The sequence below is a fragment of the Durio zibethinus genome, chromosome 27 (assembly GCF_047325235.1).
Source record: "Durio zibethinus cultivar Kanyao isolate XHJ-2024 chromosome 27, ASM4732523v1, whole genome shotgun sequence".
NCBI classification, from domain to species: Eukaryota; Viridiplantae; Streptophyta; class Magnoliopsida; order Malvales; family Malvaceae; genus Durio; species Durio zibethinus.
In genome coordinates, this window is record NC_143188.1 from 1,007,507 (window position 1) to 1,129,957 (window position 122,451).

General features: G+C 30.9%; 14 protein-coding genes, 1 long non-coding RNA gene, 2 other non-coding genes and 3 pseudogenes across 26 annotated transcripts; 11 read left to right on the top strand and 9 right to left on the bottom strand.

The window, feature by feature from the left end:
* Window positions 1-3,544: 3,544 nt before the first annotated feature.
* On the bottom strand, window positions 3,545-5,487 carry NRPB9A (RNA polymerases M/15 Kd subunit). The gene is made up of 4 exons (XM_022866342.2): window positions 5,314-5,487; window positions 5,042-5,117; window positions 4,463-4,621; window positions 3,545-3,775 (listed from the first exon to the last, which is right to left on the bottom strand). Exons 1-4 carry the CDS (start codon window positions 5,340-5,342, stop codon window positions 3,695-3,697), a joined length of 345 nt encoding a protein of 114 aa, XP_022722077.2. The 5' UTR covers window positions 5,343-5,487; the 3' UTR covers window positions 3,545-3,694.
* Window positions 5,488-6,986: 1,499 nt separating this feature from the next.
* On the bottom strand, window positions 6,987-7,685 carry LOC111279119 (uncharacterized; annotated as a pseudogene).
* Window positions 7,686-8,215: 530 nt separating this feature from the next.
* LOC149510812 (uncharacterized) lies at window positions 8,216-10,051 on the bottom strand. The gene is made up of 3 exons (XR_016334593.1): window positions 9,921-10,051; window positions 8,842-8,908; window positions 8,216-8,343 (listed from the first exon to the last, which is right to left on the bottom strand). It is a non-coding gene; the product is annotated as an uncharacterized LOC149510812 (long non-coding RNA).
* A 750-nt stretch (window positions 10,052-10,801) lies between these two features.
* Window positions 10,802-21,847, bottom strand: LOC111280208 (uncharacterized). 6 transcript variants are annotated; one of them, XM_022867400.2, is made up of 24 exons: window positions 21,491-21,847; window positions 19,765-19,845; window positions 19,537-19,636; window positions 19,336-19,420; window positions 19,116-19,165; window positions 18,656-18,735; window positions 18,201-18,260; window positions 17,637-17,736; window positions 17,456-17,533; window positions 16,664-16,731; window positions 16,455-16,523; window positions 16,296-16,373; window positions 16,125-16,220; window positions 15,445-15,515; window positions 15,213-15,290; window positions 15,002-15,095; window positions 14,749-14,847; window positions 13,762-13,979; window positions 13,558-13,672; window positions 12,570-12,701; window positions 12,388-12,495; window positions 12,202-12,311; window positions 12,024-12,119; window positions 10,802-11,930 (listed from the first exon to the last, which is right to left on the bottom strand). In XM_022867400.2, the coding sequence occupies exons 1-24, from the start codon at window positions 21,533-21,535 to the stop codon at window positions 11,414-11,416; spliced, it is 2,628 nt and encodes an 875-aa protein (XP_022723135.1). In that variant the 5' UTR covers window positions 21,536-21,847; the 3' UTR covers window positions 10,802-11,413. The 6 variants fall into 6 exon arrangements, with proteins under 6 accessions (XP_022723135.1, XP_022723137.1, XP_022723134.1 ...); XM_022867402.2 differs by having other exon boundaries at window positions 19,332-19,420; XM_022867399.2 differs by having other exon boundaries at window positions 19,537-19,684.
* Window positions 21,848-26,981: 5,134 nt separating this feature from the next.
* Window positions 26,982-32,271, top strand: LOC111280077 (dihydrolipoyl dehydrogenase 2, chloroplastic-like). Its single transcript, XM_022867231.2, has 15 exons — window positions 26,982-27,473; window positions 27,804-27,950; window positions 28,205-28,339; window positions 28,428-28,545; window positions 29,093-29,217; window positions 29,756-29,881; window positions 29,963-30,043; window positions 30,268-30,330; window positions 30,419-30,493; window positions 30,572-30,650; window positions 30,741-30,841; window positions 31,018-31,131; window positions 31,517-31,630; window positions 31,743-31,814; window positions 31,936-32,271. Exons 1-15 carry the CDS (start codon window positions 27,162-27,164, stop codon window positions 31,984-31,986), a joined length of 1,713 nt encoding a protein of 570 aa, XP_022722966.2. The 5' UTR covers window positions 26,982-27,161; the 3' UTR covers window positions 31,987-32,271.
* Window positions 32,272-33,377: 1,106 nt separating this feature from the next.
* Window positions 33,378-34,097, bottom strand: LOC111279672 (large ribosomal subunit protein eL29z-like). Its single transcript, XM_022866654.2, has 3 exons — window positions 33,957-34,097; window positions 33,754-33,857; window positions 33,378-33,651 (listed from the first exon to the last, which is right to left on the bottom strand). Exons 2-3 carry the CDS (start codon window positions 33,853-33,855, stop codon window positions 33,568-33,570), a joined length of 186 nt encoding a protein of 61 aa, XP_022722389.1. The 5' UTR covers window positions 33,856-33,857; window positions 33,957-34,097; the 3' UTR covers window positions 33,378-33,567.
* Window positions 34,098-34,605: 508 nt separating this feature from the next.
* On the top strand, window positions 34,606-36,691 carry LOC111279278 (small COPII coat GTPase SAR1A-like; annotated as a pseudogene). The gene is made up of 3 exons (XR_016334881.1): window positions 34,606-34,922; window positions 34,994-35,125; window positions 36,140-36,691. The product of XR_016334881.1 is annotated as a small COPII coat GTPase SAR1A-like (transcript).
* LOC149510813 (small nucleolar RNA snoR83) lies at window positions 35,781-35,906 on the top strand. Its single transcript, XR_016334888.1, has one exon. It is a non-coding gene; the product is annotated as a small nucleolar RNA snoR83 (small nucleolar RNA).
* Window positions 36,692-38,309: 1,618 nt separating the features above from the next.
* Window positions 38,310-45,242, bottom strand: LOC111279200 (calmodulin-binding transcription activator 5-like). The gene is made up of 14 exons (XM_022866125.2): window positions 45,138-45,242; window positions 44,913-45,026; window positions 44,403-44,528; window positions 43,730-43,845; window positions 43,117-43,205; window positions 42,901-42,946; window positions 42,661-42,778; window positions 42,360-42,479; window positions 42,223-42,281; window positions 41,323-41,718; window positions 40,432-41,129; window positions 39,482-40,028; window positions 38,795-39,103; window positions 38,310-38,717 (listed from the first exon to the last, which is right to left on the bottom strand). The coding sequence occupies exons 2-14, from the start codon at window positions 44,974-44,976 to the stop codon at window positions 38,661-38,663; spliced, it is 2,745 nt and encodes a 914-aa protein (XP_022721860.1). The 5' UTR covers window positions 44,977-45,026; window positions 45,138-45,242; the 3' UTR covers window positions 38,310-38,660.
* Window positions 45,243-51,009: 5,767 nt separating this feature from the next.
* LOC111279640 (chitinase-like protein 2) lies at window positions 51,010-52,936 on the top strand. Its single transcript, XM_022866609.2, has 3 exons — window positions 51,010-51,456; window positions 51,888-52,047; window positions 52,321-52,936. Exons 1-3 carry the CDS (start codon window positions 51,084-51,086, stop codon window positions 52,733-52,735), a joined length of 948 nt encoding a protein of 315 aa, XP_022722344.2. The 5' UTR covers window positions 51,010-51,083; the 3' UTR covers window positions 52,736-52,936.
* On the bottom strand, window positions 51,577-51,650 carry TRNAV-AAC (transfer RNA valine (anticodon AAC)). The gene has a single exon. It is a non-coding gene; the product is annotated as a tRNA-Val (tRNA).
* A 2,589-nt stretch (window positions 52,937-55,525) lies between the features above and the next one.
* On the top strand, window positions 55,526-59,355 carry LOC111279596 (acetate--CoA ligase CCL3-like). The gene is made up of 3 exons (XM_022866550.2): window positions 55,526-55,804; window positions 57,420-58,010; window positions 58,280-59,355. Exons 1-3 carry the CDS (start codon window positions 55,592-55,594, stop codon window positions 59,174-59,176), a joined length of 1,701 nt encoding a protein of 566 aa, XP_022722285.2. The 5' UTR covers window positions 55,526-55,591; the 3' UTR covers window positions 59,177-59,355.
* Window positions 59,356-66,230: 6,875 nt separating this feature from the next.
* Window positions 66,231-72,167, top strand: LOC111279595 (beta-D-xylosidase 1). Its single transcript, XM_022866549.2, has 7 exons — window positions 66,231-66,673; window positions 68,701-68,979; window positions 69,634-69,803; window positions 69,906-70,003; window positions 70,122-70,472; window positions 70,653-71,066; window positions 71,157-72,167. The coding sequence occupies exons 1-7, from the start codon at window positions 66,257-66,259 to the stop codon at window positions 71,753-71,755; spliced, it is 2,328 nt and encodes a 775-aa protein (XP_022722284.2). The 5' UTR covers window positions 66,231-66,256; the 3' UTR covers window positions 71,756-72,167.
* A 1,609-nt stretch (window positions 72,168-73,776) lies between these two features.
* LOC111279120 (uncharacterized) lies at window positions 73,777-76,566 on the top strand. 3 transcript variants are annotated; one of them, XM_089756639.1, is made up of 7 exons: window positions 73,777-73,894; window positions 74,131-74,194; window positions 74,961-75,023; window positions 75,105-75,152; window positions 75,385-75,447; window positions 76,257-76,319; window positions 76,418-76,566. In XM_089756639.1, the coding sequence occupies exons 2-7, from the start codon at window positions 74,144-74,146 to the stop codon at window positions 76,424-76,426; spliced, it is 297 nt and encodes a 98-aa protein (XP_089612765.1). In that variant the 5' UTR covers window positions 73,777-73,894; window positions 74,131-74,143; the 3' UTR covers window positions 76,427-76,566. The 3 variants fall into 3 exon arrangements, with proteins under 3 accessions (XP_089612765.1, XP_089612763.1, XP_089612764.1); XM_089756637.1 differs by lacking the exon at window positions 76,418-76,566 and having other exon boundaries at window positions 76,257-76,331; XM_089756638.1 differs by lacking the exon at window positions 76,418-76,566 and having other exon boundaries at window positions 73,853-74,002; window positions 76,257-76,331.
* On the top strand, window positions 76,418-81,216 carry LOC111279121 (protein trichome birefringence-like 4). Its single transcript, XM_089756640.1, is given in 8 exon segments — window positions 76,418-76,525; window positions 77,857-77,924; window positions 78,190-79,614; window positions 79,735-79,928; window positions 80,070-80,228; window positions 80,230-80,258; window positions 80,337-80,495; window positions 80,578-81,216. Coding segments are annotated over 6 exon segments (1,353 nt in total). The 5' UTR covers window positions 76,418-76,525; window positions 77,857-77,924; window positions 78,190-79,130; the 3' UTR covers window positions 80,906-81,216.
* A 6,222-nt stretch (window positions 81,217-87,438) lies between these two features.
* Window positions 87,439-94,991, top strand: LOC111279122 (uncharacterized; annotated as a pseudogene). The gene is made up of 6 exons (XR_016334520.1): window positions 87,439-87,940; window positions 88,665-89,549; window positions 90,206-90,344; window positions 92,600-92,810; window positions 92,903-93,032; window positions 93,758-94,991. The product of XR_016334520.1 is annotated as an uncharacterized LOC111279122 (transcript).
* A 361-nt stretch (window positions 94,992-95,352) lies between these two features.
* Window positions 95,353-95,721, top strand: LOC149510814 (myb-related protein 308-like). Its single transcript, XM_089756059.1, has 2 exons — window positions 95,353-95,477; window positions 95,526-95,721. Exons 1-2 carry the CDS (start codon window positions 95,353-95,355, stop codon window positions 95,719-95,721), a joined length of 321 nt encoding a protein of 106 aa, XP_089612185.1.
* A 1,308-nt stretch (window positions 95,722-97,029) lies between these two features.
* On the bottom strand, window positions 97,030-101,944 carry LOC111279709 (uncharacterized). Its single transcript, XM_022866721.2, has 6 exons — window positions 101,755-101,944; window positions 100,435-100,643; window positions 100,229-100,287; window positions 98,310-100,121; window positions 97,962-98,097; window positions 97,030-97,883 (listed from the first exon to the last, which is right to left on the bottom strand). Exons 2-6 carry the CDS (start codon window positions 100,553-100,555, stop codon window positions 97,222-97,224), a joined length of 2,790 nt encoding a protein of 929 aa, XP_022722456.2. The 5' UTR covers window positions 100,556-100,643; window positions 101,755-101,944; the 3' UTR covers window positions 97,030-97,221.
* A 3,114-nt stretch (window positions 101,945-105,058) lies between these two features.
* Window positions 105,059-106,331, bottom strand: LOC111280073 (uncharacterized). The gene has a single exon (XM_022867226.2). It carries the CDS (start codon window positions 106,168-106,170, stop codon window positions 105,487-105,489), a length of 684 nt encoding a protein of 227 aa, XP_022722961.1. The 5' UTR covers window positions 106,171-106,331; the 3' UTR covers window positions 105,059-105,486.
* Window positions 106,332-116,516: 10,185 nt separating this feature from the next.
* LOC111279875 (GATA transcription factor 15-like) lies at window positions 116,517-117,621 on the top strand. Its single transcript, XM_022866938.2, has 3 exons — window positions 116,517-116,852; window positions 116,953-117,108; window positions 117,209-117,621. The coding sequence occupies exons 1-3, from the start codon at window positions 116,832-116,834 to the stop codon at window positions 117,494-117,496; spliced, it is 465 nt and encodes a 154-aa protein (XP_022722673.2). The 5' UTR covers window positions 116,517-116,831; the 3' UTR covers window positions 117,497-117,621.
* The last annotated feature ends 4,830 nt before the right edge of the window (window positions 117,622-122,451 follow it).

Genomic DNA, 122,451 nt, shown 5'->3' on the forward strand with positions numbered 1-122,451 from the left:
GATTGATTAGTTATATAACTTTATTTTCTTCATATGACAAAAAAAGATGGTGTTATCTGATGTTTCAATGAAAAATATACAAATGTATTGATTTTAAATATTTTTATAATTAATATGAAACTCTTTTATTTGGAAAAGCATTATTCATTCATTCATTTTCTCTCTTATTTTAGTTGAAAAATATTCACCGTTATATCAAAATTTTTAAGATTACTATATTAAGTAATATTTGTTTAAAAGAATTGAAATATATCAAATTAATTATCACTATTACATTTAACAAAAAATATTATTATAAATTATAATTTAACTAAACTTAAAAGTGATTCAAGGGTATTCATTAGTAAAATTCATTTGATAAATCTTTATTTAATTATGTATTTAGTATTTTAATCATTTTAAATTTTAACTTTTTCTAATTTCAAATTGGATTTTAGATTTAAGATCAACAACCAATTAGGTCAAATCAAGTTTTATTATCTACTTCTTTAATAGTAATAAATGTTGACAATTCAATATAATTTAGATATATCTTTTTTTAAGATAATTTAAATATATCTCTTTTAAAATGTATTTTTCAATAATATACTTGTATCTCTTTTTTAAATTTTAAAATCTCATACATAATTTTTACTATTTATAAATTTCCTATTAAGCCTTTAATATTTGCTTTTTTTTAATTCAACCATATTAAATATCACTTATTATATCCTTTAGTTATTTAAAATCTACTTAACAATCAAGTATTTCACATATTTAGGTTAATCAGTTAATGTTATCTACTATTTTTAATCTTTTATTGAGCTTGCATTGAATTACAGGTAACATATGAAATATATATATATATATATATATTTTCACTTCTAATAATTCCATAATAAGTACATATTTTCATTCAAATTCTTCCTTTTTTAGTTCAAATTTCTTAATCATTTTCAAATTTTTAATGTTTTAAACAAGATTGTAGATTTGTAGTTCAATTTAGGTATGTAAATTCTTTTTGTTTTAGTTAATTTAATCTTATAACATTATTGTTTATTTTCAATGCTTCTTTTATTTACTTCATATTTTTAATTATTTTCATTTTCTAATTGCATTTTGATCAATATCACACTTTTCAAATACTAATGTGGCTTTTGGTGGTATGTTTTTGGTTTTACTTGGAAAAAGTCACTAAATAAAGAAATTGATTTTATATCATTGATATTGATAAATAATATGAATTTCATTCACTAGATTTTTTGTGCTACTCACTAGCAGATCCATATGTAGAGTAGAGGTGTTCATGGACGCCAAAAAAATAAAAAATAAGAAAATTTATGTGAGGTAAACTTATTATTAAGGTGAACTTATCATCGAAGTGATCTTATTATTAAGATGAAATTATTACTCGTAATTTGAGATCACTTTATTTGGTTGACAATAATTTGTTTAAAAGTATAAAAATAATTATACATATTAATAGTTACACAAGTTAATAATTTTAATGTTGTTTAAAGATAATAATTTATAAAATATAAATAATATTTTATTTATCTTATAATAAAATATAATTAAATTAATAAATATTTATTAGTATGTAAATTAATTGGTATAATATAAATTATAAAAAAAATTTTGAATTAGAAAATAAAACTACTCTATTAAATTCATAATAAAAGAAAAATGAAAATATATATTATATAAAAATATTAAAAAGTAAAAAAATATACAATTTATTTTTGAATTTGTTACATTGAATATTAATTTGAAAATATAAAAATTTATGATATAAAATAACGATAATTTTAAAAGTAAACAAGTTTTTAATTTATATATTAAATAAGAATATTGATAATTGTTAATTTTACATATCACATCACCTTGATAATAAAATTTTTTTATCCTTTTGTATAAAAATTAAATCACTCTCTAAGATAGTGATCTAATCATTCTTAGTGATTTAATATCATCATCATGTAAAATCACCTAGTGTTTACCGAACACTAATTTAATCACGATTTATAAATTATCATGATTTTTGAAGTAATTATCTCATAAAAAACCCTACCCTACCCTATCGAGTTCCATAATTTAATCACCATTTATAAATTATCATGATCTTTGTAGTGATCACCTTATAAAAAACCCTACCCTAATGATTCCATAAAAATTAATCTGTATTATAATAGATAAACTCAAGTTCACACATTCACATTGACACTCAAACTCAAATTATATATATATATATATGAATGTCAATAATTTAATTCTATTTTTACAAGCACACCCAATTTATATAATCAATTTGTTACATTATATATATATATATATAAGAAGGTAATATAAAAAAGGTAAGTAGGGCTTTATTATATGTTCCCACTCCGCTGGCTGTAACCTGTGACGTTAAGTCGACATCACATGTTACATAGGGAGAATAGAAGGAATCCAGAGATGCAAAGTGGCGACGGGATCAGACAGGCTGTGATGTGGGCATAGGGAAGAGCCTGTCAATGCAGGCCATCGGACTGGTCTCAAAACAGATATGGATGCCCGCTCATTGACCACGGATGTTTAATATTTGATAATAAAAAAATCATAATTAGGATAGTTAAAAATAAATAATTAACAAATTTAGATAAAAAAATTTATTATTTGTGATATATTCAGAGTTAATACTAATTGTATTTTTTAAATATCTAATATTTAAATTTGCTTAAATTTTAATTAATAATAATAAATACCCAAATCTATTACCTCTTTGCATATATAAAACATATAAAATTTTATGTTTGTAAAAAATTTGAGAGCTTAAAAAATAAATTTTGGTTATTATAAATGAAACCTAAATTTGAATTTTAAATTAAAATTTTATTTATTTTACATTTTGACAAAAAAATTAAATAAACAAATATTTTAATAAATTTAAATATTTAAATGAATAATATTTATTTAAATATATTTTGATTTGTATAGTTATGTTAAACTTAAATGAATATTTAAATGCATTTAAATATTATAAACATTAAACAGATTCAAAAACAAATATCTAAAAAGTAATTTAAATATTATAAATATTAAACGGATTCAAAATCAGATATTTAAAAAGTAACCAATATTCGCTCCGTTATAATTCCTATAAAAAGAACCCTTCTCTAACTTGAGCCTGAACTAGGCCAAGCTCGCGGTCATGAGCGTAATTAATCAGTCTAGACTTGTTGGAATAAATGCGTTAGAAAATATGAATCCCATATAATTCGAGGTTTTTCATAGCTTGCCAAGACTTTTAATATGATTAAAGAAATCTATCACTCTTTTTGGCTCGTAATTGATACTAAATGAAAAACTTAATGCCAAAGAAGTAAAAAATTAAAGTTTTATATTTGATACACTTATAAATTTTATACATTATCAATTAATAAAATAATGTTAACTCATTAATAAGTAAATGTCAATCTTTAAAATAAATATACAAATATTTAATTTTTTTTTAAAAATTACTCATTAATAAAATTATATTATCTAATTCACTAATAACCTATAAAATTTATAAATAGACAATGCATCAAATATAATTTCTTTTTTTTTTTTGCCAGTAAAGATTAAGGTTGTGCAAGCTTCTTGTATTACAGTAACACGAAAGTCTTTGTAAAAATAGATTGTGAAAACCTTCATTGAACAGCTGTGAACATCAACTTATGAGAGCAACTAAATCTCAATCTCTCCACCGATGTCCACAGTTGGGATTACAGCAGACAAAAAACAGTGTCATACCTTCCTCCCCTCTAGCAGTTGCCTGAACCAAAGACCAAAATTTGTTGCATTAGAAGAAACACAATCACTACTCATGATGCAGAAGATCATTCAAAGAAAACTCTAGCTAGCTGCCAAATCATTTTTCTAACATCTGTTTATTTAACACATCAATCAATTAAAAATAAAAATTTCATGAGGAAAAGCAAGGGTGGCGCATAGGAGAAACAATCAAGCTACAGATCCATTTACAAGATAGGGTGTAAAAGATGAAATCTGGAAACATGTTGAAGTGAAACCGATTATGGCCTACATTCTAGCTAAGTCTCATCCCACTTATCCTCATTTATATATGGCTCACTCCTAATGCTATGTGAGGGAAAACAAAGACAGCTCCTGCTGTGCATTAATTGTACATAACAGCCAAATGTGGATTTGCCAGAACTCCGGAAGAAACCAAAAACTTTTTGAATAAGGGCAGCAGTATTTTGATGTCAGATACGATGCAAACACACACTTTCTTGAGTTAAATGCTCATTTCCACTTAATACCATACCAGACTTCTCTCCCATAAGAATATATTTCTCATCTTTTCTGTCAAAATATTTTTTGCAAACTTCTAAAGCACACAGATGCTCAATTAATGAATTACATTTCATCCACATAATAAGGATTTATCCAATAACCATTGTGTGCATAAATAATAATCTTAAGCATGTAGGAAATTGACCTGGAAGAACACAGCTTCCCCATGTTTACAATTTGCGCAAATAACAGATTTAGTCCGAGGAAGAGTCGGATCAGCAGCCACATCCTGCAATATTTGAGTGCGCTCCCCAGCAGAGTGATGCACTTCATTTCTGTATACACAGTTGTCCTCAGCGACCTCCTGCATAAACAATTACTAATGTCACAAGAATAAAAATATTAATAGATGAGAACAAGGAAAATCTTCTATTCTGAAGACTTAGATAATATCAATAGATGCAAACAAGAAGTTAGTATTCAAAAGCCTAAATTGAGAACCTCCTCAAATGCCCAGAATTTTTTTAAGTGTAAATCCAACCCATACATGCCCTTAAACTTTAACTTTTGCTATTGACTCTATAATACAAAAAAAGACCCATTTTCTAAATTAGGGTCTTTTGTGGGTTTATTGAGACCGAATCAACAAATAACTTAAAAACTAAATCAATCCCATAAAAGAAAAAGGGCCAGAAGAAAGAAAGAAAAGACACCCAAATCTTAGTTTTAATTCTTCAGCTCAAAAAAAAATAAAATAAGAAATCATTAAAAAAAAAAGAGGAACCTGGTGATCGCAGTTGCGGCAGGCGTAGAGGAGAATCTTCTGTTCCCTGTCTTCTTTGGGGTAGAGAATATTGTTGCTTCATCAATCAGCAAAAACAGAGTCAAAATTTAACTGCATAAAAATAAAACAAGAAAAGAATCGACGAAAAAAAAGGTGAAGCATGGAAAGCAAAGAAAACGAAAAACTGAATGGGATTATGAAAAATAAACCTTAAACCCTAAAACCCTAAACCCTAAAAGGCAAAGAAAGTAAATGCAAAGCAGAGAACTGACCATTCACGGCAAAATTTCATGGTACTCATCTTGTTCAATTAGGTTTTGGGTTTTTTGGGGTTTTTTTTTTATTTTTTTAACAGAAAAATGAAGAAAAGCATAGACTTTGGGTTCTTAACTCTTGGGTCTGCCTTTTTGCTTTCTTGAGTTTCTGCGGTGAGAAAATGAGGGAACGGAACGGATCTTTCTAGTGGTGGGTTCAATGGCTTTATTTGTAATTAAATCATCTTTAAGGGTTATTTATATACATGATAATATTATACACTAGGATATTTGGAGGCATGAATGATATTTTTAAGTAAAATTGGTAAACTTGGTTATTAAAAATGATTACATAAAATTTTATTTTGAAAATTAAAATTTATAAAATAATAAAATTAATGCAAAAATCAATAACATGTAAAAACAATTATTAAAATATAGTTTATAATCAAAATTTGATCCGTATCTATTTAACATTAAAAATTTTATTAAAATTAGTAACAAAAATATTTATCTAAAAATTATCTTAAAATTTATTTTTAAAATTTATACATTTAATTTATATAACAAAATTTTTCAATATATCAATTTAAATTATTTATTTAATTTTTATTTTTTTTTAAATTTATCTAAATGTTCATAAGATATTTACTTCTCCTAAGATATTTTATCTGTTTCTGCGTAAGAAAAGGCTTGCTTTCCATAAGAAAAAAAATATAGAGGAGAACATGCATGTTAGTATTGCATTATACTTAACCATTTTTAAAAAAGTTAATTAATAATTATTAACAGTATTTGAAACATGTAGGGATATCTTCTAATGTCATTTTAGCTTACAAATTCATCTTTGTCAACTTGAATCCAGCATTGGCTATCCATATTATACATAAATCAGGTAATGGATCTGCCAATGATTAACTTAGTAGTTCGTAGTATCTAAAATGCTGTCGTTTTGGCAAACCGCAACAGTAATGAAGAAAGAACAGTATATGTTTAACACGACGAACCATGCATGACTTAAAAATATGTGAAGGAAAAGGAAGACTAACCATTCGGGGCAAAATTTAAACACGCTCATGTTGACAAGCTGCTTCAGCTGGCTATAGTCTTTTCTCTGAAGTTTGAGAGTTGTTTCGCATTCTCTCAGCTTTGTCTGTTTCTCAATACCCTTGCTTGAGACAATGAATGAAGCCAGTAATCAAGCCAAAGCCACAGGTGTTAGTTTGAGAGAAAAGTTCCAGTCTTTAATGACCCAGTTTTTCCCACTGTGTCAATACTTTATTTTGTCACTTTGATGAGATCGACAGAAAAAATTGATTGGAAAGAGCTAGATGCTTGGTGAAAGGTGTTTTCTCCCATGGAATATGGATAATTCTCAAATAAACTAGAGTTGATGGTTTGATGACGTCGAGGGTTGAAAGACAGAAGGTTCCAGGTTGGAGCTGCTTCTACATCATTCCTTTGGAAGAATTAGTGGCACACTTTTCAGCATCCAGAACATGTCTACGAACCTGCTAGTGGCAACCCATTTAACCGTGCCTCCATTAATACATCAAGATAGATACCTAGAGAGCAAAACCGAAATCAGGGATACAAAATTTTGATAGATATAGGAAAACAACAAATGTGGTGACAATGGCACATAAAAGTCAAAAACTTACAAGAGGGTTTTTCAAGCTACAATAATTTCATATAAGGAATCCAAAACATGTCTGGTAATGCACAACTACTGGCAACTATTGTCAATTTAACAAAACATTGTAAAAGAATGTAAACAGGCAAGTCCAACATCAAAGAGGCAATATGTGCATTACCCTTTCTCCTTCACTGCCTTCTGCTATTCCTCCAGCTCTTCCTTCGGCTGCTCCTATCATCAGAATCAGAATCTGAAGCTGAGTCTGAATCGGAAGACTCGGAAGATTAGCTGTACCTTCTACGTCTCCCTTTCTTCTGCTTCTTCTTCCTCCTCTGACTCCTCCTCTCTTCCTCTGACTCAGATGATGAACTGTAAGCTGTACTACTCCCTGCTGAAGATTAATCTGATCCTGTAACAGATGAGGCACCACTGTCAGTTTCAACATCTGGGATGTCCAAATCATAAGAGATTGAAAGCTTCATCCTCAGTTTAGGGTTCTTGAGCTGCTGAGTACGTGACATACAAACCCGTTCATTCTTGCATTCATATGTCCAATGCCCTGCTTGAAAACACCTTTGGCACTGTGAAGCACCCATTGTAGACATTGACATCTTGTCTTCTCTTTCCCCTAATCTCACTGCCTTTTCAGTACTCATCAAATACATCTGCCTCTTTGCTTCCCTTTTCTCTGCCATCTGCTAGGCCCCTCTTCCTTTTGCCCATAAGCATTAACATTTCGGACGGCAGCAGCAAATTAAAGAACCTAACCACTGAGGGATTAAGAACTAAAAGTAGAAGCAAATTAAAGTGTACCAGAGCTTCTTCGAGTCGGGAAAGACCCAAAACGAAGGAAAAGACTAAATAGGAAATTTCATAATTTTTATTTATGTCAGAGATGGGTTTTCGTCTTTTCCACTTTACCAAATTGACATGTTCGAGGTAATTAAGGTGGTGGATTTTTTTTTGGCAATGTATTTTGATTTTGACAAATAATAAAAAACAATTCATTTAAGTAAAAAAATAAAAATTAAATACTTCAAAATAGACGGATGGATATAAATAATAATATATTTATGTAGTTTGAATCCAAATTTCAAATTCCTATAAAAAACTGAAAGTACCATTTAGAAAGAACATTCTTATAATTGAAAGCACCAACATGCTACAAAATGGTTCAGGCAGAAAGGCAACTTAGATACTCTGAAGCAGAACGTAACTCCAGTTTAGAATATTTCTGTCAGAAGATTTGCAGCAGTCAAAACAGTAGCCCTGTAATGGCACACTTGATAACTTGCTCGTGGGAAGTTTCCTCACATGTGAGTGCTACCACCGTTCCTGTAATTGCCCCAGCTACTGCACTATTTTCGTGCACAATATTGGCCCCACAATAGGAGTGTGTAAATGATACATCACTGTTAATTAGAGTACGATTAAGATAAAAATTAAATTTGATTCAATTATTATCAAATGATATATCGATTTAAGTTTGAATATTATAATATTTAATTCAAATAAATTATGAAATTAATTAAAACTTTAAATTTAAATATATTTTTTTATTATTTTAATTAAAAAATATTAATTTATTTTTATATATTAAAATTTAATTTCAACTCAAACATATAATTAATTTAAAATTTAAGTTTATTTTTATTAAATGAATTTAATCGAATATATTTAAATAGTGTAAATTTTTATTTTAAATTAAATTTAAATTTAAAAATTAAAATTTAATTCAAATTGAATCACAAATTACAAGTTAAACTTAAACTCAAATTTCTTGACTCAGTTACACCTCTATCTACAATATGTTAAAAAACAAAACTTTAGTTAAAAAAAAAAAAAACATTTGAGCTACAATTATACTATAATCCCCTGTGAAACAAAAAGAGGAAAGATGCTGATCTTACCCAATCATGAGGTCCGCGAGCCTTTTCAGCCCACATGGGAGACCTGAATATAATCCTGCGGCCAGCCCTGCAGTGAACAGTTCAATTCATGGACCATGATTAATACATACTCTATGAAAAGTCAATGAACCAGTGCAAATCACCAACAAGAGGTTAGCTCTTGCGAGTTCATTCTTCTTCTCTAAAGGTCTTTGAGTCTATTCATGATCGATTATTTCAAATACATAATTTGCAATTATTATTCTTAAACTATCATACATTTTACTTTGACTTGGAAATTGAACAATTTATCTATCTTGAATTTTTTGTGAGAAAAAAAAAACGAGTGTAAATCAACCATTTGTATGTACTTCACAGCCATATGTTTGTGATTTCTGAATATGAGCATTTCAGTTATGACTATTCATCCAAGCCAAACTAATAAACTCATCCAAGCCAAACTAATAAACTATCAGGTCTAAGCACTAAATTTTCCCCACTGTCGAGATTCTTTTCCAGTGCCCTTCACCTGTAGAACATGTAAAAAGTAAGTTGGAAAGCCTGTGACTGAGATATAGCCTTTTTAGTCAGTGTACATCATACAATGCCATAACCTTTAAGTCCAGTTTGAAAATTCATATATCTTGGGAAAGGACTCACCATTGCTTCAAGAGATTTTCGATTGGTTTCTGCCGCATTCCACATAAAAGCAATTTCAACTTTCCCAAGTAATGGCCAAAGTTAATAGATGAATATATAATATATGAAACTCCCAATCATCCAACAAGTAAGACAAACTTTTGGTGGTTAATAAGCCTAAAAATTTTAGTATTTTAAGGTTCAATCATCTCAAAATTTATGATCCAGAAAACCAAAAAGAAAATTCAATTTAACGGTCGAAAACTTTTAGCCTAAGAGGTGATCCTGATCCCTGCGATCGATATTCCAAGCATCAGCCACTAGTATGTATAGTAGTATTGCATAAGACACCAAAGACTGTTCATGTTTTCCTCTTTCTGATGCTAAGTTTGTGTCAAACTAGAAACACATGTCACCATGAAAGAAAAGGATTATAAGGATCACTAGGCACTGATACACACCTTTGAGGTCAAGGAAGCCATGCTTCCTGTTCTAGACACCAGAGATATCAGGCCAATTACTTGATTCAATTCCTGCACCAAAACAACAAATCCACATGCCAATAACGATCACCCAACAAATCCCACTAAAAAATGAAACTAGACAGCAATAAAAAAATAATGATAGATGAACTTGGAAAGAAAATGCAAAAGTGCATGTCTCTAACAGCTATCAAACAAGCCCCCTCGCGACAGCCTGAATTGCTCCAATCTGCACACACCAACAGCAAACATCGTAATTTTATATTGCGTTCGTTTAAAACATAAATGAATAATAGACAGAGAATATTGAGGTTGAGAAGATTAAGTACACCAGCAGCTTTGACAAATATCTGCGCAATGCAGTTGAGGAGAGGGTGTCGAAGGTCGAAGAAGCCTCCCTTGTCGAAGTTACGCCATTCATCCAGCAAAGACCTGGTCTCCAAGTTACTGGTCATGTTTCCTTTTTGGTTTCTGATGCTATTCTGCTCGTTTTTGTTTGGAATGCAAGTTGTTATGGCAGATCAATCAGAAGATTGAAAGAAAAAAAAAAAAAAGTGGATTATTGTGATTAACTAGACAAGTAGAGACTGTAGGAGAGGAGTTGAGAAGAAGAGGAAGTCAAGAGCATGGAGACGTTTTTCTGAAACCTTACATGTCTCTTGCATGGAACCAGATTTGCGGACCTGGTGGCGATTCTCTTGATCCATTTTTCGCCATTTTTTCGCCAGTCTCTTTCAGTGGGTACCCCTGGCCAAGCTCGATGTTCTTTGTTCTTTGATTTACGATCGGACTAAAAACATGAAGATGATAAAAGGAGGAATAACAGCAAGAACAAGCTAAACCAGACAACGAAGAGAGAATGAAGTAATAACTTGCCAAAGTTAGGCATAAATTTGGAATAAATTTTGAGTTTTGCTGATTTAATTGAAGTTGCGTAACACCAAGTTCTAATTTACAGGTGGTTTCAGTTACAATTAAGAAAATTTGGCCTTATAACCATCATCCTAAACCCTCTCTCTCTCTCTCTCCCACCACAAAACTGAACAACAAAGGGACCCTGATACTATTCAGGGCAAATATTAATGCCCAAAATCTATCAGTTGGTTCACAAAGCTAAACAGGACAAGAACACTTTTTTTTTTAAAGGGAAAAATTAGACAAAAAGGTAATGTTTTTACAGATGCAACAGTCGGAGCGGCTCAAAGAAGAAATTCCTAGCGCAGCTCAAAGCATCAGAAAGGCCTGGTAGACTGACTGGGCCGCATAATTGAGTACAATTTCTTCATGCCCACAGGCGCAATATACATGATCATCCCCTCCGACAAACCATTCATCCACTTTCTGACTTTCTCCGCATCCAATTCTTTTTTGTAGTCCACTTTGTCTTTGGTTGCCCAAGACTGTTTAGTCACCAAGCACATTCACAAACAAGAAAACAAGTTACCCTGCGCACATTGAGTCTGCGTAATAACTTACGATCCATTTACAGCCATTTCAGCTGAGGATGTTGGCGGTATCAACGGACAGTCGTCTCCACTTAATTGTCTATTGTCTGAGGGGCTATGCAAGCACTCTGAACAGTGTCTAGGAGATTCCTTCTCTCTAAGGTTGTCCCCTTCTGTACTATTGTTATCAGAACTTCTGGGACTGCCAGATTCCTTCTCCAGATGATTTGCCTCACCTAAGTTCACCTCAGCTGACCGAGTAGATAAATGAATGGCATTTGCAGTTTTCTTACTAGGAAGCACTGCTTGGCTTAGGGTTGAACACAAAACCGCAAATACACTATCTCTTGATTTAGAGCTTTTACACAAACGCTGCTTCTTAGCTAGCTCAGGTTCCCTTTCCTTAGTCAACTTACGCTTCAACCTAAGGGACTCCATGGTTCCTTCATCCTCCTCCGAGGTTTCAGTCTGCTTCCTGGGAGGTGGTCTGTAGTCTTCATCATCCTCATCATCATCATAGTCAACAAGTCCGCCAGATCTTGGGCTACAAAATTAAAATGAATATATAAATTATTATCCTCAAACACACTAGAACATTGTCAGTAGTCAATCAACTAGGATGAGGTCACTAAAATACCTTAATGACGGGTGGCTCACAGCAACTCCATTGGAAAAAACAGGCTGAGATTGCACTTTCTGAGTATGGGATGCAGATGTTGTATCGTCTTCATCACTGCTTATGAATCCAGATTCAATTAATATAAAGGAAATGGCTCTGAGGAAAAGCGTCAACTCATCTGTTAACAAATGCATACCTGTCCTCGTTAAAATAGTCTTCCTCCTCTTTCTCCAGAGCACGCTCATCAATTCGTTTTCTGGGGTCCAGTGCATTAACATTCATTTTAGTTCCACAATTTTCCAGGCACTGCAAACAGACAAGTCACATCAAAGAAGTTCTAGATCTAAAAGTCACATGAAAAATTGGTCAGCAACTGGAATACCTGCTCGTATTTAACTTTCAAAGAGTGAACAGAAGCCAAATACTCAAACTTAACCAACTGATTCCAAAATGAATCAACTATATATTTAACCAATAATTTCAGGTTTTCCTGCATGAAACAAAGTTATTAGCAGACAGAATCTTCCAGATATGTCTAACATTCCAATACAAAATAATATTCACCTTGCGGATATATTCAAAAAGTTCTAAGACCGCAGAGTTCAGCAAATTGTAACGATTTCCATTAGCAACAAAAGCATCTGCAACTGGTTTGAGAAGATTGTTCTTGACAAAATGACTTATCAGATGTTCATCCTGCAAGATGACAGCTTAATTTAACCACTTAAAACATGTAACAGTCTTTAAACTTGTCAAATATATTTACCAGCCTGAAAATTGCTAATTTGTAAGAAGTTGAGTGAACAAAAAGAAGCATAACTTTATAAATATGGGATAACCAAACTCCTAGAAATTGCAACTTGCAAGTGCACGAAAATGAAAAAAAAAAAAAACAGAAAATCACAGGTATAGCAGGCCCAGTGAGAGGAAAAGAAAGTTCAAAAAGGAGAGAGAAAATATATCAATCCTGTCACAGTGTACTTTCATACCCTTCCTAGTTTGGTGCAAACAAATATAATAGCCCAATGCCTAACAACCGAGCCATCTGAAATGACGACAGTAGAAACACCAGTGGCAGGAGGTCCGCCAATAATCAGCCAACCATATTATGTGTTATTCCTGGTACCCATTGTTGCTCAGGCTTCAAGAGTGAATTTGGGACATAATATGCATTCATTATATTCGGAGTGTCTACGCCCCAAGCCTATGTCCACTTTGAGGTGTCAAATAAGTGTCCAAAATGGATTCTTGAGGATAAATGAAGAGTCAGAGCAACATATATGTACACTCCATATCTCAAAAGACAAACATATACATATCTGGATCTTTAAACTGATAAACTAATTTGGTAATTTCCCATGTCTCAATATGCAACTAACAACAGTCAAAAGCAAAGTCAGATATCATTCACATAGAAAACAGCTTCAGCTCCAATTTCATTTAAATCTTCAATGCCATTTCTGATTCCAAAGATTTCATCAGGGGTGAGTGCGAGCTACTCAACTCTGACCACATACGAATTTATTCTAAAGCTTAAACTGAATTCACTTACATGACGAGAGAGAATAGTGCGAACAAAGCGAACTGCAGCAACTACTAGGTATTTTTCCCTTCTCTGTGTAAGTAACAAAACTTTGTCTATAACGTTGTTAAGAAGAAAATTACACCTGCAAACAATTAAGAAAAGCTAATTAACATCTTAGATTAATAAGCAAAATTTTCTAGATGAATACACAACAAGAATCTGAGAGATTACTTTATTCTATAAGGATGATTCACAACACAAAAGCACAGCAATTCACATATGTTTGACAGAATTTCAGGCTTTGTCCTATTTTCACTTTCAACTCTTCCCGCAATGCCTGCCAATTTACTGGTTGACTGGCCAGCCCCATCAGAAGGACATGATAATATTATGACATCAATTAGCTGGCCCAAATGCTTCTCATAAAAAATATCAATAATTGTATCTTTCTGCAGCAAAAACAATATAAGGTCAAGCACTGGCATGAAAGACTTGGAACAAATAAATAAAAAATAAGAACTAGTAACCAAACCAGCAAGAAGAAAAGAAATTAAATCTTACATGAAAGTTTAAGTGACAAAATTTTCCAACAATCAGCAGATACATATAATAAAACACAAATCAACATCCAAAACTTTTACACCTGCATAAATAAACTCAAAAATGTTGTGGACTCCAAATGTAGAGATAACACAAAAATGAGGCATGAAAATCACATGATAATCATTCTTCTGCCATGATCTCTCAGTAAGTTATATGGTAACAACCTCTCAGTGATGTACAGCACACAGAGGATCAAACATATGCCTGCCGAAGTTTGCTAGTTAGACATAAAATAAAAGGTTGGAAAAGACAAACCAATTTTTATCAATATTCAGCTTATTTAATGACTATAACTCTCCATGAGGAGTCAAATTTAGCTTGTTTGCGAGATTATCATCTTGCAACCATGCCTGGAATCTAATTTGATAGAAGTATGTGCTTCTCAAAGAACAGCACCACATTCTCATGCAGTAAAGCAACTCAAGACAAGTAAAGGTTGGAAAAAAGGTCAAGCTAGACTCAAAAATCATGTAACCTTAAAACTATGAATAATAGAAGAAAAAGATTCAAGTAACCTGCCCCAATTCTTTCGGAATTTAGGTAGCATGAGAATTCAATTTCCCATCTACCAAAATATAACACTTGCACACAGAAATAAAGTATCAAGGTAGGCACCTGAGCTCCTGACAATGTGAATGAATCCAGTAAACTACGAATAATTTCAAGAAACTGGCAGTGCATATCTTCTCCAAAATCTGTTATCATCCCTTTAACCTGTAAGTAAACAACTATATTAGTTCCTTTAATTCTCTCTCCATATATACAGACGCGTATGTACCACAGTGAAGGAGATCTGTTAAGTTCATCTAATTCGTGTTTCCTCACAATGATCCTACATACTACCAACGAACTCAAATAAACCATTTACCAGAAGCCCTAAAAGTGGAACTCCTTCCTGGTGAACAACATAAGAGCGCAGAAGGTTTGGATCCTGATTCAAGAACAGAATGAGGATGTCTGTCCTGCATCCATTATAGAGACCTATCGTTAGGACTAGATAATTTGGAAATGAAACATTTCAGTGGAAAGCAGATGGAAGGAAATATATTAAAGAGAGACACTAAAAATGCCACCATTACCCAGTTAGTACAAGCTTTTTATCTTGACTCTGCAGAGCATCAGTGATAATATCAAAGATACCTTCATTCGCAAGATCCCTAAAATGATTGAAAAAAAATGGACCCTTCAGCCATAAGATATAAAAATTTAATTGTTTAAAAGACAATTAAGGAGAAGTGGTAGCTTTCGGAACCAAGATAGCAAAATGAAAACCACGTAAATACCAGATGTCTGACTTGCAGAAAAGCATACCTAAATAGTCGAAGCTGCTGCACCATCTGCAGGCTCTTGCTTAAACTACAAAATTCAAGCAAGAAATATACCTATTGAAAAAAAAATAAATAAGCCAACAGGATTAATGTAGACACAAATAAAATGGAACAAAACAATAGAGCTTAAGCCCATGAAAAGAGCCACAGATAACAAATATTCCAGAATGACATTGGACATGACTCTGGTATTAAAAATGAACATGAACCCAGGAAAGGAATAAATATATTGCCTTGGCACCAAAGCATTCATATATATGACCTCAGCTCAATCAAGACCTTTCATGGCCAAATAAAAATCTAAGTTACCTAACATCTAAAACAGATAGAAGAAAATACAAAAATCAATCATCATAGACAATCACAAGCAGAGGGTTAAGCGAACTGAAAGTCTGGTCCTAAACATTCATATATTTGACCTCCCCTAAATCAAGACTCTCGACCTAATGAAAATCTAACATCTAAATAGATAGAAGAAAATAAAAAATCAATCATGTTAGACAAGTTACAAGCAAAGGAGGGCCAAGCAAACTGAAAGTTAACAAAGTTTGATCTATCTCCAAAAATCTGCTGCTCATCACATTTAGCTTCGTGGTAAAGGAAGCAGCATTCATAACCAAATGAAAAATAATACAATAAAATTCATTTGATGTCAATAATTACCAAATTTTTCTTTGATTCAGCAGATGTGGTAGGTGATCTCAACCTTGCAAACAATTCCTGAATAAAGGTGCTGTCATCCTTCAATAAAGAAATAACCTACAACACAATGCCGTAGTTAGTGCAAAAGAAACTAAAAGCCTAATATATTTAACAACAAACACAAAATCTTACAAAAGCATTATTTGAATGAATTATAGAATTGAGACTGGCAACCGTGGCCTCATCCAATACCCTTGCCAAAACAACATCCTGAAAGAAGCAATCAAAAGCAAGAATTACACAACAAAAGACATGAGTAGGACTCATAAGTCTAGCACTTAAGTTGCATACCTTCAGATAACCAACTCGGTATGTCTGGTGTATCTTTGACAGGACCATCAGATTTTTAATTGGAATGACCTGTAAAAAACAAATACTATGATATGAACTCTTTTTTACAGCTAAAGCTCCTTGATTTTCTTTCTTCTGGTCTAAACTCCCTCTAGTCCCTAGTCTACAACTCCAATGTAAGCAGTAGGACCCATTTAAGAATACATTACCTCCTTAAAAATAACATGTTCTTTTAGAAAATTCCTATAGTGTTGCGCCTGAGGAAAATCAGGATCATCTGCAAACAAAAGAAGAAACAGACTTACCAAAACATGATAGAAACTATCAAAGCAAATAGTCAATTCCGGGGCATGTCGACAGGAATATCATATGAGAAATAAGTAGAAATCCAGAATTTAACAAAATAAAGTGCATCAGATACTAAATGGCAACCCAACATGCAGCTCAGAAAAATAACTTTATAGCAATAAACATGACTATAAAACAAGCAACAAACAAACTGCAACCTGATGAACAATGAGAGATAATTGTTCCACCTAAAGATTTCATTTAACAAATTGCTTCTCATACAATCAATCAATTGCGAAAACTGACATGATTTCTTCAATAATGACATAAAATTACATGTCATAAGTAAAAGTTACGAGTATCTTGGCAATTCTGTGCAACTTCTAAAATATGAAGTTATTATGCAGAAGCTAAGAATCTAGTCTTGGATTATTAGCTCACAGTTTAGAAGTTGAACTACGAGAATAGTAACACAAACAATCACAGATATCATTAAGCACTAGAAAGGAAACATGAAACATAGGAACTTTCATAAAGTCTCAACATATAACATGGTTATTAGCATTAAAAAAAAAAAAAGGAATGTGCAAGATTCTATGACTAGAATCCCACATCCAAACAGTTACATAAGTAAATTTGCAAATTAAACATTCAATTCAATCCAGCAATAATCACTAATAATAAATCTCTGAGCAAACAGTGATAGAACTTACATTCAAGGGAACCAATAATATCCATGATTAATTCATCCCCAAATATTTTCTCCAAAACTTGAGGACTATTGAGCAAAACTGTAAAACAACCAATAACATAAATTACAGATACATGAATCACCAGTAAAATACAAGCATGTCTTAACTAACAAATAAGAGCATTCAAGTAAGGAGTACTAACTTATCCCCTTGACTATTTTAAATATCACGTGAAGACCATCTATATTTTCCAAGTCTTCACAGATTCTAAATAGCTCCATCAGCTTCTGGAAGAAATCTAGCTACATTAAGATCAAAACTCAATTCAGCAGGTCTAGAATATTTAGAAACTAACATGGATGGAAAATCAAGACAAAGAAATTAAATTATAAAGTTGAAGCAGAAAAAAAAAAAAAAAAAAAACCAGGAAAGCAAACGATAAAGACATGACATCAGTATGGAAAATATTTAGAAGACCAAGAAAACAGGCTCATAGTTACGTGGAGAAAGTTGTTTAATCTCTCCATATTGCATAGAAGATCAATGAGATTACACAATCTCAAAAAGTCGAGAAACTAGAGGAAAACCAAATTACTCAGTTCACAATGCAGCCACAATTGGTAACTTAATATGACAGAAATACCAACCTTCACAATAGATAAATGAGCGGTGGCTGTTTACAGAATACTACAATACACAAGATCTACATATAGAAGAAATTAACAAAAAAATTTGTAAGATTGTGCAAAGTTTAGAAGAAGCATACATCATTTAATATAAGTTCTGTCAGCCGCATCTGATCAGCAAGGCCACTCTCAGTCACAGTCTGCAGGACAAAATTGATCAGCTTAATAAACAATCTTATAAACAGGCATGCTTGAGCAGACTATATTTGAAGAAGCTTTCCAAGCGAAATATGCAGGGCATGCAGAAAATATAGGGACTCCAAAAGACATTATCCAAAAAGAAATGAAAATAGTCTACTTACTCTATATTACAAATAATTATAAGATAAGCTCAAATACAGATAATCAAGACACATGAGAGGCATAAAAAAACCATTAACTTCATAACATGAAAAAGGAATAAATGAGGAAGAAAGCATTATGAGTAAACATATCCAACGTTTTTGAAAAGGAAGAAAGCAAAGAAATTACAGCAAGCAACAAAAATAAACCCAAATAGAATGCAATCAAGAGGACGGAATCATTCATTTAGAACCTTGAGGATTATGGGGAGGGTGGATAGCTCCACAGCTGGCAACTCCCTCAACTCACTATGCATTGTATGAAATGTCTCATCTGCAGTAATCATATATAAGACAGTCATTATTCATGATGGTATTTCAAAATTGCACAATGATAAATTTGATACAAGGTCTAATATAAATACATTGCACACATGTTTGAAGAAAATAATCTTCTGTGCATCAAAAGTGGAAGATGATGGCCGCTCAACAAAAGAAGCCCATTTAATTAAATTTTCCTACCTCTAAGGCAGAAGATAAATACATTATTTGATTGACCAAAAGAATTTCTTTACAAATTTCAAGTTTTCATAAAGTTTAGTCTTTGTTTGGACAAGAGTCACTAAGAGAGTTAAACCATTTACAAGGATCCAACATTTTATTAACTTGAGGGGTAAGAATTAATAACTTCAAAAGGATATAAAAGATACTTACTGTTAAGAGAACTGAAATGCATATTTCTTTGCACATTACAGATGTGGTCCCTGCAATAGAGAAAAAGGATAAATAGAGGAGGATAGAAGGGAGATAGAAAGGTTGATGTCATAAACTTCCAACAGAGAGAACAGCTAGAAAAGGGGATATAAAAATAGAGATCGAAAACATTCAAGGAGGAATAACCAAAAAACACGAAACAATTTATAACATTACCTACCATATGTAAGAGCATCCTGTGTTCTCCTGAAAACTAAGTGCTAATTCTGTAGAATATTCCGAATCTCTCCATGATATGATTGTGTCTGAAGATAAATGCAAATATCATTTAATCAAACTGATATTTTCACAAACAACAAACATTCAGTTGAAAACATCATTTTGGCTACTAGCATTTAGCAAAGAAAGAAAAGAAGAATACCTTCTTGCTTTCTATAAATGTCATCAGGGCTGATGCGGTGCAAAAGCAATGTCTCATTGTCTTCTTCATCAAAAACAAACAAAGCCAGCTCTTCCGATCTCTGAATTATAACATATGCATTCATGTAAAAGGAAGAACACATTTTCATCTACATAATCAAAAACAAAATCCAGTATATCCAGTCCAAAAACAGACAAATATAGAATCAGCTTAAAGATTTGAACAGACCTCCAAATAATCAACAGTGACATGCCCGGTTCCTTGATCATCCCATTTACCATCCTCATTCAAACGATAGACCTTTACTCGCTGAATTTATATATAAATAATTTTACCAAAAAAAAAAAAAGGAGCAAAGAGTTAACTAGCATTCTCAAAACTCATGCAAAATTCGCAAAAATAAACAACACAGACTGAAAATGGTGTTAGTCGGGTGCACTAAACGACGATACATCAAAATAATGCATAGTCCCATTAAAATGAAATTAGACATCAAGCAGCTATTTGGCCATCCTACTGACAACAAGAAATAACTAGACCAAAAAAAGAGAGAGAACAGTTCAATATCATTCCCAAAACTCATCCAGAATTCACAGAAATAAACAACATAAACTGAAAATGGTGTTAGCCTGGTGCACTAAACGACGATCCTACTGACAACAAAAAATAACTTTTATGATCTCCCCCGCCCCCCACCCTCATGATAATTGAATAATGTACAGGCAAGATAAACAAGTAAGCACAAGCTTACTCAAATTTCCCAGCTAATTAAAGATTTCAACATAGATCCATAAACTGCTAACATCTTATCATCACATTTAACTATCTATATGCTTCCTATTCCAAACACAAGATGTTTCTACCAATGATGCCACTGTTTTTTGCATCCTAGATTTGAAAAGTCACCCATCACCTGTAGAACAACACCCTTACCATAATTCAGAAATTTCTACCAAGATCATACTTCCAAGGCCCCTTTGGGAAAATTTGTACATGGCATATAAACAAAAACTATTTGAAGAACAATGAAAAGATTAAATTAAGAATATAAATCACATGTTACCAATAATGACTGCTTGGAAATAATTACGAAATAATTACTTGAGTAGGGTTCATGAACATGCATTTTAGTCATTTGAGCGCCGCATGCCAGTAAATCAATGTGGACTTTCTAAATTTACAAACCACAACACTCCAAAATAACAGAATATTCAAATCTGACACTAAAATTAGTCTATCAACACAGGAAAATTTTTTCCCGACAAAGAAAAGGAACCACCTAATCTGCAATGTAGTAATATCGAAAAACAGGCTAGAATCCCAGTTAACTAGTACCCTAACCAAAATAAGCATGTTATCAGGTGTAATGACTAACTACTCATTTCGAACTTAACAGTTCATACAGTACAGTAGTATGTTTCCTTTGACATCAACTGAACTAGACCCATACTCAGAATAAATCATAACGTATCATAAACTGATACTAAAACCTCTTTCTTCCCTTTATCTTATGCGTAAAATTGATTGAAGACTAAAACACACCCTTGACCACATTCCATACCTATATTTAAACACCCTAATAACAAAAACACACATGCAAAAGCACAAAAATGCTAACTTCAAACCAATTTCGCTAACAGCCCAAGAAGAGAATTGTCTGAAATCCCACCTAATGCTAATTTCACTTCACCGCACACTTCAAGCCAAAAGCCAATAACTAAAAACACTATGGAACAGGGAAAAAATAGATCGCACCTTTACTACAAAACCAAAAATAAATTTAACTTAATTGAAAGACTAAAAAACTTCACTTACACTGCAAATTCCCATCACTCCTCAATAATAAAATAGATAAAATCAAAATTAATATCTAAACTCAACCTAGAAGTGAACTAACACAAACATGACCGATTCTAAGGCCCAACTTCTATAAAACAGCGAGAGATGAACTGACCTGCATCGAATTGGCGTTGCCTTGAGATTTCTCTTGAGTGCCCATCGCAGCTTCTCGCCCTCCGGTTTCAAAATTTTCGAATCCCAAATAACCACTAGGAATCGTAGAGACTGAAAAATCGAAGTTAAATTGAGAGGCTCGGGGAACCTAGAATTAGGGATTTTCGGAAACGACAAGAAAGAGAAAGCGCGGGAACTGAAATATTATGCGTGAGGGATTAAGGTTCCTTTTGGAGGGGATCAATTGAAAACCCTAACCGCCATTAACAAAGCTGAAAAAACCTTGAATTCTCTCCCTCTTTTCTTTTTATTTTTTCTATTTTCTGCGCAAGTGCCTGTCCCTTCCCCCACCTTCGATGAGTGAAAGAAAGAAAAAAAAATGATTAAAAACAATTAAAAAAAAAGTAACAAATGCGATTTGTAATGGGCTCGATTTTCTTTTTAATTACGGTTTCGCCATTTAACCTTTGATGTCTGTGCTAATATCCACGTGCTTTCTTTCCGCCGTCCAATCAAAAATACCCAGAGATTCGCTTAACACGTGTTTTTTCACTACCCAATCTTGATTTGACACGGATACAGCAGCATAAAATATGCACTATATCTGGTCGGCAATTCTAGTAACGTCACCTGCTTAAGTCAGTTGACCAGGTGGAGGCGTTTGATTGAGTTACACTGGTAAAAGGATAGAGAAAGGAGTATCTGTGGAATTTAAAACGGGTTGTAGGGGATACCAGTCACATCATTGAACTGTGATAACATTTGAATCGAATTTAAATTTTAATATAATTTTTATATATAATAATTTTTTATTTTATAAAAATTTAAAATATATAATTTAATTTAATTTTTTTTTATTTTTCATATCAAAATTCAATTTAAATTTAATATATATTTATATCTAAATCAAATAAAAATTTAATTTAATTTAAATCAAATATTATGATTTTAAATTAATTTTTTATTTTTCATCTTTAATAACATTTATGCTTTATCTCCTTTTATTAGAGTCATCACTCGTGAATTGAACAAAATTGGATAAATGCTATAATAAGGAGGAAGTTAGGGTGGGTCAAACAAATAACGTGCGAAATTAAAATCTTTGTATCGAGTGCTAATTAAGCATTAGACCATATGCTTTAATTATGCCATTGGTGCATTGTTTCTTGACATTACCATTATTTTCTTATTTTAAGATTCTATTTTTTAATTAAATTACATATATTCATAGAAATTATTTAAAAGATATGAATATAAAATTTAAAAATTCAATGGTCTTTTTCTTATCATTGAGACATATCTCTTTAGAGAGATAATAATTACATTTTAATTAATACTATATTTATAAGTGATACTAATTATTACTTTGATGAAATTTATAATTATTAATAATATCCTCATTATTCGTTTTGTTTACAAAATGAAATAAAAAAGAAATAAAAAATATATGAAATGTTCATTATAAAATTTGATTCACTAAAATGAAATATATTAAAAATATTATTAATATGTGTCATTAATTAAAAAATAAGATAAGAATAAATATAAAAGACTCGTATATTTTTATGGAATATAATAATAATTAATGTTAATTTGTAAAGATTTTTAACATTATTATTTTTCATTAGTTCTTTTTCTTATTCACATTTGTTTTTCTTGATCATTGACGGAATTTGGCCGACAAGATGCACCAACGTGTTGCTTGTTAACAGATTTGACGACCCACGCACCTTTTAATTGGGGGTATAGTCCTTGAATTTTCAATTGACTTGTTTCAGCGGTTTTTATTTGTAACCGGTTTGTTAGTTTCTGCAACAGGATTGTCTACCTCCTTTTAACTTTGCATGAAAGAGAAAAAATATACCTAATTGATTATAAATGATTAGACTTTATAATACATATTTTTATGTCATATAATATCATGTGTAATAATACAAATTATTAAAATATAAATATGACATGAATTATAAAACGTATTTAAATTTTAAATATAAATATAATATATTTATTATATATATTAGATACGATTCAATATAATTAATTTGTATACAATAAATCTGTTTAAATACGATATGAATAAATATAAATAACATAAATATATACAAATAAATATGACTAATATAAATATATATAAATAGACACAATTAAAACAAATATATACAACAACAAAACTAAAATAATATATAATTATAGACTATTCAACATTTACAACAACTTGAAATATTAATAATATAAAAAAAATACTTACATATTAAAAAATAAAAAATTTAATACTCGTTTAATATGTATTTAATATATATTACATAATTATATTAATTTTTAGTATCAAATTTAAAATAATAAATTATTCAAAATTAAAGAATAAAATAATAATGTATAGGATTAATATTAATATTTATATTGTATTTTTATTATTAATATAAAAAATAATTTTATAATAATTATTAAATAAGTATCATAATTAAATGTTTAAAATAAATTTTATATGATATTAAATAGATAATTAAATATCATAATTAAAAGATTAAAAATTAAAATAATGTTTATATTAAATTAAATAAATATAAAAAATGTGTTAAACATGTTAAATATGTTAAACGTATATTCGTATGAAAATATTAAATTAAACATATAATTCATGTCATTTCACGTGTTTAGATATATCAACACGTATAAAACATGAATTATATTATGTTAAAATTTATATCGACATAAATAAACACGAAATATATATTTTAAATATATATATAATTTTTTTCGTATCATTTTCATATCACATATAAAATTACTAAGTCTATAAATGATTGCTAAGGATTATATGACTTACATAAGAGCTTATGAACTAATAATTAAAAAAAATGTAATGATGGAAGTGACATAATGTAGGAGCGAAAGCAATTTGGATTGTATAAGATTTTGTTTGATTTTTTAGATAATACATGATGTTATAAATTTATAAAATCCAATTCAAATACAAACCAAATTTTTTTAAAAATTGATTTAATCCAAATCAAATTTTATAGGTTCGATTTAGTTCAGTTCATTATTTTTTAATTTTAAAATTTAAATTTTTATATATTATTTTAATATAAATTTTAATATATTTAAATAAATAAAGTAATTATTTTATTTTATAAAAATTTAAAAAATATATAAAAACTAATAAAAATATATAATTCGATTAGTTTTAGTCTTTTTTATTTTTTACATTATAATCCAAAATTCAATCTAAATTTAATATATGTATTTAATATTCGAATTTGATCCGAACTTAATAAGAAAATAACTAATTCAAGTCAAACTGAATACTATAATTTCATAACAATTTTTCTTTTTAATTTGTTCTCACCCCTAATAAAACAAAAACTGTTCATATCTTAACAGTAATATCATACAAAATAGAAAAATATAAAGGTTTCTTGTTGCTCGTTGGAACATTGTGAATGGCATAGCAGCTACCATTTTATTGAGAATTTGTGGGTAAGATAAGCGCATCAGGTTTAGGATGGTTCAAAATTCGACTTTAAGATTAATTTAATTTAATTTAATTAATCAATCAATCATCGAATTAATTTTGATTGATTATTAAAAATAATTTTAAAAAAATTTTGATTGTTGATTAATTTGATTTGAAAATCAAATCAACTAAAATATAATACAAGTCAAACATAAAACTACAAATATATAAAATAAATTATTCTATTTTAAAATTTTTTATAGTTTTTAACTTAATATTTTGGTATTTTAATATTTTGTTAGATGATTTTTATTTAATTTAATATAAAAATTTAAGAGTTTAAAATATAATTTAATCTAAATATATTTATTATTCATTAATTGAAAAAATTAAACAAACATAATGAATTTAATTCAATCGATTAATTTTTTAAATTAATATATTCAATTCAATTAATAAAAATAATATAATATAATTTGATTAATTTAATTTTAAAATAATTTGATTTGAAATTAATTAAACCAATCAAATTAACCTCCCTCACAAAGCCTCTCATTGCAATAAACTATTAGATTATGCATTATATTTCACTAATAATTTTAAATTTATTGAACTTTTAGTCACAATTCAAGCCAAAAAAAAAAATCTAAAATTTACCAATCGTTTATTTTTCAGTAAAGTAGTTACAATTTCAAATATAACATTATGTTTGATAGAAAGGAAAGAATTGAGTGAAAGAAAAATATATATATATATATATTTAATTTTTCCTAGTTTGATAAGTGGAGTAAAAGAAAAATAAATAAATTTACTACATTACTTTCCCTCTAAATCTAATTATTTAAAATATAAAAAACACTTTTTTTTATTTAAGTACAATTTCATCTACTTAAAAAAAATACACACAGGCACAATTTTATCTATAATTTTTTTATTTATTTTTATCATTCACGCTAAATATAAATATATATATATATAACAACTCTCATTTATTTTCTTCAAAATATTTTAAGAATCATCGTTTTGTCAAATATTTTATAAATTTATAAATTAATGTTAAAAATATGTCAATTCATAAATAATTATAAAATATGTTATTATTCAAATATTGTAATTAAAAATTATTGTAAATTATCTTTAAATATAAATTATAAATCGATCTTTAAAATTATCACAAATCATCATAAATTATTAATTTATTATTAATTACAATCATTGTTATAATTTGTGACATTAGTCATATCAACAATTTTATTCTCGTTATTATTGTTAATTATTATAACCTGTTAACTATAATCAAATACTAATTACTATTACATGTTAGTTAGGATCATAGAATTAATTTTGATGTAAATAATCCTACATTTTCTTTTCATATTTTTTTTATTATCAAATCCCAATTTATTTTTAAGGCATCATATCATCAAAATCAAAATTATTACTATCAATAACATTTTTCAGTCTTTCAAATAAAAAATAAATCTTTTGGTAAACTTAATAGGATTATCTTTAACTAAAAAAAAGAAAGAAAGCAAAGCATGAAACAAGATAAGGTTATAATTGAGTCGAATTAAATCGATATAATGAGAAATTCGAACTCGACTCAAAATTTGTTACTCAAAATTTAGACTAAGCTTAATTAAATTTTAATTTTTTAAGTTTAAATTCTACTAAAAATCAAAATCAAAATATTTAAGCATGCTTAATTAAACTTATTTAATGAATATATTTGATTCTCATACTTAACTTTATTTTTAATTATATGTTTAAATTTGGATTGATATATATATATAAATAATTTTAATTAAAATAATAAAGATATATTAAAATTTAAAAAATTTAATTAAATTCACAAATTATTTAAAAAAGATATTAAACTACTCAAATTTAATTCATTTAATAAATTAAATTACTCAAATTTAAATTTAATAATAATTAAATTAAATTCAAATTTTATTCAAAATAATACCTTACTGCTAATACATGATTCATGGGAAAGACAAAAGTTAAAAAAAGCCAACAAAAAAAGTGGTGGTTTATCAGCGCTGACCTTGATAACTCCGCTACCCCCTCACTCCTCTCCAACGGACTTACCAAAGCAAAGCACGCTCTTTTCCCCTCACTCTCTATAACTCAGATCTCTCCATCGCTTAAAATAGAAACTCCTTCTCTCTCTCTTTCTCTCCCATTTTCTTGTTTGCCAAACAGAAAAAAGATGCATTCTACTTTATCTCAAGCTACGACAGTTCCTAGATCAAATTACGCCTTCGATTCTCATTCTCCTTCCTTTGCTCTCTCCAAGCCGATAAATCTTCGCTTCTGTGGACTCAGGAGGGAAGCATTCGGGTTCTCCAATTTGACTCAGTCGTGTTCTAGCCGAGTTCGCATCTCCAGTCGTGGACATTCGAAGAAAATCGTTGCTTCCGCTGGAAACAACGGAACTCCTCTAAAATCGTTCAATTATGATTTGATTATCATCGGTGCTGGCGTCGGTGGCCATGGAGCTGCGTTGCATGCTGTTGAGAAGGTACTTTCATCCTTTTTATATGTTTTCACTTAAATTTGATGCTATTTATCTTTATTTTTAGCTGAAACTTATTGTGAGTTCCTTCAGTTATTAATCTTTGTTTAATCAAAAGAAACCTCTATAACTTTTATTAGTTAATCTTTGTTTTACCTGCTTTAAGTGAAGACCAATGGAGCATTGATGGTGGATTTATTGTTTTTCGCGAATTTTCATGCAATTAATATTTATAATTCGATTTGTTTTGAGTGTGATTATTGTGTAGTAATATAAGGCTTGTGATCGATGTGTGAAATGGGTTTTCAATTTGCTTGTTTTGCTTTGTATTTGCAGGGCTTGAAAACGGCTATTATTGAAGGCGATGTGGTGGGAGGAACGTGTGTGAACAGAGGTTGTGTTCCTTCGAAAGCTCTCTTGGCTGTTAGTGGTAGGATGCGTGAACTTCAGAGTGAGCATCACATGAAGGCTTTGGGTTTGCAGGTAATAGGATTGAATTGTTATGGTTGGTTGTTTGAGACTTAGGCTGAGGCAGTTCATCTTGTGTTGACGTAAGTAAATGACTAATATGTATTTGTGCTGCTGACCAACAAGCTCCCATGTTTATAAATTCTCTTAAATTTCATTGTGATGAACTGTGGTCTGTATGTATCATCATATGAGTTAACTGAATCCTTTCACAGCCTGTAACCCCCAATCATTTCCTTTTGTGCTGTTCTACATGTTACATGTGTTAGGTTTCTGTTGCTGGATACGACCGACAAGGAGTTGCTGACCATGCAAATAATCTTGCTTCAAAAATTCGAAGCAATTTGACTAACTCAATGAAGGCACTTGGAGTAGACATATTAACTGGTGTTGGCACTATTTTGGTAAGCCTAATATATGTCCTGTAACAAAATGCATATTCTGTGGTTTTCTAAATTCTCAAGTGTCCTTACTTTTTGCATGCGTATTCAGGGCCCTCAAAAAGTGAAATATGGGAAGGTTGGTTTTCCTGACAGCATAGTAACTGCAAAAGATATAATCATTGCTACTGGTTCCGTCCCTTTTGTTCCCAAGGGCATTGAAGTTGATGGTATGAATTATTTTCATTTCCGTTTTCTTTAATATGTATTGGCAGTCTAACTTTTTCATTCAAGATTGATCAAAACTAATCTGGGTGTTTAAGACTACATATGCATTTGATAGCATTACCACGATGGTACTCCTTGCATTGTTTGCCTTCGTCCTTTTTTTACCTTTTTCTCCCTGGCTGGGGCAACTTGCATGAGACTTATGGATGGTCATATGTTATGTAAGGACATATGCATCAGTTCAACCAAGTGAAATGTGGATATAAAGTTTGGATAACAATTTTCAAGTGCAGTTTAACCAAAGGAAATTTGTGTCTGCTACATATAGATGATGTGGTTTGAAAACTAGAAATCTCAAAGTCTTCTATAGATTTTATGGGAATTTATCACATGGTTAGATTTTATTAAACAAATAACTGGAATTTATCAACCAACAACCCGAGAAAATTTGCTTTAAGAGAATAACTTTGAACTTTAGCATTTATAGAAGGACGCATGAGAGTTGTTACTGTTCTAGGATTTTTCTAATCATTAAGTAATAACGTGCAGGGAAGACTGTTATTACTAGTGACCATGCCCTGAAATTGGAGTTTGTTCCTGATTGGATTGCGATTGTAGGAAGTGGTTATATTGGTCTTGAATTCAGTGATGTATACACTGCTCTTGGCAGTGAGGTGACACCTTGTTCTTTTCTTTTCTATTGCTTTTTTAATCTCTGTATGTTTCTTTTATGAAATGAATGTAGGGATCTCGCTTTAAGGATTAAATGACTGTAAATGAATCTTTTTCACATTATAAATTTTACTCTTATCTGTTTTCACCTGAAATATATAAGCACTTTATGTCAAGCTTTCATTGAAATTATGCTTGTCAACTCTAGGATTAACCTATGCTGTTATTCAAGCCGCAAAGCTGCTGGAAGGATCTCATCTCTTGGTCTGACTGCTATTGTAGGCAAAATAACTGCAAACTAACTTAGACCATTGAAAGCATGCCCATATATGGATATAGATATAATCTCTTTGATCCATTCATGCATTAACAAATTACCGACAGGATAGAAGTCAGTCACTGAATTCTCTTTGTGTTGATTACACTGGATACTAGCCTCTTTTTTTTATGTTTTATTCTAATTCCTAAGTTATAGTGTAATTTAAATGTCCTTAATTGTTTATCCCAAGGCAACAAAGTTTATACACAAGGTTTATGCAGGTCACTTTTATTGAAGCTCTAGATCAACTTATGCCTGGGTTTGATCCTGAAATTGGTAAGTTGGCCCAAAGGGTGCTGATCAATCCAAGGAAAATTGACTATCATACTGGAGTGTTTGCAACCAAGGTAATTTATTGTTTAGATCTGTGTGCATTCTGGATGGCTGTTCGGTATAAGGTTATTGAGTATCCTTGGTGTTGTTTACAGATCACTCCTGCAAGGGATCGGAAACCAGTAATTATTGAACTTACTGATGCCAAGACAAAGGAACCAAAAGACACCTTGGAGGTATGTGCTTTATGTTCTTTTTTAAGGAAATTCTCAGAATCTGCCTGTTCTGTTTTAATAGTTATGGCAGCATATTTCCTTTGTAGACAATGTCATCATGTACTAAAATTCCTGGTTTATGATTCGTTTCCTGATGTCAAATCTAGATCCTTTCTTCTCTTCCATATGCTTCATCCTGGTCAATGGTATCTGTTAAAGTAACTTTTTTTTTAATTTTGCTCCAGGTAGATGCAGCCTTAATTGCAACTGGAAGGGCTCCATTCACTAATGGTCTCGGTTTGGAGAATGTATGTCTTCTTGATGAATGCTTTAGGATTTTGTGGAATTGTCCACTAAAAGGAAATGGATTAAAACTAGTGTATTCCTTTTTTTCAGATTAATGTAGTAACACAAAGGGGTTTTGTTCCCGTTGATGAAAGAATGCGAGTAATTGATGCAAATGGCAATCTGGTTAGTTTCAAACTTTGTATGACTATGAATTTCCCCATATGACTTTCAACAAACATTAATCTTAAGTTTGAATACTAGGTTCCTCACTTATACTGCATTGGTGATGCAAGTGGTAAAATGATGCTTGCACATGCAGCAAGTGCACAAGGAATTTCAGGTAAGTGCCAGCTAACTTATTCTTTGCTAATTCATAACTGATGTTTTCATTTAGAGCAATTTCATCTTTTGCTTAAATATCTTGATGCAGTGGTTGAACAAGTCACTGGAAGAGATCACGTGCTTAATCACCTTAGCATCCCTGCAGCCTGCTTCACTCACCCTGAAATAAGCATGGTTGGGTTGACAGAGGTGAATACTGACCTACAAACCCTCGACTTTTTATTTATTATTAAGTTTAAATTGGTATATAAAATTTTCCATGTAGCCTTATATTCTTGCCATTTATTTTATTTTATTTTTTTATTACCTAAGAAGCTCTTCTTATGGTGTTATCTAAATTTTGACATTGCTCTAACTTCACACAGCCTCAAGCAAGAGAGAAAGGTGAGAAGGAAGGATTTGAAGTAGGAATTGCCAAAACAAGTTTCAAGGCTAACACAAAGGCACTGGCAGAAAATGAAGGGGAGGGACTTGCTAAGGTATTTTACTTGACTCTTATCTCCTATGGAAACTAAATCAATAAACTTGACAAAGATATAACAAAAAGAGAAATGAATTGTTTTCTTTTCTTCCATGTGGTTCTCCATTGTAGAAAAGTTGGTTTCCCGATTTTCTAAAAATGCTTGATACATAATTTATCAAATTCTAAAAGGATAACTAATTGAGACTTATGTCATCTCTCATAAAGTGCTGATCTCATAAAATAAGAATATCAAGGAAAGAAGTTTTAACTTCTGTGATAGAGCATAATCGAACAATGAAGGACTATGGTTTCTTATTCTTCTGTTTGCTTTTATTCTCTTTTGAACATTTTCCATGTCTGTTGGTGTAGTTGCCAAGTTTTCCCTTGTTCTTTTCGTGCAGTTGATATACAGACCTGACAATGGAGAGATTCTCGGAGTTCACATATTTGGCTTGCATGCAGCAGACCTCATCCACGAGGCATCAAATGCCATAGCTTTAGGGACACGTATCCAGGTGTGCCTTTTGTGCAAAAACCAAAATGTTTATGATTCACTTTCTAACATGAAAACCCAGTCTTTTTAGCTATATGAATTTGTAGTTATGACTCTTTACTTTCATCATGCAGGACATAAAATTTGCAGTTCACGCACATCCAACACTGTCTGAAGTTCTTGATGAACTATTTAAATCAGCAAAAGTGAGCTTCTGATCTTTGCATTTGGCATTTTAAGATCATCCAACACCATATGATTGCATGTAATTTCTTCAAGCTCATGACAAGATATTTTTTCCCATCCAATCTTTTTTTTCATAACCAGGTTAAAGCCCCTGCTTCAAGTAGTCCGGTAAGTGAACCAGTTGCAGTCTAAGCTTCTCGACACTATAAAAAAAGCATACAATTTTCAAGCATCAAGGAAACACGTTTCTTACAAGTCAGCACAACAGCCTTCCTACGAGAGGAAACTTCCGGGAGGAATTTACTCGTGTTGGTGATAGTTGTGACTCAAGTCTTTTGCGGCTTAGTTTCGTTGTTTGTCAAGTTGTTGTCAAATGTAATGCAGAGATAACCCTGCTGCTGATAATTTATTTTCATTTTGAAAGTTTGTATTACTTGACCTTTGTGGAAATAATTGAGGATTTAAATTTTGTTTTCATTCCAAAGTAGTTTAAAGAAAACTACGTTGAAAATTGTCCCTACCACGAGAATAACTGTACAAATATGATGCCAAGAGTGGCTATAAATGAGCATCTAAATCTGCTGCGGGAAATCGATCACAGAATCTAGGAAACAGTCAGAACTCAGAACAAGTAACTTAAATCCAAGTTCCCTATACAGATTATCATTCAAGACCACAAGGCAAATCCATGGCTTATCCAAAATAGAGCAACAACCATCCAAATTCTCCCCCACAAGGAGTTGCCTAAATTATAACAAAACAATGGGTTGGCAATTTAAAAGAAGTTGGAGGTCCGATGATATGATACAAATGCAATACTAAAATAAAACACAAAATTGACAGTTTAAAATATTAATAATAACTTTATATTGATTTAACATAATAAAAAAAAATTTATGATTTCATGTTGATATAAATTATGACATATAATTTTACTATAAAACGCAGCATGAATAAATGAATTTTAATATTTTACACAATATAAATACACGAACTGTCAAGTTTACTACGTATACCCAAGTTCTCTATAGAAATCCTCATTCAAGATCCCAAGGCAAAACTGTAATCAAATTTTAAATATAGAATCCCCTACCCAAATTCTAAACTCTTGCATGCAAGCATACCATAAACAAATAAGATTCACAATTCTAATTAGTGTTGCTAAAAATATAAATTCTGACCACTCAAAAGAAACTGTAAAATCCATAAGCATTGTTTAAAGGATCTGTCCAGACCAGCTTCAATAGCAAGTGTTGTGAATTGTGATTCATGGCCTACGACTAGTACCCCCAAAAAAAAAAAAAAAAACTGATACTGTGCCAGTAATCAACAACAATTCCAGGATTTCTTTCTGGATTTTCTACTAGATCATAATGCACAAGACCTAGCGCAAAGCAACAACCATGAATCCTCCAATTTCAAAATGAAAATCATAAAATCTCCCCCATGTCAACCATGCAGGCAACATCCACAGCTTGAAAATCCAAAATTTCCATGCCAAATTACTTAAACTAATACTTGAACAGAATATGCCACCAAATGTTGATAAAGTGCTGGACTCAAGAAAAAGACGGAACAGAAAATAACTCAAAGTAGGTTCTTGATATGAATAAGCTCACAGCTTCAAATCTCTTCTAACAAAGATAATCAACAACCCCATAAAAACAATTCAACTAAAGCTGAGAAGATAGTAAATAAACACCAAATTCTATTACAAAAAAGCCCCAATTAGAAAACACTAAAGATGGCTAGATTTGCTTTTTCCAGTAAAATTTACTCTTCTTCAGTGGCAGACTCTCCGCTCTTCTTGTTGTGCTTCCTTGCATACCTCTGGTTCCTCAAGAACTTTGGATCCATCTATACATACCCACAAGTAAAAAAAAAAAAGCATTTTCATAAAAAAAAAATAAAAAGCATAAAAATTGACTAAAAAATCGACTAGAAGAGAACAAAGGATACCCCTTTGGTAGAAGCGTGACGGTGCCTCTTGGGTTTCTTGATGCCATTCTTGTGAGCCTTGTAAGATTGGTTGTGAGCAGTGTGATTCTTTGACTTTGCCATCTCTGCTCACCCCAAATCCACAAAACAGTGTTAATTTGATTTTCTGAAGAAATGACTTCCTTTTCGACAGAAGTTTGATCGAGTTCGAGTTAGAAGCTAACCTGAAGCCAACGAGAAGCTGCAGCTCTGACTAGGGTTTTTGGATGGAGGAGAGATACAAAAAAGAAAAGCTTGGGCCTTTTATTAGGGGAAGTTTGAACCCTAATTCTTGATACTTGATGACGAAAATGCCCCCAATTTGTTTTTTTCGGTTGCAAAGGTGAAAAAAAACGAAAAACATAAAAAATAGTTACGAAATCGTGATATTTAATTTAATTTAATTTAAATTTTTTTATTCAATTTAAATTAAATTTAAATATTAAATATATATTTAATTCAAATTTTAAATTAAAAAAATTAATTGAAAATTATATTTTATTAATTTATATTTTAAATTTTTGTAAAATAAAAATAAATATTTTATATTTGAATTTATTTAAATATATTAAAAATTATATTAAAATATAATAGATAAAAAATAAATAATTAAATCTAAAACATCAACAAATTAAATGGATAAAATGTTATTTAAATTAAATTATATAAAAATTTAATTGAAATTTAAATTTCATTTTAAAAATTTATAATTTTACGTATTATTCAAAAAATTAAATCGAATTGTATTCCATCCAAACCATCTACATCTCTATATGATTAAGTGGGTTTCTGCCTCTTTTTTTTTTTTTTTTAGTCAAAGTTATGTTTGTTTGACCAAAATCCAAGGAAATAAACACACATTTATGAGACAATAAAAGGCGTATTTTTGTTTCTCCTTTTCCCTTTGGATCCCAAAAGTTGGATCTGCCATTATAATCAAGAGAAAAAGATCTGGTCTTGCATCTTTCTGTCTCTCCCAGATTCCTCTAGATTCACTCAAGTCCCATACTACTGAACAAGCCATGTTTTTATTGGATTGGTTTTATGGGGTTCTTGTATCTTTGGGTTGATGGCAAAAAGAGGCTAAGATTCTGTTTTTGGGACTTGACAATGCTGGCAAGACCACCCTTCTTCACATGTTGAAAGATGAGGTATATTAAAGATTCCCACTTTTTGTTTCTGGGTATTGCAGAGATTGATGATTTATAATTGTATCTTGTAGAGATTAGTTCAACATCAACCAACCCAGTACCCAACATCTGAGGAACTGAGTATAGGCAAAATCAAGTTCAAAGCTTTCGATTTGGGTGGTCACTAGATCGCTTGCCGTGTCTGGAAAGATTACTATGCTAAGGTCTAGTGTTTTTCTTTTTCTTCTGATTTATTTTTGAGTATAATCTTCATCTTCTCCTTGATTTATATGTCTTTATGTGATTGAATCTGCTTATTGATGCCTATTGGTGGACTGGTGGGTGGCTAATGAGAGCTATGAATTTCTCTAGTTTTTGTTCATTCCTGTTCAATGCAAATGCCATTAGATGTTTTGCAATAGTTATCAAACATAGATATTATCTTCTCTAAACTGAGTGTTTTTTGTCTGCTTATTGTATTTGACTGGTAAGAACAATGATTTGGCTTCAAAGCTTATCAATGACAGATTTAGATTTGCTTCTTTTCTTTTCTCAGTTTTTGCTCATCTTCGAGTTACTGACTCAATTTTTAAAGATTTTTTCCCTTTTATTTCGGGATTTTTGGTGTCAATGCTCATAAATGATGGAAAGTTTTATTTGATGCATTATAGGTGTGTAGCATCTATACACACCGAACCAATCACACCTTTGTTATTGTGTGATTCACTGTATATAGCATCTAACAGTGCATCAAATATGAACCCTTGATAGAGTTGGTTCAGTGTTTCCAAGCAAAACTTTGTTTTCTTATCTACTTTGTTTTGCTTGAACCTTTTTCCAAGTAACATACTTGGATATATTTCGGTTTCTGCCTTCATAATCCCAGATGAACTATCCTTATGTTTAACTGATTCATGGGAGGCAGATATCAACAATGGAAGTTCGCTGATAGCACCTTTTCTTTTATTTCCTGGGAGGTGTTCTATAGTAGCTTTCCGTACATCTATCTCAACTTTGGCAAAGTAGTTTAGAAGAGGAGCCATCTCAAAATTATACTTCCATTCATGATCAGCATAGTAGAAACTAGTTTGCATTAGCATGCATACCTTGTTGTAATTTTTCTGAAGAAAAGAAATTATCCTTGGTTTTACACAATGTTTTCTTAAATCCTTCTCCGATTTCAAGTTAATCATTGGACCTAGCATTTGATAACTCCTAATAATAATGTAATGACTAAGCTTCTGATCATCTTTTTTTGCTGATTTCGCAACTCCTTTAGAAGGCATTATATGTGAAATGGCAATGCTGCAAACTCTATTTGATCTGGTGAGCTGGTTGATGCCTATGAAAAGGAGAGGTTTGCAGAGTCAAAGAGAGTTAGATGCCCTCCTTTCGGACGAGGTGCTGGCCAATGTTCCATTTCTCTTTTTAGGTAACAAGATTGATATTCCCTATGCAGCTTCAGAAGATGATCTTCGATATCATCTCGGGCTGACCAATTTCACCACTGGCAAGGGCAAGGTGAATCTTACAGACTCCAGTGTTTGACCCCTTGAGGTCTTCATGTGCAGCATCGTCTGCAAAATGGGATATGGCGACGGCTTCAAGTGGCTCTCTCAATATATCAAGTAGAGAACTGAAGGATTTTGTTGTTCTCGCCCCGTATTCCTGTCAGACTACAGTTGAGTTGAGAAGGAAACATTTTTTTTGTTATGTTTCTGATTGGTGCTTATTACAAACTTACACTAGAGCTTTTGATACGACTTATAAAATATTAAAATTTATATATTTATATCGTATTTTATATAAAACATATGTATTAAAATTTATGTCAATACGAAAATATAAAATATATTTTTTGTTTTATTAAATTTATATATAATTATTATTAAAATTTTAAATCGTATCATTTTCGTATTTTTTTGTATTACATTTATATCATATTTTAATTATCATATCGTAGTACCCAACAACAGAGGATCGAGGCATAGGGAAGATCAAATTCAAGGCCCTTGATTTGGGTGGCGATCAGATTGCTTGTAGAGTCTGGAAGGACTATCATGGTTTGATTTGCATTCCTTTTAGGTACATCATGTCCATCAATTCCTTTTATCTTCCATGCGAGTAATTTTCAAGTATGGCAACTTTTTACCCAGATCCTTGTATATACTTGTTCATATTAATGATGATTACTTCATTGTTCAATTTGGTTGTTTTTGCTTGTTGCTAAAGTGAAAGCTCATCTTAATTGTTAACGTAGGTTGATGCTTACGATAAGGAGAGATTTGCAGAGTCAAAAAAAGGTGGATGCCCTCCTTTCTAATGAGTCACTAGCAAATGTCCCTTTCCTCATTCTAGGGAACACGATCGACCTGCCATACGCTGCCTTAGAGGATGAGTTACGTTATTACATAGCTCTGATTGATCAAATTAGATTAGATTTGATTATTTTTAAATATTGTATAATATTATAAAATTTTAAAATATGATTTAAATTCGTAACAAATTTTTATTCGATTTAAATAGAATAAAATCAAATTTTATTGATTTGATTTGATTTATCAATTTATCAATTTTAATTTTTTTATTTTATATATTATTTTAATATATTTAAAAAAATTTTGATATAAAATTATTATATTTATTTTATAAAATTTGAAAAGATATATAAAACTAAAAATATATATAATTCGATTCGTTTTTTTTTTATTTTTCATCTCTTGATTTAAAATTTTATCTAAATTTAATATATACATTTATTATTTGATTTTTATTCATATTAAACAAAAAAAAAAACACACAAATCTATATTGAACTAAATGTTATAATTTTAAACTATTTGTTTTTTCTCGCCCTTAACCTGAGCTTGACGACTGGCCAGTGGAAGCTTAAGTATGCCATTACACTAACGTCCGTCTCCTCAAAGTTTTCACGTGCTGCATCGTGCGTAAGATGGGATGGCTTCGGGTAGCTCTCTCAGTAAGTAGGCAAACCAAGAAACAGGGCTACCTACTTGGCCACCAATTTTCCTGCCGTGTGATAGCTTGTGATTTGGGTAATGAAATCTCTTCGCAGTATAAATTGAAAATATGTGTAATCTTTGTTCAGAAGTTCTTTTCAATCAAATATTATTTTTATTTAAATTTGGTTTTAAAATATATGCAAAATATTAACAAAATTTTTTTTTAATAAATTACTAATATTTTCGATATAATCAAGCCTAAAGGAGAATGTCAATCCCCTGTTAAAAACCAGACTGAAATCAATCACTCGATATATAGTATTAAACTTTTAATTTTAATGATTAAGTTTAAATCTCGACAATCTCAACTATTAAAAATATGTCAATCCCAATTCATGAACACCTTTGCTAACGGACTTGTTCATATGGCAAAGAACAAGCAACCCTGCACTTAGAACGACACTAATATTAATGGTATAAACATCCTGCAGACATCAGAAAACTAATACGCTAATCTTGGCTCAACGATGATGCAATGCATGGAACACACACCAAGAGGAATATTGGCTTTAATACCTTTATATCTACGTTTCACCTAGGTCTTAACACTCAAAGCACTAACTAGATTACAGATCAAAACCTAATACGAAACGACTAAGGATCCGCAATAACTTACCAATTACCACCCCCCTCGAAATCTTAAAACAGTGAGAAGGGTACGACTAGACATCAACTGCATTTACAAATGTACAGCTCCCTAGGGTTACTCTTCGACTTAGGTGTGATCGTTCTGATCTTCAATGTCTTCTAGCATCCATATCAGAAGGAGGGCTGAGAAGGCTTTCATATTCCAACTGTAAAAAACGGAATATTGTTGGTAAACTGATCTACAAAATAGAGACAACTTGGAAATTTTAGAGAATTCACCTACCGCTGCTAGATCACGAGTCTTCTTCATTCTCAGGTATTCCTCCTGTGCTCTCCTTGAGCGGAACATAGATTGAACTCGTACAACGGCTTTCTCAACACGTTCTTCAGCTTGTTTTCTGCTGGTTTTGTAGAAGTCCTCTTCTGTGTCACTTTCCTGCCTTTGCTCTGCAACTGCTTCAACTGTGTTAACTTGTAGCCCACGAAAACCTTTTTTCTTTAATCGCCATCGCAGAATTGCTTTCTCAAGCACACCAACTGACCACAAAATCTTACGGTACTGCCTCCTTACTTGGAAGCCCCGGAAAGCAGCCTGCATTAAATTTTCATGTGATGTCAATTGTCAAAGAATCTTTTCTATTCTAAGCAATCCTCGGTTCCTCAGACAGAAAGAACCAGGGAAAATAATCTGTACTCTTGCACAATATTTTAAGTCATAAGTATACTGTGTAAAAAATCAGACATCCAGATGAAAAGAAGACATTTCGTTCAAAAGGAAAAAAAGGATTCAAACATGAATTTCTGAACTTGCAAATATGAGAAACTTTGAAATTTGTCAGACTCAGTTTAATTGGACCGATTAAAGAGAAATCATGCCTGTTTACAGTCACGAACAATAAAAAATTGGGTTTTGATAATATATATAACATACAAACACTAAATCAAAAAGCAGAAAAAGGAGAGCATTTACTTGGATTTTGATAGCCTGGCGACGCATGTTAACGAAATTTTTATGCATTTTCCAAGTACGGAACCTATATTGGATACTCGCAGCAGCAGCCATCTTTTTTTTGGTCTCATAGTTGCGAAAGGCATGTTGAATCTTCAGAGCTGCAACTATATTTCGCGCTTCATACTCAGGATTGGAAGACTCAACTGCTTTAGCTCGTATTTTGAAGGAATGCTGCCTGAATGCGGTATGTATGCGTGCAGCCGCATCAGCAGTTGTCCTATAAGCTGCTAAAGTTTCCCTCAAATATAGTTCATCTTCGTCAAGGTTATCACAATTTGTTGCCTCTGTTTTACTGGTTTGCAGAGAGCCAAAAGCATTTCCAGCTACAGCCATATCATTGAACTGTGCTACTAGAGCCTCTTCTGAAAGATAAGCAGCTATCCCATCATAACCCTTCAAAGATGCAAGATCAGCCGCAGTGCAACCACTTGGATTTTGGGTGGTGGGGTCTGTCACCAAGTTTGGCTTTGCCCCTGCAGATAAAAGAACAGCAACCATTTTTTCCCTGCAATGGAAGGTTTTTGAGATCAAATAAACAATTCAAAGACACTTGAAAATTGACGGTTATATTAAAAAACCAAGTACAAATTCTTAGTACGAGCATACCTTGGTAAACAGATTGCAGACAGAAATAAGATCATGCGGCAACATTACTATTACTGTATTCAACTCCTTTAAATTTCATCACACACAGAAAAGGAACTAAAAAAAATACATGATTAACTAAGATAAGAACTTAAAAACCCTAGAAAGAGAAGCAATAGACAGCCTCACTGTCATGGCATAGGACAATAAGATACTTAAAAGGTTCAAGTTTACAAAAAAATGAAGCAAGCTTTACAAGTCAAGCAGTAAATTTAGGAAATCAAGCATAGCAAAAAAATATTAACAATTGCAAAAACACATACCGCCCATAATATGCTGCCCAATGAAGAGCTGTCCATCCTTGTTTATCACGAAAATCCAGTGACAAGCCAGACCATGAAAATAGATGAATGGCCCAAGCATAACCAAGAATGGCACACAAATGAAGCACTCCTTGACCTTGAGTATCATATTCGGTTGTTTTACTGCCTTCAATTATTCTCTCCAACAGCCAGTCCTTTAACCGGTTCTTCAAAGCAATTTCAAATAAACTATCTTTTGCTTGTGTAAAAGAAGCTCGATTTTCTTCAATTGACTTAATCAAATATGTCCAGCTATTGGATATGTTAGTAGTCTTTTGAGCAAACTTCTTAGCCTCCTTCAGCGAATTTGGTGACACTTTACCCGATAGAATGTTAAGGCTCTTAGAAGTAGAGAAAAGCAAATAAGCAAGCCTCAACTGCAATAGGAATTCCTCCCATCTTGACTCATCTTCCAGAGGAACTATAGGATCATGCAATGAAGGAGCACGATATTCAAAACTAGAAACTTGGCTGATGGGTTTATGTCCATCAAGGCTCATATACAGATTCACTAGTCCTGGGGCATGTTGTGATAACAAACAGCGATATACCCCAACCTGAATAATTTCTGCTGGGTTACATACATCACCACATACACAAAATAAATTGGACTTAACAAGATGTTGATAAGCTTGATGAAAGACTCCAGTGACTAAAATCTGCAAATTAATAGATAAACCAAGGTGAAAACACATTAAAGCAACCAAAATTCATGCATGTTATTAAAATGAATAGTTTTCTAGCATCAATTCCATGAAATTGCAGTAGCTGCAATGGCAGGGATGGTCTCTAACAACCCAAAAACTGAGAGAGAGAGAGAGAGAGAACTTTTTTCATAAAAAAAAAAAAAACCTTTGTCTTTTCAGTTGAATAGGCCCATGCAGGTGAGACTTCAGTTATGGTAAATATTTGCTCTTGAGAGGTGAAGGAATCTTGACAAGATGAAATTGATGATTCTAGCACAGGATCATCCCTTGAACCTGGGGATTCAGTCATAACACGGTCCATCCACCTCCCAAAACTGTCCTGACTTTGTAAACTATCATTGACCAGAAGGTCCAATGATTCGCCTGTCCCAATGGCACTAGAGTCTTTCTGCACATTAGAATTTACTTGGACACCTGATATCTGATAGCAAACAGCATCTGGGGTGTTGAGGTAAGCATTATTACTCTGAGCAACTGACCCAACTAAATTACCAAGCAATGAAATTTCTGTTGATAAATTATAGGCAGAGATAGGGTCACCCTACAAAAGTGAAGCAACTTGAGTGATTACCATTTATTAAGCAGTAAGAGTAATACAAAATAATAAAAAGGAGAATATTCATGTGAACTTCACAATAAAGAGAAATGATGGTTTACATGTCAAACTAAAAAGAAGATAAACATACAAAAATAAGAGAAGATTATGAAGACACCCACGCAGATGCTTCCACACGTGCAAAACTTATATATGTATGTAAGAAAGTACATATATGTTTCAAGAAGTTAAACAAAAATCATAAATGTTAAGGAGATCTAAAAATTAGTTCAGAAGTCTATCTGTTCACTTTCCTGCTTTTGCACAACATGCATTATATTTTTGGGTATTACATGCATGCAGAGAAATTATTTACTAATATAAGATGAGAAACAACAAACTCTATTTGCATACATAGACAGTCCAAACAAATAGCCATTTAGGCTAAAAGAAGAAGAAAAACAAAAACAAATAAGAAAATGATATTTTCTTTGAACTGGTTCTGCTTACATCATTTGAGAAGCCATTTACTGTTATTTGGTTACCTTGGTCAAAGCAAGAATTCTTGTCTGCCATCACAGAAAATTAGGTTAATAATTCAGCAATTAAACTAGTGCTACTGCTTAAAATAGAAACTAGTCAGTTACCTCTTCTAGATACAGCTGAATCATTACAATCATTCGTCACCACAAGCTCATCCCATTCAAGCGTATTAATCTCATGAAGCGTCATTGCGTGATTTCTGACTTTAACACTATCACTGGGTTCTGTTCACTTTCCAGAACAGCAATCAATGAGAACATGATGTATTTATGTGTAGCAAAAGACATGATAACAAAGTTTATGCCGTTAGTGAGTTTTTTTCCTAGTCAAATAATAAATTCCCATTATTTGTTTACATAATTTAATTTCTAGAAAATTCAACATCACCTAGACATCCTCTCTCACCTTCATAATATGCATTACCAGCTCCAGAATCAAACTCTTTCGTAACAAGCAAAGAAGTAGACTGATCAGAATTTGAGCTGGAATTTGAATTCACAGGTGTGGCTGGAGAACCCTGCAACTGTACCACAAATCAACAAAGGTTGGTCACTAACTGGTTATGAGGCATAAAGAAACATAAAAACTGCTATTCGTTGGAGACAGTGCCTCCAAGTTTTCAGTTTTTAGTATTTTAACACCAACCTCCTGTGTTTCGCGGTAGTGAACAAGAACTATGTGTTCCAGAGTCCTGAAGCAAAAGAGAAAATAATATAAGATCAGGCTAATCATGACCAAACATTAGCACACACAGCAACAAGAGAGAGAGAGAGAGAGAGAGAGAGATTCGTGATTTTTATTCAAATCAAATAATGTGGGGACTAGATAGATGAGGTTAACTTATAGATGTCAGTTACATACTTATCAAGTAGCCAGTAACATCTGCGAACAAAGGTTGGGTTATCTTGGCCATGTGCATAATATACATGAATCCTCTCTTCATTACCAATCTGAAGAGTGAAATAAAATGAGATTTCAATGAATTATGCTTTCTCAAAATAATTACATGTTGGCCATTCAAAACAACAAAAAACATAAATTCCCAAGTCATGGGAGGTAAAATGCAAGTAAATTCAATATATTTAAGGTAAGGAGTTAAAAAGAAAAACAAGGAGCAAGCATACACATAGATGCAGCAACCAGAAGGTTCTATACAAGTGAAACTAATACTCCAAAGCAATAAGAAGAAACTTGTGATAGAACAGTTAACACATAGGATAATCTTAATGCATAAAGAGAATACAGTGTATGAAAATAGTGGAATCTTATAATCTTTGCCATAACATGTGATGCATATGTACAAACAAATAATACAAACAAGAGAGAGAAGTAAAAATAGGACAATTACAAAAACCAAGAATTTGAATCTCAAAATACCAGAAAATGCATCATTCACTTAGATATAATAAGCTGCATCGATAACAGGTTGTGCTATTTATAAGACCTTATGAAATATGAAACAAGAAAACCTCACTTTTAAGTGTTCATGAGCTTCTTTAACGGTCTTTCCATCCTTTTTCTTTTTCCAGTTATGGCCATCTTTTCGGAAGTTTCTGAGCATCTTTCGGTCAAAAAATACAATAGTACCACCTATAACACCAAGAATACAACTAGTAATTATATAAGAATTACACTTTTTCCCGATTCATTAGTTGAAGTATAGAAGTTACACAAGATGGCATATACAGCATTTGAAAGCCAAGTTATAATTTCCTAAAGCCATTGGTAATGCAACTTGGACATTCTCTTCTAACATGGTGACTTTTGGCAATCCAAATGGAAATATTGCATCAAATTAAACAAATAGGCCTCCACTTGGTTGACGCTTTCACAGTTTGCTATTTGAATAGAAAGCAAAAGGCAAAAAACAAAAGATGAATAGAAACAATAGACAAACAACAAAAGCATCAACCAATTGGAGCCTAAATTTTAGCTCAATCGGCAACTTTATTATTAACTCTTATTATAAACTAAGCAGAACTTAGAATAACCAGTGGTAAGAAAAAAAGTATGGTACAGCTCAGGCATTTATTTCTTTAAGTAGACCTTTTAGCGATTAAACACAGAATAGATTCTTGCTTCATGAAAATTCAGGAAAAAATGAAAAATGGAGGAAAGAAAAGGAATTAAGTATTATCAGTAGTTACTTTTCGGCAAGTTCACTGGCTTCGCATTGATGGTGAAATACTTGTGGTTGCAAAGTACAGCATAAATTTCATTTGGACGTAGCCATCTTGACCTGGCTTCTTCCATCATATTTGGAAAATCCAAATCTGTCCACCAAACAGAAAGGGTTTGGAAAAAAATAAATAGAAACTAAAATTAGCAAAAGAGAGACATACACATAACTGTACTATGGAGCATGATGCAAACCAATTAATAGAACAAAATTAACACTCCGTGAAGCTTGAACTAACTTTACACAACATTTTATGCAATTTCTTATGTAAATTTGACAAAATCAACTACTTCTCTAGCTCTCGAAGAGCAAAAGCTCCTACAAAGCTTCATTTGTTCAATATTTTGAGCCAAGAAGCAAGAAATTACTTCCAAAAAGCTAAACAAGTTAGCACATCAAGTTCTAACATACTTTACAGAGCAATTCTTAGATTGAGAAAAATAATATACAAAAAGGAAATTACTAAAACAAATTGGACCTTTCAATGTATGGAACCCGTGAATCTCAGCGCCGGAGAGTCGGCTTGAACCGCCACCGTCCATCGCCGGAATCGAACTCCCAGAAGAATTTTCGATTTAAGTAACTCTCCACACTGAATAAAAAGTTAATTTCAAAACAATTAAAGGCATAACAACGAGATTACCAGAACAAAATATAACAAAAACGATCAATAAATTAAAAACAGCTTAGCCTAAAAGCTAACCTTGTTTAAAGCGAGGCCTGTGTTTCGAGATTGGAAAATGGAAGTTTAAAACGAAAATTTAAAAAAAAAAAAAGGAAGAAAATGAATATCATAGAAAATTTTGGCAGCTTAATACATTATTAGGTATGTAGTAATTATCAAGAAAAAGGCGTTCCCATTTCTGTGGATGACGATCTACGGTTAGTTGCTGTCGGGTCACACACCTAACGCCTTTGAATTCAACGATGGGCCCACTCGATCAGGCCGATGCTATTAGCTCAATGAATGATGGTTTGCGATTTTGGTTTCTTTCGCTCCAGACGTACTTTGATTGTCTGTGTGTGAACTAGCACCAGATTTGTTTCTCCCTGGCCGAATTGTTTTTTTATTATATAGTTTTCTTTTTATAAAAAAAAAAAAAAGCACACTTTATTAAATAATTTTTTTATAAAAAATAATAATAAATAAAAATATTTAACAAACAAATTTTAAAATAATCAAAATTGAACTCAATTACAGTTATTATAAATATTATTGAGTCAGATGAGTTGATAAAGTATAAATTTCGTCGAACTTGAATTTAATTTAAAATTTGTTACTTAAAATTTAATTTAAATTTAATTGAATTTTAATTTTTAAAATTAAATTTAATTTAAAATAAAAATAAAATTATTTAATAAAAAATAAACTTAAATTTTTATTTGATTTTAAATTTAATTATATGTTTAAACTCGAGTTTAAATTTGAATATATATATATATAAGTAAAATAATAATTTTTATAATTAAAATAATAAATTATATAAAAATTTAAAAATTCGATTAAATTTATAAATTATTTAAACTAAACATTAAAATGTTTAAACTCAATTTACTCAATAAATTAAGTTGATCGAACTCAATTAGATAATAATTAAATCAAATTTAAAATTTATTTAAGTTGAACTAAAATAACTTGTGAATATTGATATTTCATTTACACTTTTAATCGTAATTATCATCAAATAAAAACAATTTTGAGTTAAAGTTTGTATACTTACTTTGTGTATGTATGCATATATCTGTATAATATATATATGTGTGTGTGCGCGCGTGTGGGTGTGTGTGTGTTTGAAATTTTTAATTAAAAATTTTGTTCAATTCAAGTTGAATATTAAAAACATCCAGACTTAAGCATAGGGTTATTTAATTCAAGCTTCAACTTGATAGCAAACTAGTGGAATTTATATATGTGTTTTGGAAAAAAAAAAAGAAAAAATTTGATATGTTTAATTTTATAAATAAAATTAAGAGATTGTCACCTATTTTTAAATTATGGTTGGTTTAAATTTATATTAAAAATAAAAAAAAAGCATGAGACAAAATATTAAAGTAAAGCAAGATTAAATTAAGACCCATAATCATGACTAATCTATCAATTATTTTGTTTGGGGTCTAGGATAGTACTAAAAAAATGCAAGTTTTGAAATGCTTAAGAGATTAAATTAAGCTTCTTTGATTATCAAAAGCAACCTTGGCAATTTGAAAAGTTCTAATCTTTTGCTTTATTTTATTAATTTTCCAAGTAAGCTTTCCTGTAGTACTTTTGGAGGGGAAATATAAAAAACCAAATTTGAAGTGTGGATAAGTATTATTCCTGGTCAAGCTGATCCATTGACTTGTTTATAGTCTCAATATTGTGTTTGGTAGGGAGGAAAGAGAAAAAAAATAAATATATATATATATAGGAGAAAATATTTATGTTTTTATAGCACAGTTAGAATACTTTAAGATTTCTTTTTATACTTGGTAAGGTGAAAAAAAGACAATAGTTGTTGTGAGAATTAAGGATGTTAATTTTATCTAATTTTAATGGATAATTTGATTTTTATTTTAATGGAGATGAAAATAAAAATGAGTATGATTTTAAATTTTTTATTAGATATAAAATAAGTAATATAGTACTTACTTTGTATCCTATATATTTATATATATTTAATAAATTAATTTTTTATTTAATAACATAAAATTTATTTTAAATTTATTATAACTCATATATTTATATTTAAAATATACATATTTATAAAAAAGTTACTTAAATATTCAAAATAAAAATAAAAAACTAAAAATATAATTTATTTTTTATTTTATTTTTTAATTATAGATTTAAAAATCATTTATACTGATTAAATATCTATGAGCATGAAAATAAGAATGAATTTTTATGATATTAGTATAATATAAAAATTTGAGGGTGAGAATTGAAAATACTTTATCTATCTCGTATTCTATCATTTGACATATTTAGTGGGAAGATATTTCGTAACCAAGGAATCTACCATTTTTTTGTGAAAAAAAAAAAAAAAAAAACTTAAATTATGTTTGTCACATGAACTTACATCAAGTGATAAAATTAAGATCAAATTTGGATAAAATATCATGTTTGAGTTCTTGTTTTCTGAAAAATCAAACACATTATCAGATATCCAATGTTTATTTTTTTAATTGAATCATACGAGGGTCGTGAATCTTGATTAGATATTTGGTTTGACATGCAAGCATTTGGCAAAGAAAAAGATCAACCCCAACTCAAACAGCCTCCAACTAAGCGAGGTTGGCCAATGTAACATTCATAGGTCCCCCTCTGCGTCTCTGATCTAGTACGATATAGATATTTTCCTTTGATTTGAGTTAATATATGATGTTTGGTCCAGCAATTGGACCAGATGCTTCTATTTTGGAAACATTGAAGAGATTAGATTTATTGTTTTCATAAGCAATAAATTTTACACGTTATTTTTGCATTTACTGTCTTTTCTGTGTCATAGTTGGTTTTTTAGGTGTTTACCATAAATTTGATGATTCATATATTTTTATTAATTAAAATATTAAAATTTTTTATATTTGTATTATTTTTATATAAAAATTATATATCATAATTTGTATAGAAATAAAAATATAAAATATAATTTTTTTTATTTTATTAAATTTATATATAATTATTGTTATAATTTTATATGATATTATATTTAAATTTTATTTTTATATTGTGTCACTGCATTATATTTTAAATTATTAGATATAATTTATGGTTAGATTTTCAATACTTTTCCTTACTTTTGATCGATTTTTTCTAAACATTGATCGACTTAATTTTTTTGGTGCAATAAAATTCAAAGTGGATGAAAACTTTTTTTATCAAAATACATGCAAATGATTTATATTGAATTTATAAATTTTTTATTAAAAATTTTGTTAATAATAAGAATCGAACCTAAACTCTTAAAACGTGTCATTAAACTACTTCATTAATTTTAAAGAAATTTTTACTGAATTTAATGGCCTAGAGTTTTATATTACGTGTCAGCGAGGCTTTGTCTGAATGATAAGAAAAAAGGCTTGATCTCGATGATAAGAAAGAAATTCTAAAAATTTTAGGTTCATCCAATTATATTTTGATTTGTCTGTTATAAGTTTGGTTTATTTCTTTTAATATATTTGATTATGGTTATAAGTTTTAAAAAAGTTCATTTTTATATATTGATAATGTAATTTTTTAATTTTATAAATAAAATTAAAAGATTGTCACATATTTATTATTTTAATTATGGTTGGTGTAAATTTATATTTAAAAAATAAAAAAAAAACAGGAGATAAAATATTAAAGTAAGGCAAGATTAAATTAAGACCCATAATCATGATTAATCTATCAATTATTTTGTTTGGGGTCTCGGATAATGTATACAAGTAAGAGATCAAAATTTCATTATCAAAAGCAACTTTGGCGATTCAAAAAGCTCTCATCATTTGCTTTATTTTATTAATTTTCCAAGTAAGCTTTACTTTGGTACTTTTGAAGGGGAAATATAAAAAACCAAATTTGAAGTGAGAAGGAGTGTTGTTATTGGTCAAGTTGATTCATTGACTTGTTGGAGTCTCCTATATGAGCAAAATTTATAGTTTTATTATGCTTGGTAGGAAGGAAAGAAAAAAATAAATATGAGAAAATTTTTTATATTTTTATGTCACAGAAATACTTTAAGATTTTTTTAGATTTAGGTGAGGTGAAAAAAAGTAATAATTTTATCCAAACTTATGAGAAATTTGATTCTTATTTTAATGGAGATGAAGATAAAAATGAATATGATTTTAAATTTTTCATTGGATAAGATACGTGGATGAATAATATAATATTTATATTGTATTTTATGTATATTTATATATATATTTAATAAATTAATTTTTTATGTAATAATATATAATTTATTTTAAATTTATTAAAATTAATATATTTGTATTTAAAATATATATATTTATAAAAAATTACTTAATTATGTAAAATAAAAATAAAAAATAAATTTTATTTTTTATTTTTAAAAAAAATTATAAATACGAAGATCACTTATATCTATTAAATATTTATAAATATAAAAATAAAAATAAATTTATATAAAATAAATATAATATAAAAAATCGAGAATAAAAATTAAAAATATTTTATTTATTTCATGTTTTACTCGTTCACATTCTCAATAAGATATTTCGTAACTAAATAATCTACTATTAAGAAAAAAAAATTATTTAAATTATGTTTGTCACATAAACTTATATCAAATGATAAATTTCGGATCAAATTTAGATAAGATATCACGTTCGAATTATAAATTGTACGTGAAAGAAAAAGCATGTTGTCAGAAAAATCAAACACATTATCGGATATCCAATGTTGATTTTTTTTAATCGAATCATACAAGGGTTACGAATCTTGCTTAGATATTTGGTTTGACATGCAAGCATTCGGCAAAGAAAAAAAAATCGAACCCAACTCAATCAGCCTGGAATAAAACGAGATCGGCCAACGTGACATTCATAGGCGGTAGGCCCCCCTCTGCGCCTCTAATCGAAGCAACATGCTGTGACAGTCATTTTTTTCCTTTGATTTGAGTTCTTTGATGTTTGGTCCAGCTACTTTTGCCTACGAAAAAACCAAGAGATTAGATTTACTGTGTTCATGCGCGGAAACGAGTGAGTTTCATACACTAAATTTAACACGTTTTCTTTGCACTTATTGTCCTTTTCTGTATCATAGTTGGTTTTTTAAAGGTTCATGGCTAGTTTCCACTACTTTTTCCAACTTCTTTTAGTCAACTTTTTTAAATATTATTAAGATTTATTTGGACTGATTAAGATTAAAAAAAATAATAAAAATTATTATAATTATAATTAAAAAATATTTTTATAAAAAAGTTTATATTGAATTGATTTTATTAAAATAATATTTAAATTCAATTAATAATACAATAAACTTAAATATACCATATTAAAAGTACAGTAAAATTCAAAACTTACATTAATTTTTTTGGAAAAAAAATTTAAAAGGAAAAAAGTTTCAGAAATAATTTATATTAAATGTAAATATTATTTATTAAAAAAATTATTAATAATGAGAATTGAATCTAATTTTTACAATCGAAGTATTGTATCTATCATAAATATCTAGTCAGTACTTAGCACAAATCTTTTTTCTATTAAGGTTTGAACAAAATGAACATAAAGCAAAAAGGGCTTTCATTTTTCACTGAAAGTCTGAAACGGTGAAACCATCTGTTTGATTCAGCCCACGAAAAGTCGTTGGCTTATAAGCAAAAATTTAAGTGTAATGGATCCCAGCCACAAGTGATTCAGGCCCATGCTTGTCCGCACAGTAAGAATATAACATGCTTATTTGCTTCAAGCCTTCACTTGCTTGCATTTTAAGAAGCATAAAATGCAAGCAAAATCTGACATTAGTAACCATCATTCATCAACCATGAAAATTGTCTCTCTCCTAATGAGTTAGAAATTCACTTTCTATGCCTTTCACTCCAACACAGCATCTTCAAGCTTCCCTCATATTATAAATCCCAATTTTTGTTTCTCCATTCCATCAAACCAATTACCAAGAAAAAAATACTCACAGCAAATATATTCCTCTGATCATCACCAACGAATGGAAGCCAAGTGGCTGGTTTTTTTGACAATGGCCATAATGCTGGCGTTGGCAAACGGCCAGGAGTCAGTGAAGCCATTGGTGAAGATCGTTAAGGGCAAGAAATTGTGTGACAAAGGGTGGGAATGTAAAGGTTGGTCACAGTATTGTTGCAACCAAACCATTTCTGATTACTTCCAAACCTACCAGTTTGAGAACCTTTTTTCAAAGCGTAACACACCTGTGGCTCATGCGGTTGGGTTCTGGGATTACCATTCTTTCATTACTGCTGCTGCTCAGTATCAGCCTCATGGTTTTGGAACCACAGGAGGAAAGCTCCAGAGTATGAAGGAAGTTGCTGCTTTTCTTGGGCATGTGGGCAGCAAAACTTCATGTTAGTTTCTCCATTTCCTTTTTCTATTGTTTTCTTAAAAGGCCGAGTCTCGGTTGAAAATCCTGATCCTGTCAGGCAAATATGCAACACCCAAGCCAAAAAAACAGAAAAAGCATTAGTTGGCGTCGCCCAGACTCGAACTGGAGACCTTCAGTGTGTTAGACTGACGTGATAACCAACTACACCACGACACCATTGTTTGTGTTTCTTTTTTATCTAACAAGTATTAAAGTCTCTTATTCTAGGCTTAATTAGTGATCAAGATTCAAGATAATTGATCAGAATCGATGTTACTTTTATTAGATATGATCTGGGCTTTTAATAAAATTAATCTGATAAAATGGAGCAGATAGTTATTGCTTCTGGAATACATGTTAACATTGAACTGTATATTCTTTTTCAATAATGGCTGTGGTTCAAAAAAATTTCAGGTGGTTATGGAGTGGCTACTGGTGGACCATTGGCCTGGGGTCTATGCTACAACAAGGAAATGAGCCCCAGCAAATTCTATTGTGATGAGTACTACAAATATACTTATCCTTGCACCCCAGGAGTTTCATACCATGGCCGTGGTGCCTTGCCTATCTACTGGTATGTGGGCTTGATGCGTAGAACCTGAATGCTTTGAGAATGAGTTGCCTTTCTATCTGAGTCCTAAGAAAAATCAGTGCCAAAACCTTTCAATTTTGAAGTCCCAAGAGAACCGATTTGTTGGTGCTTTCTCAGTCACCAACTTGACCTGAAAGTTGAAACACATTTCAATCATAATATATCATATAATATAACAAGACTCAAATAGTGAATCCTCAAAAATTTGTATTGATTTTAACTTGACTTTTTCTTGTTGGTTTTTTTTTTTCACAGGAACTACAACTATGGAGAAACTGGAGAGGCTCTGAAGGTGAACTTGTTGAACCACCCAGAATACTTAGAAGACAATGCAACCTTGGCTTTCCAGACTGCAATCTGGAGGTGGATGACGCCAGTCAAGAAGCATCAACCTTCAGCCCATGACGTTTTCGTTGGTAACTGGAAACCAACCAAGAACGACACTTTAGCCAAGAGAGTTCCAGGCTTTGGCACCACCATGAATGTTTTATATGGAGACCAAGTTTGCGATCAGGGTGATAGTGAATCCATGAACAACATGATCTCCCATTATCTCCATTACCTTGACCTGATAGGAGTTGGCAGAGAGGAGGCAGGACCCCATGATGTGCTCACCTGCGAAGAGCAGGAACCTTTCAGCAAATCTCCTTCCTCTGCAACAACATCCTGATCAGCTTTAGTTAAGGGTAATTGATTTCTTAGCCTCATCTCCATTGGCAATGGAAGGGCAAGTTTAATATTGTTTTTAATATGATAACTGAAACATGCGGAATTATTAGTTGAAACTTGTCTTTGTGTGAATCCCACATTACCCTGAACAATTATGGAGTTTTACATCAATTTGATGATGCTGTTTAAATTTTGAGATTCATTTGTACTTTCAATATGAGTGAATGAACAATACACATATTGCCAAAACTTGGAATATATATATATATATATATATATATATATATAATTTGCATTACTTTTTTTTTTTTTTTAAATGGGTTTGTCTTGTTGTGTTTTAAAGGAGAGAGAACTATATATTATACTTTATTTTATTCACAAAATGGTATATATTCAATGAATGTAATGCTTTTAATATTGAAGGATGGGATACAGCCATTGACCTTTCATCACTAATGTTATTTTGATAACTATGCTTTTTGGCTAATCTTTTATATTTGGGTAATTAATTAATTAATTAGGGATGCAAGTTGAAAATAAAAAGGCCTCTAAGGTCAAAATTGGTGGCTTAAGGATTTTGTTTTCTTTTGATCAAGTAAAAGGAAATTTCTCAAATAAAATTACCACAAAACATATTTTATTTTGTATAGAGAAATGATAATAACTTATTTTTTTATATTTAAATTTAAATTTATCACTGTATCAACTTCACTTATTGTTTGGCAAATTGGGAACAAATTATTTAAGAAGAAGCTTGTTAGGCAATTGTTGCATTTGGTGGGCAGTAGGCATTGGTCTTAGTCTTAGTCTCCAAGTGATTTCAATGTTTTAATTGTTTGCCTTAATTTACGTGACTTTGATTCTAATCTATTCATTATTTTTTTAATCAAAGCTTAAATGATGTATAATTTTATTCTGCCACAAACTGATTCGATCACCATCACAATCAACTTAAAACAAAAAAAACTAAGGTTTGAGATCAAATTTGTAATTATACTACTATTTATTATTGAATTTTGTCATTATATTTAAAATTTATTGAAATTTATCATTATATTTTTAATTTTATTATTTTAAATAAAAATAAATTATTTCACACTATATTTCATTAATACAAGTGATAATTTTCATCAATCACAATACTTTCAAAAAATTTAGTAGTAAGGAGGAGACGTTAGTATGTGGGTTTGATCGTTTAATTATATTATAATTTATTAATTGATTATTTAATAACATAATAATTGATTATTTAGATGATTATATAAATATAAATATAATATTTAATTATAATTTTACTTTAAAAAAATAATTTCTTTTTTAGACATTTTTTATAGTATTTCCAATCTTATAAGTTTTCTTTTTTTCCCTTGAAGAATTTGGTAATACTTTGTTTGTGTTTTTTCTTTTGCCTTTTTAAATAAATTTCTTAATTAGATAAATATTATTTTAGGCTTTTTAGAATATGATTTTTTTTTATCATAATTACTCTCTAATCCATATCAAAATTTACTTATTTAATTATTTGATGACGTCACTTATGGTGGTAATAATATATTTACTTTTTTACTACAGTGTTAGAAGAGAAAGTTTATACACATAAATGTAAACGTAAATCAAATTAATAAAAGAAAGATTTTATTTTTCTATTAACAAAAATTTTGGGATAAACTTAAAATACTTTCTATATACAATTTTTAAAAAAATTTTTAATTTATCTTTAACCTTTACCCTATTATATACCTGAAGAAGATCTTACGCGTTTAAACTCTTTCAATGCAAAAATCATTGAAAGTTTTTGATAATTATAACCATTATAAATAACAAATGCAAAGATAAGAACAATACATGTAAAAAAAATTTTAGAGAAACATTTATTTTGGTAATTCACAATTTTTTTTTATAAAAATTAACCATTCTAATAATGAGAAATTATCTCATTTAACCGTGAAATTTTTAAAATAAAATTTGAATTATAAAATATATAAAAATTAATTAAAAAATGACAATTTTTTAATGTTATTTATAAAATAAAAAGATTTAACTTTTATTATATAAAAATAAACTCAAAGAAAATTACTTGTATAAATTTTTTTTTAAATATATTCCCATTTTTTTTTTCAAAATCATTTTAAATGAAATTATTTAATTACTTTTTCTCTTTTCTCTTCATACCCTTTTATTTTTAAATTTTCAAATTTACAAATTTGAAAACCTTTAAAATTTTTCAAAATTAAAAACTTCCAAAATTGCATATATGAATTCTTTTAAAAATTTTCATATTTTCATATTTGAAAATTTATAAATATCTATAAAATATTTTCTCTCAACTATTTTTTCTCCAACTTAAATGTAAATTTTTTTTTAACTTACCATATATGAAAATTTGATAAACTATACAACATAATGGATATAAAATTTTGGTAAATTATATAACCTATCAAAAATTCATATTTGCTAAGTTATATAATTTATTAAAAATACATATTAAAAAATTTTAAAATTAAAATGAAAAAATAAATAAATAATTTCACCTAAATAAAAATTTGAAAAAATAAATGTAAAAAGAAAGTAAATAAATAATTTTATCTAAAAAATAAAAAAAATTGTAAAGAAAAAAAAGGGAGATATATTTTGGAAACTCGTAAAACCCCCAATAAAGTCTAAAAAAAATCCAAATTAAGTAGTAAACCCCAAAAAGGCAATAATTCTGTATCTACGTGGCGGGCTCCACACAATTCTCCATCCATGAAGACCCCCACTATAAATGTGCATCAAAATCAAAACCAATAACAGAGGAAACAGAGAAGAAAAAAATAGAGAGATTTCCATAGAGAGAGAAGGTGACGGTGAATCGGTGATGGAGATGCCAGTCATAGACGATCTTCCAAAGAACGCCGCCAACTACATGGCTTTGACGCCGTTGTGGTTTTTGGAACGAGCCGCTACTGTTCATCCGACAAGAAAAGCGGTGGTCCATGGATCTCGTACCTACACGTGGCTCCAAACTTACCAGCGTTGCCGTCGCTTGGCTTCAGCTCTTTCTAAACGGTCCTTCGGCGTCGGTAGCACGGTAATCAAACAATTATCTATCGCTTATAATCACTATCAACAATAAAAAAAATCGGAAAATTGAAAGCTTTGAGTTTTTAATTCTGTTTTGCTTGCCGAATAGAATAAGGAGAGTGCTAATATAAAGATAATGAAGTTTACTATTTTCAAATTTATGTTTTTTTTCTTTTTTTATTATTTTATTTAATTGGTGTAACGTAATCGATTTTTCGAGTTGTGATAATATTGATGTGAAACGCTGGTCGGATGAATTAATCAGTTCAATAATTAAATTCTGTTAATCAATTTGTTTAGTGGACTGTAAGGGTGAGAACATAAATTGAGAAAACTAAAAATTATTTGAAATGATAGTGTTAAATTAAGTTTGAATATTAAATATATATATTAAATTTGAATCAGATTATTTTGGATTGAAATATAAAAAATATAAAAAAGCCAAAATAAATCAAATTATATATTTTAATTAATTTATATATTTTTTAAATTTTTATAAAATAAAAATAATTATTTTATATAAAAATATTTTTAAATATATTAAAAATTTTGTTAAAATAATATATAAAAAAATTTAAAATTTAAAAACTAATGAATCAAATCGAATTATTAGAATTCGATTCGGATAAGATTACTTTCAAGAGAAAATCATTTCAAATTTGGATTAGATTTCAAAATTTTATAATATTATGTATTATTAAAAAAAAAGAAATCAAATTTGATTTGATTTGTTATCACCTTAGTTGATTTGATTGGAGTTGGTTCCGTGCTATTGTTCTTTTGAATAGTTATTATTATGGCTAGGGAGGTATTATAATGGAACGAGAAGGAAGCTTTAATCAATTGAAAAATCTGAACATGTTAAGGTAGTGTTTGGTCCAAATTTGGTATGGGAATTGGTAGTTGTGTTAATCAATTGAACAATCCGGTAGTGTTTGGTTTCGAAAAAGAGTTATTTTTTGTTTTTATTTTTTTGAAAAATGAAAATTATGAATGAAAATGTATTTGATAATTGAAAATGAAAATAAATTTTTAAAAAATAAAAATGATAATGAGTTGAAATATAAAACAAAGAAAAAGAAGATATTTTTAATTGAGAAAATAAAGGGTGTACATTATTTTTTTCTTTGTGTTTCGTAGTTTACCATATTTGAACATTTTTTAATGTCATTAATTAATAAATATATATTATATTTATAATTAGATGCATTTAATGGTAATAACATTAAATATTTTATTTATTTCTTTATTTTTGCATATGTAGAAAACAATTTTTATTTTCATTTACTAAATACACTTTTTAGAAATAAAAAATAGAAAATAAAACTATTTTCTAAAAGATGAAAATAAAAATAAATAGAAAATATATTCTCAAACCAATCAGAGCTAAGATAACTCTGCTAGCGATTTTGCAGAGAGTATCATGTATTGGATGTTGTTAGCACAGTTTTATACGTTCTTCAATCCCTACTCTTAAGTTTGAAAAAAGCATATTAATTCTGCTTCTGATAATTGTTTACGGATCGTTTATGTAATGGGCTGTTTTTATGAAACTTTACTGGTTATATTGCTCCTGTTCATTTTATATTTATTCTGATCTAATTACTTTATAAAATTGGCAGGTAGCCGTAATTGCTCCCAATGTCCCTGCTTCTTATGAAGCTCATTTTGGAATTCCAATGTCTGGTGCTGTTATAAACCCTGTCAATATTCGCCTAAATGAATCGTCCATTGCTTTCCTTTTGGGTCATTCACAATCTGCCGTTGTCATTGTGGACCAAGAGTTTTTCCATTTGGCAGAGGCTGCTTTGAAAATCATGAAGGACAAAAGCCAAGGCAATTTCAAGCCTCCACTTTTGATTGTCATTGCTGATGAAAGCTGTGATCCAAAATCCCTTAGGTATGCTTTGGGACAAGGAGCCATTGAGTATGAGAAGTTCTTGGAAAGTGGTGACCCTGACTTTGCTTGGAAGCCTCCTCAGGATGAGTGGCAAAGCATTGCTTTGGGTTATACCTCTGGCACAACAGCCAGCCCTAAAGGGGTGGTATTACATCACCGAGGGGCATATCTCATGTCTTTGAGTAATCCTCTTATATGGGGGATGAATGAAGGAGCTGTCTACCTGTGGACTCTACCCATGTTCCATTGTAATGGTTGGTGTTTTACTTGGGCACTCGCAGCTCTTTGTGGAACAAACATATGCCTTCGACAGGTTGTAGGCAAAATAATTGCTTTACTTCCGCTTCAGTAAATGAAATAAATTAGCTTATCTGTTCCATATTCATCTATTTCTGATCTGGCTCTAGGCATAATTCTGTGGAAACTCTGAAGGTTTTAATATAGTCCTGTTATGCTATGGGGCCTTTCGATATTCTGCTTTTGTTCTTGTCGTGATTTAAGCTTCTGCACTTAAACCCCCTTAAGCTATGATCATGGCTTGTTACTTATTGATGTCCTTGTTCATTCCTTTCGTATCTGCAGGTAACAGCAAAGGGAGTCTACTCAGCCATAGCGAAGTATGGCGTGACTCACTTCTGTGCTGCACCTGTGGTGCTCAATACCATAGTTAATGCCCCACCTGAGGACACAATTCTGCCTCTCCCTCGTATTGTTAATGTAATGACAGCTGGTGCTGCCCCACCGCCAGCTGTTCTCTTTGCAATGTCCAAAAAAGGTTTCCGTGTTACCCACACTTACGGTCTCTCAGAAACCTATGGTCCTTCTACGGTGTGTGCATGGAAGCCTGAATGGGACTCGCTGCCACCTGAAACCCAAGCTCGCCTAAATGCACGTCAGGGTGTCCGATACATTGGTTTAGAGGGCCTAGATGTCATCAGCACCCAAACTGGTCAGCCCGTTCCCGCTGATGGAAAAACTATTGGAGAAATAGTGATGCGTGGAAATCTTGTGATGAAGGGCTACTTAAAGAACCCAAAAGTGAACGAGGAAACATTTGCGAACGGGTGGTTTCACTCCGGGGATCTTGGTGTGAAGAATCCAGATGGGTATATTGAAATTAAAGATAGGTCAAAGGACATTATCATATCTGGGGGTGAAAACATCAGCAGCGTGGAGATAGAAAATACTCTGTACTTGCACCCTGCAGTATTGGAGGCAGCAGCGGTGGCAAGGGCGGATGAGCGCTGGGGCGAATCTCCTTGTGCTTTTGTGACCTTGAAGCCAGGGGAGGATAAATCCGATGAACAGCGGTTAGCCGAAGACATAATGAAGTTCTGCAGGTCGAAGATGCCTGCTTACTGGGTTCCAAAATCAGTGATTTTTGGTCCACTGCCAAAGACAGCTACAGGTAAGATTCAGAAGCATGTGCTGAGAGCTAAGGCAAAAGAGATGGGACCTGTCAAGTTGAGTAAGTTGTAACCTGGTAAGTTGAAAACTATACCATTTGGTACCCCCAATCCCTCAAAAAAAAAAAAAAAAAGGCAGCGGAATTGCTAGTATACAGCGGTACAAACTGTCAGGTGGTTTTATTTTGTATGTCTGGGATAATTGCTGTAGGCCCGTTGCATATTTTATGAATAAAACTTTTTCATAGCAAATTCCTTTTCAATCTATAATTAGTCTTTTCAGAAGCTGGGATCTATACATGTTGATGAACTTGGGTTGGTTTCGAAATGATCCCTTACCTGTCGGGCCTTTGGTGACCCAGATGCAGAGCTAATCCCTGTAAAGCCCCATTCAGTAAGACTGCAAAATGCAAATTGTTTCGACTTGAGGGAGCTTTAAAACTTGTCATGAGACGTTGTTGGGCTTTGGTATTCAGAAGCTAGATATGGGTTTTTTACTCTTTGGTCTTTACTATCCACAAAAGCTTATATTTTGAGCCTGAAAAGCTTAATTCCAGGCCTCCAGCGCAGTTCCTTCTGTCAAATTTATTCTCCTAAACTAGCTTTAGATTATATTTTTCAATTCATAATATGATAAAAATATAATATAAAAACTAAATATAAAAATAATATGATTTAAAATTAAAAAATATATAAATTTAACAAAAAAAAAAAATTTTTTATGTTTTTGTATAGATATAAATTATAATATATAATTTTTATGTAAAACATGATATAAATATAAAAATTTTAATATTTTATATAACATAAATACATAAATTATCAGATTTATTTTAGATTACTTTTTTATATTGCAATTTGAAAAAGGATTAACACATAAAGTTTTGGATTGTTGTCATTACTTGTCTTGAATTCTTCTTTGTCTAAGTACTTAGAATTAATAAGATTAATAAAAAACATTGTATCCTTAATTTTGGTAGATGGTTCATAAGGATTAATCCAAGTAGACGTGGCATGTGAAGCTCCATTTTCAGATAACTCTTAGCAGATAGTTGAGTCATCGTTTTAACCTGCATGCGGCGTAAGCAAACATATATCAAATCAAATCAAAAGTTGAAAAGTGGATCGTTACTCAGTTGACATCAATCGTTTCTTCAAATCCGGTCTTGCACGAAAGGAAAAGGGTTAATCTGTTTTACGTCACTGCTCTAAATCCCATGAAAAGCCACCAGCTTTTTTTTGTGTGCAAGTTTTATTTCCCCAAGAATCCTCTAACGTTTTCTTTGTCACATGACAAAGAAATTTTCTTAACTAAAACATGACAAGCTTCTAGTTGCTCTTTTCGGGAGTTGTTTTAAGGAAGGATGATATCACTTTAGATTTAATCGAATTTAATTCGATGTTTTGGATAATATATAATATTATAAAATTTTTAAATTTAATCTGAATTTGAATTGATTTTTTTTTTTAAATCGATTCAATTTAAATCAAATTTGATTAGTTTAATTTGATTAATTAATTTTTAAATTTAATTTTTTATTTTTATGTATTATTTTTATATAATTTTTAATATATTAAATAGATTTATATATAAAATAATTATTTTTATTTTATAAAAATTTAAAATATGTATAAAAATATATAATTTAGGTTTTTTTTTACATTTTAATATGAAATCCAATCCAAATTTAATATATACATTTAATATCCGAATTTGATCTAAACCAAATAAAAAAAAAATCGATCAAAATCAAATTAAACATTATAATTTCAAATCGATTATTAATTTTTTCAATTTTTTTCTCATCTCCATTTAAAAAATGCCTATATGTATGTGTCTTCAGTATTTTGCTTTGTGCATGTTGCATCCAATCAAAAATTTCAAAATTTACATTCGAATAATTTTTTATTTGAATCCGTCAAGAATTGAAATTTAATAATTGAAATTAACACATTGATTTTTTATTTCATTAAAATTAAAATTTTAAAATTACACAAAACAAATCACACGAATATTGGCTGCATTTGAATATTTGATTTAGTAATTAAATGCATAATTTTATATTTAAAAAGAATCTGATACGGTATGCAATGATCGAATGTGAACATAATTAGCAAAATCAAGTCGAAAAAAATTGTAAAAAGAAAGAAGAAAAAGGAGTAAAGGGTGGGGGAGGAAGAAGATAAGGAAAGGTTTTTGTTGATTAGTTGGCAAGAGTGCCATTTCTCTACGTCACTAATTGTTGTATACTTTAAGGATAAGAATATTACATCTAAGCCGTATCTCCACGTTTCCGCCCCTTCTACGCGTCTGTTATATCTAATAATATAAAATATAAAATATATTTAATACAAAAAATAAATATAAAAATGATATAATTTAAAATTTTATTAATATTTATATATAAATTTAATAAAATAAAAATTTATATTTAATATTTTTATATTAATATAAATTATGATATATAATTTTTGTATATAAATATATAAATTTAAATATTTTTATATCATAAATATATAAATTATGAGATCTAGTCCTGCTGATTCAAGCAGCATAAAGAAAGCTTTGTCAATCTCATCCCCAACCCATGGCTCATTTTTTCATTTTTCTGATAGATCTAGTCATTCTCATCCGAATTTTGTTCGAATTTTCAAGTGAAAAAGAATTGGTGTGGGGCCTTGTCGAAATTCATGATCCTGTTAGGGCAGTTGAGGCTCAGTTTGGCCCCCATTCGAACCAATCATCTGCCATTGTTTCCATGCAAGTTGTTACATTTATGATCACGTTGGCTGTCCATTTAAGACCTAATTATTAAAACCCGCAATATCCATATATCCATGCAATGTAATGAATGTCACTTTCCAATGTTTTGGATATTGGTGCTACATGTTAGCAAGAACGAGCTGGATTGGTTGGCAATGGCTGCAAGCAAATGCTAAGCCTACATTTAGTTGAAAATGAATCAGAGATATATTCACATTAAATAATACGGTCCAAATTATTTGTCTTAAAATAAATAAGACAGGAAGATCATTTTCAGATCTTGTCTAAATCTATATTTTTTTCCAAGACAATCTTAAAGGCGCATTTATAATTAGAGAGCATTTCACTTATAATTTTTTATGATAATATTATAATTATTTAATCAAAATAAAAAATTATATAAAGATTTATCATTTATAAATACGAGTTTTGTACTGAATCTTATATAATTTTAAATGATTGTTAATTGTAATATAATAATTTCAGACGATATATTTCCTTATAACTTTTGGTTTTATATTTAAAATTTTGCTTTTAAAATGCGTTTCACGATGATTGAACCCTAACCGATAAAGAATAGGTTTCTTTTCTTTATCAACTGAACTACTACATGAGTGCCTCAAATTATTCTTTAAAGTTTATCAAATTAAGAACACTTACTTTTAGTTAATGGGATCCGAAAAAAGAAATGAAAACAATTTCATTTAAGCAAAAATTATTTGGACCAATATTTTTTCGTGCACATTTAACTTGATAGAAAAGAGTTTGGTGGCGAGTCTATTAAGGAGGCATCTATAGATTGGCTGGACAAGCAGACATGAAAATGTATAGTTAGATGGGTCTAAATTCAAATAATACTTTTAGAATTATTGAATGGTTATAAAATAAGATCTTATATTACCAACCAAGTCTTATGTTATTTTTAGACTATTTAATTATTCAATGGATGCCCTCTTGTGCTTTTCTTATAATTATATACAGTATCCCCACTACTTCTTAAGTCCAAATCAAATTTTCGATTTTGATATCATTTGATGAAAAGATAAATTACATTTAAAATTCATAAGAACACGTCAAAAAAATTCATGCATATATGTTAAACATCATTTTGAACAAAAAAAATTTAAGCTATTATGTTCGAATCCTTTTGGTATATATGCCACCCTTTCATTCCATTTTTTAGTGACATGAGATATCTCATTCGTTTACCTTAACATACACATGAAATGAGATATTCGTATCAGAATATCAGATTAACCCTTATATATATGTCTGTTTAAAGAGTTGGGTTTGAATTTCTTGATCTCTTCAAATGAAAAAAAAAAAAAAAATCAATCCTCCATTTTCCTAGCATGCATTTGACCAAATTAACTCAAATTTGATGAATACAATGAATCTTCTCACCACTTAAAGTTGAAGAAATTCTACAACACAGATGCATATATTTGGATAAAAATTTTCAACTTTGGCGGGTTTTTTTGACTTGAACATTCATGTACAAATCGCCTCATAATTTTCGCAAGTCCAAATGAAGTGTTAAAAACAAAGCGTGATTTCATGAACTTGGGGGATATTTGGTTGGCATACAAGTTGCTGCTGGATAATGTTGCTGTTCTAACATCATGGTCCCAGGATGAAAAGCCTGATCCAATGAAATCCATTTGAAAGGGAGCTTTCATCTCGGGACAGGAAAGGAAGACAAACACAAAAAGAAATTAACTGATTAACATGAACATGATGACCTGGTCTGGTCCGATTTGATGCCAGAAAAGCCTGTTTCTTTGGGGATATCGTCAAGGTTTGTACAAAGGCATGCTCGTTATTCAACTATATATATCTATCTATCATTCCTTATTACGTATTCAGTTATTTCCCATACCATGGGCCATGGCCATGATTGAAAATAACAAACACCCATTAATGAAAAAGGGTCTTTAATAACAAAAAAAGGAACTTTAATTCGATTTAACAAACCTTGAACATTTTACTTTCATAGCTGTGCCTAAATCTGTGTTATAAGTTAGCTTTATGCTTCTCTTTTTGTGACATTTCCTTAGGAAAAGTTCATAAAGGAATGCCAATAATGTGCTTTGTATCAAATTATATCAAATAAATGCTCTATATATGAGATAGCCATTTATGTTGTACTTATAGTTTCTTCTTGTCTAATAAAATCTAAATAATAAAGCAATAATAGCTTGACATATGAATAATTGCAATTTCTAATTATCACATCATCTTTTAGTAGATCTAATAATTTAAAATATGATATGGTTATATGATTCGAATACAATATGAAAATAGAAAATAGAAGTGAAATAGTTTAAAATTTTAACAATAACTATAGATGTATTTAACAAAATTAAAAAATATATATTTTATATTTCATGTCTACACAAATTATAATATACAATTTTTGTATAAAATATAATATAAATATTTGAATTTAATGTTATATACGATACGAATATACGAATTGCTATGACTATCTTTTAGCAACTTGGGAAGAAACCTATAGTTATAGGTAGAAAATAACTATTTTCATGGTTATATTGATCTTTTGATTACAATTAGGGATTGTAAGTAAATTGCTGTTGGGAGATATCCAATCCTTTTTTTTTTTTTTTGGGAGAGAATGTGTCTTTTGGACTCTTTAGTTATTTGGATTAATCTTGATTTTAACCATTGAATTTTTACTACAAAACTTGGTTAATTTCACTTTGTACTTGGTGTATGAAAAAGCACAAAATTGAAAAAGAAAATTTATTTGCATAGAAATTATTTGAAAATTGTTGTTGCTAGAATTAAATATCATGATAAATCATGTGATCAGGTAGGTAGCTTCTTAATTGGTATTATGTCTTTTCATTACTGATAGGTAATTTAATAAGGGAGAGTTTTAATAAAATTTTTTAAGATGAAATTTATGAAATTTTTTATTAAAAATAATTAAATATAAATTAAAATAAAAATCATAACTGCCGATAGATTTAAATGCATTGTTACATAGCTTAAGTGTAAAAATTTTAAAAAAAAAATTAATAAATTTTGATATACTTTTTTATATAGACATTTTTAGTAAAAATTTTGATAAAATTTTTACCGTTAAATAAGTACATATCATATTTGAATTATAAATAATATTTTTAATAATTTTTTTACGTATTATTAATTTTTATATTAAATTTTATCAATTAAAATTTTTTTATTAAAATATTTATTAAATTATTTCTAAAAATTTTTTTACAAACTTTACCCAAAAACATGATTTAAGTTTTTTTTTGTTTAAATAGAGAAATACCCTTTTAGAATGGATTTTTTTTCCGTAGAATTGATTATATTATCTGTATTATCTCATCTGTCAACAACCATATCCAAAAATACATGGTAACTCTAAAGAAAAATGGTTTCCTTTTTTCTATAAAAGTCGGAAATAATGAAGACAAAAATTCATGTTTTATTAGGTATGATAGAAACTGAATATTTTCAGTCACGAGATTTCCTTTTTATGGTGTCATGTACCAAACTGAAATCACATGTTTGAGAAATATTTTACAGTCTTCAGTGCCAGCAATTCATTGCTTATCATAAAAAAAAAAAAAAAAAATGACAAATAGAAACCTCTGCCCCTGTAATAGTCCAATCCAAAGACAACTGCATGTAATTTATTTTGACCCTTCAGTAAGATTAGCCAGATGTTTACTTTCGACTCTTTTTTTTTTCTCACTTTATTTTTATTAAAAAGTTTTATTAATAAATATATCAAAATTTATTAAATTTTAGACACTTAATTTATGAGATATTTTAATATATCAATTTTGATTTATGATTTTAATTTTTATTTACTTATTTCTATACAATAATAAATTTTACGAACTTCACCTATGAAACTTTATGTAAATCTTTTTTTTATTTTCGATAATTATCAAGTATATAGTTTACATTATTAATCAATAATGTAATGAGTAGTAACTAATTTCTTTTTATGATTTCTTTCATAAATAAATAAATAAATTTCTTTCATTCAAAGTTAACGTGAATGAGACCAGAAAGATTCTTTGGTCCGTGACCAATATCTCTTGGTTTTAACTTCACGTCCTCTTTCTTCTTTTCAAGCTCTAGGTTATGGCTAATATAGTATAGTTTTTCAACCTTTTCGCTTTTCTCACTCATTTACCACTCTAATTTCTAGCCCCACAATGCTATTCCCACACCGAAACTACGTGTTGAACTAACTTTCTCATCCCATTTCTCACTCGGTTGCTTTCTTGTTCTTTAGCTTTTAGCTTCATATCGACGTGGAAATCCAATCATGAACCCAAAATTTCCCCTATATATACACCTTTAAGCCATCGCCAATCTCACCCAAAAAAAAATTAAAAATAAAAAATGGGTGAGAAAATATCATTAAAGGTACTTTTCCGAGTTGTTGTCATTACTAATATCCTATGTTTGGTTTCCATTTCTTTGGGGGAAGCTCGACTGCCGTTTGCATGCGATCCCCGGAATGGGTTGACGAGGAGGTTGAGGTTTTGCAGAGTGGATTTACCTGTTCATGTGAGGGTGAGGGACTTGCTTGGGAGGTTGACATTGGAGGAGAAGATCAGGCTGTTGGTTAACAATGCTGCAGCTGTGCCTAGGCTGGGGATTCAAGGGTACGAGTGGTGGTCTGAGGCACTTCATGGGGTATCCAATGTGGGTCCTGGGACTAAGTTTGGTGGTGCTTTTCCTGGTGCCACTAGCTTCCCTCAAGTCATTACCACCGCTGCTTCTTTCAATGAATCCCTCTGGGAGCAAATCGGACGGGTAACTACTAAATACTATTATTAGATTTAACACATTTATTCGTCATTTTTCACTTTATCATAACCTTAACAAAGAAAATTAAAGAATAAATAAATATAACAAGGCTTTCTTATGTAGTAAGATATTGATTTCATTGCTTTTAAAATATTATTTAACAATTTAAAATACGATATGGTGATATAATACGAATATAATATAAAAAATATACGAAAATAATATAATTTAAAATTTTAACAATAATTATATATGAGTTTAACAAAATTAAAATAAATATGTTGTATATTTTTATATCGATACTAATTATAATACGTAATTTTTATATAAAATATGATATAAATATATAAATTTAAATATTTTATATGATAAAAAAATATATATCAATCTACACACTTCATTTTCAATTCTTTCGTCCTAGGCATTTTTTGGCTTTTGCTTTTGTCCCAGAGTGCTTTCTTTTATTAACAAAAAAAAAAAAAAAATTTCCACACAAGGGTTACCTTTCACTATTGCAACCTTTTCAAATGGTACACTATTTTGAAATAAAGTTCTCAAAAACCCTTGCCAATGGGTTCATTATTTAATTTATCTGCCAATAAATTTGGAAATAAGTGTGCTTTGAGAGTTAGGTCAAGAATAAAGACTGTGCCAATAAAGCTTGTCACTATTCTCCAACCAATTACTATACTATTAATCAACCCCTCTCAAATTCATATTATAATCAAAAAAGGAAATTATTCCAAACGTGTATAACTCAATCTACTAATTAATTGAAAATAATAAAGCTTTTAGTTGCTAATTATATCTTTTTTGAGAGTTCTCTTATTTTTTTCATACAAATATTTTTTTATGATTAATAGAAAGTTTTAATTAAGAATTTGGTTTTTTTATATATTTTAGTATAATTTTTTAATTTTATAAATAAGATTAAAAGATTGATACGTGTTTTATTTTATTTTTTTAATATATCCTATATTCATATGTGATGTTAATAGTTACTAGATTAAAATTGTCTCATTGTTTGCCTTTACTCCATGAAATTTCCATCTAAGACATGGCAAACTTCAAGATTCTTGTCATTGTCTGCTTTACTAAAATTTTGTCTTGTTCATCCTTATTATGCTGCTATGAAACACGAGAACATAAAAAACATATTGTTATTATTATTATTATTATTATTATTGGGTTGTTAGATTTGGTTTTTTTAGGATAAAAAATTCTTTAGAACATTATAAATATTATTATCGAATAAAATTTAATTATTAAAGATAATAATTATATTAAAATTTCAAAAATAAGTTGAGCGTCAAATTAACTTATATTTCAACATTTATATTTAATTTTTTCTTTAATTTTCAGAATACGATTTTTCAATTAAAAAAATTAGTAATATTGAAAGTAGTTGTTTAGCGGGCTTAGCTAGCAAGTAGAAATTAACCTAGCGGTGGCTGAATGACAATGATGTTATGGAGTTTGTGTAGATCGTTGGACTTGCAAGTAATTAATTTGCGTATACATCTTAGCTAAGGATACCTTAGGGTCCCATAATTTCAAGAAAAATAATAAAAAAAGGTAAGGTCCCATACTTAAAAATATACCATATCTACTCTATTTTTTTTTTCATTTAATTTTTGTATTAAAAGTTCCATAATTAATTTAATTCATTTGAGTATTATAGGCGAAACAATTCAATAATTTATTCATATTAATTCCTATCTAATCGTATTATGATCTTCTTTTTTTGAATTTCATTATTATTTTTTTATAATATGATAAGAAGTGATTCTAGATTTTTTTTGGATGTAATTTATTTTTTGAACAATTTTAAATGCGTATTCTTTTATATTATTATGATGCATTTAATATTTTATTCTGGAAATGTTATTCACGATTAATTAAAGATCAAATCTTGATTAACTAGAAATAAATGCTTATACTAATTAATGTTTCAATGAAACAGGCACTAAGTAGGCTTAATTCAGTTAACTATGGTAATTTAGTAATATTACTTTGTCCTATTGGGATTGCAGGTGGTTTCCGATGAAGCTAGAGCAATGTACAATGGAGGAATGGCTGGTTTGACATACTGGAGCCCCAATGTGAACATATTCCGTGATCCACGATGGGGCCGAGGCCAAGAGACTCCCGGTGAAGACCCAGTTCTAGCGGGTAAGTATGCTGCTAGCTACGTCCGTGGGCTCCAAAGTGCCACTGGGAACCGCCTAAAAGTTGCTGCCTGCTGTAAACATTACACCGCTTATGATCTTGATAATTGGAATGGTGTGGATCGATACCATTTCAATGCAAGGGTAAGATAATATATACGTGCTGACTTGTGTTTTCTAACTTTGTAGACGAAATAATTTATATCAGAATAATTTACTGAACTAGGGAAAATTTGAAAAGTTTGGCCAAACTACCAACTTTCCTTGTCCATATCTCTGTTAAGAACTTGAAAATGACTACTGCATTGCTTTGGACGGATCTTCTAGCATTCACATGTAGCAAGTAGCACGATTTAGCCATGGATTCTGGACCATTCAATTAGCTTAAGCAGACAGAATAAGATATTAAATGGTTTACTTTGACCATGTTAGCTGTCACATGTAGTTTTTAGCTGTTAGATTAGCAACAGGACTCGTAAATAGGACCATTGAAAAAGAAAATTAAAAAGGAGTAATATTGAAAATGCTTTTTTTTTTTTTTATAAAAAGTCAAGCTCACGGGTTATAAAAAAAAAGGAAATGCAAGCGTTGGGACTGGAATCTTAATCTTTCATGAAACCACCTCTTAAAAAGTAATGAAAGAATAACCCCATTATATACCATTGAAGATACCATTGAAGATTGACGTGACCTCACTTTCAAATAGCGTTTTGGCTAAATAGAGAAAGGTTTAAGGTCAGTGATTATTTATGGGTCAAAATTAAGTTATAATTAATTGCTAATTAATGATGGATGCAGGTTAGCAAGCAGGACCTGGTGGATACATATGATGTGCCATTCAAAGCTTGTGTGGTTGAAGGGAAAGTTGCAAGTGTAATGTGCTCTTACAATCAAGTCAATGGGAAGCCCACTTGTGCCGACCCAGATCTACTCAAGGGTACCATCCGAGGTCAATGGGGCCTTAATGGGTGTGTTTCTGTCAACTAAGGTGCATCATGCATGGCTTCTGTTCTATTATCGTGGTTTTGTTTTCTGATTTTACTTTTATTGTTTTCGGTTGGGTCAATTAGGTATATTGTATCAGATTGTGATTCGGTTGGGGTAATGTATGATACTCAACATTTCACTGCTACCCCTGAAGAGTCTGCTGCAGCTTCCATCAAAGCAGGTCAGCTTCAGCTTCAACATTTGATCCTAATATATATATTATTAATAGAAGCTAAGAGTTTTAAGAGGGATTTAACAATTTCATTCTTGAGCTTGGGCTTGACCATTTTGATCTGCAGGTTTGGATTTGGATTGTGGGCCATTTTTGGCGGTCCACACAGACCTGGCAGTAAGGAGGGGCTTGTTGGCTGAGGCTGATGTTGATATGGCACTAGCCAATACCATTACAGTCCAAATGAGGCTAGGCATGTTTGATGGGGAGCCATCAGGCCAACCATATGGGAACCTTGGCCCAAGAGATGTGTGCACTCCGTCCCATAAACAGCTAGCTCTCGAGGCTGCCAGACAAGGCATTGTTTTGCTAAAGAATTCTGGGCCTTCTCTGCCATTGTCAACTTCTCGTCATCGCACTGTTGCAGTTATTGGGCCCAACTCCGACGTTACAGTAACAATGATAGGAAACTATGCCGGTAACAGTCAATTGTCTTAGTTATTTTTCAAGCATGATGAACGAAATTGGTACATAATTTGGCAGATAGAAACATTTAGAGTCATTTGCTTTTTGAATTGAAATTTGGAAACTCGAGGCAGTGTAAAAATATCCCAGAAAAAGCAAAGTTCATGATCATTATTTTGTTTCTTTGATGCAGGAGTCGCATGTGGTTACACGAGTCCCTTGCAAGATATTTCAAGATATGCTAGGACAATTCATCAGGCAGGGTGTTCAGATGTTGCTTGCAAAGCAAACAATCTGTTTGGAGCCGCAGAGGCTGCAGCCCGCCAGGCCGACGCAACTGTACTTGTAATGGGGCTTGATCAATCCATAGAAGCAGAATTCAGGGACAGGGCAGGGCTGCTCTTGCCTGGACACCAACAAGAGCTGGTTTCCAGAGTGGCTAGAGCCTCTAGAGGCCCTACTGTGTTGGTGTTGATGTCAGGTGGTCCAATTGATGTGTCATTTGCTAAAAATGATCCTCGAGTAAGCGCCATTTTGTGGGCTGGTTATCCAGGCCAAGCTGGAGGAGCTGCAATTGCAGATGTTTTATTTGGAACAACCAATCCAGGTAATCTTTCAGGATTCCATCAACTTGGTTGACCTTTTTATGTCAATTCTCCCACTTTCATAGCAAATTTCATATATATATTTTTCACAGGAGGAAAGCTGCCAATGACATGGTATCCACAAGATTATGTAGCAAAAGTACCAATGACAAACATGGGGATGAGACAATCCGGAGGCTACCCTGGAAGAACCTACCGTTTCTATAAAGGTCCTGTAGTATTTCCTTTCGGTCATGGCATGAGCTATACAACCTTTAAACAATCTGTGGCCCTCGCTCCAACTGAGCTCCCAGTGCTTCTTGGCACCAATCTCTACACCAACAAAAACTCAACATTGTCAAGCAATGCCATAAGAGTGAAACATGCCAATTGCGACTCACTCTCATTATTTGTCCACATTGATGTGGAAAACACTGGCAATATGGATGGAACTCACACCTTGCTTGTTTTCTCTACACCACCACCCACTGGAAAATGGTCTCCAAACAAGCAATTGATAGGTTTTGATAGAGTTAATGTCGTCGCCGGATCTAAACAACGAGTCAAAATCAATATTCATGCCTGCAAACACCTCAGTGTGGTTGATGAATTTGGAATTCGAAGAATTCCAATGGGTGAACATAGTTTACACATTGGAGATCTCAAGCACTCCATTTCTCTCCAAGCAAATTTGGAAGGCATCAAGACCTAGACTCTCAAGAGTCAGGAGTACATCATAGAACTAAGTTAATTATCATTGCTATAAGTGTTCTTAGGATTCCTCCCTCAGATCATGTGAGAAAAATCTTATGGGTTTGAGGAAGTTCCACTGCGTTCCCGAAGGGAAGAAAGTGGTCATGATTGTAAGTTTCTTATAGTGTTTGGATTTTGATAACTTCTTGTTGACTAGTCATTGAGTCCCCAATCCATTTTGTTCACAAGAAAACAAAATTGATTGAAATAGAATTGGTCTATGAATAATAGAGAAACCAGCAGATCAAGCTTTGCTGGTTTCAGAATCTTTGTATGGTTTGCATTATATGCTTGTTTAAAGTTTGTAAAACTTCAGCTCTAAAACTCTGAAGAGCTCTTGTTCAAAGCAATACATGAGAATCATTGAATCATCTGCTTCATTCCTTTTCTTTCTCCCTTGAATATATATATATATATATATAAAATCTTTTTAAGAATCAAATTCAAAATCCTCAACTTTAGAACCGATTCATTAATTAATGAAAATTTTCAAAAATCAGAACTAATCTTGAAGAATATTATTAACATGTTAATACTTATAATGAATTTTTTTTTTTTTTAAAATAAGATACAGTTTTAATTTAAAATTGATTGATTTGAGTTAACGTAAATATCTATATAAACCATAATGCACACATCCAAACTTCTCAACGTGAGAAGCTTAGTTAATGTGAGGCATGAGCCCTACTTATATTTTTTTTCGATTCAAACATAAGATATATCATAACTCAAAATCGATTTATTTTAAATAATATAGAATTTCATATAAATTACAACGCACATATTCAAACTTTCCGCCGTGGGAAGCCTTATAAATGGGTTTTGCTCCTACCTTTTTTGTAGTTACAACCTGAATTGGGATTTTGAATTCTCATTAAAGTTTTACCTTAAATTTTGAATAAAAAAAAATGCAAAAGGTGTGCCATTGTTTTTTTTTTTTTTCCTAAACTACTATTTATGAAGAAGAAATTTTGAAGGGTACTTTGTACTCACAATGCTTAAACAAAACAAGGCTGGTCCAGTAACACTTCTATACTAGTTTTATTATTTGGTATAAAAAAAATTATACATTGATTTTTTTTGGTATAAAAAATTTTATTTTTGTTAGTGTTGGTCCAAAAATAAAAAAAATAAGTATAATGAAAAAAATCAATCAAAATAAAAATACAAAATCAGTTTATAATGACAAAATACAATCTTAGTACAATGATAAAATTGCTTTTTTAAAAATGTTATGCAAATAAAGAAAACAATAAATAAATAAATAAAACCAATTCCACACGTGTGAAGATGAGTTAGGTGTCGGTACAAGCGGAGATTTTGCACGTGAGAAATTGTACGGCGTGAGTTTCGTATGGACCGGCTGACATCGACATGTTAACGGCATAAACAGTAATGTCACTTTTGTATTTTAATTACCAAAATTATGAATAAAACAAAGAAATAAAGCCTATCAAATTAGATTCCTATATAAATATAATTAAATATATATTTTAAATTCAAAATTAATTTAATTAATTTATACATAATAATATTTAATAATTTTAAATTTTAAAATTTAAAATTATACTCCCTCCGTTTCATTTTTTTTTGGATATTCCAAAATTATATTCTATTTTATTTTATTGAACATCTTAAACTTTTACTTTTTTATATTTTAAAATTATTTTTATGATTTTTTTGACATTAAAAATCATGAAAATTTAATTTTATAAAAAATTAAAATTTAATGTTAAATGCATTAAAGTTAAAATTTTTTTCTTAAACTTCAAAAAAATCAATACATGATAAATATTTTGAAACGAAAAGAGTAAGTTTTTTTTAATTATAAATTTATTTATAAAAAGTTATATAATAAATTAATGATGTCATTTTCTTAATGGAATTTTTTTAAAAAATTAAATTTTTGTGTATTTGTTCTTTCATATTGTTGAACCTAAAATAAACATATATACTAATTACTTCTTACAACATGGAATATATTATTCTTTATCTCACCTTGTCACTCAAACACATCCCCCTCTCTTTTCTTTCCGTCATTCTACCCTTTCCCTCACTCTTTCTCTCTTTGCATTTCTTCCTTTTTCCTTTCTGCAAGGTAATCCCCAAGACCCCCTCTTCTTCCTTCTCTCTTTTCCTTCTCCTTCCTTCATCTTCTTTCTTTATATCCTGGGTTTCTACTTGTCCTGTTTTTCATATTACTCCGGTAAAATTTTATTCTCACGTGCGTGCAGATACACATATACAAAACACGTATTTTTATATAAACATGAATTCGATTTATAGGTTTTTTTTTTTTTTGGTTATATTAATGATGTTTGAATGACTTAACAGGAGGAAGTTAAAAATGGCAGACTACAAACATGGTGAAGACTTCTATGGCACCCAAGACCATGAGGTATTTTCTTGTTAGCTTTTTTGTAAACTTGAACTTTTTTATTATTACGTTTAATATATTAGCATTAAGGGTCCCATCTAACCCATCAATCTCCATCGTTAATTTTTTTTAAACTCCCCTCCATAATTATTGATGAATTCTGGATGAAAGAATCAACGGTTCTGATGTTCACTACCAAAGTCCACGTGTGAGCCCACATGCAAGTGGGTGTAGCCTATAATCTCTCTAACTCTAAACTCTCTTTCATTAATTGAAATAAAAATGTTTTAGAAATATAATTAAATTTATTTCCAAAAAATGGGCCTGTAGAGATTCACTGAGTATTTTTTTGGGGGGGTTTTGGCTGGAAATGGAAGGGCGTATTGTAATATTCCCAATCAGAAGATATTTTTTTGCTTTTGCGTGATTTATGGTGTTAAAGTTATTCCCTGTGCTCATATCTAGGATGGTAGACATGTAGGGTCACCAAATCAACGGCTATTAGTATGACACGTCCGGTTAAATATGTTGTGATGAGAGGGATGTAACTTGTACGTACTGTGAATGTCAGAGACATTCTTTTGAAATGTCGGCAGTGTTGGATTTATACGTACAACTGTACTTTATTCAGAATCCTCAACTGATGTTAAGCTGCAACCAAAAGAAATTTTAAATTCGAAATTTAATTTATTTATTTTTAAAAAAGTAATATTTAATTATCATTTTTTATAAAAAAATGACGTGAAATTTTATTTTTACATTTTTTTTTTATCTCAAATTGTTACAGGAAACAACCGAGTCCAAGAAATACGGAGGATTGGTGCCAAAGAAGAAGCCCTTAATCTCAAAGGTAAACAAAAACTTTTGACCGTCTAGATTAAGACAAAATTCAATTATACTTCGATGTGACGAGCTAACAAAATGAATGTAGGACCATGAACGTGCCTTCTTTGATTCAGCAGACTGGGCATTATGTAAGGTAATTGTCACATTAAAGAAAAAAAAAATAGATGTTTGTCCAACACTTGATGACCCAAAAATTTACAGTTGGAGTCCATTTTCTTTCTGTTTCTTTTATTTTGTCGGTCAGAGGGTCCCAAGCCGAACTGGAAACCAGAGACTTAATCTGGGTGAACAGGATATTATTTGTTGGGTATTCAACTTTCCACCATTTTTGCTCTGATTTGTCTTCTTGTCTGAGTATGAAACAGCAAGGTGCAGGAGTTAATCAAAAATCAACAGTGGCCATCGAGACTTTGAGACCAAAGCTTCAGGTATATATATTGTGACGATTGATCCATTTTTATCGTTTATTTAGAGATGACAACGGATAAGATATAAGATAAATAAAATATTTTTTATTTTCATCTTTTGATTTTTATATTATATCAATTATCATATCTATATTTAATGAATATTATAAATTTATTTTTATTCTTGTAGGTTAACGAGTATAGATAATTTTATAAGTTGTAAAAATAAAATAAAAATCAAAATGTATTTTTTTATTTTTTTTAAATTTTATTTTATATATTTATGTAATTTTTTTTATAAATATATTAATATATATTTTAAATAAAAATATATTAGTTTTAATTAATTTAAATAAAAATATATTAGTTTTAATTAATTTAAATAAAAATATATTAGTTTTAATTAATTTATATATTAGTTTTAATTAATTAAATAAAAATATATTAGTTTAAATAAAAAATAAAAAATATAATTAATTTAAATATATATATATTAGTTTTAATTAATTTATATTATTTAAAAAATTAGTTATTATATATATAAATATAAATATATATAGACTATGGGTATTTGAATAAGTGAGTGCTATATTACTTGTTCTTATTCCTATGCTCGGTAAAAAATTTAAAATATACATATTCTTATTTTCATCCTCATGATGTAATATTCATTCTCATAATATAATATTTATTTTTATTTTTATTTAGATAAAAAGTTTATTTTTCATTAAGTGTGAGTAAAATTGATATTTTTATTCTAATTTTTATAATTTCTCGATAAATTTGTGTAAACGATAATTTTATTGGATTGTTTGCATTTGTGCACGCAGAGAACACCACACCAACAATTACCTCCAAGAAAACCTGCTTGTACATCAGGTCGAGAAAACAATGTGAGTTACTAAAATTTTGTGTTAAAATTGTATTTCTCTTGAATGAAGTATGTCGGATCGTCATAATTATGATTAATTTCTGTTGATGTTCGTTGCAGGCGCAGTAGATTTCATCAGGTGGTCTGAGAAGTTGATGAAAATGTTCATAACATTTTCATGATGATGATGAAATTGGATACATTTGCAATGTGCACTTGAATTACTTGGTATCTTTTAATAAAATGGATTCCTCATTGTTGAAAAGAAATTTGCATTGTTCTGTCATTGGCTTATCACTTATGCTTGATTTGGATGCATGATGAGAGCTTCGTCGTTGGGTTAGAGCTTGCATTTTATGATTGCATATATGTTATAAAATGTAGACTCCGATGCATTAAAAAAACATTTTTCACGAGTTCAAATCAGAGCTTAAAGTTGTGAGTTTTATAATTCAAAGAATCCAATACATTTCTCCCCATGGTGAGTGGTAATATGAGATTCCAGAAGGGATTGAAATTTCTATGATCCTTCGTTCATGTTCTTGGTCCCCATAAGAAATTTCTATGATCCTTAAACCTTCTTCTGAGGATAGGCTTTGTTTGTGGTCAGTTATTTTGATTGGGATCGTTTAACTGTCTCTTCCCCTAAAGCTCAAAGATCCCATTAACTTAACCATGGTTTTCTTATTTGGTTTGTCTTTAGTTTTGAATAATGAAAGCAACTAGGAAGAATTGAAATTCCATTAAAACCAAAACCCAATCCAAAAGTAACAAGGAAAAGTCACCACAACTTGAAAGAAGAATTTGTGTGTGTTTTTATTTTTATTTTTATTTTCTGTAAAAGGGATTTTTAATGAAGAGAGAAAGCGTTGTAATTCATAATTGTCCAAATGATATTTCTTGATTAGATTTTTTATTAAATTCATATAATTTTTACTAAAATTTTAAATTATATTATTTTTATATATTTTTTGCATAAATTATGTAATATATTTTAGTATGGTGCACTCCACCTGCTCCATACCTACGAAGTCTTTGGCATTCCTCCAAAGTTTAACCAAAACAATGAAAACAAACAAACGGCACCCTTTTCCCAATCAATTTTACCAAACTCACCTTAATCCTTATTTTGTATAAGAAAATTATTCTATTCAATTAATGGTTTCGGGGCCACGGCCAATAGAACCAGAGTATGTCAATGACACCGACTTTGAGAGGGTTCATTTACAGCACTGTTTCAACAGAAGCGGTTTTATGTTTAATGCTGAGGCAGAAAATTTACATTGGACAACTGACTATTATAGTTCTGAGGTTGTTCACACAGATTTATTGTATAATTATCTCCAATTCAGCCTTCCTTTCCATTGGTTCAAACTGTCTGTAAGCTTCTAAAATGGCAGTCTTATTTACAATCAAATTATGGGTTTTAGCCTTAACTATGGTGTGCATGTCTAATTTCTTCTTCTACTTGGGTATCTGACAAAGAACCATAAACTTTTCTCTTTGATATCATTCATTAATCTTGAAGTGCATTAATCCTTTGCTGCAATCCTTGACAGGGAAGGCAGATGAAGATCTGCCTCAAACGGGTGTCTCCAAGGCATTGTTATGTTTCAATGATAAAAATGTAAGGTTTTCGGACATGCATGTTCAATCGACAGCAATAAGAAGAAATGATTGCTTATTCTTGGTTTAACAGGCTTAACATTTGTCACTTGATAATCTGATATCTCCTCTTCCTATTGATTATTTTTGTGAACATTTCTTTCCAATCATCAATGACTGTGCCTATAGAAAGATTTAAGGATATCTTAAAGATTTAATTGGAATTGTTTTCTTTGTTTCTATTTGCATAACTTTCAGACTAATAGCAGCTGTGAGGAAACTTGCAGGTTTACTGCAAGTGGAAACCTAGACGTTCCCCTTGACTACATTGATAAATATTGCATTGGAGCTTGCCTGTCACAGACACACCTAGTGCTCAACTGCATAGAGAACATCATGGCCATGGTTCAGGATATTAGAGACACAATCCAAGCAGGATGTGGCTATGGTCCTGAAAGAGGTAGCTTCAAAAATCAACTTTAACATTGTTCCTTTTTGGTTTTCCATCAAATACCATTAACAGTCTGTGTTTGTGTCGGTAATTTCAATGTGGGAGAGCACATTGAATCTGAGAGAAGCAGTACAAACAAGGCAGCACTCACATTTTGTTTAGGACAGGGTGCATGATTATCGGGCTCACTCAATTACTGCAACATGTTTAATTATCCGAATCACTAAAGGGCTGAAGGATTTCTTGCCTCTACTTTGAATGTCTCTGTTTCAAAATGAGGCAATAAAACATAACTGAAGTTTTGCCGAGCATCATTTAAGGATATACAACTTTGATTTTGTTTGTCTTCATATCTCTTGAATTTCGTATTTTGTCATTGACTATGTATGGGATTCAGGTTAACGAAATTATAAGAGATTGGCCTTGGTGTGAACCATGCAGCAGTAAACCTGGAAATCTACCACAATCAAACATGATAACCAACAATGATTGTGAAATGAAGAAATTTGATGCCTGAGAAATTCAACGTCTATTAAAAATCAATTCTTCAACGAGTTGCAAATTTATTTCACAAATTCAGCTAAGACTTCAGACTCAGAAGCAAGCAAAAGTGCCTAATGTTACCCTTTGCAAGTTAACGTTTTAATTACCTGTGGTATATCAAAAAAATGCGGCCCACGTTTAAAACTTAAAACTACCTTTCCCTCTGTTTTTCCAGTCTAGTTCTCTTCTTTTTACCCCCTAACGGCGTCTTTCAAGAACACGATCTCCACTTTGATGCAAGTTTCAAGAGCCGCCTTATGCCTTCTTTGGCGATCAGGAACCCATATTTTCTATATTTCATTGCTTCTTCTTTCACTCTTCTTCCTTTCCACATCACTCATCGAGCGTTTTCCAACCGCATTAGCCTCAGCTTTGGCCACTCGGCTTCGCTTTGCTGCAGACTACATTTCTTCATTCACTTCAGTTTCTTCTTCCAACACTTGCCTCGTCTCTGACTTGCAAAGTAACTGTACTCTTTCTTTGGTTATCGCAGTCGAAAGAACTCATGGGAATTCTGTAAAAGATGGAACTTATGAGATAATAGACCTTAGTTCTTGTGATATCTTCAATGGTAATTGGGTCTTGGATAATTCTGACTCCGTTTACCTACAAGGGTCTTGTCCCTTTGTTGATAATTCTTTTAACTGCTTCAAGAATGGCCGGGTTGATTTGAGTTACGTTACATACCGATGGAAGCCTTTTGATTGTCAAATTCCAAGGTCCGAATTTGAGACTCCTCTTCAAGATTTATAGAGAACTTACAACCCTTGATCCCTTCATTTCTTTGTTCCTAGTTGCTGCTAGATGTGTTGTTTTTTTATGTTTGTTGACTTGTGTTGGTTTGATGGGAGGGAAATGTTGGAAATGTTGAGAGGGAAGAGACTGGTTTTCGTGGGTGATTCTTTGAATCGGAACATGTGGGAGTCACTGGTCTGTGCATTGAGAGAATCATTGCAAGATAAGAGAAGAGTCTTTGAAGTTTCCAATAGGAGTGAGTTCAGGAAACAAGGGTTCTATTCTTTCAGATTCAAAGTGAGTGAAATCATCATTCGCAATTCTAGTTAATGAAACTGTTTTTGTTGTTACTTCTTTGTTGTCTTTTCTTTTTTTTTTTTTTGCTTTAATATCTAACAGTTTTTTTTCTAAATAATGTTGTTTGCTGAAATGATATAGGATTACAAGTGCTCAATAGACTTCATGAAATCACCATTCCTTGTCCAAGAATGGAAAATCTCTGATAAAACTGGGACCAGAAGAGAGACACTGAGACTTGACATGATTCAGGGTTCTAAGTACAGGGATGCTGATATAATTGTTTTCAACACTGGTAGATTGGTGGACTCACCAGAGAACTGGCAAAGGGTAAAATCTGCAGCAATTTTTTCTCCATTAGTTTCCGAATTACCATCAGTTTCTGATAGGCTTTAGTGTTAAATGCAGCAAAAATTACTTCCAGGAAAGCAGCCATGTCTATAACAAATTGGAAGTAAAAGAAGCATTTACAAAGGCATTGAGGACATGGGCACAATGGATTGATGCTAAAATTGATAGAAACCGCACCAGGGTCTGCTTTGCGGGATACTCAGCTTCTCACTTCAAGTATAAAAAGGGCTTTCTGCAATGGAATTTCTCACCTCTAATAGCATAGTAATTGGATCATTTGTATTCTTTGGCATATCAGGAAAGGACAGTGGGATACTGGTGGGCACTGTGATGGTGAAACAAAACCTATAGCAAATGAGACAAGCCTAGCACCATATCCATGGATGATGAGCATCCTGGAATCTGTAATAGAAGAAATGAAAACACCAGTATTTTATCTCAACATCACCACGATGACAGCCTACAGAAAAGACGGGCATCCTTCGATTTATCGACCACCAGAGATCCTGAGGACCCCTGACATGTTCCAAGATTGCAGCCACTGGTGCCTCCCAGGTGTTCCAGACTCCTGGAATGAACTTCTCTATGCCATCCTGCTAATATCAGGCCATAACTTACCAAAATAATCACTAGCCACAACCACATCCATTTGTGTTTCATTTTTGGTCTTAAGTGTAATGTAGTTGTTCTTTTCGTGTGTTCATCAAACTCCTGTTTGAAAAAAAAAAAACCAGTGTCAATCTTTGAACTGCCCTTTTTACTATCATACCAAAATGTTTGTAAAGAAATTGCATTGAAGGAGATTGCATGTTATGAGGCTATCCTGATTTGGAATCAACACCCAACAATTGAAATTTTGGCATTTAGATGTGTTAGGGTCAAGAGAAAAAGGTGAATAAAAAAATGAAGGAAATAATTTTCCTTTTTATTGTTTGAATTTGATCTAAAACAAATGATTATCATATAAGAAAAGTATATTTTATCAAATACTACTATATTCCTTATTTTTTCATTGAAAACTATTAAAAATTAAAATTTGATCACTATAATTAAAAGTTGAACTAATAGATAGATTAATACTGATATTTTTTTAAAAATTTTTTTATGATTCAAATACATGGCTAATAACTAAAAATTAATTATTTTACCACCAAAAAGTACTCTCCATTATTATCGAATCGCCGATAATCTCCTCAAACAGGTTCTCCATCCCAATTCTCTCCCTAATCGTACTCTTTTCTTAATGATTACGGCGTTATGATTGTTTAATGTTTAATTTTAGCTTTATCTTAGTTTTAATCATTCTTTTTCTTTTTAAAGTTTTAATGGCTACTGAAATCATAGTTTTAATGCTTCAAATAAGGGATTTAAAATCCTGTAGGGGTTTCATTTTTCGGTCACATCCTGTAGTTCCAAATATAACGAATAAGATAATAGTAATTTTTTTAGAAATTAAAAAATGAAGTAAAAGAATAGTTTAATATAATAATATTTATATATAATATTTAAAATAATTTATAATATTTTAATCTTATATTTATAAATAAAAATAATTTTTTCATGTATTTTAATTATAACTCAAAATTAATATGCTATAAAATTCATAAATATATTAAAAAAAGCATAAATAATAATTTTAGCATCTTGTTATGGTCATAATTTTTTATTATACTACTATTTACGGATGTGATACATTATTATTTGTGTGAATGATGATTCACACCTCAATGAATAGCGGTGACAAAGAGTAGTGTTACTGTTAAATAGCGGCCACTACACCAGGTCATGGGCCATATTTAAATCCATGACTTCAGTAGCTCATTGGTCTTAATTAATTATCTTAATATTTGAAAATGCTAGTGATTAAGTGCTTATTAGCTTCCTTTGTAACATTGCCTTGCGAATTCTCAGTCTATTTCTGTTAGCTTGAAAATTTACGTATATTTTACAGGTTTTTATGTAATTTTAAATTTTCAGGCGAGCATTTATCGAGAAGAAAAGAATATAGTAGATTTGTACGTAATACTACTTAGGTATTCAAGGTGAGGGAAGCTTAGTTTTGCTACTAAACTAATTTGTATAATCTTATTTGTGAACTTATTTTTGGATCAGTCTGGTGACAGAAACTATACCATTCCATCGAGATTATCAGGTTTTGCTAAAGAAAAGGCGGTGTATAGGAAGGTGAAGTTCATGTTGTTCTGGATGCTTTATGATGTGAGTCCGATCGTATGGTATATGATGATGTTTTGGTTGTAATGTTTCTTCTTTGCAGAGACTTTTAGCTGTTCTTGATGAGCTTGAATCGTTGAAGCCAGAGGTTCACTTCTGGTTCACTGGAGAGTTGAAGAACTAAATAAGGCTCACGCAGGGGCTCGATTGGTTGAACTTGATGGCCATGAAAACCCTTCCTATGGCTCAGAGAAAATGTCTCATTTGGGTTGGACCCCTGTAAATAAAGGTTCTAACATTAGCTTGGATATTAAACAGGTACCAAGCTGTTTATAATTGGTGGAGGCAATGTGATCTGATTATGTGATTATTGATATCTCCATTTGTTTTCTGCTTTTTGCTTGCATTTTTTTAATACAATTTCCAATATTATAGCTATGTTTTTTCTTTTTATTTGGTTGCAGCCTGCCAACATGGCAGTTCAATCTTCATGGAAGGATAACAATAATAGCAATCAAATTGACAAGCAGTTCCAAAAATTGTGAGATTTTTTTCTTGTTAGTGATACTTTTATGATTTGAATCATGAAACCTATAAGTTGCATCTTTGCAATCAGAAAATCAGCAGTTTTATGATTGGGATCCATTAAAATTCAACTCTTTACTTTTGGCTGGTGCTTAATGGAAAAGGAATCAATCGATGTCAATTACTGTTTTGCTGACATTGATCTTGTAAATTCAACTGAAGAGAATCATCATGCAAATAGATCACTCATTTTTTTCTTCAATCACGTGGTAAGAATTACCTTCCCTCATTTCTTTCCCGCTTTATAATGCATATCTAAGACCTGTTTTGTAAAGGAAAATTTTAGGAAGAGATTAACTACATTGCTGCCCAATTTGTTTCTCTTAAAACATTAGTTATTCTAAATTGTGGGCTCTCTAGAAGAAAAAAATGTAGTAATTATGCAAATGATTGCAATTGCTAGCTTCTTTCCTCGTCAACTAGGGTTCAGTTTTTGTGGGAATGTGTCCTTAAAATCGTTCGGGGAGAAGCTTAGCTGGACAACTTTGACCTTGTTTTTTTTTTTTTAAAAAATGAGAGTCATTTTGAGGGAATTTTATGAAATGGAAACACTCATTGAGCTTCCATAGTTGGAGATAAAATGAACAGTAAATATTAAGGCTGTGCCAGAATTGTTGGGGGCATTTATTGGTACAAATAGCATTAGGTTTTTTTTTTATTATTAAAAATTGTTAATAGATAATTAAAAACATTTTAAACATTTAAATCGATCTAATATATCAAACCAATCTAACATGTTTAATATTATATCAATTTGGCCGCATCACTACTATCCTCTTGTCTTCTGCCTATAAATAGAGATACCTTGATCAATTTCATAAGTTTTACTTTTATTTTCATTTAATCTCTTTTATTCTTTTTAATTTGTATGTCCAAGTACAAATATAAAATACACTTTTTGATTTTACTTCAAGTACTTTTTTCTTTTCCTTGTCCTCTTAAGATTATCTTCATATCGAAACTCGGCTCAAACAAGAATCATTGCAAAAGTTATGGTCTGTTATCTTGAAATGGCATGATCATAGCGTAGCATTCATGGTTGCAGCAAGTGTAAATGGGTGACTCCAGATTTTCCATGCCTTTGGATCACATTCATGTCTTTGAATAAAAGCTCTAGTTTACTTTGATGATTGAAATTCTCTCCCGTCCGGATAATAAGCTGCTCGACTTTAATAGTAAACGACTTTACATGGTTGCATCAATTTCAGAACCGATCATTTGATGGGTTATGTCATTGTTCAACTGTACATGTGATTTGATTCAATTTTTACTAATAATTTTTTTTATACAAAAAAAAAATATATATATATATATAGGTTACAGAATCTCTTAAATCAAGAAAAAATTTATCATACTCAATAAGATGTAAATAATATATTAGTACTCATAAACTATTCAAATTCGACTCGAATAAAATTCGAATTTAACACAGTTATTATTCGAATCGAGCTTGAGTTCGATGAGCTTTACTTATCGATCAAGCCAAGTTCAAGTATTTTTATATCTAGTAAAGTTTGAGTAGTTTATGAGACTAATCGAATTTTTATATTTTAATATATTTTTATTATTTTAATTAATAAAATATCTAAAACTTGAGTTTAAATACAAACAATCAAATTTTTATCGAATATAAAAATCAAATTTATTTTTATATGTTAATCAAATCTAATCAAGTAAGCTCGAATAATTATATTTTTATCTCAAATTAAATTCGAGTTAAAAAAAAATAAAATTCAATCGAATTCAAATTGAGTAATTTAGAGTGAGCTCAAACTTAAACTTAATATTATATCGATTCGAATTCGATCAACTCGATTAATTATATTTTTAGTATCTAATAGTCTAAAATATAATGGTTACAAATCGTACATTTAAAATAATTTTAACAAAAAATTACATAAATTTAAATCCAAAATCACTTACATTAAAAAGAATGATCTTATCAATTGAATCAACTTACTGTTAATTTTATTAAAGATAATGAGTTAATAACATTGACACATAGAGTAGATCATCGGTTCAAAGCTAATTTTCCAATTCAGCTTGGGACATTCTAGAATGGTTGTATATCTTTTGCATGATGCCATATCTGTTAACATCAAAAATTACAAACAGCCAATAAAAGAATTACACGTGGAAAAGAGTGCAGAGTTGGCAAATGACAATTTTTAAAAGATATAAATTATCTTGTCTATTTATGAAAAGCGATTGCGTTTTGAAAAAAGATATCAAATATAAACAGTTCATAATAAAAACATAAAATTAAGATATTTTAATTGGTATTTAAGAGTAAGCATCCTTTTAGTATGAGGTCGAATTGGGATTTAACTTTTATAAAATCATGTTTTTCGCTATAGTAATCTATTTTAATATTTTTGTGTACAATAATTTTTTTTATTTAGTAGATCAATGGTTTGTTTATAATTTTTTAAAAATTTTGATATAAAAAATTTATAATATTATAACAATTATATCAATGCATCAAAATTTTGATGGATTTAAATTTGACAATATTTATTATTATTAGATATTTATAGATCACTACATTGGGTAAGGCATAAAGCTGTTTTCTTTTTTCTTTCCTTTCCTATGATTGGCAGCCATAAACGTGCTGCCAACAACCCATGATCACATAGTAATTATTTGATGGAAAGAAATCTAATTTCTCCACAATTAAATATATTCCTCATACTAGTAGAATTAGTACTATAATTAGTATTCTTTTCTTACGTAATTTTTAATCATATTTCCAATTTGTTAGAGAAATATTAAAACAAAAAAAGGCAGTGTAATTTTCAATTTTTAATTGGGGTTGTGTTGTCCTTGTCAAGTTAACTCTTATGAAAATTTTGGATTCATTTTGAGCCTAACAAAGTACTAAAATTATTAGCGTTGATGATTAATAATATATTTATATCATATAAAATATTAAATTTTTTAATTTTAATTATGTTTTATATATAAATTATATGTTATAGTTTATATTAATACAAAAATGTAAAATTTTTTATTTTATTACATTTATAAATAATAATTATTAAAATTTTAAATTGTATTACGTTCCTATTTTATTTTTATTATATTTATTTTTATTATTGTATTATATTTTAAATTGATAAATCTAAAAATCACTAGGAAAAACCTAATTCTGTTGACGTCATGTCAATGACAAAATGAATACTTTGGATGTAAAGTCAATAGGAGGCCAGAAGTGCAGCAAATAGAGTATAAATTAATTTATAAGGTTTAAAAGAAAACAAGTAGCCATCCAATTTACACACCAACCTGAATCAATTTAATCAATGTCAAAATTTCAAGTGTGAAATTAAAAATTAGCTCTCTTCCTCTTTGAAAAAAAAAAAATAGGATTCAGACCAAAAGTAGCATTACCAATCTCTAGATAGTGAATATTTTAATTAAATCTAACGATTTGTATATTCGTATTTATTAAAATATTAAAATTTATATATCTTTAATATATTTTATATAAAAATTATATATTATAATTTATATATAATACGAAAATATAAATTTTTTTAATTTTTTTAAATTTATATATAATTATTATTAAAATTTAATTTATATTATTTTTATATTTTATTTTTATATCATATTTACATAATATCAATATATTATATTTTAAATTATCATATCTTACTACCCAAAAGGGTTCGATTTCTTTCCTTTACCTAGATTAACCAGAAACCATTGCTGCCACTGTACTCATCCCTTCCAGCCATATAGTTTTAAGTTTTTTTTTTATATATATACATAATTTTTTCGCTTCTTTTTAGTCTTGTACATCAGTTTGATTTTCAGTAAAATGGAAATTTCCCAAATATAAAAAAACAATAAAAAAACCTTAAATAAGACTTCAAAATGAATGGACTCGAAGAGCCTCCTGCACCATTGAAAAGTCTACTTCATTTCCTTCATTTATTGCTTTTTGGCTCTACCAACTTTTGTAGGACCAACTGTACTATATGACGTGCTCACAGTTCCTTACATTTTCCATCACAATCAACAAATTTTATAAGCAAAAATGCAGTTCTAATTTATTAATTCCATGAATTACAAATTAAAAATGCTTTGCCGCCAGTACTTTTTTATAATCATCCTACGCAATAACCTTTGTTAAGCAAGAAAATTAGCAAAGAATTTTCTATAGATTCCTTCTATGTTAAATTCGGTGATTTATATATTTATATTGAGTAAATATTAAAGTATATATTTATATTATATGTTATATAAAAATTATGTATTATAATTAATATTAATATGAAAATATCAAATATATTTTTAATTTTATTAAATATATATTTATTATTAAAATTTTAAAATAATTATTTTTATATTTTATTTTCGTATGTGTTTGTATCTAATTATTATTTCATGTTTTAAATTCATAGGTTAGTTTACATCATCTCTCTCTTATTTAAACTGTCTCTACGTGCAAACTCTAGATACACATAAAATTAAAGAACCCACCTCTTTTCTCTTTCTCTTCTATTCAAATTAAGGTCTTTGGGGAGTAAACGTGGACGGCTAAAGAGAAAGATGGGGAGATCTCCATGTTGTGAGAAGGTGGGGTTGAAGAGAGGAAGATGGACAGCAGATGAAGATGAAATATTAAAAAACTACATTCAAGTCAACGGGGAAGGATCCTGGAAATCATTGCCCAAGAATGCAGGTATATATATATATATAGCTAGACTTCATACAATGATCAAATGAAACATTAATTGTGTTTTACAAAATGTTTTTTTTTTTCAAGGGTTGTTGAGGTGTGGGAAGAGCTGCAGGCTGAGATGGATAAACTATTTGAGGGCTGATTTGAAGAGAGGGAACATCACTGCTCAAGAGGAAGAAACCATTGTTAAGTTGCATAGTACTTTTGGGAATAGGTAGACATTTTTGTTTTTCTTTTAATTATACTATAATGTTTGATTCTTATTTACCACAAATTTTAAGTTGAATTTTGACATTATTAAGGATAACGAAAGAAAATGAGGATGATTTTTCTTTTAACTTTTCAAAGGAAACGTTATTTTGGGACATCTAAAGGTATTCAAACAAGACATCATTCATAGGATGGAATAGGTCAGACCTGCATGCTTGAATTACTGCTTCTTAACTTTGGTCTCAAATTCTCAATCAAATTCCAGATATGTACATAACAATCTGCTCCAAACTTCTAGCATGCACTTAATCCATGGTCCCCTACAACTAAAATTTCATTATTTCCTTCATTTCTCTAATTCAAATAGGGGATTGTTCACCTACATTTCTTTTCACCTTTACCTAGCTTTTTCAAATATTGCGATGTAATGCTAGCTTTAGTCTGAGAAGGCCAAAATTTTCCACTACATATCATCCCTTTGTCATTCAGCTTTCATAGAAAAACAAAAATCTAGTTATTTTTTATTAATTTCTATCATGAGATATATATATATTTTTTTTGGATAACTACTTCAAAGGAACTATGGTAGCAGATATAATTTGGTGAATTTCATCTTCTAAATGAAGAATTTTCGACTAAGCTAGTACCCTCGTTGTTTCTTGATTTTTCAAGACACTGATTTATGTTTAACGAGTACTATGTTTTCTATGATTGGTGGTCTATTTAAGGTGGTCTTTGATTGCTGCACAATTACCGGGACGAACAGACAATGAGATTAAGAATTACTGGAACTCTCACTTAAGGCGAAAAATTTACAGTTTCACCGAGACATTAAAAGATCACACAGAACCAAGTGACATTGACGCTGTAACGAGAGCGGGAGATCAGTGCAAGCGAAGAGGCGGTCGAACCAGCCGATCAGCCATGAAAAGACACAAGTTGGCATTGATGTCACTAGGTATTCCTAAGACTGTTGCCCCACATGAGGTGTTGCGTGATCCTGCAGCCCAAGAAAACACTCCTCTGGGACAAACCCAAGACAGCAAGGACCCTGATTCAGCAGTGCTAGAGGGTAGAAGTAACCTTGGAATGCATGGGTCTTGCATGCACAGCAGTGCAAGGTTAGCAGGCAATTATGATGAGAGGCAAAGCACAGGAATAGCATTAATTTCTGGCAAAGAAAGGTCTAGCACTGCAGCTGAAATGTACGGCTGCAGCGTGAGAGAAGCCGAGGAGGTTCTGGGACCATACGAGTGGCTAGACAATGAAATAAAGCGCCTCAGCAGTATTCTGCAAAATGAAAGAGTGGATACAAATGGGAACCATGGCTTGATCACAAATGGAGAAAATGGCGTCAGGGTTATTATAACTGATGAGGACACGACTAATGGGGTCGAAAATTGTGCCAAAAATTATGATCAAGAAAGAGAAAGCTCTGGCATCTTGAGCTCAAATGCAGATCAGATCCCTGCTGGGGAATTGCAGGTGTGTAATTATTTATCACCAGGGAATCCAGGGTTCGATGAGGAATGGCTTGATTGGGAATATTCTGGTCTTGCTTTCCAATGGGATGATGATCAGTACTGGGGATTATGGGATGATTCAGATATATAACCTGCTTTGATGGTTATCAAACAGTAGCAATGGTGATGAAGCTGGAAACACACCATCTAATCAATAGATTGAAGCAGGTGGGCATTAACATTACAAGGATTGCTTTTGCTCAACATATTTCAAGGTCTTCTCTTTCTTTTTCATTTTTTTTTTTCTGTTATAAGAAAGTTCGGTTAATTTATATATAAAAATAACAAATCAGTAATATTTTTTAGCATGAAAATTTGTACTTTCAAATACTAATTTGTTAACATGAGTTCATATATTTGAAATAAGCCAATGTCTTTGACTCTTTTATAGTTTTCATTGTAATTTTTTTGTTGGATAATTAAAACCTTTATTTTCAATTGAACAAAATAAATAAATAAAATTGATAATGTTTTTGCAAATACTGATCTCTTTAATAACAAAGGTTTTGCAAAAAATCTTTTATTTATACATTGCAAAACAAAATTAAGATGCCAATTTAAATTTATTTCTTATTGGTTTCAAATATAAATCAAATACATAATTTTCGTTTAAAATTAAAAAATAAAAATTTCGGCATAATATATAGCTTTCTTATAAGAAATTTTTTGAAAAAAGGGTATATAAAATGAAAAAGTTAGTGGTGTCTATATCTATTCATTTGAAATAATGGTTCTTTTGTTTTGAGTACTATTGAGTTAGGAATGGGAGACAATAGATTCTCTAGCTGCTGTTATTTGGCCATCAAGTTTCTTTTTGAGGTTACCCTATCATTTTCTACTCACTTCCTGGCCTTAATGACGCCTTCCTCTTCACAACCCAAAAAGGTATGCCCAAATTCCTGGTACATTTGCTTTCTTTCCAGGACAATTATTATGGCTATATGTTGACTATCTTTTATACTATTTATTTTATAGAAATTTTGTTATGGGTATCTTAAATAATTTTTTTATAAAAATTATTAAATATATGAATAATTAAAATTTTAATTTTATAAATATGATTAAATTTGTGATATATGTTTTTAATATATATTTGAAAAATAAACAATAATTTTAAAAATTTAATATAATATTATTATCTTAATTTCGTTAATAAAATTATAAAAATTTATTATCAGTATATTAAATAATTTTTATTTGTTTAATTTAAAATAATTTCAAATCTGAATTTAAGTAGTTAATTTTTTTAAAACAATTGTACATCAATTATTGTAAAATATTAAAATAAATAAATATTTTAGGTAATTATTAATAAAATAAAAAAATAAATTACAATAGGGTAGGGAATTGAACACGTGGAGCATTTGTAGACCCAAATTGGACATCAATAATTATTAACACATCTCTATAGTTCAATCAATCTGACCTAAATTATTTTCCCATAGCAAAATCAAGCAAATAAAGTCATTTTCTTTTTCACCAACAGTTATTATAATTTTAATAAAGGGATAATATCTTATTTGGATTTTAAACTATTGTAATTTTTTTAATGTGGTATTTAAATTTTAATTATTTATATTAAATTATTCCAACTCTTTAATACTATAATTATTTGATGGAAAGAAATCTAATTTCTCCATAATTAAATCTATTCCTTAAACTAGTAGAATTAGTACTATAATTAATATTCTTTTTTTTTTACGTAACTTTTAATCATATTTCCAATTGGTAGAGAAAAATTATAAAAAAAAGAAAGGTAGTGTAATTGTCAGTTTTTAATTTGGGTTTGTGTTGTCCATGATAAGTTAGTCTTATGAAAATTTCAGATTAATTTTGAGCTCGAAAAAGTACTAAAATTATTAGATTTGATTATTAATGTATTTATGTTATGTAAAATATTAAAATTTTTGTATTTGAATTATATTTTATATGAAAATTACATATCATAATTTAAGTTGATACAAAAACATGAAATATTTTTTATTTGATTAAATTCATATACAATTATTATTAAAATTTTAAATCGTATTATTTTTATATTTTTTATCTTTTGTTTATTTTGTATTACTGTATTTTCAGTCCCCTTACAGTGAATATTTTGCTTGCTTGATTATGGATCCCAACCCTATTAGATCTCATTATTTGTATATTCGTATTTTTTAAAACATTAAAATTTTTTTATTTATATTATATTTTATATAAAAATTATGTATTATAATTCATATTTAATATAAAAATATAAATTATTTTTAATTTTATTAAATTTATATATAATTATTATTAAAATTTTAATCTATATTATTTTTATATTTTATTTTGATATTATATTTATATAATATCAATATATCGTATAATATCTAACTAACCAAAGGGTTCGATGTCTTTTCTTTACCTAGATTAACCAGAAAACATTGCTGCCACTCTACTCATCACTTCCAGCCAAATAGTTTTAAGTTTTATATATATATATATATATATATAATTTTTTCACTTCTTTTTAGTCTTATACATCAGTTTGACTTTCAGTTAAATGGAAATTTCTCAAATATAAAAAAAAAAAAAAAAAAAAAAAAAACCTTAAATGAATGGACTCGAGAAGCCTCCTGCAACATGGAAGAGTCTACTTCATTTACTTCATTTATTGCTTTTTGGCTTTTGTTGGACCATCTGTACTATATGACGTCCTCACAGTTCCTTACATTTACCATCACAATCAAGAAATTTTATAAGCAAAAATGCAGTTCTAATTTATTAATTCCATGAATTACAAATTAAAAACGTTTCGCCGCCAGTACTTTTTTATAATCATCCTACGCAATAACCTTTGTTAAGCAAGAAAATTAGCAAAGAATTTTCTGTCAATTGCTTCTATGTGAGATTCGGTCATTTATATATTTATATTGTATAAATATTAAAATATATATTTTTTATTTTATTTAAAAATTACATATCATAATTAATATCAATATAAAAATATAAAATATATCTTTTTAATTTTATTAAATATATATTTATTATTAAAATTTTAAAATTTATCACTTTTATATTTTATTTTCTAATGAGTTTGCATCTTGTTATATCATCTCTTTCTCTTATTTAACCTGTCTCTACGTACAAACTCTAGATACACATAAAATTAGAGAACCCTCCTCTTCTCTGTTTCTCTTCTGTTCAAACTAAGGTCTTTGGGGAGTGAACGTTGGAGGCTAAAGATAGAGATGGGGAGATCTCCATGTTGTGAGAAGGTGGGGTTGAAGAGAGGAAGATGGACAGCAGATGAAGATGAAATATTAAAAAACTACATTCAAGTCAATGGGGAAGGATCCTGGAAATCATTGCCCAAGAATGCAGGTATATATATATATATATATATAGCTAGACTTCATACAATGATCAAATGAAAGATTAATTGTGTTTTACAAAATGGTTTTTTTTTTTTCAAGGGTTGTTTAGGTGTGGGAAGAGCTGCAGGCTGAGATGGACAAACTATTTGAGGGCTGATTTGAAGAGAGGGAACATCACTGCACAAGAGGAAGAAACCATTGTTAAGTTGCATAGTACTTTTGGGAATAGGTAGACATTTTTGTTTTTCTTTTAATTATACTATAATGTTTGATTCTGATTTACCACAAATTTTAAGTTGAATTTTGACATTATTAAGGATAACGAAAGAAAATAAGGATGATTTTTCTTTTAACTTTTCAAAGGAAACGTTATTTTGAGACATCTAAAGGTATTCAAACAAGACATCATTCATAGGATGGAATAGGTCAGACCTGCATGCTTGAATTCCTGCTTCTTAACTTTGGTCTCAAATTCTCATCCAAATTCCGGATATGTACATAACAATCTGCTCCAAACTTCTAGCATGCACTTAACCCATTATCCCCTACAACTAAAACTTCATTATTTCCTTCATTTCTCTAATTCAAATAGGGGATTGTTCACCTACATTTCTTTTCATCTTTATCTAGCTTTTTCAAATATTGCAATGTAATGCTAGCTTTAGTTTGAGAAGGCCAAAATTTTCCACTACTTATCATCCCTTGGTCATTAAGCTTCCATAGAAAAACAAGAATCTATTTTTTTTTGATTAATTTCTACCATGAGATTCTTTTTGTTTTTTTTTTGGATAACTACTTCAAAGGAACTATGGTAGCAGATATAATTTGGTGAATTTCATCTTCTAAATGAAGAATTTTCCACTAAGCTAGTACCCTAGTTGTTTCTTGATTTTTCAAGACACTGATTTATGTTTAACGAGTACTATGTTTTCTATGATTGGTGGTCTATTTAAGGTGGTCTTTGATTGCTGCACAATTACCAGGACGAACAGACAATGAGATTAAGAATTACTGGAACTCTCACTTAAGGCGAAAAATTTACAGTTTCACCAAGACATTAAAAGATCACACAGAACCAAGTGACATTGATGCTGTAACGAGAGCGGGAGATCAGTGCAAGCGAAGTGGCGTTCCAACCAGCCGATCAGCCATGAAAAGACACAAGTTGGCATTGATGTCACTAGGTATTCCTAAGACTGTTGCCCCACATGAGGTGTTGCGTGATCCTGCAGCCCAAGAAAACACTCCTCTGGGACAAACCCAAGACAGCAAGGACCCTGATTCAGCAGTGCTAGAGGGTAGAAGTAACCCTGGAATGCATGGGTCTTGCATGCACAGCAGTGCAAGGTTAGCAGACAATTATGATGAGAGGCAAAGCACAGGAATAGCATTAATTTCTGACAAAGAAAGGTCTAGCACTGCAGCTGAAATGTACGGCTGCAGCGTGAGAGAAACCGAGGAGCTTCTGGGACCATACGAGTGGCTAGACAATGAAATAAAGCGCCTCAGCAGTATTCTGCAAAATGAAGGAGTGGATACAAATGGGAACCATGGCTTGATCACAAATGGAGAAAATGGCGTCAGGGTTATTATAACTGATCAGGACACGACTAATGGGGTCCAAAATTGTGCAAAAAACTATGGTCAAGAAAGAGAAAGCTATGGCATCTTGAGCTCAAATGCAGATCAGATCACTGCTGGGGAATTGCAGGTGTGTAATTATTTATCACCAGGGAATCCAGGGTTCGATGAGGAATGGCTTGATTGGGAATATTCTGGTCTTGCTTTCCAATGTGATGATGATCAGTACTGGGGATTATGGGATGATTCAGATATATAACCTGCTTTGTTAGTTATCAAACAGTAGCAATGGTGATGAAGCTGGAAACACACTATCTAATCAATAGATTGAAGCAGGTGGGCATTAACATTACAAGGATTGCTTTTGCTCAACATATTTCAAGGGCTTCTCTTTCTTTTTCATTTTTTGTTTCCTATTATAAGAAAGTTTAGTTAATTTATATATAAAAATAATAAATGAGTAATATTTTTTAGCATGAAAGTTTGTACTTTCAAATACTAATTTGTTAACATGAATTCACATATTTGAAATAAGCCAATGACTTTGACTCTTTTATAGTTTTCATTCTTTTTTTTTTTGTTGGATAATTAAAACCTTTATTTTCAATTGAACAAAATAAATCCATCTTTAAAAATGAATAAATAAAATTGATAATGTTTTTTCTAAGAGTTTTTATAGATATTTAGTTGTGTACAAGAAAATCTGTGTGCTTACATGCTAATATTTCTAGGTTCAAAAAGTTGAATGACTTAATATTTTATAGATTAGTGTGAATTATGCGTAGCTTTTAATCTAGGGTTGAAAACAAAATTTAATGTTGAATGAATTTCACTAAAATTTATATTTAAATTTAGTAGATAGTGATTGAAGTTTAATTGTACCTCACTGAAAGTATAATTACATCTAAATATATGCTAAGTTAATGAAGGATGATTTTTTTTTCTTTTTGTTTGTTTGGGAAGGTTTGATGAGGCTTGGGAAGAGTTGCGGGCTGAGATGGGTAAACTATTTGAGGGCAGACTTGAAGAGAGGGAACTTTACTGCTGAAGAGGAAGAAACCATTGTTAAGTTGCATAGTACTTTGGGAAATAGGTAGCCATTGGCGTTATCTAATGTTCTAAACACCCATTTTTCTGTTAGAGCTTCAACGTTGAAGCAACAGCTAGCATTGATGTCAATAGGGTTGCCTAAGAATTATATTGGCAATACAACTGAATTTGATCAGGAAATTGAAGCCGTAGAACAGAAAACCAACGGTACACACATCATGACAGGTCGACCTTGGAATAATAATACATGGTTCTTGCACAAACAACAGTGCAAGGACAGTAGATAGTAGCATTAATGGTGACAGTAAAAGCAAAGCAATATGTTATGGTGATGATGATCAGAGCTGTAATGCTGGTGAGAGGAGCTGATATCTTTGGATCATATGAGTGGCTAGATAGTGAAATAAATCGGCTGAGCATTGTTTTGCAGAGTGAAGGTGCAAGTGGGTATTATGATAGCTTTGAAACAAAGCAAGAAAATGGTATCAAGGTTATAACTGAGGAGGAGGAGGAGGAGGAGGACAGTGGAAGCTGCAGCATTTGGAACTCAAATTGTGAGAGTTCTGGAGAGTTGCAGATGTGTTGTTCATCTTCATCATCAGTAGTGAATTCATGGTTTGATGAAGAGCACTGGCTTCTTGATTGGGATCTTGATGGAGATAAAATTGGTTTTCAGATTAGTAGTCATGATCAATGGGAATTATGGCATGATGCAGACAGGTTGTTGTGTTGGTTATGGGGTGGTTGGCCTGGTGCCAATGGTGAAGCTAAAGGGGCTCTCATTAAATCCACAAAAATCTAGAGCTCTAGAAACTACAATTACTAATGCGTGTGCGTGTCTATATATATATATATATATTTTTTTTTTTTTTTGACAATTGATGTAATTTATTTTAATGCTTCGAAAGAAAATTGCTTATTTTTCAAAAAGAAAAAAAAATCAATATATTACTTAATATAATAACCTTAAAAAAATCTTAAAAGCATTTGTTTAATTTTTTAATATAAAAGATATTAAAATTTTGAAATATGGTAACTTTTTTTTAGTATAAAAAAATCACAATATAAAGATAAACGAATAAATTGTAAGTATTAAAATTTAAACTTTAAATTTTGGGCTCGAATAAATTTTAAGTACTAAAATTTAAACTTTAAATCTTGGGCTCGAATAAATTGTAAGTACTAAAATTTAAACTTTAAATCTTGAACCTCGAGTATCATCTTTTAAATTTGATCACATAAATTAAATAGATTAAATTTTTAATTTTTAAAATTTTTAAATTTAAACATAGGTTTCATGTGCAAAATTAGCTAAGGTAACTTGGGTTAATATTTAACTAATTATTAGTAAATTACTTTTGAATGGAGGGGGCAATCCTATCATCATACAAAAAACTGGCCAATTCACCTCTTTATTGTACTTGTGATTCATTGAATTGCATCGACTGAAAAGAGAAAATTTTTAATTCACAATATGGCCTTGCTATATTATATATGAAGCAATAATTTGAAGAATGAACTTTTAAGAATCTTCATGATACAAGATCCCCAAAGAATAAGATATATGATGAGACATACATTAGAACATGGAAGTGAAAAAACCAAATGCAAGCAAATAATTCATTGATGAACTCAGCAACCAAAGCATTCAATATTTTTGACCCTTATTGTTGCTAAGTACAAATGCATTATCATCTTCAAAGTGCCAGCCATTTTCCATGTGCTTGTCCACAAGCTCATCAGCGACCGTACAACTAAAGTGACAAAGCTGAAGAAGGCATTTAAAACTACAAGACTTCAGCAACAACCTCGTCAACCAAAGCATTCAGTATTTGACCCTCAATGTCTGCTGCAAGTTCAAATGCATCAACTTCAAAGTCCAGCCATTTTCCATATTGACTGCTCATGTCCTTGTCCACAAGCTCATCCACCATACAATCTCCCATGCCTCTCCACCCTGAAATCTCCTTGTAAACTTCTTCAACTAACCACTCATTTCTTCTCAGAATTGTCATCCCTTTTGCCCACTCTCTGCATCCTCCACCCACATACCGCCTGAATCTCAAGTCTAAGCATTCACTGACTAAATCAAATAGTACCTTCCTTTCTAGCCTAGACTCCCCACCATCGCTTCCAAATCCTCCTCTCCGGCTTTCCAACTGATCAAAAAGATGAGGATTTATTATTTCACGAGAACGGCCTAACGCAAAGTCCTTGAACATTAATTCCACGTTACACAGTATCACCTTCACGTATCCTAGTTCCCAGTTGACTGATTTCATGGGATCTGACATAACAACAATATTTTGATTCCTTTTAGCCACAGCTCCTGAAGATATGGAAGAAGCTGAATCTGATAACTCTGCGTCAGCTTCAAGTGCTCGTAACTTCTTTAAAGAACTCAGTCCAAGAACTTCCTGAGCTTGAACAGATGAACACTGCTTGCTTCCTAAAATTGTATCAGAGATACAAATTAGTATACCTAAAGATTTGATAACGAACATAAAGGATAAGCCACTAGCTCTACCTTCTATACTGAAACCATCTGTGCTATCTGAAGAGTTGCAGCTTTCAGTTGAAAAGGAAGGTTCAAGGATAGACACTGGACTAGGTTGCCTTGCATCAAGATGGCTACTACTGCATTCATCCATCTCATCAACTCCCTGAATGTGTCATATTAGCATTAATTATCATTTTGTAAAATAGTTCTGATGCATTTCATAGCAACATTCACCCATGCTTGAGATGAAAATGTAAAACTTTGAAAGTTGATACATTCAAGCAGCAGATTTACTAGTATATAGATAAAGCACAATAAACAAAGAAATTTTAAGTAGTTTTTTCATAGAAAATTGAAAAGCTATGTCTTTTTTACCTGAAACTTGTGTTTCAATCTGAGCAGTTGAAGATCAGCAGAGGAAAGGTTGGAACTGTAAGAACTAGCCAGGTTATCATGTAACATGGGCACGGTACTAACAGCATTAGGAGTACTATGCAGCAAATCTTGTGAAAATGATGTAGAACTGGAAGCTGATCGTGAACTGAGAGATTTGTGGCAGGATGATTCAACTGCATTACTTAATTCTCTTAGCTTTTGTTCCAAAAGCATACTTAAAGCATCTCCTCCTATAACATTACATCCCAATGAAGACAACTTCACACTCTCGGTGTCAAGCAACAATCTCTTACCCTGATTATCCATGCAAATGCTGTTATTTTTCTGTGCAATCTGAGCAGATGTTTCCATTGACCGGGTAAGTGGGGCTGTGAATGTGAAGGAGACAACATCCATGCCTTTCTTCTTGCTATCTTCAACCCAGCCAAAGTTCCTTTCAATAATAGGATGATCTTCCTTCTGATTTTTTTCAATCATAAAACTATCAACAACATGATTTTTCTCAAAATGGAAGTCCCTATCAATTGTTCTTTTCTTCCTTGGCTTCTTTGTACCAGAATATGGACCTTCTTTTTCACTATCTGCTGTACCTAAGCCCAACTTTCGTGAGCCAGTTTTGGAATTCACAACAGTTTTACCTGATGTTTTGTGTTGCCCAAAAGCAGAATCACCAGAGAGCACTTTTCTACCGTGCAAGTTGGAACCCATGGGCTTTGAAGGTGATTTGTCTTTATCCACTATACAATTTTGCTTCTGGTTGTTCTGCCTGAGTACACCAGGAGCATTGTGCATGGAAGATTTCTTACGCAAACTCTTTTGAATACTTGGTTGGCTCTTGAAGGGTTGATTTGACTTAACTTCACTCTGGTCTTTCTGCCCTAACAAACTTCGGCTGCTGCTTGATGTCAATCCTTCTCTTTTCTGCACATTGACCTTTGCTTGGATTGCGAGTGAAATAGACTTCCCGTTACTCTTTAAAACAGAAGAAATTTCTTCTGTATCAGAAGCCCTGGGTGATGTTGTGTCTATTGATCCATTCCAGCTCTTGTTCAAAGATTGTCCTTTAAGATACTTGGCAGCATTTGACTCAACTGGCCTTCTAGTCGTTTCAGTGAGCCTGGAGGTTTTATCTGCAGCCTCCACTTTCTCTTTGAAATCTCTAACTTTTAAGGGCACAGAAGAAGATCCTACCGGAGCCATTTTCTGTGCAGCTTCCATTTTTTCTTTGAAATCACGAACTTTCACAGGCACTGAGGATGATCCAACCAGAGGCATTTTGGCTCTAGTAATAGCTTGGGGGCCAGGCTCAATCATTCTTGCTGCTGCTTCCATTATGTGAGCAGCATTCTTAGTAGGAATAAAACCAGGACTCTTGATAGGAGATAAAAGTTTATGGTGGGTAATCGGAATTGTTTTAGCTGCCTTAGGAGGTAAACCTTCAGTTTGAAACTTCTCTATAGGCTTGCTGACTATCTTCTGAGGCTTTGACTCCACAAAGTTCCTGGAAGGGCCCTCCATCCTATTGAACAGATCGCCAGGATAATCTATTCGTTGGTCATGATGATAATTAAGGTTTCTATTTCGGAAATGAGCATCTCGAAGAGATTGAGTGTCAAAAAAAGGGGTGGAGTAGGGCTCAGAAGATGTAGGTAAGGAATCTAATCCCATAAGCCTGGCCACTACACCAGGGGCTCTAGCTCCATATATATCATCATCTGTAACTGAGGAAGCACAACTATAATCACTACTACCTTTGATGCTTGTCCCTGCTCCAATTTCATCGTCATCTGTCTGCAATAGTCGAAACAACAATTATAAAGCAGTTTCAGATTAAATCACCACAGTCAAGAGTGTAATAAGATCAACCCAGAAATCATCCAGGATTGCCATGTTCTCACCAGATGTAGTCGTGTCATTGGTAAGTTCCCATCACTTCTCTTTCCCTGTTTTGAACACTCTAAAAGTTTGAAGAAATAAAACCCATTAGCAACCACCAAAAGATAAAAACTATTATGGTACAAGAAATAATTTGCACTTGCATATGCATGCCGTGCACTCTGAGACACATATTGCATGCTCATCTGCACGGGGTAGCCAGTTATACCTGGGAAATCTGACTTGCTTGAGAACAACTTCTTCCGAGATTTTGCAGTCCAGTCAAATAGCTGAAAAAATCCACCAACATAACCTCCTCCATTTTTCGAACTTTCTTTGTCAACCCCCATTGTGTGAAAGCAGAATCCAGGGCTACTCAACTTATAGAAGCAAATGATACAAGAGATAGAGTAACCCCATTCCACCACCCAAATCCATCTGTAGATGTTATTAAACACAACAAACAGTTCAGTTACCAAGTAAATTGAATTTCTTACACAATCAAACTCAAGATTATAAACACCTACAAGATTCTAAACCACTATAAGATGTTAAGTTTGTCAGATAACTCCTCTTAGTAAGATCTCCACTGCTCAAAGCAGAGAAAGAAATTCAGCACCATCACTTTTTAAAGAGCATTTGAATGCTATTCAACACTCCAAGCACCAAGCTCTCTGTGTAGTTTCTGTAAATATTTTTTAGATGAAATGGGAGATATGATGTCTATCTGGATCCCTAGATGGGAAGTTGGAAGACTATTTATGGAAGCGAACTAGCTCCTCCTTATCCTGAATTTAAGATCTCTAAAACTGCAACAAGCTAACATGTTCAAATGAGGTATCTCTATCTTCATTTCACATCACACTTAAATAGACATTGCAGAACTTCAACCAGCTAAAATTTGTCAAACAAACAAGGCAGTAGAAGCAAATCGAAATGAACACATAAACCACTTGTTCTCCTGCTACCATAGTCACCATCTTAGATCTATATATCACAATGCACTCAATCACAATTTCCATGCGAAAAGCAACTTACAAAGTCAAAACTGTGCCATATCAACATCTCTAAATGTGCGTCTATATCTTTGCTTAAACTTTGCCATGATAGCATTGCTATTGAAAAAGCAAAGATCATAGCATCTAGCATTTGCCTTTGACCTTAACTTCAACAGCTGAAATGTCTATGGTACTAAGGGGGATAAAATAAAACTGGTAGAAACTAATTGCATCGACTCATTTTACTAAACTAGACACCTCAGATCCCAATTCTAAACCAATCTGTAAATCAAAAGCCCTTCAGCTCTATTTAACAACGCTAAAACTATTATACTGTCAATAAAAGGCTGTCTGGGAAGAGAGAGATTGCTCCTAAAATGTACCAAGCAATTCAATTTCATTGCTCCTTTCCCAGACTTTCTCAGCACCAAACAAACCCCATGTGAACAATTCAATAAGGAAAAAAAAAACATAAATCAATCCGAAAGAAAATCATTTGCCACACCCAAAAACAAAAACCCAAAACTTTAAATCAAAGATAAAATGCTTACATTGAAACCAATGAATGTGATCAGCCTAAAAGCAGCTAAATTTTTCTAGGTACAGGTTAAATATAGAGACAATACTGAAATTTGCTATGGGTTATACTTAAATTTGCGATTTTTGGGAGAAACAAAAGTGAAACGCTCCTCTTTGAGTGTGGGAAAGAGACACAGATATACATATAGCAATAAATGGAGAGAGAGTCAACAACATGGGATTTCGTTTTGTTTTTTTTTTTTTGAAAAAATAATAAAATGTTTTTAAAAAATTATTTTGTTTTATTATAAGGAAGTAAAATTAAAAAGGCTATAACGTCTCTTTGGAGAGGGACACGATTTCAAATTCTAAACGGAGACTTTGGAATGGTCCTCGGGTTTTTGATAGAAAGAAAACTCAGTTTTGTTTATTTTGTGTACTACTTGCTGGTTTTGTGTACACGTGTCCAAATGTCTTTTTTTTCAAGCTTGAGGGTAACATAGTAAATTGAGTGCCTAATGAAACATCAAAAGGGCTAAGAGAGAAAGCTTATATTTGCACCCCAAAAAATGCTTTCCACATTTTTTTCCCCAAAATATTGTTTAAAAATTACTTAATAATATTTGATAAATTATATTTTTCTTTTCATCTCCTATTTTTAAAAAATTTTCAGATTAACACATCGGTAAGCTTTTAAAAATTTACAGATATAAAAATTTGTAAACCCTTTAAAATCTATGAAAAAGACATTTTCATCATTCATGATTTTTCACATAAAAAAATTTTTCAAAACATCATATTTCAATATATGAAATGTTAACAAAAATTAAAGACTTGATCTTTAGGTTTGATTATGTTCGAAATTTGTGATTATAATAAAGTTTGATTGAAGATTTTAAGCTTATTCCTTCGTACACTAGTTTTAAAAGAAAAAAATCCTTATTTATGAAAAAAATATTTTTGTCATTTACGATTTCATGCAAAAAAAAATTTTAATAGGAAGCCTAATTTTTTAGGACCTTTCAATTTATATAAAATTTTGATCAAGATTAAGATTGAATTCATGTATAGCATTCGTGCTAACTCTTCTTAAAATATAACATTTAGTAAGTTTGAAATTTAAATTTTAATATTTATAATTTTTTTTATTATTTTTATTTTGCGATCTTTTTTATATATAAAAAAATTAAGATTATAAAAATACAAATAACATTAAATAATATCAAACAAATTTTCATGTATTGAATAAACAAAATTTTCTCTTCAGAGTCTTCTATCTCTGTTTTGCTCTTTCAAATGCTACCTTTAAATGGCGGTCTAAAAGATGCATATCATAGTCATTCTTTTTTATGATAGAAGACAAGTTGCATATGAAAAAAAAAAAAAAAATACTAACAAACGACAATACAAGTCATTTCCCTCAAAAGCAATGGAGATAAGTTGTTGTTAAAAAGGAAAAACAGTGTCACTATATCTTCATGCTGCAATTTTCAAGCACAAGAAAATTTATTTCAAGGTGTACTATTGCTGCTACTGCCAAGTAGCCAGGTTCAATAATTGCAAAGTGGGCCAAATTTGGTCAGCTATGGAGATTATGGAAGGTAAAGAATTGGAGAGGCCAATGTTGTCAGGTATGTTTAATGACTACTTCCACAACCAACTCCACCAACAAATGCTGGATTTTTCTAAAATATTCCTATAATTAATACGATTTCTGCATTCAATTTTGCCTGTAATAAGATGAACATTGTTTGAAATTAACCAATCAGGCTCAGCTGAATCTCCAAGCAAAATGTGTTTAGCTGTAAAACTCCTCTCTTGTTTCCTTTTCAACCTGCCTGGAAATGTCAGCCCAAAATTTGGTTTAAACTTTCCATAGAAGACAATGGGTCTGTTTTCCATTTCTATCAGGTTGGCTGTGTTGAAATTGAAAATAGTAACAGTGGTGCTTATATAATAATATCAATATTGGTTAAGAACAAATATTGATTTTGTAAATTGTTTATGTACCAAAAAAAAAAAAATCTGCATATCCTTCCTTGATTTACTTCTCATTTCACATGTAATCTTTGTCTTTCACATTTCAATCTCTTCAGGGTTTTGAATTTTTTTTTTTAATTCCAACAAAAAGTCAGGACAAATGGAATAGAACATTAAATATGAACAAAAAAGACCGTGGAAACTATCCCAAGAAATAAAAATATGAACCTTAATTTCATCGAATGGCAGTCACATTGGAGCAAGAAAAAAGATTTCATAAAACGTTTCTTCACCAAATTTTTTCACTATTGCAACCTAGTAGCCATGAACAATTGCGCAATACTTGTTCTTCATCCAACGAAACCCATTCACCAACGACGATTTTAGTCTTGTTTCAACAGCATAGGACTTGTACTTCAGCACACGACGTTGCCTCTTCAATTCAGAATCTCTATCGCCCCATGTCACGTTGGACTTATTACAATTATAGTAACTCCTACTATATTTGTCCATGTCCTTGCATGTCGATGGTGTCGATAGACAGATAGGTTGAGGAGGAGGAGCCGGTGCTGAACCGCGATGCAATGATGGTTGATTTGATGAACCACCAAACGTCCGGTTTGCTGCCTTGAAGTCTTCCATCTCTCTTGCAATATCTGCCATTTTCTAATTTGGCAGAGATTTAGAGAGAGATCGGAAAACAAAGAAGATTATAATTGCTCTGCCCACAAAAATGATGGCTTTTATGGAGATGAGGAGAGAGGAAACTGGTTTATGTTATCTGAGGTCATTAGATTGGAGACTACCAAAAATGTTAGCGTTATTGAATCATAGAGCTGTCTTGTTTTTTTTGGAATTTTGGTTGGTGGCAGAAACATTTCGTTTCGTTTCATCATATTCCCTAATATTAGACTGAAAATTTGAAGAATGTTAGACTTGGTTGGATGACCTTGAATTTCTCCCTGTTTTCAGCTATTCTTTAGCACTAGGCTCATGATATATACAGTTTTATGAAGTTAGTGTGCTGCCATTTAACGATTTTATTTTATTTTTGGTTAAGCGGTAAGGTTTCTGAGCTTTGTCTAATTCGTCTCCTTTCTAGCTGGTCCAAGTAGATTTATCTACATCGGGTCAAACACCTTAACGATTTTAGGGAGGTAACATATGGACAAATACCAAATGCTAATCCCCCAAGTGTCACCTGTAAAAATGAAGAATTGTAAGATTCAAGCTTAATAACTTTATGCCACTGAGTTTCTAATATCATATCACGGATGCAAAACCTCAATCTGATCACAATTTCAAGTGATTAGCTTTGGTAGCATTATTTTCATGGTGAGATTAAATTAAAGTTGAATAGATCAGTTTTTACACGGCAAAAACGCATTTCTAGATTTTCATTTGTTTTTCTTTCAGAAATGTTTCCATGTTTGGAGGCTTGGAGCATACCATGGATTTTGAAACCTGTATAGTGTACTCTTCAACTGTATTTCTGTTACTTAAGCCCCTCTGATTCAAGGACAGTTCCTTTCCACCCAAAAAATGAAAAAGATGTTCAAAATCTTGGCTCAAGAGAAACAGATCACTTGCCAGTTAATTAACCAATTAATTGAACTGTGAAGAAGAAAATTAATGGCCAGTTAGGTCAATCCCCTTTGGAGTAGAAGTCGAAAATTGGACAAACTAGAATCACGTACACCCACATTTTTTGCTTGTAAACAGACTCTAACCAGGACTAAAATTCAAAGTCAAGATATGTTCCCAATCTACTAGGGACCAGTGGCTCATCTCGAAGTAGTGGTGGATGTTGCCAGCCGCAAATGGAGATCAATATTATCTTCTTCGTTTACTTGTGTTGCTACTGATGAATCCGATGTTGAGCCCAAGCCAACTTCATGAGTTTGTACTTGAAAAGGTCCATTACCTTGTTGCGACCCCCCGCCAACACGGGAGGGACAAGGACCCCTGAGAGGTAGCATTGGCAAAGATGGTGCTGAGACACCCCGAAGCCGAACTGCATCAGTTGTGGTCACGCTTGTGGACCCTCTTGCATAAATCAACCGCTTTGATCGAGCTGAATGCGCCGTGATAAGAGGGCCAGTAGTCATGAACCGTTGTTGTTGTTGATGATGATGAACATTGAAAGACGAGGCCTGTTTTGCTCGTCGTTCTCTTTTATGCGCATTCTGATGGCCCCCTAGAGCTTGAGAATTGGGAAACCCTCTGTGACAAAATTGGCACTCAAATCTCTTGTAATCAGCACTACCTGGAACAATTACAGGCTCTTTGTCATAGGCAGCAGCAACAGGAAAACCGAATAGCTTCAGGGTTGAAGATTGTTTTCTTCCAGGACCAGGCTCATCAGCGCCATTGTTTTCTGGTGCACTCATGCTAATTAACAACAGGAAAGGACTGCTTGCTGATGTATTAATTTTTAGGAGATCCATAGAAATATATAGAGGGATCATCCGCCATGCAGACTGACGCAAATACCCCTCAAACTGAAAAATTATTTTTGTTCAAAATCAAAGCGTGACAACCATATCCGAAACTACATGCACAGATGTTAAGTTTACTGTGAATATACCTTTTATGAATTCCTTGGATAGAAGACAAGCACTCGTGCGAAACTGGAGACATATCACTAAAGTTGTAAGCTTTCAGCGCGTGCATCATGTCCTTTCAACATCCCATGGTATGTCGTGTTTGTTAACAATAAAAAGGATAGTCCAATTGGTAAAAAGGAGCTCTTTCCTTGTCAATCAAGATTCGATTATTATGGAAACACTTCTAAAGTAAAATTATGAATAAAATACACTCTTAAAATTGTCAGAATCTAAACATTTGAATCTATTTTTGGTCTGATCATAAAAGGGTAAATCAACATATAAAGTTACCGTTTGCTTCTTGATTTGCCTCGAGAAAGCAATGGACTATAATTTCTAATAACATGGGCAGCATTATACACTGCTAAAACAAGAAATTATGCTTGATGATTCTTGGTAACGGTCGGCCACTGAGATGCTCCCCGGGATGATTCTGCATGCTTTCTAGAGCTTGAGATAATAGCAGTGTCACCCACAAGGCGACCTCATTTGACTTCACAATTAGCTTATGCCTTGAAAACTACAACAACCATTGAAAGTGTCCGAGAAAAATCTCTCCGAAGATTTATACTTCAAAAGCTATATGCTAGCCTAAAACCACTAACCTTCTTATTTTTTCTTCACCATTTCCCATCAAACAAAAGTATTAAGTTTATAAGAAAAACTCTAGAAAAATATTAAAATTTTAATTTCTTAAAGATGGTTTAGTAACACAAGAGAAATCCATTTATCGCGTTTGGATAGTGCCGTTTTGGTATTGAACCCATATTTAAAATCGAAAGCACTAATGCTTCTGGCTTACCTGATGATTAGATACTCACTTCCTAAAGAATGGACGATCAGAAGGGCACACACCAGAGCTTGGTATGGCCTGAAAATGGCCCCCCATACAGCACCAAGAAGAAAATGTTTAGTCATATATTGCAAATAGAATGCAATTAATCAATTATTTTCATAATGGGACGAGATGGAATATCATTTCATGCAAAGGAAAATTATGCTGAGAGTACGTGAGCATATATATATATATATATATACATATATGTATGTATGTATTATGATGAGATGTGTAACATGAAAATGTATATCCTTTATCTACTTAATGTGGAGTTCATTAAAAGAAACATCTTCTAATTATTGAAGAAACAAAACATCTGTTTTGCCTTTTTCTTTATTCTTCAACACTGTTACAAATAATTACATGTGTCACGATATGATATCCAAAGCATCCATACAAATAACATACAGTAGCACTATAGTTACTTTTTTTTTTTTTTGCTTGTTATATAGGACCAAGATCATATCAATAATTCTACTCAATCCTCACTGTCTAGGCGTTTGGTAGTCCAAACAATTCTAATAATTTCGAAAGCTTTTGATCCATCAAGTGCTTGTACATATTGGCCCTGTAAGCTTGGACTGTTACATGGACATATTTTCTCTAACAGGACACGATGGAACAGTCTTAAGAGCAAGTGGATCTGGACCAAACATTGATAGTATATATAGTATGTAGACGAAATAACACTCAAAAAGTGGATGGATGTAGCCAGGTTGGAGAGATCGATCGAGTTCGTGCGAGGGTCCGGCAATGAGATGATCAGGTAGGAAAACATGATCAGGGCCTGTGATTAGTTATTTTGCCTTTTTTTTTTTTTCTTATGAGGCAAGGCCACATATTCCCAAATGCCTAAGTTAAATCATGTTACCTTTTTATTAAAAAAAAATCATACATAGGAATAATAACGGTTTGAATTGAATTTAATTCAATTTTTTTAAATAATACATAATATTTTAAACTATTAAAATTTGATTTGAATTTAAATTGATTTTAATTTTAAATCGATTTAATTTGAACCGAATTTATTGGTTTTATTTACTTTGGTTTATCAATTTTTAAATTTTATTTTTTTATTTTTTTATATTATTTTAATAAGATTTTTAATACATTTAAATATATTTTTATATAAAATAATTATTTTTATTTTATAAAAATTTAAAATATATATAAATATCAATAAAAATATAAAATTTAGTTCAATTTAATTTTTTTGATTTTTCACATTATGATTCAAAATCTAATCCAAAATTAATATATACATATCATATTCAAACTTAATCTAAATCAAATAAAAAAATCAATCTGAATCAAACCAAACACTATGATTTTAAATTAATTTTTAATTTTTGCAAAATTTTCTCACCTACTAATAGGTAACCTTTTGAATTCTTCAAATTAATTCACTATGAACTATGTCTCATGATTTAAGTGACAATATTGGATTCAACCAGCTTCACAACCTTGCGATTCCATGAATTTCAAAGTTTGGACACATACCTTGCAGGTTTCGAATCGATCCATCTCATATTCTATCTTTTCTTTTTTTTTTTTTTAAGTGAATGTTTTCAATCAAATGAAACTTTAATAATTAAATGAAATCCGTTTTCATTTTAGATTAAAAAATAAACTGAATATTGTTCCAAGACTTTTGGATGGTTTGTGTTATATATGAACACATTACATGTAAAATTTAGTACCATTAAAATTGGTAATTGAAACGACTTAAATTAAATGGTCCACTAGAATAGAAATATGCTACATCACTAGTCACTTACTACCAAACGTGACAATGTGGCCCCGTAATTTGCTCATTTTTGTCGTACAAAGCTTAGGCATACACCATGCTTATGTTTTGTTTTTATTATTGTGAGGTCAACTAAATAATACATCCTCTTTTGTCCACCTCATCTTTTCTTTTCTTTCAATTTCTTTCTTTTTGTTTTACCAAAAAAAATCACAATTTGGATGTAGAAAAAAATGTTATGGATGTTAAAATTTGAATTTCAAAATTATTTAATGTTATCTTTTAAAATTGATTACATATAATAAATCAACTAAATTTATGTGACACCACAGTCCCATATCAAGAGATTGTGAATATTTGTTATGATATATAAGTTAAGATTTAAACTCAAATTTATTGAGTGTTTTTTGTGAAACAAAATCGTGAGATATTCGGATCAAAATTGAAATACCTCACAAATTAGGTGTGGGTCTCTATAAATAGTATCAAAGCAGTCATTAGTTAAACAAGAGCTAAGTACTACACAGTAAGAGTCACGTTTGGTGTGATTCGATATATCTATGTGTTTTGTATTATAGATTAGGTGTGAGTTTCCACAAACGGTATTAGAATGATCATTAGTTGGACAAAAATTAAGTATTACACCGTAAGAATCACATTTGAAGTGATTCGATGGATCTATGTGCTTTATGTCAAGCTTGACAAGAACATCAAACTTTAACGGAAGGAGTTTATAATATCTCAATTCCACATCAGAATACTTTAAGAATCTATTAAGATATATATATATATATATATATATAAAGACTCAAATTCAAATCTGTGAAATTCTTTTGTGAGATAAAATCGACTTAAATTCAAATCTATGAGAGGTTTTTTGTGGAATAAAATCGCAAAATCTTCAGATCAAAGTAAATAATATTTCATAAGTTGAGTGCGAATCTTCACAATTAAAAATTGAATTCTTTTGTTTTCTATTTTCATTAATCATGAATAATGATTTATCAGTAATTTACATGAAATAGAACAACTCTAATAAGTTATTGATTCCATGGTAATATATTTCATTTATGAACCGATTGATTTTGTTTATGAATTGATAAACCTCTATTTTAATTTTTATCCGGTAATTGCATGTCATGTCAAAAAATACAAATATTTAAAGAAAAATTCATAAGGAAAGTAATATAACTCTCAAAAAAAAAATTGACTTAAAATTGAAATTACAAATCTTTCTGGATTCAATTGTAAAGTGGCTACATGAAACTTAAATCACTTAAGCTTGCTTTAAATGGATTAAATATGAGATAAATTTCGATTAAAACAAATTAAATTCAACTTCAAGTATAATTAAAGATTTAAGAGAGTGGCAAGGTCACTCCTTATAGCATGTTTGGATGCAACTGCGCTTTCAATGAGATATAATTAAATTTCAATTATTACCGGTTAAATTTAAATATTAATTCTAATAAAGTTTATTTGGTATAAAATTTTCATTGAAAAATTTTTTTTCAAACACTATTGTATAACTTTTTTTTTCAATCATAATAATAATAATAATTATTATTATTTTTAATTTCATCTAAATCGATCTCACCATCCTTAGTCTCCATAAATAAAAAATAAAAATAAAAATCATTTGACCCCAGCTTCTGTTTCCCTCTCTATGTTTTGGATTTTGCACAACAAATTTGATAAGGCATTGTCTCGGGCCCATTAAAAAACTTCAACAGCAGGCCTTTTTTTCAATATAAGACCCATTTTGTTTGGGTCAGTTGCCAATAAGCCCAAGCCAGCAGCCTAAGGCACAAGGCTCATAAAAGAGAGGACAAGAAATGCACTTTGATCCGAGGATGATGAGAGATGAGCTAGCAATTTGAGACCTGTGACTCTTGTCCCTAAATAAATATATTATATATTATTATATGCAGAATATGGTTTTTAAACCGAAATTTTAGAACCGACAATCTTCCTTGGGTGAATACTTAACAGTAAAGCCCAGAAGTTTGGAATCCTTGGCCTTTAAGCTACCTTTGCTCCAAGTAATTCTATAGTTCTGTCACTTTTTGCAGTGCAAACCATTTAATCCCATGTTGTCTTGTTCCTAAACCTGGATGAATTCTCTTTGTTTTAGACTCTTAAAATGCCTAAAACAGTGGCTGTCACGCATGCTGATCTTGCATTAAGTCGTAGAAGGACTGAATTGGGCAGCAGAACTGGTGTTGTACTCGTGGTTTTAACCATTCTCTGCGGCCTGTTTTGCTTTATCCTTTGCCTCATAGCAGAAGCGACTCGTTCCCAGGTACTTTCCAGGGTTTTATGTTTTTTTTTTTTATTCAATGAAAAACCTCGATTCAGATTACAAACTTAATGGCATTTCTGATACATGTAAATGATCTTAAACGAAAGGTGGGTGGACACTGAAGATAATCTGAAGTAACATATGAATGTGTATACAGCGGCAGCAGCTAGACACCAATGTTGTGTTCTGCTGTGGCATATGTTGGATAAGCTGTTGCCATCGTGGTGGAACATATGTACACGTTGATTGCAGTCAGTAAATCCCCACCGCCCGCTCTGGTGTCTTGGGACCCTGATTCCACTCGTGCCAAGACTCTCACCTGGAAAGCAGGATTTTTCTTTGTCACAACCTGGTAGGACATCTGATATAACTATTAGCTGATCCGAATAGAATTTCCTTTTCAATCGTCAGCCTATCTCATTCAAAGCCTGTACTTGCTACTTTATCTCAACCTTCTTGGCTTGGCCGGCATCTTAATTGCATCAACAAGTTTTTTTTTTTTTGGATAAGCTAAAATTTTATTTATCCGAAGATAGCAGAAGTCAGCTAAAATTAATTACATCCAATACAATCAATCAACCATCATTTTCTACATTTACATTTAGTATAGTAGTGTTAATCTTCCAAGCAGCACATAGTTCCTTATTCACCAGGTCAGCTGCAACCGAATGCAGGGCATCTAATCGATTCTTGACAACTTTCTTAACCCGACCAAACACTTGTTCAGCTGTCTCTTCTTCATTCCTATACAACCTGCAGTTCCTTTCTTTTCATATTTGATAAATGCAAGCACTCAAAGCAATGCACAAGACGGCTAAGATATGCTTTCCCTCTCATTCTGCTCATTGCCCATTGTAGTTCTGCAGCCCACTCCCCCACTCTTCTTCCAATCCCGCACTTCTGTAGTATTCTTTGCCAGACTACTTTTGTAAACTTATATTCAAAATACAAGTGATCCCATGGTTCTCTTCCCTACTAGCACAAACAACTTTGTTCATCCACCTCCATTTCCCATTCTCTAAGTCTGTCCCTTGTTGGAAGCCTACAGTCAAATATGAACAGATCGGGGTTAGTGTGACAAGGAAGAAAACCCAGACACAGTCTTGCTCTTTCTCAAAGCCCAAAAGTGAATTGGGTTCTGGGTTGAAGCTTGGAGTTGGAGGATCAAAACTGTATATGCTCAATAGATCCTCTTCGTATAGGCCCGTTAGTTGTTGCAATTTAATTATCATGATGTCACCCATTACTCACTGGTTGGAGGAGGAAGGGACCCTACCTCCTGCTGATGGTACTCAACAAAGTTTCCAGTTTGGAGGAAATGGGCTACAGGTTCCATGTCGTGGATTCAACTTCATTTGAAGGTATCTAACTTTGTATGATGCATACTTCAAATATTTTGTCTTTGCTGGATTTGAACCCTAGCTGGTTGGTAGAGCAAGCAGTTCATAACAGGGGTTATGACCGAAAACTGGGGTCAAGGTTTGGTCCCTTGAACTGTCCACGGTGATGAAGGAGGTGCCCAGGTAGGTCTATCAATATCACGATTTCCGAATATGGAGGGGTGGGTACCGTTAGTAACCAGACAAAGTTGTCTCATTGTCTGCAATGTATTTTGCTTTCTCTTGTATTGTACCAAGAAATTACATCTGAAAGGGTTCGATGCAATGCCAATGGGAGGTGTCCCTTGGGTTTTATCATTGTTTAAACAAGGCCCTTCCACTTGAATGATTATAATGGTAACTGGTAAGGTTACCCAGTGCCTTGTGCTTGTTTTGAGTAAGAGTTCTTGGGGTCTTTATAAGGTCCGTATTTGCTGTCTCATGACGTGAAAAGTGTTGACTTTTGAGTGTTGATAAACCATTAAACCTCATTTTATGGTCTATATATTGCGAGAAGAAAGGAAGAAATTAACGGTGCGTCTTTCCGTGTGTTTAATTTTAAGAGAATTCATTTATGCTATTATTAGAGGTATTTTAGTGTCCAAAAAACAAAATAACTGTCGAGCGGGGGGAATCTGATTATCTGAAATCCCAGATTTTACGTTAATTTGATCATCTCATCTTGTCACCTACTAGCATATGCTAATGTTAACTCATCATCTCTTGATTGAATCGTAAATTGTCAGCTCTGCTAGAGCTTGTGATGTCAGCCCTAGCCCCCTTACACTGAAGCTGGGCCACCTAGGTCCAAGACCCCCATCAAACAGGCGTACCCGCTCAATATATTCCTAAACTAACTGAAACTTTTAGCTTCCAAACTTATTATATTTTTCCTATTTCTTGATCGGGTATTAACTTAAACGTTGGTGTACAAATATCGAGAAAATTCCCGATCTTTATCATTAACCGATCTCTTTTCTTCTACTCTTAGATTTTTACCCCTCGCAGATATCTCCGCATCAACAGCTGTTGTTTTCAGAAGGTTAAAAGAAACGAAGATAGAAAGTTGAACTTGAAAATCAGACTTCGATCACTGCCAACAGCCAAGATTTTGGACTCCGAATGTTAAGAAGAGGTAATGAAAAGGAATAAAATTTCCCCGTAGCTAGTTTCTTTGGCACACACACTCGCTACCAACAAGAAGAACACATTAATAAATCTCCGGAAAGCGACTGAAACATGATAAAAATCCAACAACCATTTTGTTATTCTGATTCATGAGTTTGATTCTTCTTATCCATTTATTGTCTGCTACTATATTTTGTTGACCTGAGACGAAAGATAGTGGTAGGATAGTGTTATCCAATCATTTTCAATTCATGACACCTGAAAATCCCATCATCATAAAAAAAATGGGCACCAAACTTTTTACATAAGGGACAATGGAATGCAGAGTTTTGTTTGTCTAATGCTTTTTTTACTTGAATGATGAACAACAGGACTGTGCCCTCTTGAAGCTATGAGAAGGAAAATGAAAGAAATCATGACAGAATCAGAAAAAAAGAAAAGCCTATATCCCCCATTTGATTATTTTACCATCATCGGACAAAGTGCATGTAGCATCCTTCACCTTTGCCCTTCAATTTTCTCACCAACTCCTACTTCTATTACACATTTCCCTCTCTCTCTATTTTGTCTCACTCTCAAGCAGAGCACAGTAAAACGATAACATAATTTTGGATGAAAATTGAAAGTTTTATGGTATGATGGCCGTGGTGTTGCTGTAGTCCTTTTTTTTTTTTTTTTTGTCTGGTATTCATTACAATTGGAAAGGTTTCAATGAGCTTTCATTTTCCTTCACCAGCAGAATTTTGTCCCTTCAATTGTTTTTTTTTTTTTAATCTAATTCTATCCTTTTAACAGTTGATACACACTCCTCATTCTGATAACTTTGATTTGTGTGCACCACAAAAACAAGCTGATGTTCCTTCATCCAACCACAGATCGGACCATCTCTTTCTTTTCCTTAACCATGCTGTTTCTAATTTGTCTTCATTTCCCATATTTAGTCAGTTTGATAATCTTGTCTAACTCTTGTAGCTAGCTAAGCTGATGGTAGGGTTGACAATCCATTCTGAATCCATTGGGTTTCGACTTGATGCAATTGTATAGAGTTTTTTTATTTTTTAAGTCAGAGATTAAGTCAAAGTCAAGTTGAGTGTTAAGTAAATCCATCTTGATTCAATTAGGTATACATAAAAAATATTTTTATTATTTTATTTAATTTTATATTTTATATAAAAATAATTTTTATATTAAAAAATTATTTTATTAATTTTGAATTCATCAGGTTGATTATTATTTTATACATATACAAGTAAAATTGAATTCGAATATATAAATAATATTTTAATATCAAATATGGTCGGGTATTAGATATATAAAATTTGATCACATTTAAGATGAAAAAAATTTGGCCCACTTGAAATTCGTAACCTTACTTTTTAAGATGTGGATTTTTTTTTTAATTTGAACAAAGAAAATTCAAATTTTATTTATAAGTTTTTTAACAAAAAAAAATCATATATCAATTGTTCAATTAGATATTCAAAAAAATTTTAAACGTGATTTTAAGCCAAACTACTTGGTTAAATTGGATGCACTTTTCATGATTATGACCTATATATAAAGCTTAATTGCCTGACTCTTTCATAAACTTTATTATCACAAGTTCTATTTCTACATGAACATGTCATGTTTAAAGAAATGTTCAACTTCATATTTTGGGAATGAGAGATTCTTTCATTGATGGACCTGCTTTATTTCATTGCCAATGATGATAATTGCAACTCGAAAGTTAAGGAAAGTATGGCAAAAATAAATGACAAAGATCTTCTGTCACTATGAATGATTAGGTGAATGAAGGACATCATGACCCAATTACTCTTTTGACTTTCATTAACCAAAGTTTAAGGATCCTTCAAAATTAATTCCGTACCAATTTATGTACCATGTTGATACTAATGTCAACAAAAATAAATACTCTTACTAATAACATTCAAATCTCATGGCCCAACTTTCTTTTTTTTTTTTACTCTTTAATTTGGATTATTCCATAAAAAAAAACTTCATAAAATTATTTTAATCATCTATTTGAGTTTTGATAATCACCCATAATTTTAATCTAATAAAAATTAGATATTGATTAATGCCAAAGCACACACAAATTTTAAACAGCAAAAACTTTTGATGTATAGTTAAAAAAAGATATCTTATACATTAACAAATGAAATTTATAGATTTTACTAGCAAGATTTTAAAATCGATAAGGGCCTTAATATTAATGAATAGATATATGTTAATCTTTTAATCTAACATGTAAATTTTTAAAAATTTATAACCGAAATTTAGGATTTAACTTAATTAATATACATTTTTATTTTTAAAATATATCATTCAATGAATTAAAAATTTTTTATTTATAATTTTTTATCTCTAAATTATAATTTTTTTATAAAAAATAAACTCGTGTAATTAATTGAATTAACAAGTGAATATATTGTAAATATCTTTTGAATATTAATATTTAGAAAGGATATAAATTTGAGTTTTTTTTTTTAATATAAGGACAAGTGTAAAATTGGTAAGAAAGGGGAATTTCATATGCCTCTATCAAATCCAAAGATTTTCCGGGAAAACAAACAGAAGACAAAATTAAAATTTTGGAGCCAAACAAAAGAAACAATAAAAAAAAAAACACATCGATGGCGCCCCTTTTTGTTCATTTTCAGGAGCCCACTCCTTTTTCTAGCCTTTTGGGGATTTGGCGGGTGGCAATATGGGATAAAAACTGTACTCACTGATGGCATTTAAGTCATTTCACAGTCACCGAGCTAGGGTTACTCGTCCCATATATAAGGAGTTTTTTAGATCCGCCTGAGTGCGGTGTTTTGTGTCGGGTTTGATTCCTTTCTCTCCAAATGTCATCCACAGCGATTGACAGTCTCTCACTTTCCCTCTCTTTCTCCTTTTGCATGCGGGTTTCCATTGAAGGCTAACCCATAAAATGCCCCAAAAAGCTCTCATTTCTTCTTCATTGCTTTGATCTGTTCTCTTGTCTCTGAGTCTCTTGACTGCCCTGTTTCCTCTGTTTCTTTTTTCTTATCCTAATTAGCATTTGTTTTCACCACTAATTTGAACTTTTGTCTGTGTTTTAAAACTTGGGTTGGTTTCTGATCTCCAAAATATCAAGTGAAAATGCTGGATCCAAGTGAAAAAGTGAGTGATCACAGCTTATAAAAGGGTTTTTTTGACTTGATCCTTGGCTTAAACTCCAATTTTTTAGCTGATTCTCTTTCTGTTTTGTTTTTTCCTGTAGGGTTCAGAGCCTGAAGATCAAAACAAGAAATACCCAGAAGGGGTTTCACCCAAAGAAACCCAAAATCAAAGCATTGGCTATGAAACCAAGAAAACCTGTGCTGATTGTGGAACCTCTAAAACCCCTCTTTGGAGAGGTGGCCCGGCTGGCCCCAAGGTTTCTTTTTTTTTTTTGGTCATTTTCCAACTTTTGTAATCTTTAATTCTTGTTTGGATTTGATCTGATTCTGTTTGTTGTCCCATCTTTCATTTTTCAGTCTCTATGTAATGCATGTGGGATCAGAAGCAGGAAAAAGAGAAGGGCCATTTTGGGATTAAACAAAGGAGAGGACAAAAAATCAAAGAGAGAAAATAGCAATGGTAGCAACAGTTGTTCAAGTAACACAAAGAATTTAGGAGATAATATGAAGCAGAGATTGTTATCATTAGGAAGACAAGTTTTGATGCAAAGATCAACAGTTGAGAATCAAAGGAGAAAGTTAGGAGAAGAAGAACAAGCTGCTGTTCTTTTGATGGCTCTCTCCTATGGTTCTGTTTATGCTTAGTTCTTTTTTTAAAAATATATTTAGAGCAAAAATATTAGGATCTTTCATGGGTTTCTAACCATTTCCAAGTGTAACCTATGGTGATTGTTCCTTAGTTCTTTTAATTCTAGTTTTTTTTTTCCCTAGTGTGAACTAACTGTATTTCAATGCCATTTTTCCTAACCTAAAATTAGTAATTTGATGTTTGTGGGGTTTGATTTGTGTTTTTTTTTTTTAGACTTTATTGTATTAATTTTTTTTTATAGTTTTGTGGAATGTGTGGCTTTATAAACTTGGCCAAAAGAAAGAAAAAAAGAAAGAATCGGAAAGAAAAAAAAAAGAAATTTCAAGGAAATCCCAAGATTATCTAAGGCGCCAAACAGCGTAAGGTATAACCTACTTTTGGTGGGAATCAAATCTTTTGCCATATTTTTTGTCTTTGCAAAACTAAATTTCTATATGAACATTAATTTCTTTAATGTTTACTTTTGATATAAAATAGAGATAATTTGGATGAGGGGTGCTCATTTGGTTAATTTTGATTTAAATTATTTCAAATTAAATTAATTGAATTCTATTATATTAATTTTATTAATTACATTAAATTTTTTAATTTTAAAAATTAATTGATTGAAATTAATTTGATTAATGCTTTTGATTAATTGAGTAATAAAATTTTTATTTTTTTATATAAAATAAAATAATTAAAATTATTTAATAAAAATATTTAAACACCAAAATATTAAATTAAAAATTCTAATAATTTTGAATAAATTTATATATTTTTAATTATATATATTTTATAATATTTTGATTAAAATTTTAATTAAAAATATAATCAATTGATTAATTAAACTAAAATTAATTAATTAATTAATTCAATTAAAATTAAATTATGAACATTTTTAATTTAAATGTTTTGATGAAAAAATGTACTACTAATAATAAACAAATCTGAGACGAGATATGGCAAATGCTCCTCCAAGTCAACCAGAATCTAGATTCTTAAATCAAGTTCAACTTTGATGTTGAAATCTGGAAGGCAACTTCAAATTCAACTTTTTTTTTTTTTCAAATTTGGTTGTTTGTTGTAAAAGTAAAAAAAAAAAAATTGAAAGATGATTATATATTCATAGACATGATTATTTATTGTTCATAAAGCAAATATAGGAGTCATATATGGCGACAACAAATCCAGGACTTTGACAATTTTTGAGGACAGAGATTCTGCCATGCAGAAGCATGTTCTCGTGGTCAGCTTTCTCAAGCTGCAAGCCTGCAGGTTCAGTTTAGTAGTGTGATTTATAACAAATCAGAAAAAAAAGATGAACACAACAGTACTTTGGTTTGTTTGTCTCTGGGGCAATATTTAACCAATATGTTTCACTCCAATTAAAAATTCATTTAAGTCCAAATTATTTCAGGGATCGGATAATACAATGAGCCAAAAGCTGCAAAAACGAGCTACTGCTCAAGAACGAAGGTTTATTCAAAATTTAAAAGTATTTAGATAAAAAATCAAAATTTATTAAATAAGTTTGGATATAATTTTTAAATTTATTTAAATTTTGAACAAAATTTTAGATAAAAAAATTAAAATTTGAGTTCAACTTAATTTGATCTGTAAAAAATATATATAATTAAAATATTATAATTATTTAAGTACATATATTTTTTAAAGATAAAATTTTAATTTTTTATTATATAAATTAAATTTAATAAATAAGACTTAAATTTATTTTTTAATTAAAATCGTTAAGACCTAAAATATCAAATTGTGTCAAATTTAAATAATTATATAAATTATTAAATATAAAATATGAACTCAACTTAAAATCTATTTGATCCGAATTATAAACACCTATAGCCTCCTTAACATTTAGTCACCCTAGTTGCCAGAATTTGCCTGGACCTTTTAGCTCTAGGCCCTTCCTAGCTATGGCTATTAGTTGCAGTTGGAGAATGAAGAAGAGCTATCAATGGCAGATAACTTTACAGGTTAAGCACCATCGCTGGACCAAATAGTATCACTATTGTTGTAGCAACAGGTAAAGTCATAATGTGACCAAAGCCATCTTCAATTGCTATCTTTCAAAGCTAAAAACAGTGTCATATATGCAATCATTTACTATAAGAACAGTTTGTTTAGCAGAATTGGCTAGAATTTTAACACGACTAACTGATAATGTAGGTCGTCGAGTCTGTCTAACATCAATGGCCTTGAAATGGACGTCCTTCGGCCCAGCTTATTGTGATGCTAGCAGATTCTGAGTTCAGATCTTTTCAAGCATTTGCCCACGAACTCTTTGTAGGCCCAATGGTCTTTCTCATCATGGGCCCCTAGCAGTAAGCGAAATTGTTAGAGTTTTAAGGTCAACCCCACATTTTTTTCAAGTGATTTGGTGCATTCATCAATAAACCATGCCAAGTGACAACACCTTAAATTAATTCTATTTAAATTGAATTTTATTAATTTTATTTATCATTTTTAAAATTTAATTTTTTTGTTTTTATATATTATTTTAATAAGATTTTAAATATATTTAAATAGATCTATATATAAAATAATTATTTTATTTTTTAAAAATTAAAAAAATTAAAAACTAATAAAATATATAATTCGATTCAATTCAATTTTTTTTAACATTTCGATTCGAATACGATTCTAACTTAATATATATATATATTTAATATCTGATTTTTATTCGAATTAAATTAGAAAAAAATTGATCAAAACCGAATCGAACATTATAATTTTAAATCGATTTTTTATTTTCTTAATTTTTTTCACCTCTAATTACAATGGTGGATACTTGACCTATTTCCACAATTCATCACTGTGTTTTCCTCTAATCTTAAACCTAAGCACTATTCAGCTAATAAGTTTTTTAAGTTTGAAGGGATGAATCATGAGAATTTAAGTTCAACCTGTTACATAAAATTGCTTGCACTCTTTGTTACTCATTTTTCTCATTTGCCATGCCTTTGCCATGTAATTGTCTTTTCCTCTAATCGAATTCTCTTTACTTCTCCTTCGTATACCTTTGCCTACTTGGCTGGACCCTACCATTCATCATATTGCATGCCATCCAGCTAATTATCCCTGGAATTTTCAGTATCATTCCCCCCACAGGAAAGAAAACTGATAATCAAGATATTGGCTGATTGTATAACTTCACTTCCTCTTTTGTGTTTTGAGCTAGGAAAATGGGGCATTTCTTGAGCCTTCAATTTGGGTAAGTTATGGTTAGATTAAGTGGATCTAACTCATTTCAGTCTCTACAAAAAAAATCTGTTGTTTTGTCCTTTTGATCCTTTGATGATCAAATTTTAGTCATTCAAAAAATTAGATATAATAATTCGTATATTTATATCATATTTTATATAAAAATTACGTATTATAATTTATATTGATAAAAAAATATAAAATATATATTTAATTTTTTAAATTTATTTATAATTTTTATTAAAATTTTAAATTATATTATTTTTATATTTTATATTTATATAATTTTTATATTATATTATTGCATCGAAATTATTGGATATGAAAAAATAAAAAAATCCTTTGAACAAAAGGGACAACCACATGGAATTATGGAAAAAGGGGGGGGGGGGGGGGGGTAGGCCTTCGATAGAATGCCATCTTGAAAGCAAAGAAAAAAATAGTTGAAGCATAAAAGGTCCTATAAAAAATAATGCAATATTGAATACTTTACTAGTTTACTAGACCTCACATTTTTTTTTTATAAAATAGGGGGTGCCCTCTGAAATTTGGGATCCACGTCCCAACAATACTCTCTGGTCCATAGTGCATTATAAAAATGAGTTACTAACACTGAGATAGGTGGTGTGTCAGAACTCAATCAAGATTAGACCTTGTAGATCCTTATGGCTGGGCTGCTGCCTGACAGGGCAGCTGACAGGTCGGAGCCACCTAGTATAAAGCTAATTGCCGTTACAAATTGAGGTTTCGTTTACATATTTTGTGATTAAAAATAATAATAAAATTTATTACGTTTATGATTGAAAAAAATTATTATAATTATAAATAAAAAATTTTATATTGATTTGATAAATTAATATTTAAATTTAATTAAAAATATAATAAATTTAAATATCAGTGCAGTAAAATTCAAATGGAGACTAAGTGTGATTAACCCTAAGTCCAGGGGAGAGGCCAAGGTTGGCACTCAACAGTAGGGGTGAGAAAAAAATAAAAAAATAAAAAAATAATTTAAAATCATAATATTTTGATTTAATTCAAAATTAATTTTTTATTTGATTTGAATCAAATTTGAATATTCAATATATATATATATATATTAAGTTTAGATTAAATTTTAAATCAAAATATGAAAAATTGAAAAAATTTGAATTAAACCAAATTATATATTTTAAATTTTTATAAAAGAAAAATAATTATTTTATATATAAATCTTTTAAATATATTAAAAATCTTGTTAAAATAATATATAAAAAAATTAAAATTTAAAAATCAATGAATCGAATCAATAGAATTCAATTTGGATTAAATCAATTTAAAAAAAATTGATTCGAATTCGAATTGAATTTTAAAATTTTATACTATTATATATTATTTGAAAAAATCAAATTAAATGTAATTTGATCTAAACCGTTATCTTCTCTGCTCAAAAGAATTACAATTTGGTTTAACACAAATTAGTTAGACTAGGTTTGACCTATTTATTATAAAAAAAAATATCATTTTGACAGATCCAAATTTAAGGTTCAATTCTACTCTATTTACTTAAGTTGCGATCAAGTAAAATTTGATGCTCATTCATAGAACCTTTTTATCAACATGATGCCTAATTAAAGAGAGTGCAAAAGGGCTTATTAATTGATAATCCTTATGGGCCAAGAATTTTTTATACTAATCTTAATCCAACCCCATTGCCGCAGCAGGAAATTAACCTGAACCAACAGGAAACTGCAGACAACGAAAGCGCACT

Excerpts from the sequence above, each read along its gene's own strand:
- LOC149510814 (XM_089756059.1), top strand. The coding sequence starts at position 95,353 with ATGAGGCTTGGGAAGAGTTGCGGGCTGAGATGGGTAAACTATTTGAGG. Across the intron at positions 95,478-95,525 it reads CATAGTACTTTGGGAAATAG|AGCTTCAACGTTGAAGCAAC; the intron begins GTAGCCATTGGC and ends TTTTTCTGTTAG.
- LOC111279595 (XM_022866549.2), top strand. The coding sequence starts at position 66,257 with ATGGGTGAGAAAATATCATTAAAGGTACTTTTCCGAGTTGTTGTCATT. Across the intron at positions 68,980-69,633 it reads GATACCATTTCAATGCAAGG|GTTAGCAAGCAGGACCTGGT; the intron begins GTAAGATAATAT and ends TGATGGATGCAG. Across the intron at positions 70,004-70,121 it reads TGCAGCTTCCATCAAAGCAG|GTTTGGATTTGGATTGTGGG; the intron begins GTCAGCTTCAGC and ends TTTGATCTGCAG.
- LOC111279640 (XM_022866609.2), top strand. The coding sequence starts at position 51,084 with ATGGAAGCCAAGTGGCTGGTTTTTTTGACAATGGCCATAATGCTGGCG. Across the intron at positions 51,457-51,887 it reads TGTGGGCAGCAAAACTTCAT|GTGGTTATGGAGTGGCTACT; the intron begins GTTAGTTTCTCC and ends AAAAAATTTCAG. Across the intron at positions 52,048-52,320 it reads GGTGCCTTGCCTATCTACTG|GAACTACAACTATGGAGAAA; the intron begins GTATGTGGGCTT and ends TTTTTTTCACAG.
- LOC111279875 (XM_022866938.2), top strand. The coding sequence starts at position 116,832 with ATGCTGGATCCAAGTGAAAAA. Across the intron at positions 116,853-116,952 it reads TGCTGGATCCAAGTGAAAAA|GGTTCAGAGCCTGAAGATCA; the intron begins GTGAGTGATCAC and ends TTTTTCCTGTAG. Across the intron at positions 117,109-117,208 it reads GTGGCCCGGCTGGCCCCAAG|TCTCTATGTAATGCATGTGG; the intron begins GTTTCTTTTTTT and ends TTCATTTTTCAG.
- LOC111280073 (XM_022867226.2), bottom strand. The coding sequence starts at position 106,170 with ATGATCCCTCTATATATTTCTATGGATCTCCTAAAAATTAATACATCA.
- LOC111279200 (XM_022866125.2), bottom strand. The coding sequence starts at position 44,976 with ATGGACGGTGGCGGTTCAAGCCGACTCTCCGGCGCTGAGATTCACGGG. Across the intron at positions 42,282-42,359 it reads TTCAGCTGTATCTAGAAGAG|ACAAGAATTCTTGCTTTGAC; the intron begins GTAACTGACTAG and ends CTGTGATGGCAG. Across the intron at positions 40,029-40,431 it reads TGGGCAGCATATTATGGGCG|GGAAAAAATGGTTGCTGTTC; the intron begins GTATGTGTTTTT and ends CTTCCATTGCAG.
- LOC111279709 (XM_022866721.2), bottom strand. The coding sequence starts at position 100,555 with ATGGGGGTTGACAAAGAAAGTTCGAAAAATGGAGGAGGTTATGTTGGT. Across the intron at positions 100,288-100,434 it reads AAGCAAGTCAGATTTCCCAG|AGTGTTCAAAACAGGGAAAG; the intron begins GTATAACTGGCT and ends TCAAACTTTTAG. Across the intron at positions 98,098-98,309 it reads GATTGAAACACAAGTTTCAG|GGAGTTGATGAGATGGATGA; the intron begins GTAAAAAAGACA and ends TGACACATTCAG.
- NRPB9A (XM_022866342.2), bottom strand. The coding sequence starts at position 5,342 with ATGAGTACCATGAAATTTTGCCGTGAATG. Across the intron at positions 5,118-5,313 it reads ATGAAATTTTGCCGTGAATG|CAACAATATTCTCTACCCCA; the intron begins GTCAGTTCTCTG and ends TGATTGATGAAG. Across the intron at positions 3,776-4,462 it reads GGGAAGCTGTGTTCTTCCAG|GCAACTGCTAGAGGGGAGGA; the intron begins GTCAATTTCCTA and ends TCTTTGGTTCAG.
- LOC111279672 (XM_022866654.2), bottom strand. The coding sequence starts at position 33,855 with ATGGCAAAGTCAAAGAATCACACTGCTCACAACCAATCTTACAAGGCT. Across the intron at positions 33,652-33,753 it reads GTCACGCTTCTACCAAAGGG|ATGGATCCAAAGTTCTTGAG; the intron begins GTATCCTTTGTT and ends GGGTATGTATAG.
- LOC111280077 (XM_022867231.2), top strand. The coding sequence starts at position 27,162 with ATGCATTCTACTTTATCTCAAGCTACGACAGTTCCTAGATCAAATTAC. Across the intron at positions 30,842-31,017 it reads GCATGGTTGGGTTGACAGAG|CCTCAAGCAAGAGAGAAAGG; the intron begins GTGAATACTGAC and ends AACTTCACACAG. Across the intron at positions 31,631-31,742 it reads CTTTAGGGACACGTATCCAG|GACATAAAATTTGCAGTTCA; the intron begins GTGTGCCTTTTG and ends TTCATCATGCAG.
- LOC111279596 (XM_022866550.2), top strand. The coding sequence starts at position 55,592 with ATGGAGATGCCAGTCATAGACGATCTTCCAAAGAACGCCGCCAACTAC. Across the intron at positions 55,805-57,419 it reads CCTTCGGCGTCGGTAGCACG|GTAGCCGTAATTGCTCCCAA; the intron begins GTAATCAAACAA and ends TAAAATTGGCAG. Across the intron at positions 58,011-58,279 it reads CAAACATATGCCTTCGACAG|GTAACAGCAAAGGGAGTCTA; the intron begins GTTGTAGGCAAA and ends TCGTATCTGCAG.
- LOC111280208 (XM_022867399.2), bottom strand. The coding sequence starts at position 21,535 with ATGGGCACTCAAGAGAAATCTCAAGGCAACGCCAATTCGATGCAG. Across the intron at positions 19,685-19,764 it reads TCACTGTTGATTATTTGGAG|ATGAAAATGTGTTCTTCCTT; the intron begins GTCTGTTCAAAT and ends TTGATTATGTAG. Across the intron at positions 16,732-17,455 it reads TATTATTGGTTCCCTTGAAT|ATGATCCTGATTTTCCTCAG; the intron begins GTAAGTTCTATC and ends TTTTGTTTGCAG.
- LOC111279120 (XM_089756637.1), top strand. The coding sequence starts at position 74,144 with ATGGCAGACTACAAACATGGTGAAGACTTCTATGGCACCCAAGACCAT. Across the intron at positions 75,153-75,384 it reads CAGACTGGGCATTATGTAAG|CAAGGTGCAGGAGTTAATCA; the intron begins GTAATTGTCACA and ends AGTATGAAACAG. Across the intron at positions 75,448-76,256 it reads CTTTGAGACCAAAGCTTCAG|AGAACACCACACCAACAATT; the intron begins GTATATATATTG and ends TTGTGCACGCAG.